Source organism: Dermochelys coriacea, chromosome 1 (genome assembly GCF_009764565.3).
Source record: "Dermochelys coriacea isolate rDerCor1 chromosome 1, rDerCor1.pri.v4, whole genome shotgun sequence".
NCBI lineage: Eukaryota > Metazoa > Chordata > Testudines > Dermochelyidae > Dermochelys > Dermochelys coriacea.
The window spans coordinates 213,276,617-213,391,135 of NC_050068.2; the positions used below are offsets into that span (position 1 = coordinate 213,276,617).

At 44.2% G+C, this 114,519-nt stretch overlaps 1 protein-coding gene and 4 gene segments (V, D, J or C); 1 reads left to right on the forward strand and 4 right to left on the reverse strand.

Moving 5' to 3' along the window:
• Nucleotides 1-8,513: 8,513 nt before the first annotated feature.
• LOC119860864 lies at nt 8,514-10,042 on the forward strand. The segment is given in 2 exon segments: nt 8,514-8,685; nt 8,783-10,042. Coding segments are annotated over 2 exon segments (480 nt in total).
• Nucleotides 10,043-18,895: 8,853 nt separating this feature from the next.
• LOC119843762 lies at nt 18,896-31,428 on the reverse strand. The segment is given in 6 exon segments: nt 18,896-19,118; nt 20,786-20,892; nt 21,689-21,706; nt 22,133-22,468; nt 28,605-28,767; nt 31,372-31,428. Coding segments are annotated over 6 exon segments (693 nt in total).
• An 18,019-nt stretch (nt 31,429-49,447) lies between these two features.
• On the reverse strand, nt 49,448-75,505 carry LOC119843708 (anionic trypsin-like). 2 transcript variants are annotated; one of them, XM_043513539.1, is made up of 5 exons: nt 75,378-75,505; nt 52,395-52,545; nt 50,852-51,105; nt 50,301-50,437; nt 49,448-49,695 (listed from the first exon to the last, which is right to left on the reverse strand). In XM_043513539.1, exons 3-5 carry the CDS (start codon nt 50,979-50,981, stop codon nt 49,546-49,548), a joined length of 417 nt encoding a protein of 138 aa, XP_043369474.1. In that variant the 5' UTR covers nt 50,982-51,105; nt 52,395-52,545; nt 75,378-75,505; the 3' UTR covers nt 49,448-49,545. The 2 variants fall into 2 exon arrangements, with proteins under 2 accessions (XP_043369474.1, XP_038229427.1); XM_038373499.2 differs by lacking the exon at nt 75,378-75,505 and adding an exon at nt 54,096-55,306.
• A 34,591-nt stretch (nt 75,506-110,096) lies between these two features.
• On the reverse strand, nt 110,097-110,772 carry LOC122458278. The segment is given in 2 exon segments: nt 110,097-110,443; nt 110,567-110,772. Coding segments are annotated over 2 exon segments (396 nt in total).
• A 1,781-nt stretch (nt 110,773-112,553) lies between these two features.
• Nucleotides 112,554-113,439, reverse strand: LOC122458279. The segment is given in 2 exon segments: nt 112,554-113,002; nt 113,124-113,439. Coding segments are annotated over 2 exon segments (498 nt in total).
• Nucleotides 113,440-114,519: the final 1,080 nt, after the last annotated feature.

Sequence of the window (114,519 nt, forward strand, 5' to 3'; positions counted from 1 at the left end):
CAGAAGAATTGCTTCACGTCTCTCTTACAGTACTCCTGCTAAAACAGTGGTTCTGAACTCTGGTCCACCGCTTGTTCAGGGAAAGTCCCTGGCAGGCCGGGCCAGTTTGTTTACCTGCCACATCCACAGGTTCAGCCGCAGTTTGCCGCTCCAGACCAATGGGGGCTGCGGGAAGGGCAGCCAGCATGTTCCTCAGCCCACACCACTTTCTCCAGCCCCCATTGGCCCTGAGCAGCGAACCCCGGCCCGTGGGAGCTACGATCGGCCAAACCTGTGGACACAGCAGGTAAACAAACTGGCCTGGCACGCCAGGGGCTTTCCCTGAACAAGTGGTGGACCAGAGTTGAGAACCACGGTGCTAAAACATCCCAGAATGGTATCTGCTTTTTTTGCAACAGTGTTATGCTCATATTTAGCTTGTGATCCACTATAATCTCCAGATCCCTCTCCACAGTACTGCTTCATAGGCACTCATTTCTCATTTTGTACATGTGCAACTGATTGTTCATTCCTAAGTGGAGTTCTTTGCATTTGTCCTCATTGAATTGCATCCTATTTACTTCAAACCGTTTCTCCAGTTTGTCCAGATCATTTTGAATTTTAATCCTGTCCTCCAAAGCGTTTGCAACCCCTCCCAGCTTGCAACCCCCACAAATTTTATAAGTGTACTCTCTGTGCCATTATCTAAATCATTGATGAAGGTTTTGAACAGAACTGGACTCAGAATTGATCCCTGCGGGACCCCTTCCTGCTTGACTGGGAATGATTTTTCAACCAGTTATGCACCGTATAGTAGCTCCATCTAGGTTGTATTTCCCTATTTTGTTTATGAGAAAGTCATAGAATCATAGAAGATTAGGGTTGGAAGAAACCTCAGGAGGTCATCTAGTCCAACCCCCTGCTCAAGGCAGGACCAACACTAACTAAATCACCTCAGGCAGGGCTTTGTCAAGCTAGGCCTTAGAAACCTCTAAGGATGGAGATTCCACTACCTCCCTAGGTAATCCATTCCAGTGCTTCGCCATCCTCCTAGTGAAACAATGTTTCCTAATATCCAACCTAGACTTCTTCCACTGCAACTTGAGACCATTGTTCCTTGTTCTGTCATCTGCCACCACTGAGAATGGCTGAGCTCCATCCTTTTTGGAACCCCCCTTCAGGTAGTTGAAGGCTGCTATCAAACCCCCCATCACTCTTCTCTTCTGCAGGCTAAACAAGCCCAGTTCCCTCAGCCTCTCCTCGTAAGTCATGTGCCCCAGCCCCCTAATCACTTTTGTTGCCCTCCGCTGGACTCTCTTCAATTTCTCCACATCCTTTTTGTAGTGGGGAGCCCAAAACTGGATGTAATACTCCAGATGTGGCCTCACCAGTGCTGAATAGAGGGCAATAATCACTCCCCTCAATCTGCTGGCAGTGCTCCTACTAATGCAGCCCAATATGCTGCTAGCCTTTTTGGCAACAAGGGCACACTGCTGACTCATATCCAGCTTCTCATCCACTGTAATCCCCAGGTCCTTTTCTGCAGAACTGTTGCTTAGCCAGTCCCCAGCCTGTAGCAGTGCATGGGATTCTTCCTTCCTAAGTGCAGGACTCTGCATTTGTCCTTGTTGAACCTCATCAGATTTCTTTTGGCCCAATCCTCCAAGTCATGTAAGACAGTATCAAAATCCTTACCAAAGTCAGGATATCCCACATCTACCACTTCCCCTCTATCCACTAGACTTGTTGGCCTGTCAAAGAAAGCTATTAGATTGGTTTGACATGATTTAATCTTGACAAATCCATGCTGACTGTTATTTATCATCTTATTATCATCTAGGTGTTTGCAAATTGATTGCTTTATTATTTTCTTCACTATCATTTTAGCTATTGAAGTTAAGCTGACTGGTCTGTAATTCCCTGGGTTGTCCTTATTTCCTTTTTCATAGACTGATTTGATTACCTATTGATTTAAAACAAAAAAAATAGTAAAACAAAAAATACAAATTAATGTTTTATAAACCCAGGGGAAAAGAATTTTCAGCACAGTACAGAAATTTAAAACATTCCTTTCTTTAGACACTATATTTGCCCTTTTCCATGCCGGCATGTGCGGCAGCATGTGCTTCAGCCCATTCTGTAAAAGCCCACCTGGAAACCTAAATAATAGCTCACAAGACTAGCCTGTACGAAGCTGTTGCTACCATGACTTCACTCTTCCCATATCCAAGCTAGTGAGAGTAAAGCTGACTTGGGTATATCTACAGGAGCTGCAACCCATTCCGTGATTGCAGTCTAGAAATACCCTCCTTTTCTCTCTCTCTTTCTGGGGGTGACTGTATAATCTACTCTGGACCTCAGACACCTTCCCATCAAAAACATTTTTGAAATGAAACATTTCCCTGCAATAATTCAGCTTTGAATAAACAGCATATTTTGATGACAAAACTTTTTGGTGAAAATGTTCCAACCAGCTCCAGTGAAGGAGACACAGATTACCATCTGTCATGCCAGTCTTTCCATTCAAACTCAGCCAATGCATTGTACCCTTAATGGACATGTGGCTCAGCAGTTAGCGCCCTTATCAGAAAGTCATGGGTTAAAGTCCCTACACAAGGACTTGTGTGGTGGTGTTTTGAAAAGATGGTCAGTTGAACTTGCTTTGGCAGTGCCTCAGGTGGGCTATTCAGGCTATTCTGTCCCCAAGATATAAATGGGGATTAACCTGCTGCCCTGCCCAACTTCCTCAGTTGGGAATCTTGAACACCTAGTCAGGGTCATTGCAGGAGATAACAAGCCCTCCCCAGTGCATGCCCCCTGGAATGTGGGAAACACAAACAGAGCCTGCCCACCAGTGCTGGATAGAAACCAGAGCTATGTAAAACCCCATGCTGGGGGACTGTGGCAGCTCAGAGAGACAGCAATGGGGGTGTGCATAGTCTGGTGTATATCCATTTGTCTGTTGGGAACAAGTAAGTCATTGTCTGGGAGATGGAATCCATGTTACAGCATTTGCAGGATTTGACTCTACATTTTTTCACTCTGAGCTGATTGCTTTTGTCTGTCTTGTGTGTTTTGTCTTTTTCCTCCATGCGACAAACAGATGCTAAAATAACGCAAACACCGAGTCTGGTGCTGGAGAGAGAACACACAGCCTATCTCACATGTCAACAAACTGATGGGCACAGAAACATGTTCTGGTACCGGCAGGATCTGGGGCAGGGACTGAAGCTGCCTTTTAATTTCTACTATAAAGAAGAAAAAGAGAAAGGCACAAGTTCTAGTCACTTTCAAGCTGACCAGCCGCAGGATGATCTCTTTCACTTGAACATCTCGTCTGTGCAGCCAGAGGACTCAGCTATGTATTTCTGTGCCAGAAGCTTAGACACAGCGCTTCAGAATCACCTCCTCCCTCTACAAAAACCTTAACTGTTCCTTGTCTCTCTGCAGCCCCAGGCTGGCTGCCACCACATGGACAGCAACAAGGCCCCCACACACGGCCAGTTGTGTGAGAATAACAATATTTAACCCTTGTCATACATTTAATACCTGAGGATCCCAAAGTGCTTTACAGACATCACTGAATATAATTACACAACAATATCCTACAATGCAAGAAAAGTTTCTTTTCCCCTTTAGATATGGGAACAGTGAGATACGGAGCAGTTAAGTGACTTTCCCAAGGTTAAAAAAGAAGTCAGGTGCAGAGGAAGGAATAAATAGTATGTATTCTGACATCCAGCTCTGTGCTTTAACCACCATGATCCTTTTCCATATGTCTGTAAACAACTGGCCTTGTGGCCCTCAGCTCACCACACACATATGAATGGACACAGGAACTCACAACCTTCCCAAAATACAGGTTTCTTCCCCATTATGTTAAGCTACAGTTCTAGTTATTTTGGTAGTGATGAAAACTCACTTGCATGTAAATAACTCAACTGCCATTACCAGTCCAGTAAGGAACAGCTGTGCCCACACACACGCACATTCGTTAAGTCTGCCCATAAAACCACACCATACTAATGTGAAATATTGCTTGACATCAAACCACCATGGACTCCAAAGTGTGCTAACAGCCTAGATTCAATTCACATTCAAAAGAAGAGCTTTTATCTGGCACCATTTCAGTCATCCCTTCCCACTGGATTATGTGTGAGTGTAAATCTTGGAGTGGTTGGTGAAGTCCTATGTGAAAATCCATTTCTATTCTATTGCACTTCTCTCTATGGCAATAGAGATGGAGCTTTTACACCAGAGATACCTGGTCTTATTCACCAGTGCCCTGAGCCTTGTACAGTGATTTACACCATTAAAAGTGAATACAAAACAGCACCAAAATCAGAATGGTAGCATTTGATACCTACTTTACACCAGTGTAGCACACTAAAGGTGCAGGCAATGGTAAATCAGGTAACACAAAGTCAATCCCTTCACCAGAGAGGACTCAGTCTCAGATGTTGACACCAACCTTAAAGTAAATAAAGACAACCATGTGCCAAGAGTCCTGGAGAGGGCAAAGTAACAACGAAGACAGGTTCATTTGCATAAGTTAGTGGCCACTAAGACTCAGGTGACAACATACCTTCCCGGACCTGGAAGAGTGTTTCAGTGAATGTAAATGAACCTGTAACATCCAAGGCAGCACGTGAGCTACTGCTGAAGGTAGAACAGCTGTTGTGTTGAGCTTTGTAGTCCCTGCACTCAGAAATGCCTCACTGTAATGATACCCCACACGCCCATCCCAGTCTCAACAGTTCAGCTCCCAGTCAAGGCCCCAGATCCCCTCATCAAGTCCCTGTGCAATAAGCCTGGAGCAATCCAGCTCTGTGGCTGCAGAAAAAAGTGACAACATAATTGACCAATAATAATACAACTAAGAGACCCATCTCTTGCTCCTGAGGGCAGAACCAGGCCTACAGAGCAGCTGTATAAAATTGTGCTCAGGGAAACTCCCCTGCTCAGTTAGACAGAGGTGGGGATGGGGATAGTCTAGTGCTGGCTGTGTGCCTCTTAGGAGCAAATACATCATTGGCTGAGGCATGAAATCTCCATCAAGGTGTTTGCAGGGCGTGGCTGAAAATGTTTCCCTCTGAGCCATTTGTTTTATGGTCTTTTCCTCATGTGCGTTGTCTCTTTCCCCTGCAGGATGCTCAGATCAACCAAACCCAAGTCTGGTCCTATAGAAGGGGCACCCAGCCCACCTGAAATGCAAACTAACTTACAATCACACTCGGATGCTCTTTTACCGACCCGTTCAGGAGCAGGGGCTGCAGCTGCCCTTTTACTCGCTTGATATAAAAGATGTGCAGAGCGGTGACACTAGAGAGAGAATCACAGCCTCCTGGCTGCAAGCTCAGCTCTTCTGCTTCACCATCTCATCTGTGACACTGAATCTGTGTATTTCTGTTCCAGCATTTCAGACACAGGGGTTCAGTCATCGGTTCTTCCGCTACAAAAATTTTGTCTTCCCTCCCCTTCCCTGCAGCCCCCAGCATCAGAAGCAAGAGGCTGGCTGCCAGTGTAGGCAACAAGCTAGTTGCCTCTCTTAGCATTGGAGAGGTGCAAGGTGGGAGAAGGGACTGGGGTGGGGGGAATCATTCTCTCTGGGATGTACTCACCTGGTATGAATATCCCCAGTTGTCATGTGAGAACAACAGTTTCACAAGGTCTTCCATCTGAGGATCTCGGAGTATGTTGCAGACATTAGTGAAAATAGCCTCACAACACCAGTCTGGGAGGTAGGGAAGGATTATTGCCCTCATGTTTCAGGTGGCAAAACTGCGGGAGCTCAAAGGTGCAGATTCCCAAGCATTGATGCCTGGCTTGAGAGATGCACTGTCAGTGGGATGGGGGCAGGGCAAATAAGAATCCACAGGGGCTAAAAATATGAACCAATGGTGCCAATTATTTAGGGCTGTTGACTGGGACTGGTTCACAAACCCATTGATATACTCCACGTGTCTGTCACTTTCATCTCTCAGTGATGAGGTCAGAATGTGGCTTGTGGCCTATAATGACACTTCAATGGTGACCTTATGGAAGGGAGTCACAACCTCCTGACTGGAGAATATGATCTTTTGCTTAAAGAAAAGGAGTACTTGTGGCACCTTAGATACTAACAAATTTATTTGAGCATAAGCTTTCGTGAGCTACAGCTCACTTCATCGGATGCATTCCTCGGATGAAGTGAGCTGTAGCTCACGAAAGCTTATGCTCAAATAAATTTGTTAGTCTCTAAGATGCCACAAGTACTCCTTTTCTTTTTGCGAATACAGACTAACACGACTGCTACTCTGAAACTGATCTTTTGCTTGACTCTCTCTTGCGGAGACAGAAACATGGCTTGTGAATTTCCGAGCCAGCAGTTTCAACCCAGCACTTCAGGGTGACCATCTCAATGCAGGGCTACAATTTTCTCCAGCCTTTGAATGCTCTTTGCCCTTGTCCAGTCAGGGCTGTCAGTAGATTTCCTCATGTGGAGGGAGGACCATGAGAAATACAGCATTAGGTATCAATGTAAAATCCATCCAAACCCAGAGGTGGCGCCCTTTCCCTTTTGAAATGGAGAGAGAATTTGAACAGAGGAGACTCTAGATGTCTCTGGTTTCTGCAGTAGGGCAGGGAACTGGGTTTCGTTTCAAAGGCAGAGATGGAAAACCTCAGCGCAGTCCAGTGTGCATTTCTGACAGGTTTTAAAGTGACTTTGCAGGTTAGTGGATAATGCTCTTACATATGGACCAGAAGACTGTAGACTTACCGGGACTTGGATATATATAGAACATTGGCATGGCAGGACAGCCCTAAGGAGAAAGGGTTTGTTAGAATTACTCTCTTTTGGTATCCAGCCCAGGTCCCTTCTGCTTTTGGTGGGTGCTCTGTGCTCACGTTGCAGGGGTGTCCCACACACAGCCATGGGCTGCCCCTAAGAGGAGATGATAGGTTCTGGTTTTCCTGTATCTGGTGGGCTGTTCAGAGGGAAGTGAAAGAGCTAGTCAACAGTGACTAGAGTGGGACAACATTTTTCATTTGGAAAGTTTTCCCATCCAAAAATAAGGTTTAGTAAAAATATTTTTTAATGGGAAAATGTCAGTTCCAATGAAAACTTTCTATTTTCTCACAGGAACTGTCAAAATTAAAATGTTCTTTTTGTATTGAGTAAAACTTATTTCATTTTGGCTTTTTGGTTAAAAAAGAGAAAAGAAAAGGACATTTTATGTCAAAATTTTGATTTGAAAAAAGAATTTTAATTTCTTTCCTACTTAAAATGTCACTTTGTTTTTTTTAAACTGGATAACTAAAAATAAACGACATTGTAAGGCAAAATGAAATGAAAATTGACATTTGATGTCAATAGAAAAATATTGCATTATGTTAATAGGAAAAATGGGTACAAAAATTATTGGGTTTTTGAGGGAGAAAATCTGGTTTTCCATCTAACTATAATAGTTCTTAGCTGAACTTGCAAAGGCCTTACATTTAACTCAACATCATCTCTCTCTCTCTCACTTTTCAACACCACATCTGATCTGTTCCATAATTTCAGGGAATGTTCTATACATGAATGGTGAGAACCCTATTGATTTCGGGGAGGACTGGAAAACCAAAAGGGTAACATATGAAGCCCCTGCCAGCTCATTAGCACAGCCGCAGATTCAAGAACAACTGGTTGATGGCACCCATCAATGGCTTCCAGCATATCAGTACCCCATCTCATCTCTGCTCACCCTCCCAATAAAGTTTAACATACTGACAACCTGAGACAGAAAGAATAATAATGATGGTGGTGGGGGGAGAGAAAATGAGGGGCATGTGAAAAGGGGGGCACGCACACAGCCTCTGGCATGGGGAAAGAATGGGGGCCTTAGTGTGGGGGCAGAGGACAATGGGGCAAATTGAAATATTATGGGGTCAGATTGGGAAATACTGATATGGAGGCAGGGGAACACACAGAGTGCCTAGCATGGGTGGGCAGGTGGAAAGAGGAGAAAGGAGGAACTGGGGGCAGACAGAGCCCCTTAATGGGGGGGAGAAGAAAACTGGGAGAGGGGAGAATGGGGTTAGACACAGAGACTCTGCCAAGGGGAAGAATGGGGGACTCTGCTATGAGGGCAGGAGGGATGGGGTCACATAGAACCCCCTTCCATGCGAGCGAGAATGGGGGACCCTAGCATGGGGAGAATGGCGACATGGGGGAATAGAGGAATACGTTTTCACATAGAGCCCCTGCCATGCAGGGGTGGAGAGGGAATGGGGGACATAGGGGAAGAGAGGCCACGCAGAGCCCCTGGCATAGAGGGGAAGAGAATAATGGGGAGGAAGGAGAATGGGGACACAGCAGACAGGGGAGAAGATTGGGGAAATAGGGGGTATGGCATGGAGGAAGGGGGTGGATACATAATACAGATCTACTGGTATGAGAGGGGGAGAAGTGGGAACCCTGCAATGCGGGAGGGAAAATGGGGTTCACACAAAGTTCTGGGTATGAGGATGAGAATTTCAGGGATTCCCTGAAATAGGGAGGAATGGGAGGGTGGCCCTGAGGTTGCCTACATCAGTTTTCATGTGTGCACCCCCTCTGGTGTCTATCAGTGCAGAAGCAGCCCTACAGAGCAGAGCCATATAAAACCCTTCGCTGGGGAAAGGCCCCAGAGATGGGGATGTGGTTAGTCTGGTGCATGGCAGCCCTGTGCTTCTTGGGAGCAAGTAAGTCTTTGGTATAGCCATGAAATCCCCTTTCTGGTGTCTGCAGGTTACAGCTTCTTTGTTTTACGATGTTTGTTTCTTTTGTTTTGTCTCACAGGACACACAGATGCTAAAATCACCCAAATACCAAGTCTGGTACTGAAGAAAGGACAGACTACCCTGCTGACATGCAGACAAACTGATAATCATAACTCTATGTACTGGTATCAGCAGAAGCAGGGGAAGGGACTGCAGCTGATCTATTACTCTCTTGGTAAAGATAACAAGGAAGATGGTGACAGTGACATTAAAAATGATTTCACAGTCTCCCGGCCAGAGATCAAAGACTTTGACTTGAACATCCCCTCTGTGAAGATGGAGCACTCGGCTGTGTATTTCTGTGCCAGCAGTTTAGACACAGTGCTTCAGAGTCACCTTCTCCTTCTACAAAAACCTTCCCCCTTCCAAGAGATCTTCTCCTCCCATCTCCACATAAGGGGAGATCAGGCTGCTTTCATGCAGACAGGAACAGCTTATTATGCATAGAAATACTAGCAAAGTGCTGCTGGGGAAGAAGAGAATCAAAGGCAGAGCAGCTCCCTTAAGTATGGGTTATTTCCCAAACCATATTCCTGCCTCTCCTCCTCCCCCGCCCGCGGTGTTCACCTGGCTAGTCCCTTCTTCAAGATGTCACAGTTGCAATCATGCAGTTCCCATCATGCAGGCAGGAGACAAGGCAAATAGAAATCATAACTTTGTATTCCAAAAACCCAATACTCTCCCTAGAGCCGTTCTCATAGCCAACAGAGCAGAGGTACACAAACTTTTCTTATTGTGTATCCCCTTACACACAGTGGTTGATTAACATTTTGTGGGGCCCTGGGCCACAGCAAGTGGGGGCCCCTCCCCACCCCTTCCACCTGCAGTCCCCCCTCCATTCCCCCATGGTGCTCCTGCCAGGAAGCGGGGTCGGGTTGCGGGGACTTGCCTTTCTCTGCCTACCCGGCACTCCTGTAGGGAGCAGGGGAACCCCCAGCGCCCTGACCTTGTGTTCTTCTTAACACTACTTGTCTTTAGCCATCTGTCACTATTTCACTGTTATGTACAGAGATACTTATAGTGCAATGTACACAATTGGAAAAAACCCAACAACCCTGACTAAGTTCTGTGCTCAGTTAGACCAGACAATTGCTAGGCAACTGAACCTGCGCTGTATGGTGATTGGAGGTGAGGGCTCTATACATCAGCGTTCCTGTGTATCTGAATTATCGCTGGTGCATCTTGAAGTAAATTAATTACCGTATTTTATATAACGAATTCCTACAGAGTTTTAAAGCTTCGTCTGAGTAGCCTATTATGAAAATGCAATAAATAAAATCTACTATTACACAACTTCTCCCATGTATCCCCCAGAGATGTCTCACTTACCCACATGGATACACATACCACAGTTTGGGAACCCCTGCAATAATGGGTAATAAAGTGAATGATAAAAGGTTACAGGTCTGAAACAGCCTGTCCAGTAGGGACAGAGACAGCCATCTATGGACACCTACATGTCAGAATGTTACAAGTCAAGGCAATCTCAGGACATACATTCTGCACAGCACTTTGAAAGTTCACCCCAACCAGGAAGAGTTCAATCGATGTGGGAAATTAGAGAACAACCACAAAACTCATTAAGTTGTCTTCAGGAAAGATGCTGTAGCAGAAAAACTGAAAAGAACTAAGTATGTGTAAGTCACCCTTAGCACAACCTTAACTCCACCTCCCTGGAGTTGGCAATAGCTACTGGGAATGAACTGCATGTGGTCCAGCTACAACCACTGGGTTAGGGTTAGCCATAATGAATGGTAGAGGGATTAATTGGAGCAGCTTGGCAGAACTGTGTTTGTGAGATGAGGGTATCTAAGGGGAAGCTGTGCTGCTTGGGGGAGAGCCCCTCTCCCTGACCCCCGTGTGTGTGATCAAAGGAAAGTGATGCACACGTACCTTGAGAGATCCAGAATGCCTTGTTTCAGCACTGTGTAGGTCATGTCAGCTGTAGGGCACAGGGGTCTTCTTGCCCTGGGGACTGTCAGCATTTAGGTGGGAGTCAGGAGATGAGTGTGTGCTGTGGGTTTAATGAAAGGTCAGTGAAAGCAGAACGATAGATGGCATCTTGTGTATAACAGTGAAGGGGTCGTAAAAGGAGTTGTAAAATTTAGCAGTCCTGGCATTCTGTCTGTGTGTGTACACTAATCATTCAAGTGTAGGACAGGTGTATGGAGCTCCTCTTCAATGCAGTACAAAGGCAGGGTGGTGAGTATATGTCCTGGTGCATTGGGGAGAAGACAGAGTTAAGGTTACATGGGCATTTACCTTAACTTTTCCTTTCCTGGTTTTCACAAGTTTGTGTTTTGTGGCACTCAGTGTTCCTGAAGGGCACAAAATGTCCCAGTTTGTTTTGTTTTTTTAACAGAAAGAGAAAAGTAGGAGTTAGTGGTCATTTAGATTTCTGTAGTTATCATGCACGTATGCAGCTGAGATGCTACTGTGGCCAGGTAATGAGAATAATACCTAGCTCTGACATAGTGCTTTTCATCAGTACATCTCAAAAAACTTTACCAAGGAGGGAAACATCATTATCCCTCTTGTATAAATGGGGAAGCTAAGGCAAAGCAAGTTGAAATGACTTAGCCAAAGCCATTTAGCAGAGCCAGGAACAGAGTCCACACTGTCTGACTCTCAGTCTACTGTTACCCCACTAGGCCACACAGCTGCTATGTGATTGCTAAGTGTCCCTCCTCCCTTGCTCCCTTTGTTATTGTAGAATGGGGGTAATGGTCTGGCTTTGAAATGTTTGGAGTGCGTCGTTTCTTACAAGGCTGGTGAGAGAAAACTCAAGTATGGTCTCCATCCCCAAAACTTGACTGTTTTTTACATGGGCGTTATAGTCACTTTAAGCATAAGAGAAAAAACTGGTGTATCTCTCACCATCTCCACCTCCTCCCTCACCATCCCCCACAACATATAGTTTCACACCATCATTTCCAGCTCACCTTCCCCTTCCCATTCCATTAAGCCATTAGTACTTTAAAAGCCCAGTCTGCAATCAAAAAGTTTGTAAAATCTGTGAACTTTAAGAAAAGCTGTTTTTTTCAGGGTCTGTATCTTGGGAACCCCTTGGTCAAATGACTGTAAATTTGGATCACTAATCCTACCCCACATTCCCATGAGGCACACCAAATTTCAAGCACTTCAAAGCATCATCCTTTGCAAGAGCAAGTGACTCTTAACCTTAATTGACACTCCGCTATAATCATAGAAATCACAAAATCATAGAACTGGAAGGGACCTCGAAAGGTCATCTAGTCCAGTCCCCTGCATTTGTGGCAGGACTATTTATTATGTAGACCATTCCTGACAGGTGTTTGTCTAACCTGTTTTTAAAAATCTCCAATGCTGGAGATTCCACAACCTCCCTAGGTAATTTGTTTCAGTGCTTAACAACCCTGAAGTTTTTCCTAATGTCCACCCTAAATCTCCCTTGTTGCAATTTAAGCCCATTGTTTCTTGTCCTATCCTCAGAGGTTAAAAAAAGCAATTTTTCTTCCTCCTCCTTGTAACAACCTTTTTATGTACTTGAAAACTGCTATCATGTCCCTCTCAATCTTCTCTTTTCTAGACTAAACAAACCCAGTTTTTTCAATCTTCCCTCATAGGCCATGATTTCTAGACTTTTAGTCACTTTTTGTCACTCTTCTCTGAACTCTCTCCAGTTTGTCCACATCCTTCCTGAAATGTGGTGCCCAGAACTGGACACAATACTTCACTTGAGGCCTAATCAGTGCAGAGTAGAGTGGAAGAATTACTTCTCGTGTCTTGCTTACAACACTCCAGCTAATACATCTCAGAAAGATGTTTGCTTTTTTTGCAACAGTGTTACACTGTTGATTCATATTTAGCTTGTGATCCACTATGACTCCCCCCCCACCACCACCCCAGATCCCTTTCTGCAATACTCCTTCCTAGGCAGTCATTTCCCATTTTGTATGTATGCAACTGATTGTTCCTTCCTAAGTGGAGTACTTTGCATTTGTCCTTACTGAATTCCATCCTATTTACTTCAGACCATTTTTCCAGTTTGTCTAGATCATTTTGAATTTTAATCCTATCCTCCAAAGCACTTGCAACCCCTCCCAGCTTGGTATCATCCTCAAACTTTATATATGTACTCTCTATGCCATTATCTAAATCATTGATGAAGATATTGAACAGAACTGGACCCAGAATTGATCCCTGCGGGACCCGACTCATTATGCCCTTCCAGAATGACTGTGAGCCACTGAAAACTAGTCTCTGGGAACAGTTTTCCAGTGCTGAAGACAAAAAAACAAAGGGTGAAACCAACAAGATGCATATGTAATTATATGCATACCATGATCTCTCACTGCTGGAATTCTCATTCCCCTTTGTCCCCACCAAAATGCCTTCCATACCTCAAGAGCTGTCATAAGTTTTCAGTGTAAGAGGTAGATTATAGCACCCTTGCGTAGTACCATGTTTCACAAGTAGTGCCATTGACTTCAGTGGTACTATTCATGGTATAAAGTACTCTTTGATGTTAGGGAGCCAAAAAATGGCCCAAAATCGCTGCAAAATAAGAAAGCACAAAAATAAAGTCTCCATAAGAGAGTATGGTGTGTGTGTCATCTTTGGAGCATGCTGCATTTGAATTAAACACAAAGAAGCACCTGGCTGCAGCAAACTGTAGATTTCTAGAAAGATAAAGGTGCAGTACATGGAAAACAAAATCCTAACAGTTATAGACATGTGTACAGCACTTTCAGATTGTTTGCTTATTGTCATCCCTTGCTAAATTATGTCTAATTAAATTGTGAGATCTTAAGTCAATTTTTTCATGCCATAAAGCATCATAGATCTATGGTGCTGTTTCATATATACATAGTAATAATGACATTGAGCTATAAGGGAAAATTTCAGGCTGGATAACTAGGAAATATTCCCTCACAGTGAGAAAATGTATTATCCTGTGCTCTAATTCCCCGGGGGAAAGGTGGAAGCTGTGTTACTTAGATATTTAAAACTAGCCCAAAAGCAGCCCTGGAGAACAGAGAGTAGGGAACAATCCTGCAGTGACTGTGAGGAAAGCGTGGGTGCTGAGGCAATATGCAATCAGCAGTTCTCTTTTAATCCCTCATATTTGTCATTCAAAAGAGACCCAGAAAAATCTTGTTTTTCTAATTTTGGAAACAGGTCAGTGACCAACAAACACCCCAAACCCCCTAGTTTGTCATGTGACACATCAGGAGCAACGACTGCTTCTGCAAACACCTGCTGCAGCCTTCTGTGCAGCAAGATTATGTGATAACACAAGGCGGCAAAACCACCAGCCTAGCTGGGACAGATAGGCACTGCTATTTCAGTCTAACATGTGCCTCAGAGTGAGGTGTGGGGGATTCTGTGGAAAGATGTGATGATGAGTTACAGAAACGGTTTCACAAGCAAATGTTAAACCGCATCCTGTTATGTATAAAACTCAACTGCTATTCTCGTAAATGAACAATATCAAGGTTGGTTAAACTCATAATTTGAGCCATTCCCTTTCCTCTCTTAATCTGCATATGAGGCCTTTTGAAATGTTCTCTGCCATCCCATGCTGAGCTCTCCAGCTCCATCTCACCCTTGAACTGCAGCACCTGCTACTATTGCAGCCCTGGGCTCCCCACAGTGCCCTGCCAATGCCCCTCAGTCCTGCCCTAGAACCCCCCTGCTAGTCCAGTGCTGGCCTCCCCACACAGCTCTGCCAATGTCCCTCAATCCTGCCCTGCAGCCCCTGGCTATTCCTGTCCTGGGCTCATTACACAGCTCTGCTAATGCCCCTCAGTTCTGCCCTGTAGCTCCCCTGCCATTCCAATTCTGGGGTCCCAACACAGTTTTGCCAATGCCCTTCAGCCTGCCCTGCAGCCTCCTGCTAGTCCAGTGCTGTGCTCCCCACACAGCCCTGCCAATGCCCTTCAGTCCTGCCCTGCAGCCCCCTGCTATTCCAACCCCTGCTATTCACTTTCCTTTTTTAGGAGAGATTATTGATAATACTGAAGTGCACAAATGGGGATTAGGGTGATTTTAACCAAGCCTGTCTAGGCAGCTTTGTACATTTTTGGACCCTAGTTTTCATTTTCCCTTAGCCTTTTTGCTGCTGTCCTTAAATCTTTATTGCATTGAAGTCCTTCAACAATAATGATTGAACTCTTTAAAAAGATATGGAAGTCATGTCTCTGTAAGTAAGAATTTATCCTCTCAAGGGAGAGTACTGCCATCTGAATCCCTGCTCATTACCACAAACATAGCAATGATATTGTTCCATTACTAGATGGAAAAGATAGAATTATCAATAATAATGCAGAAAAGACAGAAGTGTTCAATGAATATTTCTGTTCTCTATTTGGGGAAGAAACAGATGATGCAGTCTAATCATATAGTGATAATACTCTTTCCATTCCACCAGTATCTCTGGCAGATATTAAACAGAATGTACTAAAGTTCGATATTTTTAAATAGCAAGTCCAGATAACTTGCATGCAAGAGTTTGAAAAGATCTCACTGAAGAGCTCTTAGTGGACCATTAATATTGATTTTCAATAGATTTTGTAGCTCTCGGGAAGTTCCAGAGGACTGGAAGAAAACTAATGTTGTGCCAATTTTTAAAAAGGGTAAACGGGTTGACCTGGGTAATTACAGACCAGTGAGTCTGACATCGATCCTGGGCAAGATAATGGACAGGCTGATACAGGACTTGATTAATAAAGAATTAAATGTGAATAAGATAGTTAATGCAAATCACCATGGGTTTATGGGAAATAGATCCTGTCAAACTAACTTGATATCTTTTTTTGATGAGATTACAAGTTTTTGATAAAGGTAATAGGATGACATAATATATTTTGATTTCTTTAATGTGTTTAACTTGGCAATGCCTAACATTTTGATTAAAAAACTAGAATGATGTATTAAAAGACTAGAATGACTAGAATGATGTATTAAAAGACTAGAATGATGTATTAAAAACCGGATAGGTCTCAAATGTATTAAAAACTGGATAGGTCTCAAAATGAGAGAGATCAGGTGGGTGAGGTAATATTTTTTATTAGACCAAATTGTGTTGGTGAGGGAGACAAGCTTTCAAGCTATACAGAGTTCTTTTTCAGGTCTGGGAAAGAAACTCCCAGCATCACAGCAAAATGCAAAGTGGAACAGATTGTTTAGTATAAGTAGTTAACACATATTGAAAGGGACCATTCAAGGTAGAGTGGCCTAAAGCTTGTCTCTCTCCCCAACAAAAGTTAGTCCATAAAAGATATTACCTCACCCATCTTGTCTCCTGACTACCTAATATTCTGGGGCCAGCACAGCTACAACTACATTGCATAGATCTCAAAATGTAATTGTAACCCGGGAATAGTCATTAAGTGGATGTGTTTCCAGTGGGGTCACACGGGATCAATTCTTGGCCCTATGCTATTTATCATTTTTATCAATGACCTGAAAGAAAATATAACATCATCATTGATAAAGTTTGCAGATGATACAAAAATTGCAGACGATACAAAAATAACAAAGACAACAGGTTGAGAACAATGTGAATTGCTTGCTAAACTGTGCACAAGCAAACAATGTGTTTTAATATGACTAAATGAAAATGTATACATTTGGGAACAAAGAATGAAAAATTTATATATCTGGGAATAAAGAATTTACATAATGGGAGACTATCCTGGGAAGCAGTGACGCTGAAACAGATTTGGGGGGCATTGGGGATAATCAGTAGAACATGAGCTCCCAGTGTGACTCTGTGGCCAAAAAAGCTAATGTGATCTGTGTTGTATAAACAGGAGAATCTCGAATAGGAGCAGAGAAATTATTTTATCTCTGTATTTGGTACTTTTGCGACTGCTGCTGGAATACTGTGTGCATTTCTGGTGTCCACAGTTCAAGAAGTATGTTGATAAATTGGAAAGGGTTAAGAGAAGTGCCACGAGAATGATTAAAGGATTACAAAACTTTCCTTATAGAGATAGATGCAAAAGGCTCAATCTATTTATCTTCAAAAAGAGAAGTTTAAGGGGTAATTTGATTACAACTATAAGAATCTATGTGGGAAACAAATATTTAATAATGGGATCTTTAATCTAGCAGAGAAAGATATAACATGATCCAGTGGCTGGAAATTCGATCTAGACAAATTCAGACTGGAAATAGGCATAAATTTTTAACAGTGAGAGTAATTAACCCATTGGACCAATTTACCAAAGATTGTGGTGGATTCTCCATCACTGATAATTTTTAAATCAAAATTAAAGGTTTTTTTCTAAAAGATCTGCTCTACGAATTATTTTGGGGAAGTTCTATGGCCTGGGTTATACAGAATTTTGGACTAGATGATCACAATGGTCCCTTCAAGCCTTGGAATTTATGAATCTATGAAAACATAAAACTAGAGATGGGCATGAGTCACAAAATTTGTATCAGGATTTGAACTTCCAGAATCTGGGGGTGTTTGGATCCTGGGCTTTGGCTAGGACGCATCTCTACATAAAAGATGTCCCTGCTTCCCCTCAGTGTGCCTTGGTATTGAGTGAGCTGCCTCTGAATCACTCCATATTTAACCTGAGGCACTCATTGCCAAAGGATATTAATTTAGTAAGAGTAAAAAAAAAAGATTAGACAATCTTATGAGTAAGGATATTTGTAGAGACACTATCTGGGGTTATCAGTTCTCATGATTCACTGTCTGTGATTAGGAAGAAACTCCTCTTGTTGTACAATATTGTACCATTTATGGATGGTTTCCACTACTAATCCCCATTAAAAACTAAGAAATGTATGAAACGGAACAACTTGTGTTATCCATTTTTCAAGCTTAAAATAGCACTGGCTGCTGAGCAGTATATGACTCCCATTTTTCACTATTGTCTCTTTCCCTTTCTTAGTTCCACACCACTATAACGATAAATGGCTTGAAACGAAATGTGCCATTATTAGCTTTTATGAGAGCCCTTCTAGTGGTAGCAATGCTACTTTACATGTGGTGCAACTCAAAATGCTACATGGTAAAAGAAGTGAGCAAACATGGCTGCCTCTTCACTACAAAACTCACCATAGCCTGGTGTCATTATTTGTTATCTTCCAAATTTTGCCTATGTCTATCTCAGCATAGCCTCCTTGTGTAGACATAGCCCATACCAACAGGAGTTTTTCTGTCCATGTAGGAACACCACCTTCGTCAACTATGTTAGCTATATCAACAGAAACTATCTTCTATAGGCATAGCTGCAACTACACTGGGTATTTTGTCTGCATAGATATGTTGGTTAGGGCTTTGGTTTTTTCACACCCCTGACTGATGTCACTATGCCGATATAACTTTTTAAGTATAGATCAAGCCTGAGAGTGTAAGCGCCTAGTGTCAGGACCCTTGTCTTTTTACCTGTAGAGTGCCATGCACTCCTATGTGTTTGTGTAGAGATACTTAAGATAGATATTTAGATAGCTGGACAAAATGGGGGAGGGAGAGTTAAGTTTTCATTTGAAGCATGTGATATTTTCCATTATCAAAAACAGGACGGGATGAGATGGAACAGTGTTTTTTTCCAACACAGCAAGAAGTAAGATACTAGTGTAGATGGATGCATGGTTCTCTCCTGGTAAACTAGTAGATGGGATGACACTGGACTAGATGGTCCAGTGCTTTGATCCACTGTAACAGGAAGGAGAAAAACTGACTAGTGGGAACACTGAGTTTCTTTCAGTAAAGCAGGAGGTGGGTTCCTTTTGGCAAAGCAGAGGGTGAGATACAAGAGTAGGTGCACAGTGGGATGACATCACATGGAAACTCCCTATTGTAACAAACTCATATACCGCAGCCAATACAATTGCTACATAATTCACACATAGAGACCCCTTGGGAGATTGGACTATAATTCTAGCCCTTCAGCTCAAGAAACACAGGCCTCTTCCATTTACACTAAGAGTGATAACCCAACCCCACTCCCCCACTTAGCTGGCAGTAGCATTAGGTCCCTTATCCTTTCTGTGGCCTGACATCATTCGCTTATGTATTCACAAACAAAGCCAGTCTAATACACTATGTTCTCTAAGTTCTGTGAATGTTACAGGCATTTTTGTTCCATACTTCAGCAGCTGACAAAAAAAAATGCAGAAAACCTCATTAAGGATTCCATAAGTGTTTATTAAAAGCTGCTGTTTCAAACAAGCAAATATAGCCAGACAACTCCAAATTGCGATCTTTGTATATTTATTGTAACAAAAGCCTAAGTGTTGTGCTGGTTTCTGAAACAAATCAGGACTTGTAAAATGAATGCAGCTGCAGCTCCTTCTTTCTCCAGGCAGCTGTGCCATCCGCCTCAGGCCAGCTTCTTCTACTGCACTTGCTGTGGGAGGGAAGGGAATAGAACTGGAGATTAGTCATGGGCCACTGCTAACCCCTGAGAACCAAGCAATGATCATCCTGTGATTGAAACACCAGGGGGAGGAGCAAACAGTCAAATTTTCCATATTGCAGCTTGTTCATGCACAGCCATCCCCATCTCCATTCTGGTTCATAAATTAAGGATCTAGATAGATTAATTGATAAGGAGACATTAAAGGAACTAAATATGTACTGGGTACCTTACTGACAGAAGGTTGATCAAATTATATCAATATTTCAGTAGATAGATAGATAGATAGATAGATCAGCTGTTTCTCCTTTCACTGATGCTGGTGTAAATCAGGGATAACTCCATTTACATTAATGGGATCACACCAACATCATCACACTGGCTTAAGGGCTGGTGTACAGTAGAAAATTAGGTCAGTATAACTATGTTGCTCAGGGATGTAAAAAATCCACACCCCTGAGTGACAGAGTTAAATTGACCTAACCCCTGGTGTAGACAGTATTAGGTCAACAGAAGAATTTTCCCATTGACATAGCTACCACCTCTCAGGGAGGTGGATTACCTCCTCTGACAGGAGAACCACTCTCATCAGTAGGTAGTGTCTTCACTGAAGCGCTGCAGAGTTTTAAGTGTAGACAAACCCTTAGTAACAAAAAAATCAGGGTCACTGTGTTTGAATGGTATACACCTCAAGGATAGACACAAATTGAACCTGGGACTAGACCTCAGGGAACAACCCCTCTATTGGCTGGTGAGAGGGAAGAAAATGGACAAATTGTGTCCAAATGTATCTTTTTACCTGTAATTTCTCAGATTCCCACTGCCACCAGCCAGTGCTCTAGCTGGAGGGGATTCACTGCTATTTTACAGTTGGAGCTTCCTGTTAAGTAGTGGTCGGGGCATATCTGATGGGTGAAATCTTACTTTGAATTTTCCCATGTAGTCACTAAGGCTATGAAAGTTTCTGCACAACAGAAACAGTGTGGTTTTGCTAGACTATGCTGAAGGCCTCATGTGGATTGGAAAAGAAAGAGTCAGCTCAGAAGGTCTCAAGATATTTCTGATAAGCACTGTTAAAAATAAGAAAGAATGGATGACTACAAGCACACCACTAGATAAACAAGCTTTCTTAACTCACTCTCTATTTCATTTTTTATTCTTTCTCTCTACATATCTATTTATCTCTCTTTTTCTTTCTCTTTCCCTCACATCTTTTCTGATTCTCTTTCTGTTCTCTCATTTTTCCTCTGTTGTTTCTCTCTCGTCTTTCTTCCTCTTCTCTCAGTTTTCTCTCATTCCCCATCATTTGTCTATGTCACATTTCACTCTTCCTCTTCCTTCTTTTGTCTCTCTCTTGCATTCTCTCTCTCCCCTTCTCTCTCAACACTTGCACTCTCTCCATCACTCTAGCTTATGGTCTTGCAAACCAGGAGGTGCAGAGACATGGGGAAAAAGAAAAAAGACTTCACTGAACTTTTTTGCATCTTAAAAGTTGTGGAGATTTCTTTGTGTGTGTGTGTGTGTGTTGGGGGGGGGGGAGATAGAGGTTCATGGTGGGTTCTCATTTTGTCCAAGATAGTCCCCTCCCCACCCACCACCTCTCTTCTAGTTAGAATGCACCTGGCCCAAAGTGCATAGAATAAGAAAACACCTCTCACCTTGTTCCTTAGCATTAGCCCCATCACAAAGACCCCATACAAGGCACTCTTGAAAATGAGCAGAACATACACACTCTTGCTTGCCATGGCACTTCTCAGATACGACTCTGAAAAGCAAGGGGGAAAATAATACATCAAAACTAACAGAGAAGTGAAAGATTTCTTTGGAGAATTTACCCAACCCAGGGGGGTTCTTTTAATCCTGCAGATTAGCAGAAGATGGTGCAATGCTTATCTGTAAAATCCACTTTCTGCCCATTTGGCTGCCTATGGCTGTACCACCAAGGAGGGCTGGATCTCCAAAGCTAAAGATTGTCAGCCCTGGCCAGCAATTGGTTTGGAGACTGCTAAAGAAAACCTAAGAGTTTGAAGAAGTGGTGGTGACTCTGAAGTTGGCAGCCTTCCCCCAGAGATAACATTGATCCCAATACATCCGTGTGGTGCTAGGGGGTGCTGTGCTGCAGAGAGAGGTGACTCAGTAGGGGGTACTCTCTCTTCTGAGTCAATACTGACCCTAATGACCCAGTATGGTCTTAGGGTCTCTGTGGGACTGAAGGTGATATCTTTAGGATGAGATCTAAAGCTGAGGTCCTGGCCACTGGTGGTTAGTACAAGTCCCACAGAAATTTTTATGAGTTCAGAGGTGTGAGTCCCAGTGTGTGTGCCTACGCACATACTCACACATGCACACCCACATCTCTGTGAAACAAGAAATATGTACATGCATGTGCACCCACACATACAAATATGCACATAAGCACATGCACACCTGTGCCTGACAGCATGAATACACATACCCACATGCACAAACATCCACAGCAGTACATCAGTGTATACATCTGAACATTCATGTGCACATGCACACATGCATACAGTACAGAGGAAGAAGGGGCTTTAACTGACCTTCTGAGACCCTGCAATCTGAAAGGAGAAACAAACAGAAGTTAGTATCTGAGCCCAGCTATCTATGCCTTTTACAAGGAACTTCCAATTTCCCACAATTAATTGGGTTGGGGAAGGGCAGAAGGGAGAATTATGTATCTATTCATTAGCTTGTAGGAGAGCAGATTTCAGATCCAGTTTCAGATCCCAAGGGCTGGCAGAAGCTGGAGTGTGGCATACAATGGTCTTGGTGCCCCAGGGTTTAGCAAATTGTTCTGCTTTGCAGAACTCTGAGGTGACAATTCCCACTCTTGGACTCTCTCTTGGGACAGCAGTGATTTAAGTGGTGATGCCCTGATGTGATGGGCAGGAGCCCTGCCTTCCATTCCAACTCCTAACCCCAGAGATGGGAATGCTGCAGAGGCCAGACCCCAGGACCCTAGGGCTTTTGTGCTCAGTACTCACCAGCTACACCACTGATGACTTTATCATATGTTTGTTTGTTATTCCCGTAGAACTCAACAAAGCAGTGGAATCTATTCTTGGAGTTGGAAAATTCCTGGTGTGAGATCCTCAGGCGGCTGGTCAGAGAGTATTTTTTTGAGGTTTCGTTCTTGATAGATTCATCTGTCCTCACCCCCTCTTTCCTCTCAACATTGTTCACCCGCCAAACCAGCTTGATGTGGTCAGGGTAGAAATCTGTGACCAGGCACACCAGGGTGGCCTTCCTCTTCTCTTTGATCTCCTGCTTCGACGGGGGAAAGATGGCCACTTTGGGGGGGGTGATATGGAATCCATCCTCTGGAACAGAAATCAAGATGACACAGAGAGCCCTACACAAACCCTCTCCTGCCTTGTGCCAACAACCCCTCCCGGATCCATGTATTTGACTCTGTATGTGTTGTGTGAGGAGGGAGATGCTTCTAGAGGCAGATTCAATGCCCTCTTTAGAATCTACACAGGAGGCCCATCATTTTAAACCAAAAGAGAAAATTATATTTTATGACTATACTGTACTTGAGTCTGAATCAGTAACCACTGTATATGTACCACTTCCACTGAAGTCAATAGAAAGTGTTGGCTGCAGAATCTGGCCCCAATATTTAAAAAAGACAGCTACAGAGTAAATGTAAAGTCTCTATATCTAGTCATTCATAGAGCCCCGTTGCTCTGTAATTCCTTACTGCATTGAGGTGCCCTGTGTTTCACCTCAGAAAAAGATGCTGAAGACTGCACCCTCCTTTTGCTAACCCAAACTTTCCAATCTCTCAGCAAACTCTCTTTGCTTTCTCTCCCACAATTTTAAAAAGGACAAAAGAAATAAAAAATCTAGCCCACAAATATCCAAAGAGAAGCTTGAGACAGAAGCCCAAGACTGTGAATGTTTTGTTATTTAGCAAACAAACAAACAAACAAACAAACCCTTCCTTACCCAGGACAGTCAGCTTGGTTCCTGTGCCAAAATACTGTTCATATGCAGAGCACAGAGACAAAGGGCAGTAATAAAACTGAGCAAAGTAGCAATTTACGGTTCAAGGGCTTGACTCTACACACTCCTCACACAGGCTGAACTCTCATTGAAGTCAATGGAAGTTTTGCCTGAATAGGCAAAAACTGCAGGGCTAGGCCTGTGGTGTCTCTCTATAGAGACAAAGTGAACACATGTGAGTACAGACCTATATGACCATGAAATGAGCACATAGGGAGGATCTCTGCTGTTGATGTACTTCCCACTTTCACAGGACTCATCAGCTCCATTGCTTCCACTACAGTTTTCTTTATCCTGCTCTTGACTTTGCAGTGGCAGAGGGGATCCTTCACCCACTCCACGAGTCAATTCCATGACCCACTTCCTCTGGCTCATAATAAATTTTTCCTATTGTTTAATACTAGCTTTTTCTTCCTGGATCCTAGGTTTTCCATCTTTGTCCTGCCATCTTTTGAAAGAGATCCCCATTCTTCCTCCACATATATTATTTCTTTAAGGGAATGATGTCCAGACAGTGCCTTACTGGACAGAGGAGGCAGTGTGTTGCAATGAGCAGAGTACCAGACTCTGTGGGCCAGATTTTCAAAAGAGCTCAACTCGTATTTATGCAGCAAACTAGGAGGCTAGATTTTCAAAGGCTCAGCACGGTGGGTGGAGAGCTCTTTTGAAAATTGGGCCATGAATAAGGAGGCTTGGGTTCTGTTCCCAACTAGGTCACACTTGTTATGTAACCTTGGGCAAGTCACTTAACTGCTCTGTGCCTCAGTTTCCCAAGCTGTAAAATGAGGCTTGTAATGTCCACCCATCCTAGTGAAGTGCTTTGAAATCTATGGATGAAAAATACTAAATATTATTATGAAGAGTTTCAGAATAGCAGCCGTGTTAGTCTGTATTCGCAAAAAGAAAAGGAGTACTTGTGGCACCTTAGAGACTAACAAATTTATTTGAGCATAAGCTTTCGTGAGCTACAGCTTCCTAGTATATATTATTAAATTAACATGTTATCTGTGGACCTCTATGAATATAGCCTAAAAATCAAGCTATTAATTATGGATGGTTAAAATTTTTTTTTATTTCCAATTTTTTAATAAAACAATTGGAAACATTCTGTAGAAATATTGACTGAAATAATTTTTTTTGTTTCCTTCAACATTTTTCTGAGAAAAGAATTTCTATTTTTAACTAGTGCTCCTATTCATCCAACCATCCCTGTGTCTCTTCTACCAGCATTACAGAGGGATTGTATGGGCTGCTCTAATATATTGCAGAACCAAGAGCACAAGGGAAAGAATTGTGAAAAGAAAAAATAAGGCTGACCACTCAACAACATTTCCTCATGGTGAGAGTCTATTAAGCTGTGTCTACAAATAAGTGTGCCTGAGTGAGCAGAATCCCACCCCTTAGACGTGGAGAAAAGACTTGTTTCATTACACCTACTGTACCCTCTCTTTTCAAGCAGAGAAAGGCTACTCCTTACAGCAGTGGCTCTCAACCTTTCCAGACTATTATACCCCTTTCAGGAGGTTGATTTGTCTTGCATACCCCCAAGTTTCACCTCACTTTAAAACTACTTGCTTACAAAATCAGACATAAAAATACAAAAGTGTCACAGCACACTAGTACTGAAAAATTGCTCATTTTCTCATTTTTACCATGTAATTATAAACTAAATCATGAGCCCCGGTTTGAGAAATACTGATATAGTACATAGTGCAGTATAAACAAGTCATTATCTGTATGAAATTTTAGTTTGTACTGACTTTGCTAGAGACTTTCATGTAGCTTGTTGTAAAACTAGGCAAATATCTAGCTGAGTTGACATACCCCCTGGAAGACCTCTGTGTACTCCCAGGGGTATGTGTACCCCTTGTTGTGAACCACTGCCTTACAGTACACTCTCAAGGGGCTTTGACCATTTCCCTTTGGAGACTATTTCAAGATCTCTTCCCCCCTACACTAGAAATTATTCCCGATACACTATGTGAAGGATTTCTCTTTAATCCAGTTCCAGCCCCTTTATCCCTAGCTATTCCCTCATGGACTACACTAAAAAAAAATCATCTTCCTCCTTAGTATTTCATCCTTCCCTGTCTTTCTCTCTTGTGTGTCTTCTTTGTCTGTTTCCCTTTTTATTCCTTTTTTTCCTGTCACCTTTTTATTACAAATCCAGCATACTCTCCTTAAATATGCTTTCCAGACATGTCCCAGGCAGATCACATAATGTTAGGCACAGAATTATCTTCTTTCTGACATAGATTGGTACAATCACATACCAGCCAGAAAAAAACTCTGGGGGTGAAATGCTGGCCTTATTAAAGTCAGTGGGAGTTTTGCCATTGACTCCAGGGGAGCTGCGATTTCATGCAAGTGTTTTCCTTTTGCGGATCCTAACTTCCCAAAATGAAAATGCCTTTTAATGGCTATGGGTTTCTTAGGAAATGTACAGATCCCACTGGGCTGCTAGAGACAGATCATGAGATGATACAAGTATTTATTTTTCTTACCTAGAACTGTGAGTCTTGTCCCGTCTCCAAAATATTGCACTGAGCCAGAACCAAAACACAGCGTTTTCCTCCCATGCTACAAATGCCTTGGAACCGGGACTCATTTCTACTTACCTGTGTTTCATTATTTTATGTTTCTCTGCTTTGTCCCTCACTGTCTGTCTTAATCTCTATCTGTCTGTTTCTCTGTCCCTCTTTTCTCTAGATTAACCCCATTAGAGACAAGTTCATCAATTTGGCTGCCACCAGAAATGCTTCTAAAAACTGTTTTTTATTCAAGTCTCTTTGCCTGCTATTTTCTTTCTTTCTTTGTTTCCACTCACCCAGAACTGTCAGCTGTGTCCCTGCTCCAAAATACTGTGCTCCAATTCACAGCCTCTTGGAGCTGCACCAAAACCATCCCTCCCAATCCTCCTCCCCATCCAAACCACACCAAAACCACTCTACACTCTTTAGGGACTGGGCAGAACAGGGTTGCTTTGGTGCGGCTAGGGAATGCTGCCATCTCCACAAAGTGCCGTTAGATTGTATTTAGTCTGTTTTCTCCTAGCTAGTGCAGAATTGTTCTCTATATTCTACTCTTCTGGACTTTGTCCTGCCCTAGCTTTAAATAACTCAAGCAATGAGATATCCTACAGTTCACTTGCGGAGAATATTCTACATTCTGCTATCCACCCCAAAGGCTTCCCTCTTCATTCAGTTTCACCGATTCATGCTTCAAGAATCCTACCCCTTTCACACTCCCAAACCCAGTCCTATCCCAGCGTGGGGTGTATGTTATGTTATTTTGTTATCATTTTCACTCACCCAGAACTGTCAGTCGAGTTCCAGCTCCAAAATACTGGATGTTTGTGGAGCACAGCTTCGCATTGCAACACCAAAACTACACACTACCCAGTCCTGGGCTGATCCCCATGAGATGCCATTGTAAACCCTTAAAATGCTGGACTCTTCCAGAATCGTAGCCAAATACATGCTCAGGAGAAAGTATCCATCTAGTTGTGCTGTCTCAACAGCATTTAGAAGACTAATACCCTGTATGTGCTCCCCAGTCATGATTTGGATCAGACCTCATATTTCAAAAGATCCCTTATTTCCCTTTCCACAGTAAAGTACCTCATCCTCTGCTTCTGAACCTCAGCACCGCCACACACTCCCAGGGTCAGTGTTTATCCTTCAAGCTCCTTCTCCCGCCTCCCCCCCCGCTTTATACCCCCATCCAATCTCTCTGTTTGTTCTCCCAGCTGCTGCAGGATAGTCCTATTGCTAATGAACGTCTGGATCCTGACCTCAGTCTTCTTCGCCTCATCCCCTTTTCAGATGCTCCCTTAGATATTGCAATGGGAAGACAGAGTCATCCCAGGGATTATACTGGATCGCGGTGGGAGAGGGGGCAGATGCACCACTTCTGAATAGGTGTAGTCTAATTGTGGGGTGCTGGCACTCCATGGGCTTCATTTCTAAGAGAATCCAGCCAGCACCCTAAGTGGGCACTGAGCAGGGCTTCCAGGAGTTTCCACCAGATTTATATTGCAATCTAGATATAGAATACCACTCTAGGGGCCTGTGTGCTCTCCCTTCTTTCTCTGATTAGATTTGAGATCTCCTCTCATTCCAGACTTGAAGGAGATGCTCTAGCCTTAACCACATGAGATTAGAACAACCTTTCTTTCTTTCTTTCTTTCTTTCTTTCTTTCTTTCTTTCTTTCTTTCTTTCTTTCTTTCTTGTCAGTAACTTTATTAGCATGGCAAGAAAATGTTGGCAAAGTTAACACTGCAGTTGTCTGTGCCCAGGACAAATTTAATAGCAGTAATGGGTTTGTTCTCTTCCCAAGTCATCAACTGCCTTCCTTTCCCTCTGTCTCTCACAGTGTCTTTCCCAAAACCCTTTTCTTGGTGTATTTGCCAGCCTGATCTGGCTGTGGCCCAGACACTATTGCTGGTATCTCTTACCTAGAACTGTGAGCCGTGTTCCCTCTCCGAAGTACAGTACATTTGCAGAACACAGCCTGACACCCTTATCAGAAAAGTCCTCTCTGGAGAGGGGAAGGGAGGGAAGGAGGCGGTGGGCTGCAGTAAAGGAGAGGTTCTCTTCCTCCTCTTTACTGTCAGCGAAAGAGCCTGAAATCTCCATCTCTCCTCCCCCAGGAGAGCAATTCTTGGCCTCTGGGTGATGAGGGAATCTGCCTGTTTGGGAGTGCTGAACACAGCATTGTGGTCCTAGAATCAGGTCACATTCTATTCAGATTTAACCCTTTCCAGCCTTCCACCTTCTTTCTACCCACTCCTTCAAGCCCACACAGGAGGGCTTCTCCTTGCATAAGGAGTGGGAATTACTCCCAATGGGAGTTACTTGTACCCTGTTTGTATCGTGCTTTATGCAATCCTAGCCTTCATTGTCCTAAGCAATTCCCACTTCTCTTGGGCCACTCCCCATCCCATATCCTGCCATTGCACAGCCTAACAGATCTTCTGATCTGCCTGTCAAGACATACTCACACCTTTGCAGCCTGGCATTCCCCCCTTTTCCTCAGTTTCATCCTGTTGACCCTACACTTACCCTCTTGGAGCACCCTTAATAATTCCTCCCCCTGCCTACTCTTCCCATGCACATAGAATGCTTAGCTGGCATTTAGTCAAATGAAACATATTTTATCTTAATATTTTCCCATCCTTCAGTCCCCTCCTCCTCTGTCAATATCTTTCTGGCATTGAGGGACCCAGAAATGAATGTAGTTTTTGAGGTAGGTTCTCAGCGGAGCTGTAGAGGGGGGTCTATACCATGAAGAGCATTCTCATTAGGGTCTGATCACCACTGACTGGTAAATACTGGTCTCTGTCTATCTGTGTGGAAGATGACAATATGTCACCATAGAAGCCTCTCCCAGGGCCAGTGGGAGACAATTGTTAGATCCCTACAGTTTTTCTGGCTGCCTCCACTTACCTAAGACAGTCACTTGGGTCCCTTGGCCGAAGTTCAGCGGGGAATTGTAAGAACACAGCGTGAAACTGTTATAATCTAAGTGAACATCTTCAAAGGCAGAGGCAGCCCAAAATGTAAAGTCCAAGGGAGCCTTGATCTCATCTCCTCCAGCAGTTGCTGGAGGCTAGTAGACACTGATCTTATTGGAGTTAAATGGGAAAATGCCCACTCTCCCTGCAATGTGTCTAACCAAAAAATAAATAGTTATATGGGGACAAATTCCCCCAGACAGGAATTGTAGATTTTGCTAAGTTTGGTTCAGAGATACTTTGGAAGATGCATTTTCTTACCTAGAACTGTGAGCCTGGTCCCCTCTCCAAAATATACTGGCTGTGTGTTTACACAGACAATTTGCTCACTGCTAAAACCTCCAGGCAGCAGCCCAAATGGCAGTGATTATTACCCTGAAACTTCTGCTAAGGTGAAGAAGACATTAAACCAGGCTTCCTTCTAACTTCTAATTGGAGCACCCAGTGCTGGCATAGCATCAGTGCTATGGGGAAGAGAGGATGATGCCACATTGGAAGGCACATTAAACTGCTTTGGAGGAGACATTAAACTGAGTTCCCTTCTGCTCAGCCCTCATGGGTTGTTCTAGGTGAAGATTTGAGACCCACAGGGCACTTATTGGAAAGAGCTCCTGTCCAGACAACATTTCTTCTCTTTCAGCTAAAACACATTGTAATACCGGAGGCTACATAACAGTGATAGTTGAGCTCAGAACATCAGCTACATTTGTTTGCACAATATTCAATGCGCTGCACTTAAAGTGCTTTGGGGAGACATGGAAAATGACAAGCTTTGAGAGAAAAAAATCCTTCTCTAGATCTTCCCATCTGCCTCCCAACACTAAGTAGTTTCAAGCTATACAGGCACTAGAGGAGATATTCCAGGACACCCCTGATTCTCCCCAAACTTCCAAAATTTGTCAGTGCCTTTACAGTGGTGACTTTTAATCTACTTGGATTTCACTTACCTAGCACTGTAAGCCTGGTGCCTTCGCCAAAGTTAGCTTCAGCGTAGTTACACAGTGATAGACCCACAGCCTAGAAACACCACTATTCCCCAAGGGGCTGCCATTTCTCAGGTGGACTCTGTTCTCTGCTCCTTTTACCCTTCCTTGAATCCTGAATTTATCTGATGAAATGTCAGCCTGTTGCCTATTTGCAGATCTCTGGGAATTTGGGTGTTTGAGTCACATCATAGAAGTTACAGATGGCAAAGACTTACCTTCCTTCCCCAATCCCATAGCCAGGGCAGGATTACCCCCTACAGTGCAGTCTCTAGGTCTTTGTCGCAGTACTCACTTTAAATGGTCCTAGAGATGGGGCCTCCTTTCCCTCTTTGCACCCTTGCAAATGGTTCTCATACCTACCGTTAGCCACCTTTATCCAAGCTATTACATTCATTTATTCCTGTCTAGTAAATCAACTCCTTTTTGCTGTCAGTTGCTCTTATCAGACATCCCTTCACTAATGGACTGTGTTTGGGATAATAGACAGAATGGCTACGAAAAAACTTACCCAACACTGTCAGCCTGGTACCCTCGCCAAAGTACTGTGGTGTGTTTACACAGTGTTATGAAGGGGTACAGGAATCACCTGCCTTCAGCTATGGGAATAAGGTAGCGGCAGGGAAGTTACAAGTTGGGGGAGGGGGTGTGGATTATCCAAGGAGACACAACAGATTTAGGTAATTTTATATAAGATAATGTGTCTGCCGCTCCCCCCCCCAGCCCCCAACCTCCAAGCACTGAGTACAGTGTTAGAAAATGCTGTTTTTATGGAAGACGGATCTGATGAAAAACCCCTGTGTTCACTTGGAATATCTATCTATCTCCACAATCTCAACCCCACCCTGCAACTGAGTCCAGGCTGAGACTCCTGTTCTCGTGTAACTTTAGAAGCAGTGACCCTTTCCTGCGGTCAAAGGGCAGTGGTGGTGGTGTGCATGGGGAAGGGAGAGGATCTTCTTCTGGATTTCACCCACCCCATGCTGCAACCTGTTCCTTCAGACCCTGTTCTGGACAAATTTGCACACACGACTTTTTCATTTACTCTTGAAAAAGGTATTTCATTGTCACCAATTATTTAATGCCTGGGCTTCTTTTCCTTACCTAATACAGTCACTCGTGTCCCGGAACCAAACTGTGCTGGAGATGAATCACAGTGCTACAGAGATCATCTCAAAATACACCGCCCCCCCAGAGCAAAGGTGGGGAGGGGTAACTGTGATAATATCTTGTAATATCCAGGGTGGAGAGGGAAGAGACCCTGTTTGGGGTAATAGACAGAATGGCCCAAAGGAAAGTTACCAAACACTGTCATCCTGGCCCCCTGGCCAAAGTATGGCTGGCTGTGTTAGGAAATATTGTCTAATGATAAGATGGATTGGGCTGTGGTATGGTCTCCCAAAGGGAAGTGGTGGAAGCCCCTCATGTGAGACATTGAAAACTGGTCTGGACAGAATCCTGGAGAATCTTCTGTAGAGTATATTCTCACCTGAGAGAGTTGGGGGTGGGAGAATGGAGAAGATGGGAGGTGATAGGCATTTTTTAGATCCCTAATTCCTAGAAGTCACTTACCTAAGACAGTGAGTCTGGTCCCCTCTCCAAAGTACATGGTGCTGTCAGAACACGGTGTTGCTAGGCCTGGCGAAATCAACCACAGTTTTCCCTAGCCACCTTGGGGTGGGATTCCAGCAACACTGGCCCCTCTGGGAAAGATACTTTGAGACACTGATGGAAGGTGCAGAAAGATGGCATGTGGAGGAACATGGCTGCCATGTGTCTTGATTTTCAAAGGCAACCATCCGCATTTTATTCCTCCACAGAGGATGCCCATCTGGTGCAGACTGTCCTATCCTGGGGGGGTCCCATAGATAGAAAAGCTATTGGGTAAGCCAAAGGGAATCTCCTCCCACCGGGGTCTGCTGTGTGGTCTTGGTTAGGAGTCATCCTTTGTCGCCCAGGAACACGTCAGGGTTAGGACGAACAAAACCTTGAAAATGTGCAGGCAGCTCCTAGTGGAGCCCTGGGTGCCAAGAAGTGCACATACCCCAGGGGGCCTTGCATCCTATCCACTACATGAGGGAGGTTTTTGTAAAGGCCTCCCTAGGGAATGTATCACCGTGGCCCTGCTGTCCCCACAACCGTTCAACCTCATACAAAAACATGTCCTCCCTCAGCCCCGCCCCAGAGTCACCCAGCAGAGGCAGGGCCTGGGGAAATGGCAGGGTCTGTGCTTATACTGAATAAACAAGGGAAAACGGATGATGTTGCTCGGGGTGATCATATCAGACAGACACCTGGCCGGATAGAGGGGTTCCTGGGTTTCTCTGAGCAGGAACTTGCTATGCTCCCTCTGCACTACCCCTCACTAAACCAAACTGGTATTTATAGCTTACAAGAGGGAGAAGGGAGCTGTGAGAGGCGGGAAACCACACAGAGGTACCCAGCCTAGACACTCGTGTACAGACAGCTGCACAGATACACATAGATTGTAGGCAATGTTGTTGTAGTCATGTTGGTCCCAGGATATTATATGTAGCTATGACACTTTAAGTAACTTTCCCAGCCCTGAAGAACAGCTTTGTGTAGCTGGAAAACTTGTCTCTCTCACCCAAAGAAGTTGGATCACTTCACCCACCTGATCTCTCAAATACACATAGAGACATGAATACAAGCACAAACACATGATACCAATGACACATAATACTGAGTGGTTAACAGGCACAGTCACACACATATACACACAGAGGAATGTGCAAATGCACACCCAAGAACATGCAGAGAATAGCAAAGGCACAAATACACTGCAGAAGGATATGTCCTGTCACACACAGTCAGAGGCAGGTATGGAGAGTCACATGAATGGCCTCCCTCTCTCCCCATAGAATAATATGTCTACATGCACCTGTAGAGTCACAAACAAACATGCACATATCTAGTCAGACTCGCACCCACAGAGAAATTAACAGAGCTGGTCAGAAAATGTTCATAGGGAATTTTATCTGACAAATCTTTGAATAAAAATGTTTCCTGGGTTTTGATTAGCTCTAGAAATTCAGCACAGCTACAGATGCATATATTCCCACCCAGGAGCCCATGGACTAACACATGCGATCCCAGGAGAACAGGAGATTATTCATACAGAATCCATGAGATCAGGTGAGAATACTGGGAAGACACTATGGCTTTGTTATTCTTTGAGAATGAAATCAGACTCTCAGTGCTTAGTTTAATGGAATAAGTCAGGGATAGGGAGAGCCAGGTCAGAAGAAATAAAAAGCCACCCACTGAGCCAATGTAGAGGTTTAACAACTGTGTGTGTGTGTGTGTGTGTGTGTGTGTGTGTGCAGGGCATGGTTTCCTACGCTTGCTCATTTCATCCCAAGACGCCTGTCTCTCTTACTCATGTGGTTTCTCCATCCACTTGTATAAGCACCATGGCCTAGCTCCTCAAATCTAAATACATTTGAGGATCTGGGCCCACATGACTGAGGGACCAGCATTCCTATAGTGTCTTTAAACCCAGAGATTCACAAAGTGCTTTACAGACAATACACAGGGGCCATTCGCTTGGAAGGACATTGCACAACATTAGCACACAGAGAGAGAGAGAGGAGTTAACACCATATCCCCTGATGCTGCAAGGGAAATCTGAGGTCAGAGGAATATAGTGCACCTGCTGGAATTTTTCCAGGAAACAGATAACCATAAAACCGTCAATCACAGATGACGATTGAAGTGGTTTAGTGAGTCCACTGATTGGTTTTAAGGCTACAGTGAATTTGGTGCGGGGAAAAGATGCTGGACTGACATTCTTTGGATCCTGAAGTCCACCCAACAGGGACAACATGGGCAGTGGTTGGTGCAGGCTTCTTCACACACTGCTCTGTCAGCATATCCCATCCCTGACTTGCAGTGACCACCTCCATAAGTAAAAGGGGTGTTCAGTCTCCATGACCCATTTACTCCACGGCTTCTCTGCTGAGAATGGCAGCAAGGAGGCCAAATAATAGCACCTGTAGGGGTGGGGTTTGTGATGCATGCCTGGTATATAGATTGCAGGGTTTTGCATGACCAGGGTGAGAGCGATGCTGGGTCAAGTGACACCCTGTTTATTATCTGTAAACCACAGATAGAACAATGCTTGGAAGCGTGGCCCACAGAACAGTACCACCTGTGCTGTGACCTCTGGGAAATGCTTTGTATCATTGTCATCTCAGTGTTGCATGTGGTTTTGAGAATAAGACCTACACTGGCTGACAAGTGGAATGGAATGGTGACTCTGTAATCACTTGTGACTCCGAGTGTTTAACCACATGCAGAGACCAACCCCCCAGGGCCTTGTCATTGAAACTTCTGCTGCCTTTTCAATTCTGCACTGACACAATATGAACAGCTCCTCCCCACATCTGCTATGCTCTCTACCTTCACCACATCCTCCCAGCTCTCTGCTGCTCCCCACCACACATCTTCTTGGCTTCCTTCCCCTGTCTTCAGGCTAACTGACTTGGGCTAAGATTGTGTCAGGTTTCTCGTGCTAGGAAGGGTCAGTACTTAGGCGGAAGACTTTCAAGGAGAAAGCAATTGGTACAGGGAGTGGTTTGGGTGACTCAGTAAGGGGCCTTTTCTCCTGTAAGTCAGCATTGACCCAAAGGCCCCTGCATGGTGCTAAGGGGTGCAGGGCTGCAAGAAAGGGTGTGGATGACTCAGGAGGTGACTTTCTCCCATCTAAGTCAACACTGACCCCAGTGTCCCACCATATTGCTGGGTAAAACAGTGTGGCTAGAACTGAGTGGTAAAGCGAAGATACTAATTATTTCTAATAATTGGAGATCCCATGCTGTGGCAACTTTAGGACTATGTAACCTGTGCAGTTGCATTGGCCCACGTAGTTCTGGGTCCCATGCCACATTCACACACCAGACAGTGTCACTCCAAGTCTCATGTGTGTTTCTGTGGCACCCACAGGCCATGGTACAGATGCATTTCCATCCCCACTCCCTCCTTGGTTAGTTGCCCTTCCTCTCCACCTCTTGGCTTGTACACACCATGAGGTTTTGAGGAATAGCCATGGGCTTCCTAGTACATGGCCCCATCCCCGCTCGCTAGCGTTGGAGGCAGACTACCCTGTCCCAGTTGGCTCCCTAGACAAAAGCAGAGACTTACCCCATAGTAACAATCCAAAACACTGAATGTAGCCAAACGTGCTCATGAGCTACTTGGTGGCCGATGACAAAACCGCACATGTAAGCGTGGTTACTAGACAGTGGCTGTTAAGTAGTTAACCTGTACATAAAAAGAAAAGGAGTACTTGTGGCACCTTAGAGACTAACAAATTTATTAGAGCATAAGCTTTCGTGAGCTACAGCTCACTTCATCGGATGCATCGTGAGCTGTAGCTCACGAAAGCTTATGCTCTAATAAATTTGTTAGTCTCTAAGGTGCCACAAGTACTCCTTTTCTTTTTGCGAATACAGACTAACACGGCTGCTACTCTGAAACCTGTACATAGTCACCCCTGGCCCAATGATGTATCTTGGAGAGATTACATCAAATAATTGCACAAGGGATGTCCAGTCACAAAAGAACAAGGAGAGCACTGTCTGTCTGTCTGTCTATTTGCCCGTAGTGGTCTTGAAGGATGCTTGGGTGAGGTGTCACCTTTTTGCAGGAAGTTCAGATCTTGGCTGACTCTCTAGCTGGAAATTTGCTTCTGATCCTTTTGGCTGGCTTGTGCTGTCTAGACAGCTGGAAGTCAGGCATCTTGTGTGGGTCTTACTGGAGCACAGAATGGAGACTAAACTACAGTAACTCCTCGCTTAATGTTGTAGTTATGTTCCTGAAAAATGCTACTTTAAGCGAAACGATGTTAAGCAAATCCAATTTCTCCATAAAAATTAATGTAAATAGAGGGGGTTAGGTTCCAGGAAAAATTTTTTCACCAGACAAAAGACTATATTTTATGTAGTATAAGTTTTAAACAATGTAATACTGTACACAGCAATGATGATTGTGAAGCTTGGTTGAGGTGGTGAAGTCAGAGGGAGGAAGGGGGTGGGCTATTTCTCAGGGTATGCGTTACTGCTAAATGATGAACTAGCACTTGGCTGAACCCTCAAGGATTAACATATTGTTGTTAATGTAACCTCACACTCTACAAGGCAGCATGAATGGAGGGAGGGGAGACAGCATGGCAGAGAGAGAAAAAGACACACACCACACTGTGTGTGGGAGAGAGACTTGCATGCTGACCTCACTCTAAGTACATTGCCTGATTAAGTAGATCAGCAAGTTGAGACAGCAGCTGCTGCCAGGTCCTGAGCCCTGTCGTGTTCTCCCACCAACTCTGTGTATGGGGTAAAGGAGCGGGGAGCAGGAGCGGGGGAGGGGGATACCCTGACATTAGCACCCCTTCCCCCACCCCTTGCACGGCAAGCAGGAGGCTCCCAGGAGCAGCTCCAAGGCAGAGGGCAGGAGCAGTACACAGCAGTGGGGGAAGGGACAGCTGAACTGCCTGGCAATTGATAGCCTGCTGGGCGGCTGCCGCACAGGGAATTTAGGGTACTGGGGAGCTGATAGTGGGGCTGCTGGCCCACCCTGGTTCCAAGCCCCACTCCAATGGGCTGCTCTTTCTGCAAGCCATGGACAAAGCAGGCGGCTGTCCAACAACATTATAATGGAGCATTGCCCAACTTTAAACGAGCGTGTTCCCTAATTGATCAGCAAAGTAACAATGAAACAACGTTAACCAGGACGACTTTAAGTGAGGAGTTACTGTACCTACTTCAGCTGTCTCCCAGCTTGTCCCTTTTTACTAATCCAGCTCTCTGATCTACTTTCACCCCTTGGTCTTGGCATCCACAGGCTAGTTTCTGAGCCTGCCCTTATGCCATCCGTGGCTGGGCCTGGCCTAAAATACAAAAGGCACTGAAGTGGTGTAAATCCATCTTTTCCCCCTTCCCCTTGTTCCCTATGCTCAGCTCATATCTGGTGCAAGGGAGAACTGGGCCCAAGATGTTCCTATCCTGATCCACCTGAGCCCATCCATTCCTTTGTTCATATAGAACAAAGCAGAAGAGAAGAAAAAAAGCACAGTCTTCAAATAGGACATTTTCCATAGTTTTTCAGTAGGTAAGTGAAAGTAGGTGCCTAAAGATCTTTGAGGATCTTGGTCTTTGTATAGCTTCCCCAACTGCAAAGCCCTGGGAGAATGCCATCTAGGCATACAATGACCATTTCATCTGGTATCCTGTCTCTGATAGGATAAATGCTGAAAGCTTCAAAGGAAACTGCAGTACATCTCTTATTATTATTTTTTTACTTTGTCCAATCTATATAAGGCACCTTGCCAAATAGAAAGATATAATCCATGCACAGGAGAGCTAAGAGTCTAATCTTAGATATAAATAATAAAGCACCTAATGATACAGTATTCAATGCCCTTCATTTTTGCTATTTATTGATTTTCACTGAAAAATTCCCAGGTGTTCAAAAAGCCAGTATTTTGGTTTTACTGATTTTCACTCAGATTTTGGCTTTTTCGCACCTGACATTGCTTACGAGATGCTCCTCTCGTGACACTAGCCCTTCAGCATGGCCTAGGGCATAGAGCCCCATCCACTTCCCCTGCTGGACCAGAGTGGCCTTCCCCTTCTCTTTGATCTCCTGCTTTGATGGGGGAAAGATGACCACTTCGGGGGAGGTGATAGTGAGCTCATCCTCTGGAACAGAAACCAATATGGCACAGACCGCCCTGCACAAACCCTCTCCTGCCTTGTGCCAACAACCCCTCAGGGTACTGATTGTGTCTTTGCTCTCTATACAACATTGATAATGCAAGGAAACCACACAGACACAGCTGGACCCCAAGGTACCATGTTTACTAACTAGATCAGAACATAGCAGGCCTAGCTACATACAAACTATGGCTGAGACAGAGTTCTGGTGCCTTCTGCAACAGAAAACTGGGAGGCACACTAGGGGACTCCAAATTCCCAAATTATTTAAAGGGATACTACCAAACTCATGCTTCCATACTGACAGGGAAAAGTATCCATGGGTGTTATCAGACAAAACATGCGGTGTGTTCCTTGTGGGCAATGTGCTGCATCGTAAGACACAAGAAGCAATATGTTCGTAGCAATTACAGAGTGTTTTGGGGAGGTGTAATAAGACACAATAGTGTATTACTCAGAATTATACTACAGTGTGATCGGTTCACAGGCCCCATTCAGGCATTGGCAGGAAAGGGGTTAACCTTCCCCCACTGGCTGGAGGAAGGCTCTCCAGGAAAAGGCCTGAAGCTGAGCAGAGAGATAGACCCTCACCAAAGTGAGCAACTCCTGATCACTGCTTTGGCCTTAACTGGCACAGCCTTACATCTTGACTTTCAGTTTTGGCTGTTGTATATGTGCTTGGCCCTTAAAGGGGCATCACATTCCTTACAGAAGCTTCTCTGTTTTATTACAAAGGTGCCAAACTCCTGCTAGAGATGTAGAATCTTTTCCTGCCTTGGCTGGCCTGTTGTGGAAAACCCTTGAGGAATAGAGAGTGGAGACATGGATACAGATAGAGGCATACAGATAGAGAACACCCCTTTGGGAACGTGGCATTCTGAGATGCAACATGCCCTGAGTTACTGATGATAAGCTGACATCATCTTAAAATGTTAGCATTAGTTTTGAAGCCACAGTATCTAGTATTTTCCTCTTCCTTGTAGGCACCTCTCTGCCATATGAGAAAACCCATAAGATGAGAAATTTCATGTTGCCCAAGGAGTGAGAGAAATTGTTCAAGGACACCTGAGGTGAATAGCTAGGAGCAATGGGATGAAAATGAGCAAAATGAAACATTTCCTGAATGGCAGGAAACATGACCTGATACCAAGGTTCTGGAATAGCATGAAATAGTCCAACCCAGGGAAGAAGTGCTGGAAGCCTCATTACTTAAATCATGTAAAACTGAGATTGGACAAACCCCAAGGGAACGATTCTGCATTGGTGAAAATGTGGGGGGAATGAACCAGGGGATGGACAAGATGTGACCTAGATATGATTTCCATCTCTACATTTTTAAATTCTTCACCCTAAATTAGCTTTATCCTCTCCTTTATATCCTCGCTGAAATAAGAATATCCTTCCTGTAGATTTGGGGACAAGAGTGATGAGGACATACAACTTTGTCCTTGGTCTACTTGCTCAATAACATTTAGTCTATAGGATAAGAGACTTCAGTAGAAGTTAGCTGGGATTTTATGTATTTTGTTTGGGACATAGAAGTTGCCATATCAATGGTCTGTGCAGTCTGGTCTCCAACACTGGCCAAGTCAGGCATCAGAAGAAGACTTAACCACGTCATCATGCATAAACATACACATACATTTGCACAAGCAGGTTAGGCTCACTTTGTGTTCAGTACTTTACCCTTACTTAAGATTTGTGTATTGTTTTGAAAATATTGTATAAGTGACAAATTTAGGCAGGGAGCATTTCTAAAGCACCCACCATTATAGTACTAAGTTTCTCCCTGTTGGAACCCTTGCAATGAAGAGTTGTGCAGCAAAATCAAACAAATCACTGATCTTTTTGCAGCTCCACTATAATTACTGAGAACATGAAAATGCACACTGCATTTTTTCATGTTCTCTGTATATTTATATATCTTCCTACTGTATTTTCCAATTCATGCATCTGAGGAAGTAGGCTTTAGCCCATGAAAGCTTATGCTCAAATAAATTTGTTAATCTCTAAGGTGCCACAAGTACTCCTCATTCTTTCTGCTGATACAGACGAACACGGCTACCACTCTGAAAACTATAATTACTGTTATCCCCTAATGAAATGGGTTCCATTATGGATGTTTTACAAGATCCCTGGAAGCACCATACTGAATGAAAGGCCATAGGTTAAACATATTCTTCGGGGATATGTCCATTTCAGAGAGCCAGCAAATCGCACAGCTCACTGGGTCTGACTGGCTCCTGTAGAGGAACCATTTCTAGGGTGCGAGAAAGTCAGTGGAGGTTTTTATCTGATGTGGAGCCTGACTCAAAATGCTTGGAAGTTTTAATTTGGATTCCAAATCCTGGTGCTTTATTTCAGTGATTAATATTAACCACGATAGTCAGTGCTTATTTAGTACAGTGAGATGGGTTCCCTTCACAAAATTTAGTGTGCTGGCTGCAGAGCACAGTAGTAGGGGTCTGGTAGGAAACTGAGCAGCTGCCTCCCCTTCCCCTTAAGCAATACTGTGACTATGGGGGAGCTATGATCCCTTTTATTGTTCCCACCATCATAATTAGTGTTTTGTTTTACAAATTGTTTTCTGTTGTCTTCAAAGCCTCTCTGGCAAACGTAAATGCTCAGTGTGCTTATCAGATCCTGCCCTCAAGGAATAGAGAGTGGAGACATGGAAACAGAGAGAGAAACAAAGACAAAGAGACAGACAGAGAAAAAGGAGGACAAAGAGGGATGGAGAGAGAGAGAGAAAGAAAGGCAAAGAAAGAGCCAGAGCTAGAGAAGGACAAAACACAAAAAGACAAGGTAGGTGAGCTAATATCTTTTATTGGAACAACTTCTGTTGGTGAGAGAGACAAGCTTTCAAGCTCCACAGAGCTTTTCTTCAGGCCTGGAACCAGCCTATCTCACCAACAAAAGTTGGTCCAATAAAATATATTAACTCTCCCCTCTTGTCACTCTAATATCCTGGGACCAACACAGCTGCAACAACACTGCAAAACACACAGAAAACATAGAAGGCCAGAGAAATGGGTGGACTAGGAATGAAACAGAGAGATTGAGACATACAGGCAGACACATAGAAAGAGAGAATCTGAAAGAAATCCATTGATACAGTAGCTTAGGAATAGTTTATTTTATATACCCACTTGCCAAAGTCAATGTTTTTTGATGTGTAAGTACACGATCATTGGTTTTTTCCCCCTTATCTTCACGGCAAGACCAATTGGGTAGAGATTGTGCCTTGAATAATTGTCTTGCCAGTTTTCCCTCACTTCCACTTGTGTGAATGCTACATGTCACTAGCATAAGGGAAACTTTTAAGCATTCTTCAAGGGAGTGAGGAGATAAATCATGACCTCTTACCTGTAACAGTGAGCACAGTGCCAGCTCCGAAGATAAGGGGAGAGGTATTAGAACACAGCTGTAAACTGTCAGAATAAAACCCACAATAGCTAAAGCCTGGCCCAGCCCCCACTGCTCCCCAATTCAGGAAACTTTGTAGCAATCATGGCCAGATTGTATCACTGGAGACTGCAATCAGCCTAATCTTTGGCATTCGACAGCAAAAGAAAGGAGGCAAAGAGGAGCGTATGATTCTACAATGTCCTTCCTATGTTATCTATCTCAAAACAGCCCCCAGAGAGGATGAAAGAGAAGGACAAGAGAGAGGAACTGTATATGGGAGACATAGAGAGACAAAGAGAGAGAGAGGGAATAAGAACATTACAGAGACAGGAAAATCAAGAAAAAGATAGAGTGACAGACAGGCAGTCAGACATTTTACTGGTGTCAGTGAGAGAAGAATGTTGTGGAGCACAACCGTTCCAGAGATGCCATCAGCCTATGCATCCAATGCATCCGATGAAGTGAGCTGTAGCTCACGAAAGCTTATGCTCTAATAAATTTGTTAGTTTCTAAGGTGCCACAAGTACTCCTTTTCATCAGGCTATGCTCTCCCTAACTATCCTCCCCCCCCCACAGCCCACAGCCCAGAAGCCAGTAGCCCGTTCCTTACCCAACACTGTGAGCCTGGTCCCGTCTCCGAAGTACTGCTCACGGTTGTTACACAGTGAGGCAGGAGAGTTGCAAAAACCACATGGACTGGGGATGAGTTCCCCAACCCCAACTTCCTTACTCCCTTCAGGAATGGCTGGAGAGAGCTGTTACTTCTTCCTTTCTCCTGTCATAGGACTCCCAGTGAGTGTTCATGTTATAATACACCTCAGCCCAGAGAGGACACAAGAAGTGAGTCACTGCAACCCCCCACCATCTCATTTTATCTTTTTTGGCCCTATGTAATTGCTCTGCAGAGTGAGGAGATTGACCTAGTCCTATGGCTGAATCCAAAAAGAATTAGACACACATATGGCTCAGAATACAACATGCAGTAACATCGGCTAGGACAAAAACACAAGGGCTATCAATCCATAGGTTCCAAGGCTTGTGTTGGCCATTGCTTGGTGTCAAGCCTGCCACTATGATACAAGATGGCACTAGCAGCTACTTTATGGATGGGGTGGGGGTCACACATGCCTCTTCAGCATCTGATATTAGCTGTGGGTCACTAGACTAGATGGACCAGAGGCCTGTTCCTGTAAGTGGGACATAGGACTAGGTGAAGCATTGGTCAGGTCTCGTATGGCAATACCTCAATAATATCACAAACAACATACAACTCAGGCTTCTCTCTTACCTAGGACAGTGAGTTTGGTGCCATCACCGAAGTATTGTCTTTCAGCATTCACACCATTATGCAGCTGCAGGAAAACCTACCTCCAAACTCTCTCTGCTGAACCCACCCTGCAATCTATCCCCCTCCTCGTCATGCACCAAAAGAAGGAGAAACCAAAGGCACAGCAAATTATAATGCCATTGAAATAACAGACGGAAACCATCTGTTAGGTCACACCAAATCCATCCCTGCTGGGGGCCAATGCAGGACAGGTCCCTGCAGTGTCTTCTTCAGGGCTCTATCTACTCCAGGTTTAAATAACTCAACTGATGGGAAACTCAGTCAGACTCACTGTAGGAAATACTTTCTAATATCCATCCAGAATCCTTCGCTTTGCTCATGGTCATCTCTCGCCCCCTCTCCCCCATCTAAGTCTTATCTCTCTTGATGTTTATGCTCTGTTAAAACAAATTTTGATTCATTTAAGGTTGGCGGGGGCCTTCCAGTCCATTCCCCTCTGTTGTGGCAGGACTGAGTTCACTGCCCCTAAACCATCCCTAATAGACGGGCTTCTAGTCTCTGCCTTGATCTCCAGAGGTAGTGATTCCACATCATTCCTTAGCAGCTTGTCCCATCCCCCAGGCTGTTCAGAGTTTCCTAAACACAGTAAGGATAATGGCTCCTCAAGCACCGGGGGGAGACCCTCTCTGCTCCATTAGTTTTTCTTTCCTGTCTTGACCAGAAATCTTCAAAGTATACTTTGCAACTTTGTTGGCTGCAGTCAATCTGGGTCCTACACCTTGAATTCCTTCAGGCCAGGTACCTGAGACTTACTCACATCTCATAAAGATTTATTAATCACTGAAAAATTACTATAGGACTCTTTGTGACTGTCCCTGTTGTGGAAATCACCATCAATAACCTGGCATCCGATGAAGTGAGCTGTAGCTCACGAAAGCTTATGCTCAAATAAATTTGTTAGTCTCTAAGGTGCCACAAGTACTCCTTTTCTTTTTGCGAATACAGACTCACACGGCTGCTACTCTGAAACCATCAATAACCTGTAATCCTTCTATATCCTCATTAGAAGGGGGCTGGTGCAATCAAAAGACTGGTGTTAGCAAGTACATTGACCTTGGGGAGAACTGTGTGCCAATGACAACACAATGGCCATTTTTCAGGATTATGAAGGCAACGTAGTTTTGTCCATCAAAGTTGGGGACTCCAAATCCAAATGGAGGGCCTACATGGGAGTATCCCCTAAAAGCCTTTTATTGTGTTTGAACCACATGCATTAGACCTGGCTTTCTATTGTCAGTAAGCAGCATCTTCTTCTGGGATTTTTGGATTCTCATTGCACTAAGCTTTCCTATTGGTTAAATGATCCCTTTTCCTAAGATAGCTGTGCCAAGAAGTCTGCCCCATTTGGTCTGTTGTTAGGGCCCTGTGTCCCAGTGGATGGAAAAAGAGCAACTGGGAATTAGAGCACAAGGCATCTGGGAGCACAGCTTGTGATAAAATGGATTGTTTGTTTGTTGTTCTATTTTGTCTGTTAAAAATATCATGCATATTTGTTTGTTACCTTGTCATCCCAGACAAAATATGTGTATGTTCAATCCCATAGGGACCAGAGTTACTGAAGTTAATGGACTCTGGTTTGATTCCTATACACTATTGTTTGTGCTGTCTAAAACTTGATTGTAACTCAGTCCCCTCTGGATAGATGTGCTGATGCATGTGTTGGTTTTTAATGTTCTGTAGCCCCAGAATAACTAGCTCTCTAGGGGAATACTTACACCTTTGTGGATCAGAGAGATTTTTCAGAGGTTGTTATATTAATGCAAATTTAGGATACACAAATATATCACAGCCCCTCACCCTTCCTAATTCTTTGCCAGGGCAGCCCCATTGTCCACATATATTACATTCATTCAGCAACCCACAAGGAATTTTATGTCCTTACCTAGAACGGTGAGTTTAGTCCCTTCTCCGAAGTAGGCTTGGTAATTAGCACACTGGGAAAATACCAGCTCAATAACCAAAGGGGGATGTGGATGGGGTTGTTCCCAAAAGGGGAAGATCTGGGATTTCAAGGGATATAATGAAAAATAGGATTTTCTTACCTAACACAGTGAGTTTTGTGCCTGCGCCAAAATAGACTTTATCGTTGGTCACAGTGACAAGGGGCTGCATCATAAGCAGAAGAAAGGGACATGCTCCAGGTGATGTGGACATACATAGGAGGTGTTTACTCTATCTAAAATCCCAGAGATGTGAGGGCTACTCAGCTCCGGTTTAGTGATCATTGGCATAAAACCCGTCCGCATTGCTTCTGTGCAACACTCAGCATTCACTAGAGCACTGTTCATTATTTATTGATCCTATTATTTGTTTTATTTATATTTCACACTCCAATTGCTTTGTAGACATTATCTAAACCAGTAGTTCTCAAACTTTTGTACTGGTGACCCCTTTGATGTAGCAAGCCTCTGAGTGCAACCCCCCTTATAAATTAAAAACACTTTTTTATATATTGAACACCATTATAAATGCAGGATTCAAAGCAGGGTTTGGGGTGGAGACTGACAGCTCGCAACCCCCCATGTAATAGCATTGTGACCCCCTGAGGGGTCCCAACCCCCAGTTTGAGAACCCCTGATCTAAACAGTCCTCACCTACCCCTGTGAGATCAATACATGTTGTCCACATTTTACAGATGGGGAAACTGATGTACCCAAGATTATCAAGCAAGTCAGTGACAGTGCCAAGAACAGAACCTCCTGGTGACTAGTAGCTCCAGATTCCCAGTCCTGTGCTTCAAGGAGTAGGCAGCCATTCACTCTGTAACTAGTGGGTGTACAGTGGTCAATGAAGTAGTTACTTAATGGGACCTAGGAATAACTACAAACAGGTGCTTCGAAAGAGTGCGATGTTTTCATCTTTTTATCCCTGAATTCAAGCAAAGAGCTTCTGACTTCATCTCCTCTGCTGTCAGAGTGCCAAAGTCCTAGGAAAACTATGGGGTTTCCTAATAGATTAAAGAAATCAATCCAAAGCCCCAAAGATAGTCCAGGAGGTTCAGTCACTGAGAGTCTAACTTCTGCCATCCCTGAGTTAATAATGAGGAGGGTCAAAGAGAAGCCTTGAGCCTGTCACCATGATCAGCCAAGCCCAAAGGATACAGGAAGCTGAACTGGAGAGTGAAAGATCCAACAGAGTTTTACGCTTACATCGCTACTGCCTCTGTGTTTTGCATCCGACACAGCAAGTCACGTTTCTATCAGGTCTCTGTTATGTTTTGGATTGGCTTTTTCTGTGAGGGTTTTCACATGAATAAAGGGATACTTATTGCAAGACGTTATCACATCAGCAAAATATGGAGTCTCTCCCTCTTGCACTGACGTGTTTTAGCTGAATCTGTTCGGCTCACATATGTTTTAGCTCCAACCCAGGACTGGCTGTCCTACCAAACGTAAATACTTCTCAGGTAGAATATGCAAGCAGAGCTGTTGATCTTTCTGTTGCATCCCCACTGGAGTGGAGCCAAATGCTCTAGGTACACCCCAGAGAGAACCCGTGCTGTGCAGCAGTCTTCTAGATATATCAGACGCAGGTGGAAAGTTCCTGCTCTGCTGTAGAAGGGTCTAAGTCTGTCCCAGATGCAGTCCACCTGCCTCGCTATGGCACATGCCAGGCCCAGCCCAGGTCACCTGCGCCTGCTGGGCGGCAGACTGCGCTGCGTCCGTCCTGGCACACTCTCAAATGGGACACCCACCTGGGAGGTTTTTGTAAAGGCCTCCCTAGGGAATGTATCACCGTGGGCCCCCTGTCCCCACGACGTTACAATCTCATACAAAAACAATCTCACCCAAGGCTCCACCCCTCCATGACTTCTGCCAATTGCCATCAGAGAGCTTCTCCGAAACCACAATCTATTTCCTCAGCTGCTCTGTTACTGTATTTGTGGAGGAAATGGGGTGTGTGTGTGTGTGTGTGTGTATATATATATATATAAAGGAAGGATTATGTCTCACTGTAGCCATCTCTTCATAACACATATTTTTCACAGAAGCCTTATTCCATGGCTAGAATAAGTCAGTGGCAAGCTTTTTCGTTAGTGAGCTGTTTTCAGAGACAGCTGTTTTCTGTCTCCACAGCATTCTGCGTGTTCCTTTTGCACTCCTCTCTCCCTCTGCCTTTCCCATTCCCTGTGAGATTGGCAACCCATGTTCAAATCCACCATAGACCTGTTAGCACTGAGCCATGAGGCCCTGTGCACGCCTGCCAGATTGGAGCCTTTGTTCACAGCTTTTCCTGAGTCTTGATATTTTCTCTGAAAACCTGGGCTGTGTTGTACTTGTTTATGCCCAGAGTGTGAGCACAGTGCTAGAGAGATGCGCTAGATTGACCGTCCCTGGAGTCTCAGGCTTCTGTTTATCCTCAGAATGGCAAACCTCTGAGTGGCATACCATAGGCAGCGACAATGCAGGTTTCTTTGACGCCCTGTGTGTTGCAATCCCTACCCTGAAGAGATCTCATCTGGGAACATGAAGAGAGCAGAGCTGCCGTGGCCCATTCAGTCCTTCACTTTTTTCCTGAGACTATCAATTATGTGGTCAAGCAACAGAGATGATGATCGATTCTGTGAAGCACCACCGTTATATAGACATTCGGAGTGGGCATGAGGTCAGGTCACATGACATCCTGTCTACCTACATCACACATAAAATAGCCCTTGGAAGTGAGCCCTTCCCCAGAGGTTCGTTTACAGGGCAGCTGTGATGCATCCCAGGAAGGAAGATGTCATGTCAGCTAAGTCTAAAACCTGCTCACACTGAGGCAGCCAAGGGAAGGGGTAGGTTCATTTTTCACACATGAAAAAGCTCTAACAGAATCATCCAGTAGGGGGCATACCCCCTACCCCCAAGCCAGTCCAGCCCTCTTACCTATTGGACCAGCTGTTCTCAGGCAGCCAGCACTAGAAACCCTGACATAGCTTATTCAGCAGGGAGCAGCTGGTAAGGCCTCAGCAGGTTTGCAGAGGACAGAGGGGCTAGCAGCAGTACTTAGCATCACGGCAGGGGGTCCAGCTGGGCATTTGAGATGCTGGCAAAATGCAGTGCTTAAAGCGTGTGTGTGTGTGTGTGTGTGTGTGTGTGTGTGTGTGTGTGTGCACGTGCACACGGGTGTTGCAAGGGGGGTCACAGATTTGCCCCCCATAAATAAATAAATAGAGCTGGGCTGTTAAGGGGCACACCTTAACAGTCTTACCAAAGCCGCCATTCGCACATTGTGATAGATACACACTTTTTTCAGACCAATTTAAGCACTGGCTGGATGAGCGCTACGTGTGCGTCTCTGCAGTAACGAAGGGTTTTCAGCACTAGTGAAATGTAAGCATCTCTGCAGCAGCAAATGTTCTGCACCACCAAAGCTACATGCTTCTGCACAAGTGTGGGCCACTAGCCTGTGGGAACAATTGTGTATGTTTGCCTTTTCAAAGTGGATTACATTACAAAACTATTATTTTGGGGCATTATCAAACTGCCCATTTGTCACTGTCTCGTCTCTGGACAGTGTGTTATTTATCTGACTTTGCCTTTCTGTCTCTCTAGGTATTAATAAAGGGACCATTATCACAATAGCAAAGTCTTTATAAAATTATGCTTTGATTTTACCTTCTCTGGACTGCTACTACTACTACTTTATTAATAAATAATAATAATAATAACTATTATTCTTATTATTATATAAAGAGGCTTTTGCATTATTTGTATTCAGAGCTCCAGTCATGCACCAGGACTGCATTGTGCCAGGTGCTGTACAAACTCAAAACAAAAAGACAGTGCCTGCCCTAAGGAGCTTACAATCTAAGTGTAAACCAAGAGAAAACAGATGGCTACAGTAAGTACAAGGAAACTATAAAACAATATTGGGCAGCATGACAGGCTGTGGTTTCTGCACAGCAGCAGCGTAACCGTTGTCAAGTTTTTTGTAGTCAGGGAAAAGGACAGTTTTCAGGATAATAATGAAGTGACTTTGTGGCTGTTATTTCCTTAATGTCACTAATGAGCCCCTGTCCTCTGAGATGGAGATCTTTTGGCCAATCACTTTGCTCCCTTTATTTCAATTTAACTTTGTATCATGATTCCTGTGGATGATGTTGGCGCTTCACTTGGATGTTAACTTTAAGAGGTAATTCTCCAGAGCACCAGCAGAGAGAAACCTTCCTCCACTTTGGGTTTGAAATTGTCAAGGTTTCAGGTTGTATGTGTGACAGTCAGAGGTACTGGAGTGCAAGTGTATCCATAGGCGTGGGAACTAGGGGTGCGGGACCTGCTGCAGCACCCCCAGGTTTTGTACTGGGTCCCGGCCACTGGCACCATGCCCAGGGTCCTGGTGCTGCCAGCCCTGCGCCTGGGGCGCTGCTCCTGGCCATGCACCTGGGGTCCTGCTGCTGGCCCCTCGCCCAGCCTCAGCCTCCTTATCCCTGTCCAGGCCCCCCATTCCCAGAGCCATGGCCCCAGCTCTGAGGAAAGGAGGCATGGACGGGGCAAGGGAGGGTGACATAAAAAGTTTGGGGACCACTGGCTTTCAGCACCCCCACTGTAAAAAGTGTTCCCGCACCACTGAGTGTATCCTGCATGAATTCAAAGAGGAGACAGGGAGAGAGACATAAAAAGGTGAGGAGGAAGAGAGGGCTTCAGTTATGTTTTGTGTACCTTCAGGGGAACTGCTGCATGCAAGACATCTTAAACGTATTTTGATGAGGAGAAGGGACCACAAGTATACAAATAAATGGTATAAAACTGAGCAAAGGGGACACATTTCTGAAAATATTTTCTAACAGATCGGTTAGATTGTGGAATGGTCTCCCAGGGACATGGTGGCCCCATCACTCAGGTAGGACAATCCTGCATTGTCTGGAGGGAGTGGGGAGGGGAAGAGAGACAGAGAGAGAGAGAGAGATGCCTATTCTGTTTCTGCCTGTGTTTTGCCTCCTATTGTGGATCAGTCTTTAGGGCTAACAGTCACCACTTTGCACAGCTACTAACTCTCATTTTAAAAGACCCAGGAACCATTTTGTATGTTTAAGACAAGTCCTGGCCATAGTCCATCCTGAATAAATGCAGGCTCCCTAAATTTCCCCCAGCAGGTACAACTGGATCCACTATCCTGCCTCACTTCCTGAGCTAGTTTGTCATGCAGAGTATTGCTGTGTGCTATGCTTCACTCAAGGATGGATCACTTCAGTGCCGGGGCAGTGATTCCATTATGCACCGTCTATACAGCACTATAGGAATGAGAAGTGCTAGGGCACAGTAAGGTGTTGTTATGAAAAACCCTGAGAAAAAAAAAACACTGGCACCAAGAAAGCACTTGCTACAGCTAATATATCTTTTTATTTGTGCCATATTCTTTTCAAAGATGAATTGAAGGGGGAGGGAAGGAAATGTCACCAGGAAACCAGCAGATGAATGTCTAGTAGGCAGCAATGATCTTCTTGATCCAGTCAACATAGTTGCAGACCTTGGTGTAGACTCCAGGATAACCCTGCAGAGCACACCCAATCCCCCAGGACACAATTCCTTGGAGCTCACCGCTGCACACGACTGGGCCACCAGAATCGCCCTGTGAGGGAAAGGATTTGGGTGTTACAGACATGAGCTAATTCAGGCACAGAAATCTATTCAGCTCATCAGGAAAGGTTTCAACTAGCTGCAGGTGAATCTTGAAAGCACTAGGTAAAGAGCAAAAGAGTCCATATACTCAGATATGTCTGATGGGCAGGAAATAGGGGATAGCTCAAAATTCCCAGTTTTCTCTGTTGACCATCACACACCTAACACTCATCAGCAGTACCTGGAACTAAAATGCTAACTGTGGTTAAAAGCCTAATATATCCAAATCTGCTGATCTGAGACTGAATTGGATGCAGACATGTGCCTCTGTCCTTGTTTTGTCCATCCTGTTCATCCCCACCCCCAATCAGAGACTGAACTGCATTTATAATCCAGAGGTGAAATGTCCTGCAGTTCACAGCTTGATCCCTTGAGCCATCCAGTTTACACCCCCAAACATGCCCTCCAAACTCCTGAGCACATTCTTTTCCTCATCATATCTTGTGATTAATTCTTTGCAGGTTCTCAGAGTTCTGGCACTAAGGCTGGAACAGGAGGGACAAGAGCAGCTGAGCCCTGTCTCTGCAGAACAAGAGAAAATGAAAGGCAGCTCACCTGGCAGGAATCTTTGCCACCCTCAGGGAATCCCACGCAGATCATGTTTGTAGTGATTTGTCCTGGGTAAGCAGCATTGCACTCAGCATCAGTCAGGACTGGAGCATCCAGACACTGGAGAAGCTCAGGGTAGTTAGCTGCCAATAGAGAGGGGAGAACACTAAGATTCATCTTAGAAAGCAGACAGGCCAATTAATACAAAGACTTGTAGATTTCCGAACTAGAGAATCCAATAAAGAAGAGGGCAGTAAGAACTACTGCACCATCTCTGAGGAGGACCTCAATGACTAGAATAGAATAACGGGTTATTTCAGGGCAGGTCTAAATATATCCAAATCTCATTGGCAGAGCTGTGTAGGGAACCCAGGACTGGAATAGCAAGGGGGACTGCTAGTAAGGAGTGAGGGTAATTGGCAGAGCTGAGCGTGTGGACCCAAAGACTGCAAGAGCAAAAAGAGCTGCAGGTCAAGACTGGGATATATCTGGGTCCCATATCTGTAATAATAAGATAAGGGGGCTGTATGTCATGTGTGAGGCACATTCATACTCACAGCCACTGCTGAGGGTGTTTCCCCACCCAGAAATCAGGCACTGAGTCCCAGCAACCACACAAGCAGAGGGAAGAGGGATGGTTGCGATACGGGAGTTCAAGGCAGCTGGGGTTGCCAACTTGATCAGCATAATGTCATTATCCAGGAGCCACGAATTGTATTTGGGGTGGCGAATTACTTTAACGGAGTTGATGAACTGCTCGTCCCCTTCCAATACATCAATGTTGAATTCCCCAAGCCTCACCTGGATACGGCTGCAAAATCAACCAGACAACATGGAGGGCAGTTAACCACAAATATCGTGATGAGATGTGATCACTAGGTGGCACTACATAGTTCAGTGCGCTATGTAGTGATGACATTCAAATTCTGTCATAGATCACAAGTGAAAAATAATTATGACTGGCTTTCATAATAGTCTTCGTACTGAAATCAAACCAATGGGCCATTCAGTTTGGTATCCCATCTGCATCAGGGGCACAAGCTAGATGCTTCAGAGTAAGGTCTTAAATCCTCCTAGTGAGCCTAATTGTGTAAGAGCATACCAGGAAGAGGAATTTTGATGCTGATCCCAAACAGTGAGTGACAGATGTCCAGAAGCAGGAGGACTGATTCTTGCTCTGGTTGAATAATTTGTTTACATGACACAATAACAGTGAAATTCATGAGCTCTGTCAGTTCTAATAATAAAAGAGAAAGATAGAGATGGGAAATCCCTACCTGTCCAGTAGATCTCCAGCTGTGGCCCAGGGTGAAAAGAATGAAAGGTTCTGAGAAACCATTGGTGGGGTGTGTACAGGAGAGGACCCTTCACTTGTGAAATGCTCTGCAGAATGAGTACGCTGGAGAACCCCTGATTTAGACCATCCCCAGAGTCAGCTCAGGATGGTCCTTATAGCACGCAACCAGCTAAGCTCTCCAGATCCTTCCTAACCCAGGAATGGTGACTGGTTTAGTTTCTTTAGTGTTGTGGGTATAGCAATAACATATTACATTTCACTAGCAAACTTTTATCCCAAGGTCAATTATGTCCCTGAAGGTGGATCCAGTTCTGTCCTCAGCCAGTATGGCAATTGCATCTGGATACTGAAGGGCAGAACTAGGCTCTTTATAGAAAGTATATATAGGGATCACATCACCCCCTCCACAGATATATAGCCACCTCAGGGAAGCATGGGGCAGCTGTCTAGCAATACCTAGCAGCATTACTTAACACTTTAGGTCAGGAAATAAAGAAGAAGAATGGGTCCAATTGAAAATTGGGGGACATAAAGGAGAACAGAAAGTAATTAACAATTTTGGAAATTGGCCTGGACAGATGGACTGTCAACCCTACTACAGAGAAAAGTGTCTTGGGAACTTTCTTGGTGGTCAGAAACACCTCCTGACACCATGCTTGGGCACTGGGAAGTCACCCTGCAACATGGATTTTCCTTTATTGCTCTGCTGTCCACATACTGGGCAGGTCTGATTAGATCTGACAAGATCTCAAACAGAGGCTGCATGGCCACAGGCAATACATAATGTTTTAATCTTCACTCACGATTTGTAGCAGTGAGCAGCTGACACGACCCATTGGTTGTTGATGAGGGAGCCCCCGCAGAAGTGGTACCCAGAGTTCAGGGACACCTGGTAGGGGACAGAGCAGGTGTAGCCCCCCACGATTTTGTCATCATCATCAACAGGGACAGCAACTGAGGGAAATGGGGAAATCAGGTGTTAAAAAAATAACTTGGGACCCAGTGACTTGAAGTGCAGCAGCAGTTAATGAGCAGCAAATTATTTAACCATACCCTTAAAAGCTTTTGTTTACAGAAGACTTCTCCACATCCCTAAAGCCCTGCCCTCCTCAAATTTTCCATGTTTCATGCCCACCACCCTCTAATGCAGAGGTGAGCAAACTTTTTGTCCTGAGGGACACATCTGGGTGGGGAAATTGTAAGCAGGGCCACGAATGTAGGGCTGGACCAGGGGATTGCAGTGCAGGAGGGAGTGTGGGATGCGGGAGGGGGTGTGGTGTGTAGGAAAGGGCTTTGAGCAAGGGGTTGGGATGCAGGAGGGATGCAGGAGGTGGCTCAGGGCAGGGGTTGGGGTGCAGGAGGGGTACGGGGTATGGCAGAGGGCTCAGGGCAGGGGGTTGGGAGCTCAGAGCAGGGGCTTGGAGTCCAGGGGGCAGGAGGGGTTTGGGGTGTGGGCTCCAGCCCCAGTGCGGCTTACCTTGAGCAGCTCCGGGGTGGCAGCAACATGCAGTGGGGCTAAGGCTGGCTCCCTGCCTGGCCTGGCCCCACATGGCCAGCATGTCTGGCAGCAGCTCTTGGGGGTATTTTGGGGCAGGCAGCTATGCTGTGCATGGCCCTCGCCTGCGGTACCACCCTGAAGCTCCCATTGGCTGCGGTTCCCCATTCCCTCCTAATGCAAGCTGCGGGGGTTGTGCCTGCAGGCGAGGGCTTTGTGCAAATCCCTCTGCCCCCCCCACCCCCACCCCAGGGGCTGCAGGGACGCGGTGCTGGCCAATTCTTGAAATGGCGAGGGGCCAGGGCAAGCAGGGAGCCTGCTTTAGACCCACGGGGCTATAGGGCTGGCAATCCCACCGGTTAGATTGAAAGCCCTGTCAGGCCGGATCTGGCCCGCAGGCCGTAGTTTGCCCTCCCCTGCTCTAAGGCATGAGGCTGTAACAACTATCCTGGTTCTGGAAGAAATCATGTTTGGGCTCACCAATTCTGCTCCTTCATTGCCCAGTAAAATAATGATGGGGATTTCTCTCATATTTCCAACCCTGAAAGACCTCAAAGTGTTTTACAAAACTATATATATTATATGGGAATTACTGCACTACCATGGACTACCATGGAACATGATAGCTGTTTAACAGTGAACAGAAACAATAAACATCAGTTTAGGGCAAGGAATGAAGAAGAATGTCAAGACCAATTGAAACTGCCAATGGAATTTTTTGTTTCATTGCAAGGAGACAGAAGACAGAGGGAAAGACACAGAGAGAGAGAGAGAGAGAGAGAGAGAGAGAAACACAGTGTGTCAGAGAGGGAGCAAAAATTTAGAAGTCTGAAGGGGGCAGAAAAAGGGAGAAAAGCGGAAAGGGAGACAGAAGGGACAGACTGAAAGAGAGACAGAGAGATAGGGAAACCCAAAGAAAAGGGGAAAGCATTAGGTTTGTGGTAGAGCACCAATGATCCCTGGAGTGAATCAGAGGATCAAGAGAATTAAACTGCTTTGGAAAACTCACCTGCTGCTCCTAGGCAGGCAAGAATCAGGAGAAACTTCATGGCGTCACTGTTAGTGAGCACTGTCAGCTGTGACAGGTTTTGCTGAAGAAATCACCCCCCTTTATACCTCCCAGAGGATGTTATCTCCCCAACCCAAAGTCCTACCAGGTTTCTACTTCCCAGGGTCTTACATCAGTTCAGACAAATATAGTTACTTTATCAAGCTAAAAAGATAATAAAATGACTGCAGTGCCACAGAGATCGAAACAAGCATTTCATGAAATTAATAGAGTTGGACAATTGCTCTTTACAGCCCTGCTGATGTGCCTTAGTCCTGCCTTGCACACCCCTACAATTTCAGTCCTGGGCTCCCCACACAGCTCTGCCAATGCCCCTCAGTCCTGCCCTGCAGCCCCCTGCTATGCCAGTCCTAGGCTCCTGTGATGAACATGGAAATTGTTGGCAAAATTTATTTTTGGTCCATAGGTGTAGCTTGGTTTCCCTGTGAGCTTTGTATTGCCATACACTGAGTGTAAAGGGAAGCAATGGGTGTTTGAGTCACTTTAGCTGCATGGATGGAGACCAGAATCATTAACATGAACTACATATGACCTACAAATGTAAATGGAGAATCTGGAGGAGACAAAGGAAGAGCTGGTGACCAGAATTTTAGCACCTAGCAACTGAGAGTCCAAGGCTGGCTGGCCTTGTGAACTCAGTGTGGCTTGCAGCAGGAGGACACTAGACAAAAGATATCAGGAGCCTGGGCTAAGAAGAGGGTTCACAGACAAACAGTGGGAAATTTGGGACGGGCACAGGGACAAAGGTCTGGGGGAGAGTGAAGATGGAGTTCAGGAAGAAGGAGAGCATGGCAAAGCCCTGGCTTCCACTGCCATGAACTCTGTCCTAAACCAGCCTCTCTCATGCTAACATGAAGACTTTTGGTGCTGTATTCCAGGTGACTAAAAAGGTTATGTTATTATCAAAAGAGTGCCTGGTGTTGCTGCAGATACTTACTGAAGAGCATTGCACCCTGAAGGACGGGAAAAAGGCTCTCACAGGAGTCTGGCTCAGCTGGACCTGCTCCAGAGAGAGAGAGAGAGACAGGAATTGCTGGCACCTGAAGACCCAGTTTCAGAGTCGTGGAGGCTATGGACCTGTCCTTGTGGAATACTGTGGATCTTGGGATCCAGCTCACTAAAGGGGTTACTCCCAGGAGACTGGTTAAAGACCATGGCATAGTGCAGAACCTTTGAGTACATTGCAGTTCCCCACACCATTCTGCCAATGACCCTCAGTCCTACCCTGCAGGACTTCTTGCCATCTGAGCCATGGGGCTTGTAGCAACCTGCATAGTACTTGGAGGGAGGAGCACAAGTTGTCAGGAAGTCAGTGTATGTGCACATGGCTGGAATGCTAGCTGCAGCATCTCTGTAAATAGTTCTCTCAATAAAGAGCCTATTTAGTTTTACAAGCATGGAGTCCTTTCATGTTTTTGCCCAGCACATGGGACATGAAACAGGGTTCCACACAACTCCTTTGAAGCATTTGAATTCTGACCTGCAGCACCGTCTGTTAACTTAATTATCACTTGCAGTGTGTTTGGCTATTTCAGTCATGTGAACCTTCAGAACTCTGCTAAAGCCACTCTGTGCTGACTCCTACTCTTTGAAACCCATCTTGGGCCACTATTGCTCAGTCACTGCAAAATCCTGTGGTAGAGCTTTTGTGATGTTCACAAATGAGAGACTCGTATGAGACTCAACAAGCTCATTTAATTTGTAATCTCAGATACCATGTGAAGTATCATCCCAACAGGAAAATATGCAGTGAATGGTTCCCATTTGTCTCCCCACCTGCATCCAGAAAGGACCTCAAGTCCACAGTGATTAGTTTTTTATGAGTCAAGCAATGTTACCTAGTTGGAGCAGGAGACTGGGAGTCAGTCACTATTCCCAGCTCTGTCACTGAATTGCTGTGTGTTATTGGTCAGATTTGTCTGTGCCTCCAATTTCCTCCCTTCTAATAATGCCCATCTCAGAGGTGTGTTGTAAGGCTTAATTAATGCATGTAGAGCAGTTTGAGAAAGGTGATTTGTAAATGAAAGAGTTAACCTTGGATAAAGCCAGGTAGGGCAAATGAGGTGAGGGAAAATTTCATTACACCAAACCTGCCTTTCCATATTAAAATATAAACTAAACAGCAAGATCAGAGATTAATTGACGTTTCTTCTGACGAGCACAAGGGAGATGTGAACTTGAATAACTATCTTTCCAGCACTTCCAGATTCCCCCTAGCTGGACTTAACCCCCCAAACTCCAATAACACTGTGACGGTGCACCCCATAAGGCTTTATGGAAATATGCTTCTGAATGTATATATATGACATAACTGAAATATGTCTTATGCTACATATGCCATGTAACATATCTATGTAAAGGTTATGATAGGATGAATATATTCATCCTATTTGTATGCATGTGTCATTATTGTATTAGAAGTTATGAATATTGGCTGTATACTTGTTTGATTTTAAATAGCCTTAGTAAGGCATTTGGTCAGCTTCTTTAGAAAGGAGTTTGCAAGTTAAGTGCCCAATCAAGAAGCACGTAATGGACAATGGATCTTGGAAGGCTCCAATCCACGTAAGAAGTCTACATGAGGACATTCAAGGTAGCATGTGAACTATAGCTGCTACCTGTAAGTTCTGAGTCGTGCGTGGACATGTGACTTGCCCATGTGACTCCAAAACTCCATGTTGGACCTGGAATTCTACACAGAGGGAGGGAGGGGTATCCATCCACAAGAGAAAGTCTATTTAAACCCCTGGGAGACCCCTCCATTTTGTCTTTCAGCTGGCTCAAGAGATAGTCTCTCAACCCCAAAGGATACCTGAAAGAAATTGGAACAAAGGACAATAACTACAGGGGGTGTGAGTGATTCCTGTACCCAGACTAGAAGGAGACTAGTCTGTAAAAGGAAGCTTTCTGGAACACTTCTGAGGGTGAGGTTTTATCTGTATTCAGTTTTCTTACTGTATTAGACATAGACCTGTGTGTTCTATTTTATTTTGCTTGGTAATTCACTTTGTTCTGTCTGCTATTACTTGGAACCACTAAAATCCTACTTTCTGTATTTAATAACATCTCTTTTTACTTATTAATTAACCCAGAGTATGTATAAACACCTGGGGTGGGGGCGCGAACAGCTGTGCATATCTCTCTATCAGTGTTATAGAGGGTGAACAATTTATGAGTTTACCCTGTATAAGCTTTATACAAGGTAAAACGGATTTATTTGGGGGTTGGACCCCATTGGGAGTTGGGGATCTGAGTGTTAAAGACAGGAACACTTCCTAATCTGCTTTCAGTTAAGCCTACAGTTGTTAGGGGATGTGGTTTAGACCTGGGTCAGGATTTGCAGCAGGCTAGTGGGTCTGGCTCAAACCAGGCAGGGCACTGAAGTCCCAAGCTGGGAGGGCAGGGAAGTAGGGGCAGAAGTAGTCTTGGCACATCAGTTGGCAGCCCCAAGGGGGTTTCTGTGATCCAACCTGTCACAAGCACCATTATGTCCTTAGGGGTCAATGTGCAGGCACTGGAGCAAAAGCCACCCTCCTCTTAAGTGACAGGTCTTCAGCACTCCCCAAGCTTGGTGAGATGGAGTTTGTAGCAGCATCATTTGCACACCTCTGATCAACATTGGTCCTGTCCCTTCTGTCCCCTGCCTCCCTCTGCTGCATTTCCATGCACAAAGAGTGAAATGTACCATTTGTAAAGCTCTTAGATTCTGTGCAGATGAGAGCTGTAGGAAAGCCCATGAAGAAATTCAGAATGCTGTTTTCAGTGCGGGCTTTGATAAGAAAAGGCAGGTGTTACCTAGTGAATGATGAACATAAAAAGAAAAGTTGAACAGCTGCCTCGTTCCCTGAGCACCATCCATTAAGGGGCAGGGGGTGTGTGGAAAAATAGCATGTGATCATGTAATCACTGCATCACAATATATGTACGATCATGCATACATACAAGGGGTTGAATTGAGGCTGCACAGGCAACTGTAATTCAAGCATTTCTCAGCGATAGAATTTTTAACATTTTTTGTAGAAAATTATATAAATAATTTCATATCTTATTCTCCGTGGAGTTGGCCAACACTATCACGTTGATGTAATGGTGTCCATGAGAGATAACGCACCTGGAAAAGATACACCTGGCTGAAATTCAACCCATGTGAGCTGGAAGTGAAGCTGGGAAACAATTCGAGGAGCCTGCAAAACCCAAAAGTGGGCCCTTCATTGAGGGCATCTGTCCAAAGGCTAGTCTTGTCCCTCTTCTTTGGGAACCAGGTGGTCCAGAAACAACTCTCCCCCTGTGGAGAGACAGGAGATTACACCCATTGCTTGAAGAGCAGGGATTTATCAACCCTGTTCCTCAACGGCTGGAAAACTGTAACACCTTTTACCTGGAGTTTACAGATTCATAGATTCATAGATACTAAGGTCAGAAGGGACCATTCTTATCATCTAGTCCGACCTTCTGCACAGCGCAGGCCACAGAATCTCACCCACCCACTCCTACGAAAAACCTCACCTATGTCTGAGCTATTGAAGTCCTCAAATCATTGTTTAAAGACTTCAAGGAGCAGAGAAGCCTCCCTCAAGTCACCCATGCCCCATGCTACAGAGGAAAGCGAAAAACCTCCAGGGCCTCTCCAATCTGCCCTCGAGGAAAATTCCTTCCCGATCCCAAATATGGCGATCAGCTAAACCCTGAGCATATGGGCAGATTCACCAGCCAGATATTACAGAAAATTCTTTCCTGGGTAACTCAGATCCCATCCATCTAATATCCCCTCTCAGGGGATTAGTCCTATTTACCCTGAATATTTAAAGATCAATTACTTACCAAAATCCCATTATCCCATCATACCATCTCCTTCATAAACTTATGGAGTAGAATCTTAAAACCAGATAGATCTTTTGCCCCACTGCTTCCCTTGGAAGGCTATTCCAAAACTTCACTCCTCTGATGGTTAGAAACCTTCATCTAATTTCAAGTCTAAACTTCCTGGTGGCCAGTTTATACCCATTTTTTCTTGTGTCCACATTGGTGATGAGCTTAAATAATTCCTCTCCCTCTCCTGTAATTATCCCTTTGATATATTTATAGAGGGCAATCATATCTCCCCTCAACCTTCTTTTAGTTAGGCTAAACAAGCCAAGCTCCTTAAGTCTCCTTTCATAAGACAAGTTTTCCATTCCTCGGATCATCCTAGGAGCCCTTCTCTGTACCTGCTCCAGTTTGAATTCATCCTTTTTAAACATGGGAGACCAGAACTGCACACAGTATTCTAGGTGAGGTCTCACTAGTGCCTTGTATAACGGTACTAAAACCTCCTTATCCCTACTGGAAATGCCTCTCCTGATGCATCCCAAAACCGCATTAGCTTTTTTCAAAGCCATATCACATTGGCAGCTCATAGTCATCCTATGATCAACCAATACTCCAAGGTCCTTCTCCTCTTCCGTTACTTCTAATTGATGCGTCCCCAACTTATAACTAAAATTCTTGTTATTAATCCCTAAATGCATAACCTTACACTTCTCACTATTAAATTTCATCCTATTACTATTACTCCAGTTTACAAGGTCATCCAGATCCTCCTCTATATTATCCTGATCCTTCTCTGAATTGGCAATACCTCCCAGCTTTGTATCATCTGCAAACTTTATTAGCACACTCCCACTTTTTGTGCCAAGGTCAGTAATAAAAAGATTAAATAAGATTGGTCCCAAAACCGATCCCTGAGGAACTCCACTGGTAACCTCCCTCCAACCTGACAGTTCGCCTTTCAGTAGGACCTGTTGCAGTCTCCCCTTTAACCAATTCCTTATCCACCTTTTGATGTTCATATTGATCCCCATCTTCTCCAATTTAACTAATAATTCCCCATGTGGCACAGTATCAAATGCCTTACTGAAATCTAGGTAAATTAGATCCACTGCATTTCCTTTATCTAAAAAATCTGTTACTTTTTCAAAAAAGGAGATTTGATTGGTTTGGCATGATCTACCTTTTGTAAAACCATGTTGTATTTTGTCCCATTTACCATTGACTTCAATGTCCTTAACTAATTTCTCCTTCAAAATTTTTTCCAGGACATTGCATACTACAGATGTCAAACTAACTGGCCTGTAGTTACCCGGATCACTTTTTTTCCCTTTCTTAAAAATAGGAACTATATTAGCAATTCTCCAATCATTTGGTACTACTCCTGGGTTTACAGATTCATTAAAAATTCTTGCTAATGGGCTTGCAATTTCAGGTGCCAATTCCTTTAATATTCTTGGATGAAGATTATCTGGGTGCCCGATTTAGTCCCATTAAGCTGTTTGAGTTTTGCTTCTACCTCAGATATGGTAATATCTATCTCCATATCCTCATTCCCATTTGTCATGCTACCATTATCCCTAAGATCCTCTTTAGCCTTATTAAAGACTGAGGCAAAGTATTTGTTTAGATATTGGGCCGTGCCTAGATTATCCTTAACCTCCACTCCATCCTCAGTGTTTAGTGGCCCCACTTCTTCTTTCTTATATGGCTATAGAACCTTTTACTATTGGTTTTAATTCCCTTTGCAAGGTCCAACTCTACTCGACTTTTAGCCTGTCTCACTTTATCCCTACATGTTCTGACCTCAATTAGGTAGCTTTCCTTGCTGATCCCTCCCATCTTCCACTCCCTGTATGCTTTCTGCTTCTTCTTAATCACTTCTCTAAGATGGTTTCAGAGTAGCAGCCGTGTTAGTCTGTATTCGCAAAAAGAAAAGGAGTACTTGTGGCACCTTAGAGACTAACAAATTTATTAGAGCATAAGCTTTCGTGAGCTACAGCTCACTTCATCGAATGCATTTGGTGGAAAAAACAGAGGAGAGATTTATATACACACACACAGAGAACATGAAACAATGGGTTTATCATATACACTGTAAGGAGAGTGATCACTTAAGATAAGTCATCACCAACAGCAAGGGGGGGGAAGGAGGAAAACCTTTCATGGTGACAAGCAGGTAGGCTAATTCCAGCAGTTAACAAGAATATCAGAGGAACAGTGGGGGGTGGGGTGGGAGGGAGAAATACCATGGGGAAATAGTTTTACTTTGTGTAATGACTCATCCATTCCCAGTCTCTATTCAAGCCTAAGTTAATTGTATCCAGTTTGCAAATTAATTCCAATTCAGCAGTCTCTCGTTGGAGTCTGTTTTTGAAGCTTTTTTGTTGAAGTATAGCCACTCTAAGATCTGTGATCGAGTGACCAGAGAGATTGAAGTGTTCTCCAACTGGTTTTTGAATGTTATAATTCTTGACGTCTGATTTGTGTCCATTCATTCTTTTACGTAGAGACTGTCCAGTTTGGCCAATGTACATGGCAGAGGGGCATTGCTGGCACATGATGGCATATATCACATTGGTAGATGCGCAGGTGAACGAGCCTCTGATAGTGTGGCTGATGTGATTAGGCCCTATGATGGTATCCCCTGAATAGATATGTGGACAGAGTTGGCAACGGGCTTTGTTGCAAGGATAGGTTCCTGGGTTAGTGGTTCTGTTGTGTGGTGTGTGGTTGCTGGTGAGTATTTGCTTCAGATTGGGGGGCTGTCTGTAAGCAAGGACTGGTCTGTCTCCCAAGATCTGTGAGAGTGATGGCTCGTCCTTCAGGATAGGTTGTAGCTCCTTGATGATGCGTTGGAGAGGTTTTAGTTGGGGGCTGAAGGTGATGGCTAGTGGCGTTCTGTTGTTTTCTTTGTTGGGCCTGTCCTGTAGTAGGTGACTTCTGGGTACTCTTCTGGCTCTGTCAATCTGTTTCTTCACTTCAGCAGGTGGGTATTGTAGTTGTAGGAATGCATGATAGAGATCTTGTAGGTGTTTGTCTCTGTCTGAGGAGTTGGAGCAAATGTGGTTATATCGTAGCGCTTGGCTGTAGACAATAGATCGAGTGGTATAAATCTCTCCTCTGTTTTTTCCACCAAATGCATCCGATGAAGTGAGCTGTAGCTCACGAAAGCTTATGCTCTAATAAATTTGTTAGTCTCTAAGGTGCCACAAGTACTCCTTTTCTTTTTTCTATAAGATGCTTGCTCATCCAGCTTGGTCTACAACTCCTTCCTATGAATTTTTTCCCCTTTCTTGGGATACAGGCTTCTGATAGCTTCTGCAGCTTTGATTTAAAGTAATCCCAGGCCTCCTCTACCTTTAGATCCATAAATTCTTCAGTCCAATCCACTTCCCTAACTAATTTCCTTAATTTTTGAAAGTCAGCCCTTTTGAAATTAAAAACTCTAGTTGCATATTTATTTTTGTTAATCCTTCCATTTAGTTTGAACTGAATTAGCTCATGATCACTTGAGCCAAGATAGTCCCCTACAACCATTTCTTCTATGAGGTCCTCGCTACTCACCAAAATTAAATCTAAAATGGCATCCCCTCTAGTCGGTTCAGCAACTACTTGATGAAGGAATCCATCAGCTATCGCATCTAGGAAAATCTGAGCCCTATTATTATTACTAGCACTGGTCCTCCAGTCTATATCTGGGAAGTTAAAGTCTCCCATGATCACACAGTGATCTATCCATAAAATAAAGGCTCTATCCATATCCAAATTAGATCCCGGAGGTCTATAGCACACCCCAAGCACTATCGTAGGAGAGGCTTTACTAGTTATCTTCCCCAATGTAATTTTTGCCCAGATGGACTCCGTCTTATCCATTGCATCGCTTCTTATTTCTTTACATTCTACCTCATCATTGATATACAATTCTACTCCACCCCCTTTACCTTTGTTTCTGTCTTTCCTAAAGAGCACATACCCTTCAATACCTGTAGTCCAGTCATGACTACTATTCCACCATGTTTCTGTTATCCCTATAATATCTGGTTTCACTTCCTGCACCAGTAGCTCTAGTTCCTCCATTTTGTTACCTAGGCTCCTCGCATTGGTGTACAAACATCTTAATTTTTGCTGTTTGGCCTCGCTCACATTTTGTACCCTATTAGGCACAGTCATTCTACAGCCAGTATAACCTATTAGACTAGTATCCACACCGCCCTCGCTCCTTATATACATTCTCCTACCCACGGCTGTATCCTTTCTTACTTTGTCTTCTTCCCTCTCAATGCTAAAATCTGGCATGGAGATTACCTGGACATCTCCCAACCATATCCCCCTAATTCCTAGTTTAAAGCTCTCTTTATCAGTTGTGCCAGCCTTGATCCTAGAAGTCTATTTCCTTCCCTACTCAGATGAAGTCCATTCCGAGAGAACTGTCCTCTGTCCGTGAATGCCTCCCAGTGGCCATACATCCCAAAGCCCTCCTTATAGCACCACTGCCTAAGCCATCTGTTGACAGTCATAATCTTGTCACACCTTTGTTGCCCTTCTCTAGGAACAGGCAGAATCCCACTAAAGATCACCTGAGCCTCAATTTCCTTAAGCATCTTCCCCAGCCTAGCATAGTCTCCCTTAATACTTTCCAGCGAGAATCTAGCTGTATCATTTGTTCCCACATGAAGGATAATTAGGGGATTCTTTCCCGCTCCCTTTAGGATCCTTTTCAACCTCAGGTCTACATCCCGTATCTTAGCACCTGGAAGACAGCACACCCTTCTATTCTCTGGATCAGCTCTAGTTACAGGCCTGTCTATTCTTCTCAATAAAGAGTCCCCTATCACATAGACCTGCCATTTCCTGGTGACAGTGCTATTCTCCAGTCTCTCCCCTGTTCCCTCTGGCTGCAAGTTCTTTCCATTCCTATTTTCCCTTATAATCCTCTTCAACCCATCCTGTATCCTCCTGGGGCTCATATTTGGTGTAGTCTCCCTTGACTCTTCTGCTTTTCCTATAGGACTAGCCTCTCTTCTCTTCTTCCTTACCCTTCCACCTTCAACAAGTACCTGCTGAGCCCCTTCTTCATTTTCCAACTCTGCAAACCTTTCCCTAAACTCTATTTCTCCTTCACTAGCCCGTCTTTTCCTCTGCCTGGTCCTTTTAGTCACATGCTTCCATTGACCACTTTCCTCACCCAGTCTCGTCTCAGAATTCCCCAGCCCTGCTTCCATCTGTGAGTCTGAGCTTTTCCCTTCAGATACCTCATATCTTTGCTCCATCATCTGCTCAAACCCCTTCTTAAACTCAATCAGACTTTCCACCTGCATCTCTAAACCTTGGATCTTTTCCTCCATCAGCTCTATCAGACGGCTTTTCATGCAGAAAAAACTCTTACCAGGTCCCCCCTCCAGGATCATGTACATACCACAGCTTCCACATCCAGTCATCCTCAATGTGTCTTCCACCACATGAGTCACTCCCACAGCTGCCTCCGTATCTGTCATCGCCTTCCCACCTAAGTCCTGTTAATCTGGGAAACACAAGTCACACCAAAAAGACCACCCCCCTCCCCAGCAAAAGCAAATCCCAAACAAGCTCCACAATACAAACTTCCCTTACAAACTCCCACTCAAACTCCCCTGTTTACAGCTCTGTTTGCTAGCTCCTGTGCCGCTGCAGCTGTCTGTGAGTTACCAGTGTAGGTCACAGAGAAATTTAGGCTTGTCCAGCTCTGCCCTTGAGCCTGAGAGATGCTAAGCACTGATTTCCATAGGAGCTGGGTATATGGTGTATCTATCTATTGTGACGGGGCAAGGCCAGATGGCTATAGGAAAGTAGTGAGAAACAGGTATGAAAGTCCCAGGCTAAACAAATCCATGTTACCATGGTAACCAAATGGCAGTTGGTCCAGGCTAATCCAGACACCTGGGGCCAATTAAGATCCTTCCAGAAAGCAGTGGAGACAGCTAAGTTGATTGGACACATGAAGCCAATCAAGGGCTGGCTGAAACTAGTTAAAAATCTCCCAGTTAGTCAGGTGAGAAGGCACACATCAGGAGCTGTAGGAGGAAGTTGTGCTGTTGGAGAGACTGAGCAGTATACACCATATCAGGCACAAGGAAGGCGGCCCTGAGGTAAGGTGAAGTGGAGCTTGAGGAAGTGGGGGCTGCTGTGGGGGAAGTAGCCCAGGGAATTGTACACATCCTGTTTCTAAAAAGTCAGCTACCATAGCTGATACTATTAGGGTCCCTGGGCTGGATCCCAGAGTAGAGGGTGGGCCTGTGTTCCTCCTTTTGCCCCCTGATTAATCACTTAGACTGGGAGACCACAGAGTCTGTGCAAGGGAGGATAGCTTCTCCTCATCATCTCCCCCGCTGGCTTATGATGAAAATAGCTCAGTAGGCTGTGACCCTTGCCTCTAGAGAGAGAAGGGTTACGTGAAGGGTCACAGTGAGCCTCTAAGGCTAGCAAAATCTTCCAGGAAATATGAGACCCATGGAGACAAAGACAAAAAGCTTTGTCACAACTGATGTCAGGAGTGGGATAATCATTCACAGCATGGCGGAAGAAAGAGGTTAACAAAAAAACGTGCACTGGGTTTTTGGATTTTTTTTTTTTTGCTTTGGTTTGTTTGTTTGCTTTGTACCACAATGGAGGAGGTGGTAAGAGCTCTGGGACACGCCACAGCAGCCGAGCCGGAGGCCACCCGGGTTCAGGCAATGGTGCAACAGAAGTCTATGCAGCTACAGCAGGAAATCAATCCATTATTGATGGGCCAGGTGACCCAAGATCATGCCCTCTTGCGAGAGGTAGTGGACCAGCTGAAGATCCTCACCACCCAGGCCCGGGGTTCTGATGGGACGTGAACCCTGAGAGCCACTGGTTGTCTGTCAAAGATGACATCAGAAGATGGCATAGAGGCATATCTCCTCTCATTTGAGAAGATTGCTCAATGTGAGGCATAGCCCCAGGAGCAGTGGGCCAGCATTCTCGCCCCTTTTTTCTGTGGAGAGGCCCAGAAGGCCTACTTTGACCTGCCTGCCCTGAACGCCATTGACTATCTCCAGCTAAAGGCAGAGATCCTAGCACTGTCAGGGGTGACAGCTGCGGTACTGGCCCAGAGGTTCCATGAGTGGAAGTACTAGGAGAAGAACCCCCCAAGGTCCCAGCTATTCAACCTCATACACCTCGCACAGAAGTGGGTACAGCCCGAGGCGTGCAGCCCAGACGAGATTTTGGAGACCCTGGTCATGGACCATTACATGTGGGGACTGCTGCCAGATCTCCACAAATGGGTAGGCCAGAATGATCCATCCACCTACAACGAGATGATCACGCTGGTAGAAAGATGGATGACAGCCAGGGAATTGATCAGACTACCCAAGGAAGGCCCCTTTCAGAGCAAGCACTCGAACCCAACCCTGGAAGGTTGGGCAACCAAACCCCCAGGCAGTCCTAGGTGGAAGAAGGGGTGGGCTGAAAACCAGAGGGGACCCCAGAAGGAAGGGATTGGCCTAAGGGGGCCTAAACCCCCTAGCTCCCATGATAGGGGAGTGATTAGAAGCAATTATAGAGGTTATGCATGAGGGAAGTGGGGACACACAGCAGCACAGTGTCCCAGCATAGAGGAGCCTATGCAATGTAACTTGGGGGATTGGGAGAGCCCGTGCTCCCTTATCCACCTTGCGGGGGTCGCATTAACCCCTCATAACTACACCAGGCCGGTGAAGATAAATGGAGCAGAGACTACAGCGCTTGTGGACTTTGGGAATGCTATCACCCTCATATCGGGTAAGATGGTAAAAAGTAGCCAGCTGCTACAAGCCAAATGCATAGCAGTGACGTGTGTGCATGGGGCCATGAGCCATTACCCCACCACCCTGGTGGAGATAAAGGTTCAGGGGAACCCCGTGGAGGTGACAGTGGGTGTAGTTCCTAAACTTTGACAAGGTCCCTCACCAGAGGCTCTTATGTAAATTAAGTTGTCATGGGATAAGAGGGAAGATCCTTTCATGGATTGAGAACTGGTTAAAAGACAGGGAACAAAGGGTAGGAATAAATGGTAAATTTGCAGAATAGAGAGGGGTAACTAGTGGTGTTCCCCAAGGGTCAGTCCTAGGACCAGTCCTATTCAATTTATTCATAAATTATCTGGAGAAAGGGGTAAACAGTGAGGTGGCAAAGTTTTCAGATGATACTAAACTGCTCAAGATAGTTAAGACCAAAGCAGACTGTGAAGAACTTCAAAAAGATGTCACAAAACTAAGTGATTGGGCAACAAAATGGCAAAGGAAATTTAATGTGGATAAATGTAAAGTAATGCACTTTGGAAAAAATAACCCCAACTATACATACAATATGATGGGGGCTAATTTAGCTACAATTAATCAGGAGAAAGATCTTGGAGTCATTGTGAATAGTTCTCTGAAGACATCCACACAGCATGCAGCGGCAGTCAAAAAAGCAAATGGGATGTTAGGAATAATTAAAGGGATAGAGAATAAGATGGAGAATATCTTATTGCCCTTATATAAATACTGCGTACAGATGTGGTCCCCTCATCTCAAAAAAAGATATACTGGCATTAGAAAAGGTTCAGAAAAGGGCAACTAAAATGATTAGGGGTTTGGTACGGGTCCCATATGAGGAGAGATTAAAGAGGGTAGGACTTTTCAGCTTGGAAAAAAGGAGACTAAGGTGGGATATGATAGAGGTCTGTAAAATCATGAGTGGTGTGGAGAAAGTGAATAAGGAAAAGTTATTTACTTGTTCCCATAATATAAGAACTAGAGGCCACCAAATGAAATTAATGGGTAGCAGGTTTAAAACAAATAAAAGGAAGTTCTTCTTCACTCTGCGCACAGTCAACCTGTGGAACTCCTTGCCTGAGGAGGTTGTGACGGCTAGGACTATAACAGGGTTTACATGAGAACTGGATAAATTCATGGAGGTTAAGTCCATTAATGGCTATTAGCCAGGATGGGTGAGGAATGGTGTCCCTAGCCTCTGTTTGTCAGAGGGTGGAGATGGATGGCAGGAGAGAGATCACTCGATCATTACCTGTTAGGTTCACTCCCTCTGGGGCACCTGGCATTGGCCACTGTCGATAAACAGGATACTGGGGTGGATGGACCTTTGGTCTGAACTAGTATGGCCATTCTTATCTTCTTATGTTCTCCCATATGTAGCCATTGGGACTATCCTGGGTTTGATAATTTACTCACCCTGGAGAGGCTGGAGGGAGGTGTGGACCCTGAAGGAAGCAACTCGTTGCCAGGAGAATGTCAACTCCCGATGTTTGCTGAGATTTCTCAGGATCTGTTCTCAGCCCCCCAAAGGACCTGGAAGACCAAAAAAGAGAGGAATGCCACGAAAGCCTTGGGTACCTGGATCCTGATCCAGGGCCAGAAGACCACCCTAGTAGGCAGATGGACATGAACAGCCAGCAGAGAAACTACCACCACAGAAGGTAAGCCAGAGGCCGGCCCTAGCCGTGACGGCAGCGAGACGTTGGAAGAAGCAGAAGTGGGCCCCTGGGAGCTTGGGCAAGTTAGTCCTGGGAGAGAGACTTTTGGGAGGGACCAGGCAGAGGACCCCAGATATGATAACACCAGGAAAGAGGTGGCTAAGATAGACGGGATACCAGTGGATGGGAAGGACCAGGGTCCAGGACCTTACTTTATAGTAAAGAAAGATCTCCTGTACAAGGTGGTGCAAATGCAGGAGCAAAAGATACAACTTCTGGTGCCATGAAAACATCAAAAAGCTATATTGAGCCTCACCCACAGTCACCTGTTTGGAGTACATCTAGAGGTAGAGAAAACCCAGGCATGGATCCCATAATATAGGAACTCAGTAGGCTGTGACCCTTGCCTCTAGAGAGTGAAGAGCTGCATGAAGGGTCACAGTTAGCCTCTGAGGCTAGTGAAATCCGCCAGGAAATGGGGGACCCATGGAGTCAAGGACAGAGCTTTGTCACACATTGTTATGTCACTCTTTTTTGTGTGTTGCACCTTTAAAATTCTAAGGATGATGATATCAGAGAAATAGTCATTTTTTGTTTCATGCTCAGACTGTCATTGTGGTGATACACAAAACACAATGTGCACTCTCGCTTTGTCCCATAGAGACTTTATTTTGTTCTTTGTTTTTTTTTTAACTTAATCTAAAGTAAAGGTGAATCTGACTGACAAAATAAGGTTTGTGTCTGAAAAAAATCCATAACAAGAATTCTAGCAATGAGGATGGGATTTAAAACAGCAGAGAGCCTAGAGCAAGTGTACTAGCAGGGGAAAGGTCTCCTGGCTAAACATAAGAAATTAGAAAACAAAGATAAAAAGGTAAGCAATGGAAGGTTTCCAGTTTAACGAAGTGAGGAACATTATTTAATATACGTGCAGAGAGTTGTTCAGTATTGATGTAGATGCTATTGAAAACAGTGGCATAAAAAGGTCAGCACTAGGTGGGGGAAAATGACATTTGCTGAGCATGGAAAGCAAAGCTAAATACACGTTCACTGCCATTAGCATTAGGATTGGTATTTGGTCCATATCAATAGTGATCATATGTTGCTACCACCTGATGGCTTTTTGATCAGGATGAACTGCCTTGGTAGTTCTTACGCCAACTCCTTGAGGGACTGGTGCCCATACTAGCACCATCTGGCCTCCCCTTTGATCATCTTTACAAACCTAGCAATGGAAATATTCAACAAGGGGGCAGATGGGAAGCTATACGTTTGAACGCCATTGAAATACAGTAGAGTGAGAGAGCTTTCTGCAGGCACTGACACCTGATACACATGGCAAGCTGTCTAATTATAAAGGCTAGACAGGTGGCCTGCTAGTGAGTCATTAACATCTCCTCTTCACTTATCTCATGTTAAAAATAAAACAAATCACAATGAAGTCTCCAAATTGTAGATTTAGCTAATATATGCAACCATATGTTTCTATTATTTTCACATGCGTCATTTTAATGATGATACAGAAAATACGGATCTTAATAACAATAATGCTATAGATATTTACACATAGGCCAGAAGCTTGGCATAACTTAGACATAAGCCTTTAAAATTTGTTAAACAACAGATGCTATTTCTGTGATTCATACAAAGGAGATGTAGGTTGAACAACTACAACAGCTAACTAGCTAGATTTTAATCACAAACTTACTAAATTGTGAAGTAACTTCCTCTTTTTTATAGTTTTCTTCTATTTTATATGCCATATTCCTATAAGTTTTTTAATAGAGATACAATAGAACAATCTAGACTATTTGATGAAGTATAATTTTATTATTTAAACAAAACAAATCAAAAAGATTTGAGAACTTAAATTTTCTGATATAGTTTATCTAGAACCATTCTGTAACAAGCCCTTTCAATTTGAGGAAGTTTTGCTGCCTAGGCAACCCAAACACAATTTTTTGCAAATATCAACTATGCAGTCTATTTTAAATAGAAATGGATCAATAAGAAATAGATAACTGATGTTTAACGAAGGTATATATAAAACATATTTGCTTTGTATTAAAGAAGCTGATACATTCAAATGGTATGTTGAGAAGCCAATGTGAACTATAAATCTTTATGGCTAACCGAACAAAATGTTATAAGACTGTAAAGCCTGATTATCTGTATGATTGACTGTGGCACAGAGAGTTTTGCATATGCAGCAATCCTACTGATCTTATCCCTGAAGTGTATAATAATAATATTATTCCCTGAAGGGAATAATAAAAGACTGGTACAGAGGTGTATACAAGTTTTTTGTGTTATTTCATTAATCATTATTTCTTACTGGTGATGTATGAAGCTCTGATGCTGTATGATTGAAGATGACCACTTATATCATTGTTGCTACCAATGTTGCACAATTGCACTAAATGTGATACAAAGTGTATCATGTAAGGTGTCAATGGAAAAGTTACAATCCCTCAATTATGATTATCCTGTTAAATCTGTTTCATCACTGTACCTGAAGTTTGAATATTGGCTATGTATTTGTGTCTCAGATGTGTGTGTTTTTGGGGTGACACCACAAAGTCTTTTAAATCCAGTCTCACCAGCCCATTGTGAATGGACTATTCAAGCTTGATGGGCCATTAAAAGAATCAACTCTCTGGATAGCTTTTTCTGAGGAAGCCTCAGATAGCAAGAAGCCAATGGCTACCGCTGTGATTCAGAAAAGCACGTAAGAACATGTGATGTGGACACATGACATTGGACTCCATCTTTGTCAGTAACTTTCCATATAAAGTGGCTGTGGTTGTTGTTTGGGATAGTAAATTTCCATGCACATGGCAGAGGATATAAAAGACACCCGAGACATCTCCATTTTGCTTCATTCCTGTTCCAATTCTCTGGACTAATTTACAACTAAAAGGAGTAATTTGAACAATGTACTGAGGATCTCCCACTCCTTTGGAAGTTACCAGAGAGACTTTTGCAAGCCAGCAGACTATTGCATCACTGCTACAAACCTGATCTGAGGACTTTGCAGTTATTACAGGGGATTACAGTGGATGAGAAGCTGGATATGAGACAGCAGTGTGTCCTTGTTGCTAGGAAGGCTAACGGCATATTGGGCTGCATTAGTAGGAGCATTGCCAGCAGATTGAGGGAAGTGATTATTCCCCTCTATTGGGCACTGGTGAGGCCATATCTGGAGTATTGCATCCAGTGTTGAGCCCCCCACTACAGAAAGGATGTGGACAAATTGAAGAGAGTCCAGTGGAGGGCAACAAAAATTATTAGGGGGTTGGGGCACATGACTTATGAGGAGAGGCTGAGGGAACTGGGCTCGTTTAGTCTGCAGAAGAGAAGAATGAGGGGGGTTTTCAACTACCTGAAGGGGGGTTACAAAGAGGATGGAGCTTGGCTGTTCTCAGAGGTGGCAGATGACAGAACAAGATGCAATGGTCTCAAGTTGCAGTGAGGGAGGTCTAGGTTGGATATTAGGAAACGCTATTTCACTAAGAGGGTGGTGAAGCACTGGAACGGGTTACCTAGGGAGATGGTGGAATCTCCATCCTTAGAGGTTTTTAAGGCCCAGCTTGACAAAGCCCTAGCTGGGATGATTTAGTTGGTGTTGGTCCTGTTTCGAGCAGGGGGTTGGACTAGATGGCCTCCAGAGGTTTCTTCCAACCCTAATCTTCTATGATTAGTATGTATTTGATCTTTTAAAAAAAGAAAAGGAGTACTTGTGGCACCTTAGAGACTAACAAATTTATTAGAGCATAAGCTTTCGTGAGCTACAGCTCACTTCATCAGATGCATTTGGTGGAAAATACAGAGGGGAGATTTATATACACACACAGAGAACATGAAACAATGGGTTTTATCATACACACTGTAAGGAGAGTGATCACTAAAGATGAGCCATCACCAGCAGCGGGGGGGGGGGTGGAGGGAGGAAAACCTTTCATGGTGACAAGCAAGGTAGGCTATTTCCAGCAGTTAACAAGAACATCTGAGGAACAGTGGGGGGGGGGGGGGGGGGGGTAGGGGGGAGAAATAACATGGGGAAATAGTTTTACTTTGTGTAATGACTCATCCATTCCCAGTCTCTATTCAAGCCTAAATTAATTGTATCCAGTTTGCAAATTAATTCCAATTCAGCAGTCTCTCGTTGGAGTCTGTTTTTGAAGTTTTTTTGTTGAAGGATAGCCACCCTCAGGTCTGTAATCGAGTCACCAGAGAGATTGAAGTGTTCTCCAATTGGTTTTTGAATGTTATAATTCTTGACATCTGATTTGTGTCCATTTATTCTTTTACGTAGAGACTGTCCAGTTTGACCAATGTACATGGCAGAGGGGCATTGCTGGCACATGATGGCATATATCACATTGGTAGATGCGCAGGTGAACGAGCCTCTGATAGTGTGGCTGATGTGATTAGGCCCTATGATGGTGTCCCCTGAATAGATATGTGGACAGAGTTGGCAACAGGCTTTGTTGCAAGGATAGGTTCCTGGGTTAGTGGTTCTGTTGTGTGGTTGCTGGTGAGTATTTGCTTCAGATTGGGGGGCTGTCTGTAAGCAAGGACTGGCCTGTCTCCCAAGATCTGTGAGAGTGATGAGTCGTCCTTCAGGATGGGTTGTAGATCCTTGATGATGCGTTGGAGAGGTTTTAGTTGGGGGCTGAAGGTGATGGCTAGTGGTGTTCTGTTATTTTCTTTGTTGGGCCTCAGATGTTCTTGTTAACTGCTGGAAATAGCCTACCTTGCTTGTCACCATGAAAGGTTTTCCTCCCTCCCCCCCCCCCGCTGCTGGTGATGGCTCATCTTTAGTGATCACTCTCCTTACAGTGTGTATGATAAAACCCATTGTTTCATGTTCTGTGTGTGTGTATATAAATCTCCCCTCTGTATTTTCCACCAAATGCATCTGATGAAGTGAGCTGTAGCTCACGAAAGCTTATGCTCAAATAAATTTGTTAGTCTCTAAGGTGCCACAAGTACTCCTTTTCTTTTTGCTAATATAGACTAACACGGCTGCTACTCTGAAACCTATGGTCTTTTAATCATTTATAACTATTCTTTTGTTTTATTAATAAATTCTTAGTTAGTTTATTAAGGATTGGCTGACAGCATGATATTTGGGTGAGATCTGAGATACATATTGACCTGGGGGTAAGTGTCTAATCCTTTGGAATTGGTAGGACCTCATATATGGTGACTTGAGTTTTCAATAACCTCTCACTATTTTTAACTAATTTGCCTGATGGGAACCAAGAACTGGGATGTCTAAAGGGGACTGTGTTTGCCTTCTTAATCAGTGTGCTGCTACCGAAGCTCTTTCTTTACTGGTTTGGTTAATCTAATTATAGAATAAACCAGCTGTTTTGGAGGATTGTCTGCCCTGTTTCTTACAGTCTGCCCTGAGTGTGACATTTTCATGGTGGTCCATCCCAGGCACCTGGTCACAGAGGAAAATGAGTCGAAGACTTTATATTGCTGCATGATGAGCAAACAAAGACAGAACCATCCAGGAGTGTGAAGATGCTGTACATAAAGACATGGCTCTAACTTCAAAATAGACATTTCTGCATAAAGCTAAAAGTGCTGATGAAAAGATCATGGAGTTGGGCAAAGTTGGCCAAAGGGCCTGTCAAGGTTCCTTCCCCACTCTGAACTCTAGGGTACAGATGTGGGGACCTGCATGAAAGACCCCCTAAGCTTTTTCTTACCAGCTTAGGTTAAAAACTTCCTCAAGGTACAAACTTTGCCTTGTCCTTGAACCCTATGCTGCCACCACCAAGCGTGTTAAACAAAGAACAGGGAAAGAGCCCACTTGGAGACGTCATCCCCCCAAGCCCTACACCCCCTTTCCTGAGGAAGACTTGATAAAAATCCTCACCAATTTGCATAGGTGAGCACAGACCCAAACCCTTGGATTTTAAGAACAATGAAAAATCAATCAGGTTCTTAAAAGAAGAATTTTAATTAAAGAAAAAGTAAAAGAATCACCTCTGTAAAATCAGGATGGTAAATATCTTACAGGGTAATCAGATTCAAAACATAGAGAATCCCTCTAGGCAAAGCCTTAAGTTACAAAAAGACACAAAAACAGGAATATACATTTCATTCAGCAGAGCTTATTTTATCAGCCATTTAAACAAAACAGAATCTAACACATCTCTAACTAGATTGCTTATTAACTCTTTACAGGAGTTCTGACCTGCATTCCTGTTCTGGTCCTGGCAAAAGCAATCCACAGACAGATAGAACCCTTTGTTTCCCTCACGCCCTCCCCCCCAGCTTTGAAAGTATCTTGTCTCCTCATTGGTCATTTTGGTCAGGCACCAGCGAGGTTATCTTAGCTTCTTAACCCTTTACAAGGGTTTAGCCTCTGGCCAGGAGGGATTTTATAGCCCTGTATACAGAAAGGTGGTTACCCTTCCCTTTATATGTATGACAGGGCCTCAGTGAAAAAGGGTTCATGGAACGTAACTTGTGGACGTAGGTTTCTGAACAGAGCTGAGCCAGCAGGTGTTCAATGTATGGCCCAACATGTCTTACACAAACTGGTAAAGCAGAAGATGTTTTGCACTTAGATACAAGTACTGGAATTTTCCAGATGAAATTACAAGAAGCTATAAAAGGAGATTGTGTTGGGTCCCCCATGGGGGTGCCACCTGGAACTGGGGTACCACTGAGCCCTCTAACTCATAAGTCTGGGCTCCCTCTCACATTCTGCTGCTGTGACCAGCCTACCAAGCCCCCTCCAGCACACATACAGTTAGGGAAACACCCATTAGCAGCAGCTTCATACAGACCCTCAGATCAGCTCTGCATAGGAAGGCATCAGCTAAGGAAATGCCCAGCTACTTAAGTGCACACCTCCCTCAGGAGGGTAAAGCTAAAATTATACCATCTTGCTCTGCACAGAGAACTGTACAGCATAAGTTCATGAAACTCACCTCCCTCTCTCTAGGACACATCTTCTTATGCCCCCTAGAGTGAGGTAAATCCCCTGCTTAACTGTAAGCTACTAGCAGTCAGCAACCTAGACAGTTTTCTCACTGACAGGAAACACACTCCCCTCTCCTCTAGAGTAAATGCTGCCTTTAGCCACGGGGTGGTAGGAGCTAGTCTCAACCACACCCACCCCTGGTAGCAGCCTGTTTTCCCTGCTGCAAAGGAATTAAAGAGACACTCTCCCATTCTTTCTGAAGTTCCTGGGACTTCATCCTTTCCCTCTGGGATCCCAGCATATTATTCCTCCTTACTGCAGACAGACCCCTTGACAGCCCAAGCCGCATTGAAAAAATCATTTCCAATTAACAATTGTGTTGGCTTACTATGTACTGCTGCCACAGTTAATTCAGCTTCCAAACAAGATCTCTTCTGACCACAGAAATTTCTGCACCTATATCCCTCCACCCAAGGAGTTCCTTGCCATTAATGTTGACAGCCCTTATGTGCTTCCTGCCTGGCTGTGCAGAGGCTACTTTTACAAACCCTGTGTGATAAGTGGCAATTGCCTGAGGTGAGTCTGTGCTCTGGGTAGCAGCATTTCCATGAGCTACTTGCTGCTTGTTTCCACTCAGCACAGGGCATTTATTCCTCAGGTGCTCAGTGGAGTTACAATGATAGCACCTTCTAGACTCTTCTGCTTTTATGGTAGATTTAGGACAAGGACTAGAGGAATGGATTTGTGGAGGTGGGTGTCCAGCCTCCCCTCCACCCTCCTGCTTCTCAGGGTTAAAATGGAACCCTGCTTCCCACCAAACTTAATCCCTCTGCCTGTGATTTATTTCTAATAGATCCCATAGACACTTTTACATCATTGCTACATATACTCAGGCAGAGTTCCTGAGATCACACATTTCTTCAAAGCTTGAAGCACCCTTTCCCACTTATCCATTTAATCTCTCATCTGGTTTACATATGCCACATTACTTAATCCAGCCCCTCTCTTAAGGCTTTTATATCATTTGATCTGGAGGCAGCTGCTAGTGAGGGAGATGGAAGCTGATCATCATGAGCTCTGTGTATATGTATGATGAAAGAGGAGATTCTAATCTGGTTCATGACTTTATCGAACCATTGTAATAAATGATAAATTTAGTCTGTAAAACAAGGGAAATTGGCAATAATGCAAAAATTAAAGGAAACCATTCAATTAAATGCTGGGACTGTGACAAAACTGGCCACAAAAAGGAGTGTTATAATTTTAGAGAAAGACAAGGCAGGCTACCACAAGCGTCCAGTGAAAATTTCTCTCCCAGTTTGGGAACCGGAGGAACACCAAGCTGAAGGGGCAAAGTTTACATGTACAAGAATCAGCCCCACAGGTTTTGTTTCATTCTGGGCAGTTAAACAACAATGGGAGTTTGGCTATTAAGAGAGTTTTAGGATCTGTGATATATACAAGGATAGTTCAGACAAAGATACATAGACACAAAGATAGCTCAAACATAACAGGTATTAGACCAGACATGCTAAAAAGGCTGGGAAATAGGGGATCCAAAACTGAACCATCTAATTGGTCTCAAATGCAGACAATGACTGGGGCAAGGGCCCCATCCAAAAACTGGGAAAATTGGGTTTAAAGATTGGACCTCTGGAATTTCAGCAAGAAGTTTGAATGGCTGAAATAGTGGGTAAGTTATGGCTAATAATGTGCAATCAATGCCAGGAAAGGTGTCTTACAAATTCAGTCTTTGTAAATTCCTTTAAGATATGGCCCAGGTGCACATGATTTGTTGACAGTTGGTTTGCAGTGAGTGAATTGTCCTGCCCCCAGGGGCAGAAATCATTGCAATTATACATGCTATGGTAGCTTTCCAGCAAGGGAGAGATGGGGAATAGCTGAAACCTCTTTTGAAATCCAGGTTCTTGGAAGAATATTAGCTGCTAAAGTTCTTGTAGATCTGAAAGAAAAACGGATCCCTGTTCATTTGCTGAATGTTTCTGGCAAGCAGTAAATAGTAAAAAAGAAAAACCATTTCAGTGGTCAGAAGGGTGTGATTTAGCATTTTCAGAGTTGAAAAAGGCTCTTGGGACTGCTCCTGTCTTGGCCTATATGTGTTTCAAGACCCATTTAATATTTTAAACAATTGACAGTTCTTACGGTTTGGGAGAGAGAATTTGGTCGTGGCTACCCTCCATATCTGAAAATGTAGTTGTGGAATTGGAGGCTGGAGAAGTTGTTATAAAGCCAAATTCCCCATTCAAAGAGAATGGGCAGGGGCTGTCTTAGCCAGCAAATTCCACAGAAACAACAGGCATTCTTTAGAGGCTGATTGATAGGCACCCATCCCTGGTGGATGAAAGGAAGTCCATCAGGGAGCAAAAATCCCATCAGGGTTTGGGTGGGAATAAAAATATTTTGGCTGGTGATGTGAAAACATTGAGATAAAAAGACACTGTAGCTATATAGAGAGCTAACCTTGTATCATTTTTAATTTGTTAAACAGCTTATTTCCTTTCTGTTTGAAATGGGTCATACAGGAAACCAGCAGGAGATGGATATTTTACTTGTTGGCAATGGTCTGCTCAATCCAGTCAACATAGTTGCAGACCTTGGTGTGGACTCCCAGGTAATCCTGCAGAGCACACTGTGACATTCTATACCTTGGGGGAATGCCCTGTAACTCCCATATTCCTCATTTATTTATAATTGTGATCTTGTATATAAAGCATGCCATGTGAGGTATCAGGGTAAAGGTTATGATCTGGTGAAAGTCACTTTTCTATCTAAATAAGGATATCATTAGTGCATATGAAGTTATGAGATTGTGTTGTATGGTTATCAGTAAAACATGCTGTATATGGGGTAATCGGCCAGATATTAGTTTCCCAGAGACAACAGCAAGGAAAAGTAACCAACACCCAGCTGGGTGCTGAACAGACGTCACCTGCCATCATCCAGCAGAGGAGTTACAATTCAATGACTCACTCACAGGAGACACACTGGGATATTGCTTCACATTGTGACTGAGCAATGCCCACCAGACTTGCCTGGACTTGTGTTCTCCAAGCACATGGACCAAGGGTATAAAACAGAATGCAGTGGTCCTATACTTGGCCTTTCTCCTTCCTCCACCTATGCTGCAAGCAACAAGGACACTGAGAAGACTGAAGACTCCAATAGAGGGGACTGGCCCAGGTTTCAAGGGTGAAACCTGTGTATTTCAATATCCATTGGGGTGAATAAAACTGCTTAATCTAGATGTTTCCCAGTCTAATTGGTTGAGAGTTTAGATGGCATGCTTATATTTTATTTTGGTAACTAACTCTGACTTTTTGCCTATTACTTATAATCACTTAAAATATACCTGTTGTAGTCAATAAACTTGTTTAATTACTTATCTTTACCAGTGAGTTTGCCTGAAGTGTTTGATAAGGGTGCTTGCTCAGGTTTACAAAGGCTGGTGCATATCCACTTTCCATTGATGAAATGGTGAACCAATTAATAAATTTGCACTGCTCATCTTGAGCAGTGCAAGGCAGAATATTCCTGAGGTACAAGGCTAAGAGCTGAAGGGATTTGGCTGGTGCAATTTTCTGTATGATTTATGAGTGGTTGTGGGAGCATTCATTCAATCTAGCTGGGAGTGGGGTCCATATGCAGTTATGCTGAGTGATAATAGTGCCTGGAGGGGCTTGATGCTGGTCGCTAGCAAAGCATTGTGAGAGACAGCCCAGGCTGCAGAGTTAAGGGGGCACAGTGTTCCACAATTCCAAGTTCCACCCTGGGGACCCCGTCACACACACCCAATCCCCCAGGACATGACTCCCTGGAGCTCACCGTTGCAAACAACTGGGCCACCAGAATTGCCCAGCGAGGGAAAGGGTTTGGGTGTTACAGACACAAGCTAATTCAGGCTTGTTTTCAATTAATTAGAGGAGAATTTTGAAAGCTTTGGGTAAGACACTTAAACTAAACAGGCTCTGATGTGTCAGATGGGTTGGAAGGAGGAAAGGTGAAAAGAGACCTCAAAACCCCTCTTCCCAACACAATGAGATCATAGAATATCAGGGTTGGAAGGGACCTCAGGAGGTCATCTAGTCCAACCCTCTGCTTAAAGCAGGGCCAATCCCCAACTAAATCATCCCAGACTGGGCTTTGTCAAGCCAGACCTTAAAAACTTCAAAGGAAGGAGATTCCACCACCTCCCTAGGTAATGCATTCCAGTGCTTCATCACCCTCCTAGTGAAAAGGTTTTTTCCTAATATCCAACCTAGACCTCTCCCACTGCAACTTGAGACCATTACTCCTTGTTCTGTCATCTGCTACCACTGAGAATAGTCTAGATCCATCCTCTTTGGAACCCCCTTTCAGGTAGTTGAGAGCAGTTATCAAATCCCCACTCATTCTTCTCTTCTGAAGACTAAGCAATACCAATTCCCTCAGCCTCTCCTCATAAGTCATGTGTTCCAGTCCTCTAATCATTTTGTTGCCCTTCGCTGGACGCTTTCCAATGTTTTCACATCCTTCTTGTAGTGTGGGGCCCAAAACTGGACACAGTACTCCAGATGAGGTCTCACCAATGTCGAATAGAGGGGAATAATCACATCCCCAATCAAATAGATTGGTGGGAAACGATGGCAAAATAATAAACCACCCACTGAAAAAGGCAGCAGAGTCAGACTCTGATCCATATTTAGTACTCTTAAATTAAAGAATGATACCAGACAAGTTTGGATTGTCACCTGCTGACCTTTTTTACAACAGAAAATGGAAATCTGTTAGAAATTGATCTCAGAGTCACTGGTGACTAGCAGAAGTGTAAAGAGACAGAGAAGGCAAAATAAATCACTCAATATGATTTAGAGGTATTAGTTGCTGCCACCACTTCATGAACATGATACAATTCACATCTGTCATGAAAATCAATGATTGCAACAGCAGTAGTGTCATATGAGGTTGCCCTGTGCTAGTATGAAGTTGTCACCCCAGAGAGACAGTATACTGAAAATGAGTAAGTGACACCTTTTCCAGCTTCCAGGAGTTGACACAATGGAGCCCTAGGACATAGAAAAATCAGAACAAGTGGACTTGCAACCTCCTGACAGCAGTAGTGCTGATATTCCAGTGGAGGCCTGCAGATCCAAGTGACAGTCCAGGGCACCACACAGTCTAATTGAACATTGCTAAAAAGTTTAGTTATGAGTTTGGTTAGAAAGACTTGCAATTATATGTTGTATTTTTTTAAATGTTATTAGGTTTTGGCTTGGAGGGGAAGATGAGGTTTTGGGAACTGTGCCTTTAAGGGCTGAGCTTTACAGAGAGAAAGTCTGGATGAGATGCTGTGGTGCTCTTGTTGCTATGCACAGCCAATAAGAACCTGACACTGAATAAAGCTGCATACTTGGACTTACTTTAAGCACTGAGTGATCATTGAACACCACAACCACCTCCTGAAACACTGTGGTTTTCACTGGATATATCCCATCCAAGCACTTATGTGGGCTGGCCTTATTTAGCTTATGTTGGATGGAAAAACTGCCCAAAGGAGCATGTGTGCAGGGCAATAGACACTGGAATGTATATAACATAGCAGTATTAATATTTTTCACTCTGTTTTGATAGCAATGAGTAGCTGACATGACCCATCTGCTGTTAATGAGGGAACCTCTGATGTTCAAGGTCACATGGTAGGGGACAGAGATCTCCTGGCAGGTGTAGCCTGCTACAATCTTGTCATTATCATAAAAACAGAGAGCAATTGAAAGAAATGGGGAGATCAAAGTTAGCATGGATTAAAACAAGAATATTTAAACTGAGCCTTTAGCTCACTTTAGCAAAATACCTAAATGTTGTCAAAGGCCTTCTGCACATCTCATGTCTCTAAAGTTCTGATGAACCACCTCAAATTTTCCAGACTTCTCCTCCACTCTGCCCTATGGATGTGACCATCACTTTTCTGGTTTACGAGGAGAATGGGATTGGTGTCAACCACCTTCACTCCTATAACAGCCAGAGTGACATGATGATGAACATTTTGTTATTCATTATATCCTGAAATATCCCAAATGCTCTAGACATTAGGAGTCTATACCAGCATGCCTCTCCCACCATACCACTAAAATGCAACCACTTTTTGGCTGGAACATGGTAGTTGTTTATTACTGCACAACAATGTTACACAAATGTTTAGGACATGACATGAATATAACATACAACTGAAACAGTATAGATAGCCCGGTGTTTGGGAGGAAGGAGAAAGAGAAATGAGGAGGAAGACAGAGGGGTGTGGGAGAAAGTGAAGGACATAGTAGGAGAGAGAAAGCAGAAGGGAATGGTTGAGGGGAAGATTGAAGAAGAGGAATTATGATGTGATTGGAATAACAGAGACTTTGTGGGATAACTCACATGACTGGAGTACTGTCCTAGATGGATATACACTGTTCAAGAAGGACAGGCAGGGCAGAAAAGGTGCGGGAGTTGCATTGCATGTAAGAGAGCAGTATAAATGCTCAGAGCTCCGGTATGAAACTGCAGAAAAACCTGAGAGTCTCTGGATTAAGTTTAGAAGTCTGAGCAACAAGGGTGATGTTGTGGTGGGAATCTGCTATAGACCACCGGACCAGGGGGATAAGGTGGATGAGGCTTTCTTCCGGCAACTAACAGAAGTTATTAGACCACAGGCCCTGGTTCTCATGGGGGACTTCAATCACCCTGATATCTGCTGGGAGAGTAATACAGCGGTGCATAGACAATTCAGAAAGTTTTTGGAAAATGTAGGGGACAATTTCCTGGTGCAAATGCTGGAGAAACCAACTAGGGGCAGAACTCTTCTTGACCTGCTGCTCACAAACCGGGAACAATTAATAGGGGAAGCAGAAGAGGATGGGAACCTGGGAGGCAGTGACCATGAAATGGTCGAGTTCAGGATCCTGACACAAGGAAGAAAGGAGAGCAGCAGACTACAGACCCTGGACTTTAGAAAAGCAGACTTTGACTCCCACAGGGAACTGATGGGCAGGATCCCCTGGAGAATAATGTGAAGGGGAAAGGAGTCCAGGAGAGCTGGCTGTATTTTAAAGAATCCTTATGGAAGTTGCACGAACAAACCATCCCGATGTGTAGAAAGAATAGTAAATATGGCAGGCAACCAGCTTGGCTTAACAGTGAAATCCTTGCTGATCTTAAACACAAAAAAGAAACTTATAAGAAGAGGAAGATTGGACAAATGACCAGGGAGGAATATAAAAATATTACTCAGGCATGCAGAAGTGAAATCAGGAAGGCCAAATCACACTTGGAGTTGCAGCTAGCAAGAAATGTTAAGAGTAACAAGAAGGGTTTCTTCAGGTATGTTAGCAACAAGAAGAAGGTCAAGGAAAGTGTGGGCCCCTTACTTAATGAAGGAGGCAATCTAGTGACAGAGGATGTGGAAAAAGCTAATGTACTCAATGCTTTTTTTGCCTCTGTCTTCATGGACAAGGTCAGCTCCCAGACTACTGCACTGGGCTGCACAGTATGGGGAAGAGGTGACCAGTCCTCTGTGGAGAAAGAAGTGGTTCGGGACTATTGAGAAAAGCTGGACAAGCACAAGTCCAAGGGGCCGGATGCACTGCATCCGAAGGTCCTAAAGGAGTTGGCTGATGTGATTGCAGAGCCATTGGCCGTTATCTTTGAAAACTCATGGTCATCAGGGGAGGTCCTGAATGACTGGAAAAAGGCTAATGTAGTGCCCATCTTTAAAAAAGGGAAGAAGGAGGAACCGGGGAGCTACAGGGCAGTCAGCCTCACCTCAGTTCTTGGAAAAATCATGGAGCAGGTCCTCAAGGAATCAATTCTGAACCACTTAGAGGAGAGGAAAGTGATCAGGAACAGTCAACATGGATTCACCAAGGGCAAGTCATGCCTGACTAATCTAATTGCCTTCTATGACGAGATAACTGGCTCTGTAGATGAGGGGAAAGCAGTGGAAGTGTTATTCCTGGACTTTAGCAAAACTTTTGATATGGTCTCCCACTGTATTCTTGCCTGAAGTTAAAGTATGGGCTGGATGAATGGACTATAAGGTGGATAGAAAGCTGGCTAGATCGTCGGGCTCAAAGGGTAGTGATCAATGGCTCCATGTCTAGTTGGCAGCCGGTATCAAGTGGAGTGCCCCAAGGGTCGGTCCCGGGGCCAGTTTTGTTCAATAGCTTCATTAACGATCTGGAGGATTTCATAGATTGCACCCTCAGCAAGTTTGGAGATGACACTAAACTGGGAGGATTGGTATATATGCTGGGAGGTAGGGATAGGATGCAGAGGGACCTAGACAAATTAGATGATTGGGCCAAAGAAATCTGATGAAGTTCAAGAAGGAAAAGTGCAGAGTCCTGCACTTAGGATGGAAGAATCCCATGTACTCCCTACAGAATAGGGACTGAGCGGCTAGGCAGAAGTTCTGCAGAAAAGGACATAGGGGTTACAGTGGACAAAAAGCTCGATATGAGTCAACAGTATGCCCTTGTTGCCAAGAAGGCCAACGGCATTTTGGGCTGTATAAGTAGGAGCATTGCCAGCAGATTGAGGGATGTGACCATTCCCCTCTATTCAACATTGGTGAGACCTCATCTGGAGTACTGTGTCCAGTTTTGGGCACCACACTACAAGAAGGATGTGAAAAATTGGAAACCATCAAGCAGAGGGCAACAAAAATGTTTAGGGAGCTGGAGCACATGATTTATGAGGAGAAGCTGAGGGAACTGGGATTATTTAGTCTGCAGAAGAGAAGAATGAGGGAGGATTTGATAGCTGCTTTCAGCTACCTGAGAGGGGGTTCCAAAGAGGATGGATCTAGACTGTTCTCAGTGGTAGCAGATGACAGAACAAGGACTAATGGTCTCAAGTTGCAGTGGGGGAGGTCTAGGTTGGATATTAGGAAACACTATATCTCTAGGAGGGTGGGGAAGCATTGGAATGGGTTACCTAGGGAGGTGTTTGAATCTCCTTCCTTAGAGGTTTTTAAGATCAGGAAGGACAAAGTCCGAACTGGGATAATTTAGTTGGGGATTGGTACTCCTTTGAGCAGGGGGTTGGACTAGATGACCTCCTGAGCTCCCTTCCAACCCTGATATTCTATGATTCTATTAAGGTATTGTATTTTATAGATGTATTTTATTCATTTATTGATTTGTTGCATAGTACTGATGTATTTTATGTGTGTATTCTATTGATTATTTACATATTGATGTATTGTATTGATGTATTCATAATTCATTTTGTTATATTGAAGTATTGTGTTGTAAGGTATTGATGGATTGTATTGAGGTATTTGCAAAAAGAAAAGGAGTACCGGTGGCACCTTAGAGACTAACAAATTTATTAGAGCATAAGCTTTCGTGAGCTACAGCTCACTTCATCGGATGCATTTGGTGGAAAAAATAGAGGAGAGATTTATATACACACACACAGAGAACATGAAACAATGGGTTTATCATACACACTGTAAGGAGAGTGATCACTTAAGATAAGCCATCACCAGCAGCGGGCGGGGGGGGAAAGGAGGAAAACCTTTCATGGTGACAAGCAAGGTAGGCTAATTCCAGCAGTTAACAAGAATATCAGAGGAACAGTGGGGGGTGGGGTGGGAGGGAGAAATACCATGGGGAAATAGTTTTACTTTGTGTAATGACTCATCCATTCCCAGTCTCTATTCAAGCCTAAGTTAATTGTATCCAGTTTGCAAATTAATTCCAATTCAGCAGTCTCTCGTTGGAGTCTGTTTTTGAAGCTTTTTTGTTGAAGTATAGCCACTCTAAGATCTGTGATCGAGTGACCAGAGAGATTGAAGTGTTCTCCAACTGGTTTTTGAATGTTATAATTCTTGACGTCTGATTTATGTCCATTCATTCCTTTACGTAGAGACTGTCCAGTTTGGCCAATGTACATGGCAGAGGGGCATTGCTGGCACATGATGGCATATATCACATTGGTAGATGCGCAGGTGAACGAGCCTCTGATAGTGTGGCTGATGTGATTAGGCCCTATGATGGTATCCCCTGAATAGATATGTGGACAGAGTTGGCAACGGGCTTTGTTGCAAGGATAGGTTCCTGGGTTAGTGGTTCTGTTGTGTGGTGTGTGGTTGCTGGTGAGTATTTGCTTCAGATTGGGGGGCTGTCTGTAAGCAAGGACTGGTCTGTCTCCCAAGATCTGTGAGAGTGATGGCTCCTCCTTTAGGATAGGTTGTAGATCCTTGATGATGCGTTGGAGAGGTTTTAGTTGGGGGCTGAAGGTGATGGCTAGTGGCGTTCTGTTGTTTTCTTTGTTGGGCCTGTCCTGTAGTAGGTGACTTCTGGGTACTCTTCTGGCTCTGTCAATCTGTTTCTTCACTTCAGCAGGTGGGTATTGTAGTTATAGGAATGCATGATAGAGATCTTGTAGGTGTTTGTCTCTGTCTGAGGGGTTGGAGCAAATGCGGTTATATCGTAGTGCTTGGCTGTAGACAATGGATCGAGTGGTATGATCTGGATGAAAGCTAGAGGCATGTAGGTAGGAATAGAGGTCAGTAGGTTTCCGATATAGGGTGGTGGTTATGTGACCATCGCTTATTAGCACCGTAGTGTCCAGGAAGTGGATCTCTTGTGTGGACTGGTCCAGGCTGAGGTTGATGGTGGGATGGAAATTGTTGAAATCATGGTGGAATTCCTCAAGAGCTTCTTTTCCATGGGTCCAGATGATGAAGATGTCATCAATGTAGCGCAAGTAGAGTAGGAGCATTAGGGGACGAGAGCTGAGGAAGCGTTGTTCTAAGTCAGCCATAAAAATGTTGGCATACTGTGGGGCCATGCGGGTACCCATCGCAGTGCCGCTGATTTGAAGGTATACATTGTCACCAAATGTGAAATAGTTATGGGTCAGGACAAAGTCACAAAGTTCAGCCACCAGGTTAGCCGTGACAGTATCGGGGATACTGTTCCTGACGGCTCGTAGTCCATCTTTGTGTGGAATGTTGGTGTAGAGGGCTTCTATATCCATAGTGGCTAGGATGGTGTTTTTAGGAAGATCACCAATGGACTGCAGTTTCCTCAGGAAATCGGTGGTCTCTCGAAGATAGCTGGGAGTGCTGGTAACGAAGGGCCTGAGGAGGGAGTCTACATAGCCAGACAATCCTGCTGTCAGGGTGCCAATGCCTGAGATGATGGGGCGTCCAGGATTTCCAGGTTTATGGATCTTGGGTAGCAGATAGAATACCCCAGGTCGGGGCTCCAGGGGTGTGTCTGTGCGGATTTGTTCTTGTGCTTTTTCAGGGAGTTTCTTGAGCAAATGCTGTAGTTTCTTTTGGTAACTCTCAGTGGGATCAGAGGGTAATGGCTTGTAGAAAGTGGTGTTGGAGAGCTGCCTAGTAGCCTCTTGTTCATACTCCGACCTATTCATGATGACGACAGCACCTCCTTTGTCAGCCTTTTTGATTATGATGTCAGAATTTTTCTGAGGCTGTGGATGACACTGTGTTCTGCATGGCTGAGGTTATGGGGTAAGCGATGCTGCTTTTCCACAATTTCAGCTCGTGCACGTCGGCGGAAGCAGTCTATGCAACAAAGCCCGTTGTCAACTCTGTCCACATATCTATTCAGGGGATACCATCATAGGGCCTAATCACATCAGCCACACTATCAGAGGCTCGTTCACCTGCGCATCTACCAATGTGATATATGCCATCATGTGCCAGCAATGCCCCTCTGCCATGTACATTGGCCAAACTGGACAGTCTCTACGTAAAAGAATGAATGGACACAAATCAGACGTCAAGAATTATAATATTCAAAAACCAGTTGGAGAACACTTCAATCTCTCTGGTCACTCGATCACAGATCTTAGAGTGGCTATACTTCAACAAAAAAGCTTCAAAAACAGACTCCAACGAGAGACTGCTGAATTGGAATTAATTTGCAAACTGGATACAATTAACTTAGGCTTGAATAGAGACTGGGAATGGATGAGTCATTACACAAAGTAAAACTATTTCCCCATGGTATTTCTCCCTCCCACCCCACCCCCCACTGTTCCTCTGATATTCTTGTTAACTGCTGGAATTAGCCTACCTTGCTTGTCACCATGAAAGGTTTTCCTCCTTTCCCCCCCTGCTGCTGGTGATGGCTTATCTTAAGTGATCACTCTCCTTGCAGTGTGTATGATAAACCCATTGTTCCATGTTCTCTGTGAGTGTGTATATAAATCTCTCCTCTGTTTTTTCCACCAAATGCATCCGATGAAGTGAGCTGTAGCTCACGAAAGCTTATGCTCTAATAAATTTGTTAGTCTCTAAGGTGCCACCGGTACTCCTTTTCTTTTTGCGAATACAGACTAACACGGCTGCTACTCTGAAACCTGTGGTTATTGAGGTATTGTGTTTAATTGTACTGATGGATTGATATATTTCACTGATGAATTCTATTAGATTTGACTAATTATTAATCTATGCTATTCATAGAATCATAGGACTGGATCAGACCTTTTCTAGTCCAATCCCCTGCACTCAAGGCAGAACTAAATATTATCTAGACCATCCCTGACAGGTGTTTGTCTAATCCGTTCTTACAAATCTCCAGTGACAGAGATTCCACAACCTCCCTAGGCAATTTATTCAAATGCTTAACCACCATGACTGTTAGGAAGTTTTTCCTAATTTCCAACCTAAACTGTCCTAGCTGCAATTTAAGTCCATGGCTTCTTGTCCTATCCTCAAAGGTTAAAGAGAACATTTTTTTCTCCCTCCTCGTAACAACCTTTTATGTAGTTGAAAACTGTTATCATTTCCCACCTTTTTCTTCTCTTCTCCAGGCTAAACAAACCCAATTTTTTCAATATTCCCTCATAGGTCATGTTTTCTAGACCTTTAGTCATTTTTGTTGCTCTTCTCTGGACTTTCTCCAGGTTATCTTTCCTGAAATGTGGATAATACTCCAGTTTTCCGAGCGGTAGCCGTGCTAGTCTGTATCAGCAAAAACAATGAGGAGTCCTTGTGGCACCTTAGAGACTAACAAATTTATTTGGGCATAAGCTTTCATGGGCTCAAACTCGCTTCATCAGATGCATAGAGTGAAAAAATGAAGTGGGTTTTAGCCCATGAAAACTTATGTCCAAATAAATTTGTTAGTCTTTAAGTTGCCACAAGGACTCCTGGTTGTTTTTGCTAATACTCCAGTTGAAGCCATTGTGGAGTAGAGCAGAAGAATTACTTCTTGTGTCTTGCTTATACCACTCCTGCTAATACATCCCAGAATGATATTTGCTTTTTCTGCAACAGTGTTACACTTTTTTGTCTCATATTTAGCTTGTGATCCACTATGACCCCCAGATCCCTTTCCTCAGTACTCCTTCCAAGGCAGTCATTTCCCATTTTGTATGTGTGCAACTGATTGTTCCTTCCTAAGTGGAGTACTTTGCATTTGTCCTTATTGAATTTCATCCTATTTACTTCAGACAGTTTCTCTAGTTTGTCCAGATCATTTTGAATTTTAATCTTGTCCTCCAAAGCACTTGCAACCCTTCCCAGTTTGGTATCATCCGCAAACCTTTTAAGTGTACTCTCTATGCCATTATCTAAATCATTAATCAAGACACTGAACAGAAGTGGACCCAGAACTGATCCCTGCAGGACCCCACTTGATATGCCCTTCCAGCTTGACTGTGAACCACTGATAACTATGCTCTGGGAATGGTTTTTAACCAGTTATGCACCCACCTCATAGTAACTCCATCTAGGTTGTATTTCCCTAGTACTGTCATTTGAGACAGTATCAAAAGCAGGGGTGGTGGAGCCATCCCAAAAATGTGGGGGGGGGGCAGGGGCCCTGTTCCCTCTGTGGCCCCACCCCTGCCCTGCCTCTTCCCCCTGAGGCCTTGCCCCTGGCCAAGCCAAAAGCTGAAGCAGGGCCAGAGAGACCAGGCCTCTACACCTTCCCTGGGTGGGGGGTCGAGAGCAGCCTCCAGGCTGTGTCTCTGCCCTCTGGGCCTGCCATCCAGGGCAGGTGGAGAATCTTACCCTGACCTGGCTCTGGCTAGGGGGCGGGACCTTGGAGCCACAGCCCAGCCATATAAGAGCTGCCCAGGTAGCTGTGGGGAGCCATGGACCCTCCACCTGCCCTGAGAGGGAAGTCCAGGGGGTGGGAACATAGGCTAGGGGCTGCTCTCAGGCCCTTCCACCCCGTCAATGCCGAGGATCTGCAGGTCCCCAATGCATGGGCTCCCCAGCTGAGCTCCAACTGCTGGTCTTGCCAGGGGGTGGGGCCTCAGGAGGAAGAGGAGGGGCAGCGTGGGGCTCCTGGCGAAAAGTCAAGAGGCCGGGCCTGTCCACTTTCAAAAAGTGGGAGGACCATGGCCCCTGGCCCCTTGCTCCAGTACCCCTGATCAAAAGCCTTACTAAAGTGAAGATATACCACATCTACTGCTTCCCCCCCATAGTACTGATGTATTCTGTTGTATTGTACTGATGTACTGTAGCATTTTTATTTTATTGATGTATTGATTAATTATATAGACTTATTGATGTATTGATTTTTGTGAATGTATTTTATTGATATAGAAAATTGTATTGATAATGTATTGAAGTGCTGTATTGTGTTGATTGATCATAGATTCTATTAAGGTATTGAAGAATTGCATTATAGTGATGTATTGTATTGTAATGTTTTCATATAATGAATTGCATTTCTGTATTACACTGATGTATTGAAATATACTATTGTATGAATGTATTGTGTTGATATATAGTATTGTGTTGATGTATACTGTTAAATTGTATTAACGTATTAATAAATTGTGTTGTGTGATATTGATGAATTGGTCTATTGCATTTTCTTGATGTATAATATTGTAATATATTTATGAATTATTTTGTATAAATGTATTAATGTTTTGTCTTGATGTATTCTACTGTATTGCTGTATTGCACTGATGTATTGAACTGACATATTATATTGCATTGGTTATTGCATTGTACTGGTGTATTTTATTGAAATATTCTATTGTACTGATGTATTGTATTATACTGATGTTTTTTACTGATGGACTGACATATTGTATGGGTGTATACTATATTGGTGTATACTATAATTTTGCAGCACTGTACGGTATTCATATATTAATGCTTTGTACTGTCTCATGTGATGTATTGATGTATTGTAAGGATTTACCAATGCCTTACATTGATTATTTGATTTGGCAGATTGATTTATTTTATGGATGGACTAATGTATTGAATTGATTGATTGTATCGATGGATGGTATTGTAATGATATATTGCATTCATGTATCAGTCTTGTGCTCCTAACCTCCCTGTTCCCACAAAGCCTGCCAGGCAGGCTGCCCACTTGACTAGCTCTCTGGGCTATCTGGACCCTGGTGGGTGGGTTGGCAGCCAGACTCCCCAGGGTAACCATTTACGGATGGGCAGGCTGACTAGTTCCCCAGGCTGACGGGCTAACGGCCGGCTTGCCAGCTGAAGAGTCAGGGTCCAGACAAAAATTTTCAAAAAAATTCCATGTTGGTTTTTTGGAACCAACCATGTTGGAATTTTTGGAACATTTCTGTTCTGTGGAAAACTTGGCATTTCCATCATTTTGTTCCAATTTGAAAAATATGTTTTTCAGACATGAGTCTTGCAATATTTTATTTTTTACCTTAAGCCCCAGCTCCTGGAGTCCTGTGATTATGACAGAATCTCAGCTTTCATTGAAAAAAAAAAGCAAATTTCTCACTGTGGTGATTTGGGGAATCTGTCTATATACTGTTTATCGATACCAGTTTGAGATTATGGATTCTTTCTATATGTAACCCTTCTGCCAGTTGTAGTCCGCAGCAACAAGGGCCTGATTCAATATATAGGGGTTCCTTTTCAACAATACAACACAAAACTGGCTTGAGCCCCCACCCAGTAACCTGGGGAAATTATGCACCACCCCCGGTCACCTGTCAGAGGCAATACTTCCCCTCTCGCAAGCACGGAGTTTGAGCATAGAGAAGAAACTTTTAACAAAAGGAGGGAAGTAACCCATCATAAATTGGGAAAACACCACAAGCAGGATTCATAAATATAAACCCATGAACAAGACCCCCACCCCAGAGTTAGCTGGGCAGTGTCCTTTTGCCTCAGGTTCTTAAGTCCAGCAAGATGGCATCTTGCTTGCTTTGCTGTCTGAGTGCTTGCTCACTGCTCCACTTTGCTAGACACCCTGCTGGCCACTCTCTCCAATCTGTTGGCGGCTCCAGGATGTCTTGAGGTTCTGCCACTTAACACAGCTCTGAGTGACTTCTACTGTTAGTGTGGGAACCTCATTGCTAATGCACACTGGGAAGCCTCTTGCATCAGAGGCACTGTCCCAAAGCAGATCTAAGGCTTAGACCCCGTTATCAGTGAGTTCAGCTCTTTGGTGTGTAACAAGGCTCTCATTTGACTCTTAATCAGCTCTTTTACTCCACAGTGGAGAAAGGAAGGGTCAAATGGTATCTAGGACCTTAAGCAAAGCACACCCCATCCAGAACAAGTAGCTGTCTCCACCCTCTCTCAACTCCACTGGGCTTTGGCACCCATGTTCCCTGCCTAGTGAGTGCAGTTTAGTTGAGGGTCAGGGTATGGTAAGCACAGTTCTGTTGCACTTGATTCACAGAACAAGGACAACAACCCTTTAGAGCCACTGCCCCAAAAGTAAAGTGACCTGTGATCCAACACCAGCCAAAAACGATCATTTGGGCCAAACAGTCCGATCATGCTGAGCACCTAGGCAGAGTGGGTGAACCCATGAAAACAAGGTCAGCTCCTGAAATCCTCTTAGAATCACAGAATCATAGAAGATTAGCGTTGGAAGAGATCTCAGGAGGTCATCTAGTCCAACCCCCTGCTCAAACCAGGACCAACCCCAACTAAATCATCCCAGCCAGGGCTTTGTCAAGGTGGGCCTTAAAAACCTCTAAGGATGGAGATTCCACCACTGCTCTAAGTAACCATTCTACTGCTTCACTACCATCCTAGTGAAAGAGTTTTTCCTAGTATTCAACCTAGACCTCCCCCTCTGCAACTTGAGACCATTGCTCCTTTTTCTGTCATTTGCTACCACCGAGAACAGCCTAGCTCCATCCTCTTTGGAACCCCCCCTTCAGGTAATTGAAGAAATGGGGTTTTTACCCACAAAAGCTTATGCTCAAATAAATCTGTTAGTCTTTAAGGTGCCACCAGACTCCTTGTTGTTTTTGTGGATACAGACTAACTCAGCTACCCCCTGATACTTGACATCATAAGGTCTGACATGCTCCATCCAGTGGAGGGAAGTGGCACACACTAGCCCATCTATACATGTCTAGAGGAACAGTTGCATATTTCAGCAAAGTAGTGAGGTTTTGAAGTGCTGGTGGTGGTATCAACCTTTTAGTTGGGGATTGGTGCTGCTTTGAGCAGGGGGTTGGACTAGATGACCTCCTGAGGTCCCTTCCAACCCTGATATTCTATGATTCTATGATTCTATGGTGGAGCTTGAATCCCTGCAGGGCTGTCCAGGTGAAAGTTAAACTTCCTCTACAATTAGATGGGGGTAGAGGAAAGTTGATCGGTTTGGTATCCCACAGGGTCTAATATCTGAGGATTCTTGTCAGCTGTTCTTCAGTCATACTGTTTGCCTAAGCAGTTCCTGCAATAAAAAGTCACTAATAGTAATAATACTTATTATGTTTTTCACTTACCCAGGATAATACTGCAACATGAGGATTCCTACATGCTTTATTTATTTAACTCTGCCTGACAACACCCCAGTGGGCTAGGTAACTATTGTACCATATGCATGCAAGAAGAAACACACTCCAGAGACTTTAGGATTCTAATTTGGAGAAAGTCTGTCTTAACCCAAATCCTGTGGAACATGTATATCTATGGGGGTTTAGCCTAAGTGCAGACCAAAAACATTAGCTGAGAACTGCCAGTTTCTATTAATACTGTGAACTGGGTGTTGCTCTTAGACTATTCACAGTTTCAGGTTGTTTAGTGTAATCCCTGTAGCTGAATTTCCCTACACTCTAGGTAACCTGCATCTATTACTAGATCTCTGCCAAACCGTTTATGTGACCTCTGAGTTTAAGTGACATTCCTGGGCAATCTCGCTACATATAAAGTTCTGATGTGGTTCTAATAGGAGCACTTATAGCTCTTGCCTCCAGGATTCGTGGTGTGGTAGTCTTACCTGTTAGGATATAGATATTCAAGCCTGTCTGTAAAGGCCTATACTCTAAGAATGTAGGTATATGTTTATCATTTAGCTAGTAATAGAGGTATACAAGAAAGAATCTGTGTAAGGGCCTTCTCTCACTATGACAGTCTGAGGCCCTGTTCTTAGGCCAATGCCTTTGGCTAAGCAGCAGAGGCAGCCATAAGCTGGGAAGCGAACGGTCACATCCTTACATCTCAAACTAGTCAATATGGGGCTGTTAGGAAGGTGATCCGATCTATCACCTCCAGAGAAAGGGAAGAGCCTAGAAGATGTAAAAGGAAATTTAAGTTGATAGTTTTCTGTTTGGTAAGAACTCACTTATCAATAGACACAGCTGGGAAACCCTTATGTCTTTATAGATGTAGTTGTGAAATCCTCACTTCTGTATTGTTTTGTCATTATAGTTCCCACTTTGCTATTGTTTATTGGCATGGTCTCTGTCTGGTTCTGTGATTGTTTGTGTCTGCTGTATAATTAATTTTGCTGGGTGTAAACTAATTAACGTGGTGGGATATAATTGGTTAGCTAATCATGTTACAATATGTTAGGATTGGTTAGGTAAATTTCAGTAGAATGATTGGTTAAGATATAGCTAAGAATATTACTATATAAATTAGGGGCAAACAGGATGTAAGTTGGGATTCGAAAATAAGGAAAAAGGAACTTGGATTTAAGCTTGCTGGAAGTTCACTCCAATAAACATCAAATTGTTTTCACCTTCGGACTTCGGGTATAGTTGCTCTCTGTTCATGCGAGACGGACCAGGGAAGTGGGAGAGTGAAGGAATAAGCTCTCTAACACTAGCTACCAACCTGAATTCTGTGCACCTCTGCTCACTTCAGACTATATGGGCCAAAGGTGTTATAGGATTATTATCATGGCAGTAACACTAGTGGGGAAGCTGAGGCAAGAAGCAGTAAAGCAACTTGAACAAGGTAACACAGTGAGCAAGTTTCAGAGCTGCGAGCAGAATCCCAGAATCCTGACTATGAGGCTGCCTGCTTTGCCTTCTGAACAACACTACCCGTAACAGTGACATGGTGAAACAATTCAGTCATAAAAGGTCTATTTCCTCTCCCGAAATTACCATGGGAACTTCCAGAGAGTGACTTTCTGTCTGTAGGTCTGAGAGTCAGTGCTGACAATAAGACAAGAACTTGCCTATCAGTGCCTCTGGCACGATCAGAGGCTACAGAGCAGAGCTGTATATAACCGAATGCTGAGGAAACACCCCATGCTCAGTGAGACAGACATGGGGATGCAAATAGTTTGGTATGTGGCTGTTGGTCTCATGGCAGCAAGTAAGTCAATAGCTGAAACGTGAATCCCTGTGTTGGAATTTGCAGGGCACAGCTCTAAATGTTTCCACTGGAGCCATTTGCTTTATTGTATCTGTCTCAAATGGTGTCTTTTTCCCCACAGGGGATGCTGGATGCTGAATTAACACAAACACCAAATCTGATACTGGCAACAGGACAGAGAGCTCATCTGAGATGTGAGCAAACTGATGAGCATTACATTATGTATTGGTACCAGCTGCAGCAAGGGAAGGGCCTGCAGTTGATCTATTCTTCTGTAATAAACTCCGTGCAGTCAGAGGGTGATGATAGCACAGAGGGATTCACAGCCTCCCGCCCTGAGATTGCACTCTTTCACTTGACTAACTCCCACGTGACAGTGAATCACTCTGCTGTGTATTTCTGCACCAACAGCAGACCTACAGCAGAGCTACACAGTGCTCCAGAATCACCTCCTCCCTGTACAAATTCCTCCATCTCCCAGGAGAGAGGCCAGTGCCCACAGCACAGGAAGTGGGAGTCCCTCGACATGAACAGATACAGGTCACCTCTGTATTGACAATGGAGAGATAAATAAAGGGGTGAGGACTATGTTTAAATATAAAGATATACTTTAGAATTTTCCTAAGTGACCACTGATGTTGGGTGCTTCCATTTTTGCATGCAAAAGCTGTTGCTACTGTGACTCTGGTGCCTGGGGTAGCCCTCACTGAAAATGCCAAGGTCAGACAGACTTCAAAAGGGAGAGCTGATAACCACCAGTTTTGGGAGTAACACTGAAGTTAGATTCACCAACCAGTCACAGACTGTGCTTCTGATACTCCACACTGGTCACTGAGAAGCTGAAAAAAGAAATCACACAGCCCCGTTTATTGAATTCCAGTTCTCTGGCTCCCAATCAGCACCTAGGTCCAGTACAGTGAGAAGTTATTTAAAAACTCTGCTCCCATATATAAAATGTTCTTCTGAACCCCAGATGGCCAGTCACATTGCCAGGTCAATATTAGCTTGGATCTTACCCAAAATACCACGCTACAAGCCAATCCTTTAGTGTCTAAAATTAAAGGTTTATTTCAAAGAAAAAAGCAAGTGCAAGTACATGAAGAGTTGTTAAATGGTAAAGCAATCAAATACATACAGAGACTTCAAAGTCCATTATCAGGTTCTTAGCAGTAGAGGTGAATTTGCTGGCTTGAAAGTCCCCCTGGAATAATCCAAAACTTGGATGGCTCATTCAGTCCTTTGTTCAGTGTTTCAGTCTGTAGAAAAGTTACTCCAGAGGTAAGAAAAAGGGTTGAAGACAAAATGGAGATGATGCAGCTATCTTTTACACCTTTTGCCATGTGGCTTTTCCATAGGCATGCCCCTACAAGTCCTGCTGACTCATAAGGTGTAGCCCCTGGCTTTTTTCAATGGGTCCATTGTACAGCTGATGTCCCTTGATGGGCCATCAAGCAGGCTTAGTACTGATGCCATTTTGTTTGGGGATGTCACCAAAAATACAGCACAAGTTTTGAAATATAGAAATACCATACATATCTTCAACTCACAATACAAAGGTGATACAAACATATAAGCAACTTTATAATACTTGGCAAATAACATCTTCACTGACACCTTACACAGCAAATTTGGCACCATTCACTGCAATTTTATAATATTGATATTAATAATAATATAAAGTGTCTTACAATTCCATACAGCATCACAGCCATTTTAGGCTGTGTCTACATTTAAAATGTTACAAAGGCACAGAGGCACACAAGGGGTCCATGTAGTCCTGTATTGTGTCTATGACAGTGGCCAGTACCAGATGCTTCAGATAAAGGTGTAGGAAGCCTGCAGTAGGCAGATGGGGAATAATCTGCTTCCTAGACTATTTATCATGCTGATCACTAATATTAGAGATTGATTTAAGCCTGGAGCACAAGGTTCAGTATAGGCTGTGTGGGGAGCCCCGGACTGGAATAGCAGAGGAGATCTGAGGGGTATGGGCAGAGTTGTATGGGGACTTGAGGATTAGAATAGCAAGACGGTTGCAGGGCAGGGCTGGGGGGCATTGGCAGGGCTGTATGGGGAGCCCAGGAATGGAATAGCAGGGGGAAAGAGGGTTGCAGCATGGGGAAGGTTAATCAGCAGAGTTGTTAAGTTGGGTTTTTGCTTTTTTCCATTCCTGGAAATGCTATCTTTATTGCCTCCTAAACCTGATAGAGGAACTAACTTTATCCTTGCTCATGCAGTGCCCTGGGAAATGGGAGCCAGGTGGGTCTGGGGATTGGGGAGATAACACCTTCTGGGAGGAATAAAGTGGGGTGATTTCTCCAGCAAATCCTATCACAGACAACAGTGCTCAATGAATTCAACACTACGAAGTTCCTCCTGATTCTTGCCTGCCTGGGAGCATCTGGTGAGTTTTCCAAAGGCTTTTATCTCTCCGATCCTCCTCAGGGCTCAGTGGTATAAAGGCACAAGGCTATTGCTTTCCCTTCTGTTGGTGTAGGTGCTTGTCTCTGCCTCTGTCACTTTGTTTCCTCTTAGAATCATAGAATCATAGAATATCAGGGTGGGAAGGGACCTCAGGAAGTCATCTAGTCCAACTCCCTGCTCAAAGCAGGACCAATCCCCATCTAAATTATCCAAGCTAGGACTTTGTCAAGCGTGACTTTAAAAACCTCTAAGGAAGGAGATTCAAACACCTCCCTAGATAACCCATTTTGGGGTTCCCCACTCTCCTAGTGAAAATTGTTTTCCTAATATCCAACCTAAACCTCCCACACTGCAACTTGAGACCATTACTCCTTGTTCTGTCATCTGCTACCACTGAGAACAGTCTAGACCCATCCTCTTTGGAACCCCCTTTCTGGTAGTTGAAAGCAGCTATCAAATCCCCCCTCATTCTTCTCTTCTGCTGACTAAACAAGCCCAGTTCCCTCAGCCTCTCCTCATAAGTCATGTGTTCCAGTCCCCTAATCATTTTTGTTGCCCTCCGCTGGACGTTTTCCAATTTTTCAACATCCTTCTTGTAGTGTGGTGCCCAAAACTGGACACAGTACTCCAGATGAGGTCTCACCAATGTCGAATAGAGGGGAATAATCACATCCCTCAATCTGCTGGCAATGCCCCTACTTATACAGCCCAAAATGCCGTTGGCCTTCTTGGCAACAAAGGCACACTGTTGACTCATATCCAGCTTCTCATTCACTGTAACCCCTAGGTCCTTTTCTGCAGAACTGCTGCCTAGCCATTTGGTCCCTAGTCTGTAACGGTGCATGGGATTCTTCTGTCCTAAGTGCAGGATTCTGCACTTGTCCTTCTTGAACCTCACCAAATTTCTTTTGGCCCAATCATCTAATTTGTCTAGGGCCCTCTGTATCCTATCCCTACCCTCCAGCATATCTACCTCTCCTCCCAGTTTAGTGTTATCTGCAAACTTGCTGAGGGTGCAATCCACCCCATCCTCCAGATCATTAATGAATATATTGAAAAAAACCAGCCCAAGGACCGACCCTTGGGGCACTCCACTTGGTACCGGCTGCCAACTAAACATGGAGCCATTGATCACTACCTGTTGAGCCCAATGATCTAGCCAGCTTTCTATCCATCTTATAGTCCATTCATCCAGCCCATACATCTTTAACTTGCTGGCAAGAATACGGTGGAAGACTGTGTCAAAAGCTTTGCTAAAGTGAAGGAATAACACTTCCACTGCTTTCCCCTCATCCACAGAGCCAGTTATCTAATCATAGAAGGCAATTAGATTAGTCAAGCATGACTTGCCCATGGGGAATCCATGCTGACTGTTCCTGATCACTTTCCTCTCCTCTAAGTGCTTCAGAATTGATTCCTTGAGGACCTGCTCTATGATTTTTCCAAGGACTGGCCTGTAGTTTCCCGGATCCTCCTTCTTCCCTTTTTTAAAGATGGGCACTACATTAGCCTTTTTCCAGTCATAGAATCATAGAATATCAGGGTTGGAAGGGATCTCAGGAGGTCATCTAGTCCAACCCCCTGCTCAAAGCAAGACCAATCCCCAATTTTTGCCCCAGATCCCTAAATGGCCCTGTCAATGATTGAACTCACAATCCTGGGTTTAGCAGGCCAATGCTCAAACCACTGAGCTATCCCCCCACCCCCCAACTGCTTCTTTCTCCACAGAGGGCTTGTCACCTCCTCCGCATACTGTGCTGCCCAGTGCAGTCGTGTGGGAGCTGACCTTGTCCGTGAAGACAGAGGCAAAAAAAGCATTGAGTACATTAGCTTTTTACACATCCTCTGTCACTAGGTTGCCTCCCTCATTCAGTAAAGGGCCCACACTTTCCTTGACCTTCTTCTTGTTGCTAACATACCTAAAGAAACCCTTCTTGTTACTCTTAACATTTCTTGCTAGCTGCAACTCCAAGTGTGATTTGGCCTTCCTGATTTTGCTTCTGCATGCCTGAGCAATATTTTTATACTCCTTCCTGGTCATTTGTCCAAGCTTCCTCTTCTTATAAGCTTCTTTTTTGGTTTAAGATCAGCAAGAATTTCACTGTTAAGCCAAGCTGGTTGCCTGCCATATTTACTATTCTTTCTACACATCGGGATGGTTTGTTCATGCAACCTCCATAAGGATTCTTTAAAATACGCCAGCTCTCCTGGACTCCTTTCCCCTTCACATTATTCTCCAGGGGATCCTGCCCATCAGTTCCCTGAGGGAGTCAAAGTCTGCTTTTCTGAAGTCCAGGGTCCATAGTCTGCTGCTCTCCTTTCTTCCTTGTGTCAGGATCCTGAACTCGACCATCTCATGGTCACTGCCTCCCAGGTTCCCATCCACTTTTGCTCCGTCTACTAATTCTTCCCAGTTTGTGAGCAGCAGGTCAAGAAGAGCTCTGCCTCTAGTTGCTTCCTCCAGCACTTGCACAAGGAAATTGTCCCCTACACTTTCCAAAAACTTCCTGAATTGTCTGTGCACCGCTGTATTACTCTCCCAGCAGATATCAGGGTGATTGAAGTCCCCCATGAGAACCAGGGCCTGTGATCTAAGAACTTCTGTTAGTTGCCGGAAGAAAGCCTCATCCACCTCATCCCCCTGGTCCGGTGGTCTATAGCAGATTCCCACCACAACATCACCCTTGTTGCTCACACTTCTAAACTTAATCCAGAGACTCTCAGGTTTTTCTGCAGTTTTGTACCGGAGCTCTGAGCAGTCATACTGCTCTCTTACATACAATGCAATTCCCGCACCTTTTCTGCCCTGCCTGTCCTTCCTGAAGAGTTTATATCCATCCATGACAGTACTCCAGTCATTTGAGTTATCCTACCAAGTCTCTGTTATTCCAATCACATCAGAATTTCTTGACTATGCCAGGACTTCCAGTTCTCCCTGCTTCTTTCCCAGGCTTCTTGCATTTTTGTATAGGTACTTAAGATAACTCACTGATCATTCTGCTTTCTCAGTATGAGGCAGGAGTCCTTACCTCTTGCACTCTTTTGCTTTTGCTTCCTCCTGGTATCCCAATTCCCCACTTACCTCAGGGCTTTGGTCTCCTTTCCCCGGTGAATCTAGTTTAAAGTCCTCCTCACTAGGTTAGCCAGCCTCCTTGCGATGATGCTCTTCCCTCTCTCCGTTAGGTGGAGCCTGTCTCTGCCTAGCACTCCTTCTTCTTGGAACACCATCCCATGGTCAAAGAATCCAAAGTCTTCTCTCCAACACCACCTGTGTAGCCATTTGTTGACTTCCACGATTCGATGGTCTCTACCCAGGCCTTTTCCTTCCACAGGGAGGATGGACGAGAAGACCACTTGAGCCTCAAACTCCTTTATCCTTCTTCCCAGAGTCATGTAGTCTGTAGTGATCCGCTCAAGGTCATTCTTGGCAATATCATAGGTGCCCACATGGAGAAGCAGGAAGGGGTAGCGGTCCGAGGGCTTGATGAGTTTCAGCAGTTTCTCTGTCACATTGTGAATCCTAGCTCTTGGCAAGCAGCAAACTTCTCAGTTTTCCCAGTCGGGACAGCAGATAGATGACTCAGTCCCCCTTAGGAGGGAGCCACCGAACACCACCACTCACCTCCTTCTCTTGGGAGCGGTGGTCATGGAACCCTCATCCCTATGACAGTGCATCTCATGCCTTCCAATCGGTGGAGTCTCCTCCTGCTCCCTTCCCTCAGATGTATTATCTAGTCCACTCTCGCCATTAGTACCCGTGGAGAGAACATGAAAATGGTTGCTCACCTGTATCAGCATTGCTGGTACATGGATGCTCCTCTTTCTTCTTCTGGAGGTCACATGTTGCCAATTTTCTTCACCGTCCTTCTGTTCCTGCTGAGCAGCCTGCTCTGATTCTTCAGAATGTGGTGCCAATATGGAGACCAGCTTGCACTTTGTACAGACAAAGTTGCTTCTGTCCTGTGGAAGAAAGAAAAACATGGCACATCCTGTGCAGGTCACAACAGCTGATCGCTCCCCATCCATATTATTTTCTATGAGCTTCCTCAGCTGTTGCAGTAACTACTGAGAGAAGACTGCAAGATGAAAGCCTCAGGGGGCTCTCCCCAGGTGAACTCCCAGTCAAACTGTCTCTGTTGGCCACTCAACTGTTTCGCAACCGGCTGCCTTTTTATAACAATCGGGCCCACTCAAGGCCCATCTGGAACAAAGCACTCCCTATTCACACTTTTCAAACAATCAAGCACACGGTCAAACTGACAAACTGTCCCCAGAACGCACATTCAGATACTCACCAACACAGCCCTCCTAATGCAGTACTTAGCATACCTCCTCTCGGACAGACCCCATAGCATGCACCCATACATCATTACAATACAATAATCAATCCAATATAATACAATAATCAATTCTATACAATACAGCAAAGCATTTAATCAATGAATACATTAACAGGATACAATATAACAATGGTCTCAACAATATATCAACACAATACATTAATGCATCAATAAGTAGATAATCAATAATCAATATAATTCATCTATACCATACATCAATACTATACATTATAGGCTAGATTCACAACATGGCTTTTTTTCAGAGTAGCAGCTGTGTTAGTCTGTATTCGCAAAAAGAAAAGGAGTACTTGTGGCACCTTAGAGACTAACAAATTTATTAGAGCATAAGCTTTATATATGCATCCGATGAAGTGAGCTGCAGCTCATGAAAGCTTATGCTCTAATAAATTTGTTAGTCTCTAAGGTGCCACAAGTACTCCTTTTCTTTTTACAAAATAGCTTAGTTGCCTAAATCCCCAGGCCCCACTGGAATTCAGAAAATCCATGCTTAGCTGCCACCCAACCCCATAGGCACTTAAACTTGACCAGCAGCTAAATTTTTGCAGTAGCAGTTCCTTCAGTGACTATGTACATGCCCACTCTTGCCCTACACCAGGCATCCAGCTGCCTAAGCCCCAGAGACATGCAAGACCTAGGGAATAAAGGTGTTCCTTTGCCTAACTTGCCAGCAGGGCCTGATCCAGTAAATGTGCTCAGAATTCACTTACCAGCTCAGGCACTTATAGGCAAACTTATAGCAGGTAGGTGAGAAGAAAGACTTCCCTCATGCCTTTTAGCCCGCTGGTTGGAATGTGGGAGACTTCTGGTTCAAGCCCTCCTCCACCTAGCAGGAAGAAGGAATTTGCTACCTGTCAGGTGAATGCCCTAGTCACTGGACAATAGGATATTCTCATATGGAGTTTTTCTTGTGGTTTCCTTTTGAAGCTGCTCCATTGTGAATAAAAATTTTGAAAAGTCGTTGGAGGAGGGGGACTAGGTCATTCACTTCCCAAGTGCTCTAATTGCCAGGCCACTGAGTTATTTTCTCTTGTTATCTGGACCAGTGGTTCTTTGATTATTTATCCAAAGTGTGACATTTTCAAAAGGAGAGAGTGAGGTAGTACCTGTATAAGACTATCTCATAGTTCAGTGGCACGGGCACTTACCTAACATATGACAGAGCCCTGTTCAAATCCTTTCTTCCCCTGAAGTGAAGGAACGTCTTGTACAGAGGGCCGCCACATCCCAGGGGAGTACCCTAACCACTGACAATGCCACATCTAAGTTTCTTTAGCTCTCCATTAATATACATCAATATAAAGTATCAATATGTTAATATATCTATAAAGTATAATACCTATATACATCTGCAATACAATACAAATAGAGTTCATCATTACAATAATCAATGTATTCTAATGCAATACATCAATACAATAAATTACTATATATGAATATGATAATACAAAAATATAGAATTCATTAATACAATACCATACAATGAAATATATGCAAACACCAGTACAATATTATACCTGAGTACAATAAGTCAATGCAATACAACACATTAGTATAATACATCAATACAAAACAATCCATCAACACAATACTTCAATGCACCAATACAATTAATCATGCAGTAGTTCAATACATGAATAACAATCATCACAGAATACAATCCATAATACAAAACAATCCATCAGTACGTCATTTCAATATGCTACAACAATCCACCAATACAGCATAAAACAATGCAATACAGTATATCAATAGATTACATTAATGCAATATAATACAATACAATAATCTATGTAATACATCAGAACTATACAATAATAAATGCAATACTTTGATACATTAATACATCAGCCCAATACAATACATACACTCATCAATAAAATATGTCAATACAGCACAATACATCAATGCAATACATGTAATTCAACACATAAATACATATATTTATTTCAATAAAGCTATATATCAGTAGAATGTTATACACCTATAAAATACAATAAGCAATGCAACACAAAATTATTAATATAATAATCAGTGTAATATAATACAATAATCCGATGAAGTGAGCTGTAGCTCACGAAAGCTTATGCTCAAATAAATTTGTTAGTCTCTAAGGTGCCACAAGTACTCCTTTTCTTTTTACAATTATTAATGTGATACACCAATACAATACAATAATTCAATACACCAGTACAGTTTAACAATACAATACAATACAAAAGTATATCAATATAATGCAATAGATGAATCAATATATATCTTTAACGCAATACATGAATACATCTAGACAACACATATCAGTTCAATATGATACTAGTTATCAATACATTATTTCAATAAAATATAATACTCAATGCAATATAATACAATAATCTATATTCTAGAATACATCAATACAATAGACTACAGTAATACATCAATACAACACACCAGTTAAATATATCAGTATATCACTACAATATACTCCATCAACATTAATCCAAATCAATCCATCAGTTTATAAATACACTACATGAAGGAAGTATGTTATAACATGAATACAATCCACCAAGACAAGCCAATATTCTAGAACTTCAGTACATCACAGTATATGAACACATCAATATGTCAATAATCAGCACAATATAATACATCCATAAAATACATTGATGGAATGTAATACTCCAATACATCAATATAATACATCAGTACAATAATTCTACAAAATAAAATACAATATTAACCATCATTACAATACAGTAAGTGCAATATGGAAAGTAATCAATGGAATAGAATACACCAGTACATCAATAATCAATACAATATATCAGTAAATTACATACAATACGTCTATATAATATATTGTTAAAATATCAATATAGAATAATACATCAATAAAATACATTGATACATCAATAAAATGACATACATTGATAACTACTTTTATACATAAATACAATCAATACATTAATATATCAATAAAAACAGTACATGTATGCATCAATATAATATTACACATCACTACAATATAAAAATGAATGCAATGCAATATATCCTTACAATAATCTATGCAATATTATATGATAATCAATGCAATGGACTACATCAAAACAATAATACAACAATACATCTATACAATACTATACATCAGTATATCAATACAACACAATCTAAACTTTAGTACAGTATTGTATAGCAATATAATAATCTATGCAATGCATCATTACAATATAATAATCAACAAAATACAACAAATCAATAGAATATATCAATATACCAATACAATAAAGAATACAATACATCAATGCCAAACAAAACATCAGTACATTTGATCTGTGATGTCATAGCCATGTGTGATGCACATGGTCACCAGATTTTATATATAGAAACCAGGGCAACTAAGTGTTGTCACAGAGCTGTGGGAGAGAGCAACAAAAGGGAGAAAAAAGTGGTGTTTGGGCATGTGTGTGGTGGAATGAGGATGATGTGAGGGGTGTGGGAGTGTTTTGGTGATGGAATGATGTAGTAGGGTCCTTGGTGGGCTGTTTTGCCTAGTGGTTAGTGTCCAGTCAGTCATGGGATAGCAGTAGGGGAGCCCAGGCCCACCCACTCTACCAGCCTCTGACCCAGAGCCCTAGGAGAGTCAGCAGCATTCACCCTGGGGGAGGTGGACCCTCTGAGTTACCCTCCCTGGGTCACTTCCTACCACTGCCCCCTTCGATTCTGACCCCAGATAAGGAAAAATAAAAAGGAAATCCAACCATCAGCCCCAACTGGGCTCAGCATATAGTCCTGGTACTTCAGGGCGGTGTCTCTAGCTCCTTTTGTCACGAGCCTTCAGGATAAGTCTGTATTCCTCCCCAGCCTCCAGCCTTCTGAGCTGTGCTGTTCCCTTTTCAAACCTGCTTCCAGCTTGAGCATGTTCTGCAGGGTTGGAAGTGCAAGGTTAGCTGGGCCCAGTATTGTCCTTTAACCCCTTCCGTTTTGATACCCCATTACAAATTAAATAAAATGAGGGGCATATCTCTTGAGGGATGGGCTTTTTCTGGGGGGATTGTGGGAGGAGCAGGAAGATTAGGTGAAGAGTATTCACCACTGTAGGGCCCAGTGGTAAGGGTGTGTGGCCACACTCCCTTTGATGACTTTTGTTACTCATAGTGGAATGTCCTACAGGATCTTTGCCTCATTCAGTGCACAGGATGGACCTATTCTGGGGATGAATCAAGGTTGTGGAGTAGGTGAACCTGTTGTCTGCCTCATTTGTTGCAGAAACAAGAACGTGTGTAGTGAATGAGGACAGGGATTGCAAGAAGGGAAAGGATAGTCTAATAATTAAGGAACTTAAATGCTACCCTGGTGAACCGGATTCATCCCAGCTTCTGCCACAGAGTTCCTCTGTGATGCTGAGTAAGTCACTTAAACCAGGCTTCCTTATTTTCAGAGTGCCCAACTTGAGACTCTGGGTTCTGATTTGTAGAGGTGCAGAGCGATCACAGATGCAATGAAGTCCAAGGGAGTTATGCTTGAACATATGAAGTGCTACAACATGCTAAATAGTGGGGAGGGATAGCTCAGTGGTTTGAGCATTGGCCTGCTAAACTCAGGGTTGTAAATTCAATTCTTGAGGGGGCCATTTAGGGCTCTAGGGCAAAAATTGGGGATTGGTCCTGCTTTGAGCAGGGGGTTGGACTAGATGACCTCCTGAGGTCCCTTCCAACCCTGATATTCTAAGTATTCTGAAAAATCAGGAGCTAAGCATTTCAAAGTGCCCCTCCCCACCAATTAGTGAAACGTTTTGACCTTAATCTCTCTGGGTCTCAAACTTCGGATCTATAAAATGGAGATAATAATCCGTCTCCTCACAGGGCTGTTGTGGAAATAAATCAGTCAATGTGAAGCACTCAGGTGCTGTAGTGATGAGCACCCTAGGAAAAAACATGAAGAAATTTCAAATCCTTTCTTCAGAACAAGGTTTGAACAATGTGCAGAAAATAAGGCCTGGGGCCATACATGGAACAATGATGAGAAAAAACATACATACACATACTGAGTGAATTTTCGTTGTACAGGCTTTGTCAGATCTGCTCTCTCCATACATTTGTATGTGATTGTATGTTGCTATTTTTTAATGAAAAGAAAACAAAGTTCTGGTCTGTATCATTTTTCTCTTGGGCACCTGGCACTTTATCAAGTTCACCCTCAGAAATGTTGTCTAATGACATTTAGAAGACATCTAGCTGGTGGAGGAAGGAACAGTATGCTCTTTAAGTGGTGTGTAATAAGGCGGAGTGGCCTATCTTCTTCTGCACTTGAGAATGAGGGACCACTACACTCCCCCTGGAGGGTTGAGTCGAACCCACCTCACCCCCCTCACCGGAAGTTACCAGGTTGGGACAGGAAGTATAAAGGGAGGGCTCTGCAGCTCAGTTGAATGGGAGCAGGGTAGGAGACAGATGTCTCCACTTTGCTGCAGAACCCTGGAGCTGAACCTTTGCTTTGCAGTGTCTTGCCCCTGGACGAGACTGTCCCTGGAAAGGAGTCGCCAGGACTGCTGTCTGTTGTGTACCCAGAGGACCTTTGGACCTCAGACTTCCCTACCCAGACTGTGATAGGAAGTAGCCCAGGGTAACCAGACTGTAGTCCGGTTTTGTTGCCAGAGCATGAGTTAGCGGGTTTTGGCTGGATCCTCCCCACTGATCCAGTGGCAGACCACTCCACCATTGTTAGGGCTCTGGGCTGGGATGTGGTGGAGACGGGTGTCCCCCATACCGTCTGCCACCCCACACAGGGATAGCAGCCTCCCCACTGTAGGCCAACAGGCCTACCTTTGTCTGCGGTCTGCCTGAATTAATATGCCAGATCTCTTGTTGCTCCGCCCTGTCTGAGGGCCAAGGCGTGCTAGACTCTTAATTGTTGTCAGCCCCGGCTGGAGCCTGTGGGCTAAAGACTGCTCATGCTCTGCCCTGTGGACAGGGCTAGAGCCCTAGACTGTGTGTTTGCTGGCTGCCTAAGCCAGGAGGCTTAGACTAAAGACTGTTCAGTGCTCTGCCCTGCCAAAGAGGGGTGAGGGCATCAGACGGTTACTGCTTGTTTTGCCTCTGCTAGGCAGCCACAGACCTTTAGACTGCTTACGGCTCGGCCCCACCAGCGAGACTCAACCCCAAGTGCTGTTGCCTGATACAACGAGGCGGGGTGGCCTCCCTCCCCACTTGGTAGCGGGGACCCCTACAAGGTGGTTAAGGGGAGGTTCAAGCTGGGAGGAAAGGTTTGAGATGTCTGTTAGGAGGGCTGAGTAAGGGTTAACCAGCTGGAGCTGTCTCGGGGGCGTCTTAGGGGAGATGAGATAGGGCTTGTCAACTGAGGTCTTGTTTAGATCAGGATTTAAAGGTGTGAAGTTGAGTCCAGTTACCTAGTTCACTCTAATTAACACCTCTTAAAACTCAAGTCAGGACAAAGCGATTGTACTTTAACATATGTTAAACTGATGGAGTTTATGAGCCTCGGCTGGATCTGATAAAACTGAACTAGATGCATTAAACTGGAATTAAGTGGGGTTTCTGTGGAGTCCAGCTAGCTGATTGCACTAATACAATTGAAAAAAACTCACCTTTTCCCCAGGGGTAGACAAGGCCTGGTTGTTATTGGTAGTTAAGTGAGGATTCAGTGTCTGGAAGAAATGAAGACCAGAAGGAAAGAAGGCATTGTAAGCAGCTTCAGCACTTTGGAGCAGGGATTTGGGTGCTTGGCATTGAGGGGCCTGTGCAGGAGAAGTAGACAGCGGGTAGAGGCATGCCAGGGAGTGCTTTAGAAGCACTGTGTAAGTGTAACCCACACACCTCCTGCGGTCCCGGGTTCAATCCTGCCCACTGGGGTCTGTCAGTGTTACATAAGCAACTTGACTTATCTGCAGTTGCAACTTACTTGTTTTAAAGGTTAATCTAGAGCATAGCCAGTGTCACTTCCAGCAGGGCTGGTGAGATAGAGCTGCTCTCCCAAAGAATGGAGGAGAAGTTTTACTACACAGGAGGAAGCTCTTAAAGTGCTATATGTCTATGTGTTGATATACAAACACACAGCTGAATCATTCACTTTGTTGGAGAGGGATTTGACTGAAAGAACCGGGTCTACCAGTGAGCACCTGCAAATCCCCCTGGAACACCACATTTCTCTACATATTCTATGGTCTCAGACCAGGAGATGAATTGCAGAGCCTTTCACAGAGGCTGCTAGTACCAGGTAGACTATCATACCTATATTTAGTTTCCAAGACAGCTGTCCTCACTGTTTTCTCTCCATTGCCAGACTCCCTATGTGTCCTGAGAAGGGAAAAAGACAAAATACAAGAGATGTACCCAGTCAAGCAAATGGCTCATGGCAATAGAGTTGTATCCTGCAAACACAAGGATGAGGTTTAATATCTCAGCTGATGACATATATGTTCCCAAGCTGGGCCATCATGAGCTATTCTGGGGCCCTATGCAGCCCCACCCCCGTGGGGTGTGTGTGTGTGTGGCCCCAGGCCTCCATGGGGGGGGGCTGGCTTGGGGGGCTGGGGGGGACCTCCCTCCAGCATTCACCGGTGGCGTGGCTGGGGCCAGGCCGCTGCACTTCCTGCCAGTGAGTCCAGGACCAGCCCTGCTGCACTCCTCAGGGGTGTGGGGCAGGGCTGGGAAGGGGTGGGGGCGGGAAGAGGCAGGGAGGAGCAGGGGCAGGGGCTTTGGGGAAGGGGTGGGGGTGGGTCGGAGCAGGGGCAGGGGCCCCGGGGAAGAGCCAGAGCAGGGGCTGGAGCAGCACGGAGCTGCGCTAGGTACCGGTGCCCTCTGCAGCTGCGTACTTTGCGTATGGGTAAGGACAGCCCTGTTCCCAAGAGACAAATGGCCATGCTTTAATTTTACTAACTTGGGTAGTTAAGCTGCATCCGTGTGAGTTTCAGTAAAAACCCGCCCGGAACCCTGGCTAATTACTGGTGGGGCTAGCCTGCATCGAAGCTTGCACTACTGCAGCTTCACTGCCCCAGGACCTAAACTAGCTAGATTAAAGCTCACTCGAGGATGTCATCTTGAGCTGCAATCACACCTTGTAATTTCAGTCGAGACATTCCCTGCGTGATTATTTGGGGGAAAGATGGGGCGAGGCTTTGGCTACTGGGAATGAACAGAGGGGATCAGGATCACAATGGTGCTAGGGTGGACTTAGTATTGGGTTTGGCAGTTTGTGTCGGGGTTTGTGGTGCTTGAAAAAGTAGAGGGCTGTCACAATAGGAGCTGGAGATCTCTGGGGAATGCACCATCTTATGTAATAATAGGAAGTTTACTCATCTCTGGAGCTTTCAATATAGACCAGGAACTATTTTTCTCTGTGTGGCAGCACACCTCCTTACTCTGTGGGAGATGGGGAGATGGCATTCCTCTTTCTGAAGTGGTGTTCAGGAAGTGGAGGTGGTTTTTTGTAGAGGGAGGAGGTGACTCTGAAGCACTGTGTCTAAGCTGCTGGAGCAGAAATACACAGCCGAGTCCTCAGGCTTCACAGGTGAGATTTTCAGCTGAAAGAGCTGAGTTTGCGGCCGGACGGCTGTGAATCTCTCAGAAATATTTCCTGGCTCTACTTTAGCTGTATCATAGGAGTAGTAGATCAGGTGCAATCCTTTGCCCTGATGCTGCTGGTACCAGTACATGTAATCATGATTAATATTTTGTTCACAGTGTAGGTCCGCTATTTTTCCTCTCTCCAGTACCAGACTCAGTGTCTGATTGAGGCGGACATCTGCACCTTCTGTGGGAAGGAGACAAAACACATGAGAGAGACACAGTGAAACCAGTGGCTCATGGGGATACCTCCACAGCTGCACCCTGCAAACTCCAGGGCAAGGATTTCATGACTTAGCCAAAAACTTACTTGCTCTTAAGAGACAAATGGCCACGCACCAGACTATCTGCATTTCCATCTTTAGAGGTATTCCCCAGCACTGACGTTTATATGGCTCTTCTATCAGCACGCATAGGCGGGACCTGTTGTCATTGTCACCATCATTGGCTCCTGCACAGGCAGACCCAAGAGAGACTTCTGAGGAGGTTCAGGCTTATTCTGCTGGGCCCTCTTGAAAGGTGATCTCGATTCCCAGCCCTGAGATGGAACCCATTATTTGGATGAGCTGATTGTGAAATCAGCTCAATGCGCATTCTAGTACAGACACTGCGTAGACATGGCAGAGGCCATTCTGCTGAGCCTCAGCTCACAGCAACCTCAGGCTTATAACCTATTTTAAGGAGGCTCGGTCTACACTTAATACTTATACCGGCATAGCTATGTCAGTCAGGGGTGTGATAAAACCAGCCCCCAGTGCCATAGATATGCTGGCTAAACCCCAGTGAGATGCAGACAGAAGTGTGCTTTTGTCAGCATAGTTAATGTCATTCAGGGAGAGGGAGTTCCTACACTGTCAGAAAAGCTCCTGCTGTCAGAGTATGTTGTGTCTACACTAGGGGGCTCTGTCAGTATAGCTATACCTACATAGCTAGGCCAGCATAGGCTCTGTAGTGTAGATACAGCCTGAAGGACTGGGGTTATCCCCCATCTCCTTAAGAAAAGATCTGGGGAATTTTAACATCTGTCCAGACAGAGCCACAGAAGGGGAGTTTGGGTTAATGTATCTTCTGAAAGGACAAAACTCTAACAATGCATCTTTCCTCTGTCCCAAGTACCCTATTAACTTAATGTAGCGAATCACCTACCTACTGGATGAAGTTGATTATTATTATAAACTGACATACAGATTTTCCAAAATACCCCATGATATATCTAATGTATATCTAACTTAAAACAGTATAAAGGAGTCTGATTTTCAGAAAGTCTTAAGTACCTTTCCTTTGAAAACCAATCCTTTGAAATCCTCTTTAAGATGTCTCACGGTGGACACAGAGAAACTCAAACACACAATCGAAAGCTATGTCTACACTGTGCACCTTACACCGGCACAGCTGTGCCACTATAGCCATGCCGCTGTAAGGTACACAGTTTTGCTGCTCTTTGTCGGTAAGAGAGAGCTGTCCACCCCTGAGTGACAAAAGTGCAACATAGACATGGCCTTAGCCATTGGGTCCAAAAATGTGCTATGCACTTTACAGACAAATAAAACAGACACAGCACCTACCCCAAGGAGCTTTCAATCTAAATATTTGACAAGTAAACTGTTAGTTATAACTCTTAGTTTACTAACTAAGGAACTAAGATACAGTTTTAGTATTTCATTTGGAAGGGGTGGCATGGAAAGCAGGTAAGAGCTCTCAAGGTGGTGGGAGGGAACATGAGAACAGACAAGGATGAAAGGGTGCTGACAAACATGGAGAGAACAAAGGAGATGGAAGTGTGTTACTCCCCACAGAGAAAAATGTTCTTGTGCACTCAGCACTGATGGAAAATCCAAAGGCAGAGGGCTCCTGAGCAAAACCCATGCATGTTCTTCTGCTTCCATTACTGCTTTGCTATGAGACTCTGTCTTCTAGGGTACTAAGGATTGTGTACAGGACCACATGCCCCATGGTGCATTTTTTATCTGTATGTGCTGATGCCCCCTACTGGATTGGATGTGCCAAAACTCCTGTTTCTATCAGTTCCCACTGAGGGCAGAGCAAGTGGTTGAACTCTGCTCACTCGGCAGACTGAGGCCTGCTCTTTTCGAGTGCGAGAGTGTGGGTTCTGCTCCCAGATGCTGCACACCACTGGTTAGTTAAGGATTTGGGGGGCAGATGTATCTATGTACACAGGGCCAGGACACAGTGGCAGATTATATTAATGCTGAGCTTGTGTGTCCTGCATGGATCTCCCAGGGCAGCTGTCCTATCCCATTTCCTCTTACCCAGAGGAGTGGGCCTTAATCCCCTCCTCATTCCTGTAGGTACCCATATAGTGTTGACATAGATTGTGACTTCCTCCTCTTCTCCTCCCTCTTATTGCACTGGTTGTGGGTAGAGATGCAGGGGGAAGCCCCTCCAAGGAGAGGAGGCTTTTGCAGGGGAAGGAGGTGACTCTGAAGCACTGTGTCTAGACTGCTGGCACAGAAATACACAGCCGAGTCCTCTGGCTTCACGGGTGAAATGTCCAAGTGAAGGAGCTCAGTCTGCAGCTTTTTAGCTTGGAATTGATCAGTGACATTGCCTTTGTCTGTTAGTTCTTCATGAACAAAGAGGAAGAGCAGCTGCAAGCCCTGTCCTGAGACCTGCCTGTACCAGAACATGTTGTTATGCCCATAGGTTTGTTTACATATGAGCTGGGCTTGGTGTCCCTTTTCCAGGTCCAGACTCTGGGTTTGGTTGATCTGAGCACCTGAGCATCCTGTGAGGGAAAGAGACAAAACATGTGAGACGGCGACAAAAGAAATGTCACAGAGGGAAATGTTCAGAGCCGTGTCCTGCAAACACAGGGATGGGGATTCATCTTTCAGCCAATGACTTACTTGCTGCCATGAAACAGATGGACACGTACCAGACTATTTGCATCACCATCTCTGCCTCACTAGCAGGGATGTTCCCCCAGTATTGCTCTTTATACAACTGTGCTCTGTAGGGCTGGTTCCCCTCCTACACCTGGAGACAACAGAAGGGATCTGTTTGTGGTGTGGCTCCAGGCTCTGACACACACAGACAAAACAGCTGAACCACAGGGGCCTGTGCACGTTCCTCCCTGCCTGGGAGCGGTGATCTTGATTCCCAGCTGAGACACAGATCATCTGCAAGTCAATAGGCCTATGTGGCATGACAATGACACCCTAAATGATCATCTCAGCAGAGAGATCAACCACAAAACAGGGCTTTTTGAGTGAGCTCTGACTCCACCCTCTTGAGTGAGGTACATTAATGAGGAGGAGGTGGGTGGATGTGTCAAGTATAGATGAAGCCTGCACTAGTGCTGCCTGCTTCTTCATTCCTGTACTCTTCCACAATGTTACTCTTTGCCTGTGCATAGGGAATAATACAGAAAAATGACCAACTGCCTCAATAGCCACACCCTTTGCCACAGCAAAGATCACCGTAGATCACAGTTGCCATGATGTCTGTGCTCCTGTTGTGATATTCATCATTCAGCCATTGCTTAACCCAGAGTGACTGTGGGAGTCAAGGCTTATGTGCTTGAGAATGAAATTCCTGAGACACATACTTTGTGCAAGGAGTGTGTCTGTCTCCAAGTGCAGTCAGTGACCTTTCCCCTACTGTTTATACATATAGCAGGGGAATATCTGCACTGTGATTCCATCCACTGATTATCACAAACTATTTTTAGGAGCTTTTATTATATCTGTATCTCCAAACTTGCAATCTCTCCAGTCAGTAAAGGAAACTTTTCTCTGTGAATCTCCCCATCTCTCCTTTGTTCAGCCATTCTCCTCCACACCCAGTCACTGGCAGTGTGTTAGGCCCCTCCTGTATTTACAAACACTCCCTTAAAGATTGTTCCAACCTCTTGGTTTGCTTTTTGCTGCTTTGTTTTGTTGATGCTACGTCGCCCTCCAGTGGCCACAGATAAGAATGTTAATAGAAGGTAGTTCTGGTAATCTATGTCCTTTCTTCTTCTCCATTCATGGGAACCCAAAGCACTGTAGGCACTGGGGGTTTAGTTAAATCCCAGCAGTACAGGTGAACACAGCGTGGTCAGTGCAAAATGAAGGTGTAAATCCCCCATAATGAGCCTCTTTGCATAACACAATTCATGGAGTCTGGATGTGTGTTGTGGGGAGGAAAGGGCATTTATTCATGTAGTAGTTTATGCCCTAAAGCAGGAGCATCAATGGCCCTGATAATTGTTGTTCTCTGACTAGCACCAATCTCAGTGCTATCTGCGTGCTTATATGCATC

What these genes read in the sequence shown, in the direction of transcription:
- LOC119843708 (XM_038373499.2), bottom strand. Translation starts at nt 54,135, where the DNA reads ATGAAGTTTCTCCTGATTCTTGCCTGCCTAGGAGCAGCAG. An exon ending in TGCCTGCCTAGGAGCAGCAG is followed by an intron (nt 52,546 to 54,095) that starts GTGAGTTTTCCA and finishes CATTTCCCTCAG; the next exon opens with TTGCTGTCCCTGTTGATGAT. An exon ending in GTGGCAAAGATTCCTGCCAG is followed by an intron (nt 49,696 to 50,300) that starts GTGAGCTGCCTT and finishes TTTCCCTCACAG; the next exon opens with GGCGATTCTGGTGGCCCAGT.